The sequence below is a fragment of the Mya arenaria genome, chromosome 6, assembly GCF_026914265.1.
Source record: "Mya arenaria isolate MELC-2E11 chromosome 6, ASM2691426v1".
Taxonomy (NCBI): domain Eukaryota; kingdom Metazoa; phylum Mollusca; class Bivalvia; order Myida; family Myidae; genus Mya; species Mya arenaria.
In genome coordinates this window covers 28,612,544-28,756,722 of record NC_069127.1, presented here as the reverse complement: position 1 = coordinate 28,756,722, position 144,179 = coordinate 28,612,544, and the positions used below count along the sequence as shown (strand labels likewise).

The 144,179-nt window shown below is 35.3% G+C and overlaps 6 protein-coding genes and 2 long non-coding RNA genes across 26 annotated transcripts in view; 6 read left to right on the top strand and 2 right to left on the bottom strand.

Moving 5' to 3' along the window:
- LOC128238488 (uncharacterized) overlaps positions 1 to 11,513 on the top strand; it is a 15,419-nt gene extending 3,906 nt beyond the window's left edge. The window contains exons 3-8 of one of the 2 annotated variants that reach the window (XM_052954452.1): positions 75 to 208; positions 1,990 to 2,247; positions 2,486 to 2,661; positions 5,036 to 5,204; positions 5,689 to 7,320; positions 7,630 to 11,513. In XM_052954452.1, coding sequence (XP_052810412.1) covers positions 100 to 208; positions 1,990 to 2,247; positions 2,486 to 2,661; positions 5,036 to 5,204; positions 5,689 to 7,320; positions 7,630 to 9,926 — 4,641 coding nt within the window. In that variant the 5' untranslated portion in view covers positions 75 to 99 and the 3' untranslated portion in view covers positions 9,927 to 11,513. Of the gene's footprint in view, positions 1 to 74; positions 209 to 1,989; positions 2,248 to 2,485; positions 2,662 to 5,035; positions 5,205 to 5,688 lie in introns of both variants that reach the window. The other variant, XM_052954451.1, reaches the window with a different exon arrangement.
- A 1,007-nt stretch (positions 11,514 to 12,520) lies between these two features.
- Positions 12,521 to 14,909, top strand: LOC128236457 (uncharacterized). Its single transcript, XR_008261363.1, has 2 exons — positions 12,521 to 13,261; positions 14,348 to 14,909. It is a non-coding gene; the product is annotated as an uncharacterized LOC128236457 (long non-coding RNA).
- A 4,445-nt stretch (positions 14,910 to 19,354) lies between these two features.
- LOC128238949 (uncharacterized) lies at positions 19,355 to 23,534 on the top strand. 3 transcript variants are annotated; one of them, XR_008261800.1, is made up of 3 exons: positions 19,355 to 19,549; positions 20,115 to 20,258; positions 23,357 to 23,534. XR_008261800.1 is itself a non-coding variant. In XM_052955292.1 (2 exons), the coding sequence occupies exons 1-2, from the start codon at positions 21,816 to 21,818 to the stop codon at positions 23,429 to 23,431; spliced, it is 750 nt and encodes a 249-aa protein (XP_052811252.1). In that variant the 5' UTR covers positions 21,789 to 21,815; the 3' UTR covers positions 23,432 to 23,534. The 3 variants fall into 3 exon arrangements, 1 of the variants encoding a protein (XP_052811252.1); XR_008261799.1 differs by having other exon boundaries at positions 20,115 to 20,263; XM_052955292.1 differs by lacking the exons at positions 19,355 to 19,549; positions 20,115 to 20,258 and adding an exon at positions 21,789 to 22,490.
- Positions 23,535 to 40,518: 16,984 nt separating this feature from the next.
- LOC128237221 (uncharacterized) lies at positions 40,519 to 41,230 on the top strand. Its single transcript, XR_008261531.1, has 3 exons — positions 40,519 to 40,612; positions 40,865 to 40,982; positions 41,176 to 41,230. It is a non-coding gene; the product is annotated as an uncharacterized LOC128237221 (long non-coding RNA).
- A 10,192-nt stretch (positions 41,231 to 51,422) lies between these two features.
- Positions 51,423 to 76,754, bottom strand: LOC128236480 (uncharacterized). Its single transcript, XM_052951355.1, has 7 exons — positions 76,689 to 76,754; positions 66,124 to 66,197; positions 62,591 to 62,724; positions 58,866 to 59,123; positions 58,447 to 58,622; positions 56,872 to 57,040; positions 51,423 to 56,420 (listed from the first exon to the last, which is right to left on the bottom strand). Exons 3-7 carry the CDS (start codon positions 62,697 to 62,699, stop codon positions 52,162 to 52,164), a joined length of 4,971 nt encoding a protein of 1,656 aa, XP_052807315.1. The 5' UTR covers positions 62,700 to 62,724; positions 66,124 to 66,197; positions 76,689 to 76,754; the 3' UTR covers positions 51,423 to 52,161.
- Positions 76,755 to 77,481: 727 nt separating this feature from the next.
- Positions 77,482 to 78,441, bottom strand: LOC128237678 (uncharacterized). The gene is made up of 2 exons (XM_052953263.1): positions 78,096 to 78,441; positions 77,482 to 77,864 (listed from the first exon to the last, which is right to left on the bottom strand). The coding sequence occupies exons 1-2, from the start codon at positions 78,439 to 78,441 to the stop codon at positions 77,482 to 77,484; spliced, it is 729 nt and encodes a 242-aa protein (XP_052809223.1).
- Positions 78,442 to 82,845: 4,404 nt separating this feature from the next.
- On the top strand, positions 82,846 to 89,673 carry LOC128238957 (nucleoporin Nup37-like). The gene is made up of 7 exons (XM_052955309.1): positions 82,846 to 83,009; positions 83,329 to 83,453; positions 85,613 to 85,685; positions 86,077 to 86,262; positions 86,958 to 87,142; positions 87,731 to 87,866; positions 89,508 to 89,673. Exons 1-7 carry the CDS (start codon positions 82,863 to 82,865, stop codon positions 89,622 to 89,624), a joined length of 969 nt encoding a protein of 322 aa, XP_052811269.1. The 5' UTR covers positions 82,846 to 82,862; the 3' UTR covers positions 89,625 to 89,673.
- A 4,693-nt stretch (positions 89,674 to 94,366) lies between these two features.
- Positions 94,367 to 142,618, top strand: LOC128238745 (uncharacterized). Of its 16 annotated transcripts, none has more exons than XM_052954963.1 (20): positions 94,367 to 94,475; positions 99,969 to 100,324; positions 109,859 to 109,959; positions 111,190 to 111,240; positions 114,154 to 114,288; positions 115,493 to 115,633; positions 116,404 to 116,499; positions 117,083 to 117,144; positions 118,733 to 118,867; positions 121,867 to 122,124; positions 126,566 to 126,610; positions 128,108 to 128,225; positions 130,596 to 130,766; positions 132,637 to 132,706; positions 134,359 to 134,444; positions 135,567 to 135,642; positions 136,008 to 136,096; positions 136,580 to 136,649; positions 137,178 to 137,318; positions 139,959 to 142,618. In XM_052954963.1, the coding sequence occupies exons 1-20, from the start codon at positions 94,460 to 94,462 to the stop codon at positions 140,052 to 140,054; spliced, it is 2,313 nt and encodes a 770-aa protein (XP_052810923.1). In that variant the 5' UTR covers positions 94,367 to 94,459; the 3' UTR covers positions 140,055 to 142,618. The 16 variants fall into 16 exon arrangements, with proteins under 16 accessions (XP_052810923.1, XP_052810924.1, XP_052810922.1 ...); XM_052954964.1 differs by lacking the exon at positions 94,367 to 94,475 and adding an exon at positions 138,167 to 138,241 and having other exon boundaries at positions 99,461 to 100,324; XM_052954962.1 differs by lacking the exon at positions 94,367 to 94,475 and having other exon boundaries at positions 99,464 to 100,324.
- The last annotated feature ends 1,561 nt before the right edge of the window (positions 142,619 to 144,179 follow it).

The following is a 144,179-nucleotide window of genomic DNA, read 5'->3' as shown; positions in this document are numbered from 1 at the left end:
ATTGTTCAACAGCAAATGCCGTCCAAATGAGTCACCCTTTAATCATACAATATTCTTTCTCTATTACAAAATAGTTTGTAAGGAATCCAGACGAAAAAAATGGGTGACATGCACAAGCACATATTTGAACTGAAGAAACACTGGGAGGAAAACAAAGAGTTGGAAGCTGTTATAGTTGATATGTCCAACGATGGGGCTCCTAATCAAGGTATGGCTCTTTTGAAGGAAATTGTGTTTTTATTGAGCATGTTTATATATCGTATATAAAGTATAACTTTATATTATGACAAGATGCTTGGAAAACATTGTTATGTAATCTTATCGTATCCAAATATATTTAAGTATTTTGTCAAATTATAAAGATATACTTGCCATTTCACGTTAACTCCCCTACCCTAAAAACATATATTTGTCCCATTTTGTTTAAAAATTCCGCTTGTGAAAAAAATGGATAAAAATTGGACAACACTAACGAAATATAGGGCATTTCTTTTGAGCTATTATTGCTGTTAATTGAGGTCAGTTATATGATTGTAACTTTGTATTGTTATATAACACAAATCTGTACAATTATAATCTATAATCTCTGGAATAAGGCCGCTATTAAAACATAGTACGTTTTTGGCGTTTCACGACCCGCGGTCAGGAGATGATATGTATATTTTTTTCATGTTTTTATTACGGTAAATGAACTTCATAAAACATGAAATACAAACTACCTACCCATCCACACTAACAAAAGTTGGTAGGGTAAATGCCAAACTATTAAGAACCGTCTAAATACTTCTTGTTTTTAATAAAAACAAGAGCAGTCACAGACTGCCATATCCCCGGCCGAATTAAAAATATTATCAACTGCGCGTTACAACAAAGGATAACAATAAAAAAATAACAAAGGGCAATAACTCAAATACTGAAGCCAGATTTTGGTTCATTTTCTTTGTACTGCATTTCTCCTTTATGTGACATATCTGTATATGAAGTTTGAATTAACAATCTCAAAGATTTTTGCAAGTTATGCTCTGGAAAAACAAAGTGAAATAACTGCACCCAGAGTTATGGTTTCTGTGCACTGCACTTGTGATCAATCTGTATATGAAGTTTGAAGTCAATACAGCAAAGACTTCAAGTTACACTAGAACAAAAAAGAGTATTAAAATTAACAAAGGGCAATAACTAAAAGATATTGCACCAAGAGTTAAGGTTCCCGAGCATTGCAATTCTCCTCAATTCCTTAAAGACGTTTGAAGTTATACTCCGGACAATATTGCCCGGATGCACACAATTGCGCGCGCGCGCGCACACACACACACACACTCACGCAGGCACGCACGCTAGCACGCACGCGGGCGCGCTCACGAACGCACGCACGCACGCACACACACACACAAACACACACACATGCCTCCCATTTCTATATTCCCTTCGCCTTTCGGCGGGGGATAAAAAAGGGCCCACTCTCCACTAATTTACCTATAAACAGAGACACAAAACAGATACGGTATTAGCAAGTCCGACATGTCAACAGATATGATGACGGTTGACTTTGAACTGATATATTTGTATCGCACATAGTGTTTACTTTAATGATCAAACTTGGAAGACGATTAACGCTAAAGTAGTTTGATACCAAAATCGTTCAAGTGATCTGTGTTCTGTGCCCTGACCACCGCGGCCAAGTTACATGTATCTCTCAACGGTTCGTACATATCTAAGATTCACGTACAGGGTCGATGTTTTTTTTTTAAAGACAACAACACACACACATATATATATATATGAAAGTGTGATGTTAAATACCCATAAACTACTTGATCTTCTAGTCTTTCGCTGACCGTTCCAAGGTGGAAGACACACTTTTTATTATATATGTATAAACGCGCAGATTAAGCTATTATTTCCTTTGAAAGCAATTTCAATATACCATGTAATAAATCGTTAATTATTAATTATGTTTCAAATCAAGGACAATTTTTATTGCTATTGTAGTGACCAAACCTGACATTGAAGAGGACCAAAGAAGATGGCTGATCATTAGTTTATGTCTACATAACGTGGTTTCACCAGCTCTTAGGACGTACGTTAGGCCGATTGTCGAAGCAGAGTACAAAACCTTTAAGAAGTCACACAAAATTGATGCCCAACAGTTTCCAAATTATCTGAAGAAATATCCACCTACAAAGAAGGATATGAACTTTGAAAGCATAAACAACAACAAACATGTACTGAAAGTCAATAGAAAACCAGGTAAAGAACCGCAATAGCTGCGTTCCTAAATGGCGTTTGAAATAAACCCGCGATTTTTCTGAACACCAAATGCATTCTGATTTATGACATAGCATGTTATTGAATGATTTATTTCCCTCAACAGCGTCTTAAATTTATCGTGAAACTTACTTCCCAGTAGTCTTACAAAGCCGTACATGTACAAATTATAATGTATAAACAACTAATGCTTACATGGTTCCTGTCACAATCTTTGCAGATTTGGCGAACTTTGATTTCCGGATAAAGGATGCTGTAGACTTTTCAAAGCTGTTCATGCAAACTCACATGGCCCATTATACAGGATTTGATGATACGTGTGACCAAAGTGCCCTTCTTGGAATAATTGCAAATATGGACTCATTTCCACAGCTTTTAAAAGCAGCAGCTGATAAAGTAAGGTATTTCTGGGACCATTTCAGTGTTATTGTCAAAGGACTGAATACTACTTCAAACGTAAACATCCAAATATATTTATTTGAACATTGAGTTGATGATCTACTTTTCAGCTTCGATATTAAACCTGTTATTTTAAGATAATACGCTACATTGGATTCATAAGATGTAATTCAACATGTTATGACTGCTTTATCATTAAATAAACACCTTTTTGATAAATGTTGGGAAAGTGTCATGTTACGTACCCATAAACTACTTGAAATTTAATCTTCAAGTATTCCGCTGACCTTTTCAAGGCGGTAGACTCAATATTTATTAGACGCGGCCTGGATGCTGCGTCTATAGGGATACATGTTTGCAACTGTCAATTGGGAAGTGTATACGGATAAATTTTAGTTATGAAAAAAGAAGAAGATTAGTTAATGATATCAACTCTTATTCAACTTTACTTTAAAATTGTCGTCAATAACCGTTTTGATGCGTGTAAAACTTCCAAAACATCATATAAAACGAATAAGCCTAATGTTTAAAACAGGAAATTAAAACAAGTTATTCTCTGTTTTTTGTATTGACTGGTCGCCGGTCATACGAGTTCGTTATTTGAGAAATTTACTTTCTGTGAAAGCGATTTATATACACGCTGTGGTAGTAAATAAGCATTTGAGAATTTACGGGCATATTGTGAATAATAGTTTAAATTATGCATTTGATAACAAATACAAGTGCCTTAACACGACATTAATTGACTATTTTAAATTTAAGTGATATAAAATGGAAGTACAAAGCTTAATTCACACGATTTTACTAACAAATATATGTCGCAATAACGAAATTTACACAATTTAAATTTAACTGATATAAAATGAAAGTTCAAAGCGTAATTCACACGATTTAAAACAAACATTAATGAATAAAAGTAGGCCGAAATGATATCTCAGCCGAATCGACCCGACACCAATATCTTTTTTCGGTGATAATGCAAGGTACCAGTCTAAATTACGGTTAGAATGTCATTCATAAATGTATAATACTTTTCATTCATAGAAAGTTGGCTGTAGTAACAAATAGCACGTGGGTGTCAAGTCATTGAGTACATACAAAAACACGAGTTAGCTCAAGATATACACGACTAGATAAATACTACTCCATCTAACTTCAGTTAAACAAACACTCGGACTTTAGTGAATTACTTGTTTAAACTTTTGTTCTATCAAATTGTTAATGACGATATGTTTTATATAAGCATTCTACCTGAAATTGCAAAAAAATCACTATTACTAACTAACAATGATTTATCTTTATGTTCACATTTTATTTTTATGTTTCTCGCTAAATTTTACCTGTTTGCCCGTAAACTGTTTGTATGCTATAGGCATTATTGCCTAAATGCATTAAAGGCTGTTGTTGTTGTTGTAAAAAATATACGGATGCTGAAGACGACCGAGTAACTACGATCTAGAAAGTTGATTAAACCGTCATAGTTCGGCTATGTCCGTGTTTATTCGGATTGTCACATGACTTTAATGAGCCAATTTGGTATCGATATTTTTCACGTATTATATTCAATAAAACCCATTCAGCCGCGTCTTTGATGCCTAGCATCAACATTAGTCTTGTTGTCATAGTAATACATACGTTGCAGTCTTTGTAGTCTATATTGCCACGTTGTGAATTTCTTCTTAAGTGTCAATTAGGCCTTAAACATTGTGTCTCTAATCAGGGTGATCGTTTATGCTTTTCTCACAGTAGTTTTCAATATATTGTTTAAAGACGCGCATATCAAGGCTTTACTAAAACATTGGAGACGACCAACGTCACATTACAATAAACACAGACTATATAAACATTAAAATAAGGGTTCACTAAATGTTGGGTTTCCACCATTCGGAACTCCTCGGCCATTTTCAAGCGAAAACAATCTCGAATGTATATGGACGGTTTACAACGTCAGAATTCTAAACACTTTAACTACGCTGCAAGTAGATGGCGCAGTAATTTCAGTTAAGCATTTAAACTAAATGACTTTACTCTTGGGAATCATAATTATTTATGCAATTGTACACTTCAATTTAGACTTAGTAATATTCAATACTCGTTAAAACACTTCAATTAATTAATACTATTATTAAAATTTTACGAACTACTTATTCTATTGTACCGGCATACATCCGAGGTTGTTTTCGATGGAAAATGGCCGAGGAGTTCCGAATGGTTTGCCACATTAGCTAAAACGGTCAGTAAAGACTCCTCCACTTTAATTTACTTACTGTCATTGATGTTATGCGAACTTTTAAATATACTGAAAATTTAGACTTCTTATGAGATCAAAAAATTCACTGAATATTCATTATAATGCTTTACAATTTTGCAGCTAAGAACCGAGGTACGAAACCCATGGGCTCACGTAAATTTCACAGACTGGGACACAGTCAAGTACCAGACTTGCTTTCAGCTAATGACTCAAGTTATCAAGAACATGACAATGCCCCGTCCCCAAGAAGTAGCTATTCTTGATCAGCTTACTGACTGGAAATCAAACGGTATGTTGGAAAATAATCAATTAATATCATAAGTAACCATCCAAGCATCTGGGGCTGTTTTCATTATGCATCTTAGTGAGAAAATTCAACCAAATGAAATAATCCAAAAAATTAGAAATATTTATTTGAGTCCATTTTACTTTTCATAAGTTAATTGAAATAATAGTAAGATATATATTTTCATTTGCTTATTTTCAATTTTTGGTTGTAAAAAGATCGTTAATTTCTTTGAATTTAACTCAGAACAGTTTACTTTAGTTTCTTCACGAATACGGCACCTGATTTTAAAGTCAGCAGTGTTTTACATGATTCTAAAGGACTGGCTTAAGGATTAAATGCAATGTTTTGTTCCTGGTTAACGATGACAAATACATTTACTTGTCAAATACATTAAAAGGTTTGAAACAGTGGTCAATGTGTTTAAACAAAAAATAACGTTCATTGACAGCTCTTGTTTTCTTTATTTGTCTTTTGTATGTAACAGGCATGCAGTTCTTAAATGGAACCACTATTGGGCTAGAATTGCTTGGAAGTTTAATCACGAAAACTAAGGCTTTGGCAACATATATCAAGGGAATAGAAAGGATCAGTGATGAAAATTTTGAGACCTGCAGAAATGCTGTAGCCAACATTTCGCTTTCGTTGGATTTATCAGTGCAAGGATTGAAACAGAAAGATGCTGAACTGGAATCTAGAGCAGACACACAAGATGCCATACTCAAACAAATAACGAAAGATATCGGTGATGTTAAATCGACAGTAGTGCAGACCGATGACACCATTAACCAGCTACGACAACAGGTTGATGCAGCTAGAAAAGGTACAGAAGATACGAGAGAACTTGTTCGGAACACCAAATCTGATATTCTCCAAAAAGTAGAAGGACTAGCAAAAGACTTAGAAGATACAAACAAAGATATGAACATATTAAAACGTAATATGTCTCATGAAAAACCTAAAAATGTTCCATTTTTCTATCCTCCGAATAGATTACAAAATTTCATAGGAAGAGATTTTGAGTTAAGGGAATTGGAAACGAAATTTGCTTCAAATAAAGAGAAGGTCTATACGCAGGTTATTTGTGGCCTGGGTGGAATTGGAAAAACTTCTATTGGCTCTGAATATGCTTGGAGGAGTGCAGACTTCTACGAAGGGGGGATTTTCTGGCTCTATGCAGATAATAATGAATCCATCGCGAATTCCCTACAAAAACTGGCTATTGATATAGGGACAACGGGACAAAACTCACAAGAAACGCTACACAAAACAACTAGATGGTTATCAATGCTACAACAGAAGTGGCTTCTTGTTATCGATAACGTCGATGCTGATGAAATATCTGGGATTACACGTGAACTACTTTTAGGGTCTTGGAAGCGGGATTCTAATGGGCATTTGCTTATTACTACCAGGCGTAAACCATCCGAGGCTGAGGGGCATTTTCAAATTCCTACAGATTGCTGTCTCACATTAGAAGTATTCACATATCAGGAGAGCATCAACTTTCTGCAGGGTCGCACAGGCCTTGATGTCAAAAATGAATTGGCGTACGTTGAAAACATAAATGAAGAACTTGGTAGTCTTCCACTAGCATTGGAACAAGCGGCAGCGCATATAAAGAGTTTGAAAGAATTTGGATGCTCCTTCAAAGAGTATCTGGAGAAATTCAAAAAGCAAAGGCTGAAGTTTCTTAAAGTCAGTCAAAGAAGCAAAGCCCGTCTCGCTGTTCAAACAACTTGGGAATTGAACTTTGAATATGTCAAACAGCATTCTGATGAAATGGGCGTAGGCAATGCAGCTGTGGCACTAATGTTTATTTCAGCGTTTTTGTTTGGAGATGATATTCCGCAAGCCTTGATGAATGTTGGCTCACCAGAAAATATTACGGATGAAAATGTTTGTGACATATTGAATGATGATATTGGTCCCAAACAAATAATGGAAATTCTTACAAGGTTCTCATTGTTTCAAAAACGATACCATGATAGCGTTTCCGTCCACCGACTTGTTCAAGAGATTGTTAGAGAAAAGGTGGTGGATAAGAAGACTGAAAAAAATATCCTACGGAATGCAGCCAGAATGATTCACTATGCACTGTGCCACTGCAAATCTCCAGGTGATGTTTTAAAATCAGATAGCGTTGAAAGGGGTACCCTTGGGATGTGGAACAGATTAGCTTTACATGCAAATGTACTTAAAGCGTATATTCTTAACTTCTCCAAATTGAATGCTGATGAGATGGATGTTTGTTTCAATTTAGAAACTGCATATTTGCTGCAAACGAGCGCTGTTTACCACAGCATTTTTCAAAGACAAGATGAAGCACTTGCTGCACAGGATCAGATGCTGAGTATTCTAACTACTATTGAAGTCCCAGACAAAGTTTGTAGGGAATTGACTTTGATAAAGATTCCTATTCTTTCAGATCAGAAACTTCTCATAGAAAACGCAACGTCAGCTGTTATCACAAACGATGGACAGCCGGAGAAAGAAATAAGGTCGTTGATTGATGTTGACTCGGAGAGTCTTCGTATCAAAGGAAATGAAGAGTTCAAGGAAGAACGTTATCAGAATGCCATTCAGTACTACACTGAGATAGTGAGAAGCACCAGTAAAACACAATTAGATGCAAGAGTCCTGTCAAACAGAAGTTTGGCATACTTACGTATTATGGATTTTCAAAATGCATTGAAAGATGCAGATGACTCTATTCAAATCGATCCTTCAAATTGGAAAGCTCATTGTTGGAAGGCTTATTCTATAGCCAATTTGATACGACTCGGACGGCTTGAGCGCAACTGGGAGTCTGTTGGGCTCGCCGCTGCATCTGTCGCGGGCTATTATAACAAGGAGTGTTTGATGGAATTCAAGATGAAAACTGAGTACCCATTTGTGAGAAACAAAATTATTACAAACAATTATGAACTTAACAACGAAGTATCTCCCTTGATGAATATGTCCTACACAAACCTTCTACTAAAGAAAGGTGTGTTTACCTTAAGTGGACTGAAAGGGCTCACAAAAAGTCTTCAGATAATAGGAATTGAAGATTCTGTGGAAATAGATGCAAAGGTCGTGCCACTAGTATTGTCAGTAGTTTCGTATCATAAAGTACCAAGCAGTGTGACTGTTTACTTTGAAAATGTAACATTTGTTGAAAACTCTGGGCAAGTTATCGTAGGTAAAAATGTTGTCGCAACATTTTTACGCTGCACGTTTAGAAATGGACAGAAAGCATGCAAAACATTTCCAAAATGTGACGGAAAATTCGGTTGTAGAAATGAGCGAAAGGAAAAATGTGCAAAACATTTTGAAATTCAAAAGAAAGAACCATTTGCTAGTGGAGTTCCTGGCATTCCGGGTGTTGCTGCTCAAGACGGTGGAAAAGTATATCTAAAGAACTGTAAATTAATTCGATGCGGTGGTGGTGGTGCTTTGAGTGATGGAACAGGCTCGTTAATGAACATTCAGAATTGTCAGATTTTTAAAATGCACAATATGGGAGTTGAATCTAGAAATGGAGGCATGGCGGAAGTGATCGGGTGTGAAATTCGGAATAACCAGTTTCATGGTATTTCCATAGGGGACGTAGGAAGGGGTTTCGTTTCTGGAAATACGATCAGCGACAATGGGGAAGAGGGAATCTGGGCTGGTGGAATTCTAGTTTGTAGTCGTGACACGGAAACAGAAGCTGCATTAACCGAACCTTCAGGTGGTTCAATATGTACAATTACTGAAAATATCATTTGTAATAATGGCAAGTCAGGAATTTCATTTGATGGAGGTAATTATACCGTGAAGGGGAACAGAATATTTGACAATTGGTTGTGGGGAATAATGGCCAAATCCAGATCAAGCGTCAATATTGAAAATAACGACATTTTCAAGAACAAATGTGGTGGAATAAGAATAGGGATAAACTATTCAGCAGTTGTATTCGTTGACGGCAATACAATTAGAGAGCATAGTGGCCCTGGTCTCTTCTCTATTAATGCACATGAACAATATACACAGCCATGTGAACAGGATGTGATAAAACGCGTCGATAAACTCAGTGGGATGATAGAAGACGAAGTAGAAATGTACTCAGTTCCGCTTCTGATGACAACCAGAAACTTATTACGGGACAATGACCTAGGCACCCAGCATCCACAGCAAATATTTGAAGTTGTCCAAACATGTTGTCAATGTGGAAAACTTTCAGACAGTCTAAAGAAATGCGGAAAATGCAAAAAGGCTGCGTACTGTAGTAAAGAGTGCCAAACCGAACACTGGAGGAAACACAAGCACATGTGTGAAATACTCTTACGAGAGTACAACATTGATATTCAGATGAAAAACTCTATAGATACACAATCTCTTGGGTGGGCGATGAAGACAAAACAACAAATGATACTTTTCCGTTTCCAATCTCATTTACCAGGTATTGGTGAAGGAAAGCCACCGGACAGAAATTCATCTGAGAGATTTATTGTTAAAATACAGTCCGGAAAGGAATACAATCACTACGACCCAAATACGGAAATGTTGCTTTATGATCAGAGTTTGACAGTGGACATTATGTTAAGGAAACCAAAGCTCTATCATTTGGTTCAAGAATGTGGTATTTTGGCTGCAACAAAATGTACGGCAAAGAAAATATTTTGCTGGGCTTCTTTCAAAAACAAAGGCACGATTCTTAGTATTCATACTGCTAATTTACCAAAGTTTCAGACATGGTAAACATCCGCAGGTATTCGTTGCCTTACCTTCATAATAACTGATTACATACACACATATAATTGTTGCAAATATTACCTCTGTCTGGAAGCCAGCAACGTTTGTTTAAAGATATGTTTACTCATAATACGACATCATAGAGTTACATATGTAAATATTTCCTTATTCTTGTTCGGAATAATGGTGACACGAAGATGTGTTATATTCAAAAATATTAAATAGGCATTTATGTATAAAAATGTATTAACATGCATATTTCGCTCGAGAAAAATCATAGTCACAGTCATGTTCGTTGGGCCACTGCATAAAAATGAATTCCATTTTCTTTTTAAAACAATAATCGGAATATAAATATCTGGATGATCAGTATTGAGCATTCGATGTGATAAAGACCATCTTAAGCAAAAGGATTTTGTTATTATGATTAGTTCAATTGAAATTGAAGCAATTATCCAAACTCGTCGCATCATGAGCGAGAACCATTTACTTGTACGTTTTAAAATGTTCGAATAATAAAATGCTTTTTGTTTTTTTTTGATCAAGTTGGAAAAGCAATTTAAAAGATTATCCAATCATATTTGTCAATTTTAAAAATCACATCTATTTGGTTTTCTTATGTATTAAGACAGCAAAATTGTCGCACAACGTTTCATTTTAATACAAAATTTGTACGCTTTTTTCAAATACTGATCTTAGCATAATTGTTCAGTTAGTGTATCAAATACATGTCTAAGTTTGTTTTTGGTTTATTTTTGAATAATTTGATACGTATGTATGTAAATGTATAAATATGTATTTTATTATATGCTTTCCGGTGGTTTAAAGAGATTTATTAGTGAAATAAAATTGATATTTCACTGTTTGAAACAGTTAAAATATAATTTGATATTTTTCACTTTTTAAAATAATAGCCCGGTCTTATTTCCGATTTAAACGTCGGCGTGCACATGGCTAATGCACACTTCCAATGAGGTCATTTTCGAAATGATGTGACGTTCGCTTACAACATAGCGCGCTTTTCTTAATAACTAGAATAAACAGTCTTGTTAACCTTTTTATGCATAAAATAAAAATGCTCACTTAAGCATAAATTTGCAAAATATATTTCACCTCGTCAACTCACAAAGTAAATATTTCACTCTTGGCTATGTCACAAGTAAAATATAGGTTTTGTTGCTCACTTGGTAAAATATATAACTATCTTACACTGAAAAAAGCACACTGATGAACAATGCTAATTTGCTACAAGTGTTATGATAAAACAAATGCTGTATTAAAGATTATTGAAGACGCCTTTATAATGACTTGCAAAGACATGGGCGCTTACATAATGACACCTAACACTTTGTATAGCTTGGACTAATTTTAAGTTCTAAAGACCGTACGAACTGGAATGTCGGTAGAATTGTAATCTTACACCAATGAAGTTACAGTTCGAACTGTTTATAGCTCATATAAATGTTATAGACCATAACGTTGAATTAATATAAATGTAATGTAAGCGTATACTTTATTGATGATGCATGACTCATAGTCAATATATTGTATGATTGATTAATGTATGTGTGTTTTAATAAATGATACAATATATGATTAGTTTTGTTTCGCTGGCCCGTGCACAGTAAGTTCTCATGACCCTAGTCTACCATTCGTGGGACACTAATTTCATGGCTTTCGTTGCAAATATAGAATATTTATTTCACGCGTTTCGTTAGTTTGGCGTGAAATATTTGTCTTGGCGAAATGATAGTATTTTAATACAGTAGTGGCCAGTCTTGCACGAGGATTTCGTGCTATATTGGTATATTAGCGTGTAGAGTCATTTTACCAGGCGACTTCACTCAGTTCACTTCGTAACCTAAATTTCTAGTTTTGAAGGTCGTGCAGCCATGGAAGAAAATAACATTTTATCTAATTTAGAAAACATTATTACAAATAAATTGGATGCTTTTGAAAAGCGTATTTCGGACAGGCAACACGTTTCTCAAGCTCAGCTTTCTTCGATACAAGAGAATCTCGCCCAGCACGAGTCTTTTTATTTCCGGCGGAAGGGAAATGCAACAGCATAAGGTCAACGCGAAAGTTCTTGGCAAATTGAAAGAAGCTGAGGGCTATCTCCAGGACTCCTTGAGTAACCAGTCTGCGGAACCCGTGACCGAGGCGCACAGGAAAAAATCAGAGGGTATGGATATTTTATCTCCTAGACAAAAATGATTAAGCTTGCGGATTCCTCTGATAGTGGATGGAAAGTTGTCCAAGAGTATGATGCTCACCCTCTTGCAGAAGACTCGGATGACGAGAAGAAAATCTACAGGGCCCAGATGAAAGCGGACCGGAAGTGGCGTCAAGAGCGGCAGTCAAGTGGTCGGCATTTCGCGCCGTATCACGGAGTTCCTTCATCGGACAACGTCGACGTGATGAGCCGGACAACTTCTACGATACCTGTGGTCGGTGGCGGTAGTATGCAGACGAGGCGTCCGGGCCTCTGCTTCCGGTGCGGGCGTTCGGGACATAGGCGGGCGGAATGTAAGATTGTGTTGCCTGACGTGGGTGCACCATTACAAAAAGAAAATAAGATAAGTAGATCTTTGCTGATTTCTGTTATATTAAATTTCAGAGAGAAGTAAATTCAGTTGATTCACCGGTTGGTAGGTAAAATATTTGCTATGCACATTGGAAGGAAGCGATAGATTTCTAAATCTGTCTTTTTAAATAATAACAAATCAGCATTAGACAATGCATCGTTCGTGACCAGTGAAATCGAAACACTATTGAAAAAAGGTTGTTTATTTGAGGTAAGCGAATTTCCTTTTGTGATAAATCCGTTGACAGTTGCATTTGGCAAGAAAGGTAACCCACGGTTAGTGCTAGATTGTCGCCATATAAACCCAGAGCTTTTCAAGAATAATGTTGTTTTGAAGATCAGTCAGTTGCTAAAGGAATGTTCTTTAAGGGAGATTACTTGTTTGCATTTGATATTCGCAGTGCTTTTCACCATATCATGATTTTTCATGAACATAGAACTATTCTAGGATTCTGTTGCAACGGAAAATACTACGTCTATAACGTGCTTGCTTACGGGATATCAACTGCAGGATTCATATTTACTAAAGTACTGAGAGTTCTGATAACAAAATGGAGAAGTTAAGGCCATAAAATTGTTTTATTTCTTGATGACGATCTAGGTGGTGCAACAACTTACGAGGATTGAGTTTCTGCATCAAACTTCTTTCATAGAGATCTAGGAAGTTTTGGCTTTTTGATTGCGGAGGACAAATGTTATTGGGAGCCGTTTCAGTCTATTACGTGGCTTGGTTACGTTTGGAACACGTTAGAAGGTACGTTTGTTGTAAGCATTGAGCGTGTTGAGAGCATGCTGGATCTTTTGAGTGATTTGATTGGAAAAATCGCAAGTGGCAAGACAACTTTTCCAGTACGATTAATCGCACGTCTTATTGGTCAGTTGATATCAATGCAAAGTGCTGTTGGGCCTCTTGTGCGTCTAAGGTCAAGGTCACTGTATCAATGTGTGCTAAGTCGTGCTAGTTGGAACGCTCCTGTCATGGTGAGTAGTGTGGCTTTTGACGAAATGTTGTTTTGGCAGTCAAATATAAAGAGATTAAATTGTGGCAAGTAAGAGCCCGATAACACGATCGAGGTGCCTGTTGTAAGCGATCAAGCAGTCGTCTTTTGTGACGCCAGTGGAGCTGGGTTTGGTGGTTATATTGAAGGCATTGACGACAGCGTCGTGGTAGGTTGTTGGTCTGAAACTGAGAGTGGTTTAAGCTCGACTTGGAGAGAGCTTGAGGCTGTATATAGAGTTTTACATAGCTCAGTTGGCTGCCTGGAAGGGCATGAGATCATTGTTAATTCAGACAATAAAAATGTGCCTAGCATTTTGAAGGTTGGCAGTAAAAAGCCTTATTTGCATGATATTGCCTTGAATATTGACAATGCATGTAACACGCACAAAATTACTCGTCCCAAAGTGGGTACCTCGGGAAAACAATACTGAAGCTGATTTTCTGAGTACGTGTACGGATAGTGATGACTGGTCTATTACGCAATTTGTTTTTAATGACTTAGAACGTGTATGGGGACCGCATACATGTGATCGTTTTGCATGCAGCTACAATGCTAAATGTGCCAATTTTAATTCAAAGTACTGGTGTCCGGGTACTACGTCTGTTGACACTTTCAGTGTACAATGGTCGGGAGAGAAACACAGGCTAGTTCCTCCACCGAGATTGATCAATAATGGATTAGGCGAAAAGGCCGTTTTTGTACATAATTGTTATGATTTTCAGCATGGTCGTCTCACAAAGCGGGGACGCGGAAGGAATGGGATTTTTGACGGCAGGCCGCTTAAATGTTGATTTGTAGCTTTGAGATTGATGTAGCTCATGTATGTTTATGTTTTGCAGGACTAAACCAGAGAGAGGGTATCCAGAATGAGTTAAGCACCAGTGGATTGGATGGTGACGTATTCGGTGATCTGTCGGACAAGTTGGCGAACTTTTTGGCGGGTTCAAAGAGTGACAATACGAACATCAAGTATATGAGTTATTTTGATAAGTGGAAGCATTTCATTACATCAAATGGAGATAACGCAATTCCAGCTTCACCAATTTACATTGCCTTATATTTGACTGAATTAATCGACAAACGCATTTCTAGTTCTGTGATAAGTGCAACTGTGTACAGCATTAAATGGGCACATTCACTCAGGATTTAACCGGATCCTATTGCTAATTAATTTGTGACAAACCTGCTCGATACTGCAAAAAGAACTCTTTAAAAACCGACACAACGCAAGGATCCCATTTTAACTGACACGTTAATAAGTTTGTGTAACAATTATTCTAGCACTATAGATGTTTACATTCTACGTGATTTATGTATGATTATTGTAGCGTTTAATGGATTTTTGCGTTTTGATGAATTGATTCATTTGCATTGTTACGATATAAAGTTTTACGATGATTATTTCACGATAGCTATCAGGGGAAGCAAGACTGACCAGTATCGCAGGGGTGATAAAGTAGATATTGCTATGGGTTCTACAGCGGCTTGCCCATACACTTTGTTACAAAGGTATTTTAGCGCAGCAAATTTGTCTAGTCTGGAAAATAGTTTTCTTTTTCGGCCCTTCAATAGATCGAAAGATAAATGCAAACTTATTTCAAAGAGTAAGCCACTAAGTTACACGAGAACTCGGGAGTGTCTTTTGGCTCGATTGAGAGAAGTGGTTGGGGATTCGAACATAGGTTTGCACTTTTTGCGTGCAGATGGCGTCACGTGCGCGGCGAATGCCGGTGTTTATGATCGTTGTTGGAAACGTCTTGGTCGCTGGATGAGCGAAAATAGTAAGGACAGATATGTATGTGACTCCGTGGAGAGGAGGTAGCATGTGTCTAAAGCTTTGTAGTTTTTTAAAGGTTACTTTAAGAGTAATGATTCGAAATTCGTCATTTGTTTTTGCAAAACATATCTTTTTGATAAGCTATTCTTTTCATCTCATTTTTTCAAGCCCGCTCTTTTTGTATTCTTAACAACTCGTCTGGTATTGCATATTTGTGTTGTTGTTTTTATGGTAAAAACGAAGTATAGCAAAGACTATTCATTTCACGCGTTTCGTTAGTATAGCGTGAACTATTTGTCTTGGCGAAATGATAGTATTTTAATACAGTAGTGGCCAGTCTTGCACGAGGATTTCGTGCTATATTGGTATATTAGCGTGTAGAGTTATTTTACCAGTCGACTTTACTCAGTTCACTTCGTAACCTAAATTTTCACTTCAATATTTTTAGTGATTTTGTTTCACTGTTTTATATCCATATTTGAAACCAGACAAATGAATGAGGTTCGACATTCATACGTTGTGGATCGGCACTTGGCAAACGAACACAGGTTTCCAGAGTTAACCGTCTCTGGTTTTGCCTGGCCGGTCGGTTGCACTGCATCGGACTTTATTAGCCAGTGAATTTCATTCTGTTGTGCTCTACAAAAATACATGTACTCGTTTTTTACTAACTTAACCTGGCTGCACTTCATCATCTAAAAAACAACTCGTCTGGTATTGCACATTTGTGCTGTTGTTTTTATGGTAAAACGAAGTATAGCAAAGACTCTATCTAGAGTGTTTACCAAGGTTTCCAAACATTTGACTTTGAGTAATAGATTTTGACCGTACATGACCTATAATCTAATAGAACCTAGATTGTGTACAGAAGGACTTTGTAACGGTGTGTCATTAACATTGTAAAACCTAGCATCTAGGGTGTTTACGAGGTTATTTTTTATAAGAGCTTATGGCCAAAGTTATCACTGAACGTCACCTATAATTAAAGCAGACCTAAATTGAATACAACTTAAAAAACCTAACACTTTGCCAACCAATTTAACGCCCTTCTTTCTAGGGTGTCCTGTGTATGCTCTAAAAATCAGCTTCAGGCATATTTTATACAATAGCAAACACACATTTTTTTTTATGAAGGCCCAGACGATAATGGCGTAGAGCTTCGATGGTACATTGTATATAATTATCTTTATACTCCGCAAAATGGTCATACGACATCGCGTTTAAATATCAATAATACAAAACAAACATTTTTAATCACAAGTGTTATACATAAAATAAAGTAATAAAACACGCTCAAAATGCACCAATTCGGACCAATACTTGATAACATTTTCGTGGCGAGTACCCCAGTACCTCCATGCCAACACTTTAAACCAATAAAATACGGTTCTGAGGTAATGGCGCAAGTCAAAATGTTACGCCCCTAAGTTACGCTCCTCTACCGTCAGATCCTGGAATCGCACCAGTATACCACTCAATCAATGGTACATTATAGCGAAGGACACACTAACTGGCAGATGTAAATAGAAAATTGAAATAGAAAACAACAAATCGTTGTTTTTTATTCTGCTACGCGTCGATATTGTTGTATGTTATTATTAACAATATTTATTTAAATATATCGACACTGCCTTGTAAATAGACTATTAAACCAATTTTAGATCAAAGAACGAGTTCAGATATGTTTGCAACATAGTGTTTAATGTATGAAAACAACCTGAATATGGCGGCACCAACGTGTGTATCTTGTGTTGTTTTTTAAATAGACGCACACCTAGCGGTTCTAGTTTTGAACTGTGCATACAGCATGTGTTAATATAATTATATGATATATGTTCGGATAAATTGACAAACACTTGCTTTGTTAACAACATATGCAACTTATTGCACCTCAAACATGAAAACCAGTCGTGCATGAATATTAAGTATAACAGGTATGAATTAATATGATTCAATAGAAATGATCACAAAATATGATAATAGCAAATGCAACGAAAAATATCGCGCTTTACACATGAAAACCAGTCAAGCGTGAATAGTTAGTTGAATAGGTATGGTTAGAAATTATTCAATAGAAATGATAACTGGAGAGCTGAGGTGGAGCTAGACATTGGTCAGTAAAACGATACTATAGTAGAAGAGTAATTCAAAATCTGGTGTTTTTATAAATGTAAAAAATGAAGTAGATTAAATAAAACAAGCACAGTAAAAAAAACAAATAGTTGATTCAAAATATACGTGTACATTTCATGTGACATACGGTTTGTCGCTAAAACGCGTTGCAATCAAAACATTATACAGGACACATATACGCCTTTAATCCACCGATTAATGCATAAGTCAGACTTGCCAATTTGGACAAGCTTTATTAGTCAGTAAAAAACCTTAATAGTTAAACTCATTTTAAACCAGTGGGATGGTAGTATTTGTTTTATAATAGTCCTCTTTTAAATTCCGTCTTTGACCGACGTCACAAATACGCACCGTACTTCTTGGTTGAATTGCTTTTATATAGACCGTTCACATTGAATTTTAAACTTATATGGCAGTGTTGTAAGCAGTACGCAAGTTATTCGTCAGAGCACGGTTCTGCTTACCTTAATTCACAATATCATAAAATTACAAAATGGAAATAACTTCCTTTGTAAAGAGCGACCGACATGCAATCTCCTGTCTAAAACGATTTGTAAGCCAATCAAGCGGCTGGATTTCACCTTTTTAATTATTCATGAGTACGAGATGTTTACAGCTGATTTATCAAGGGTATCATATAATATAAATGGTATTGTGTTTGGAATACAGATATTTACACTTTATGTTAAATGTGTGTGACCTGCCCCCCCCCCCCAAAAAAAAAATAAAATAAAAATAAATAAATAATAATAAATAAAATAATAATAATATTAATGAATAAATAAAAAAAAATCGTCCTTGTTTACTTTTTATGTCTGCATCGGACACCTTTTCGGACAAGAAATTGTTGAAATCTTCCAGTCATCCGTGCTAACATGTTGCAATTCTATGCAAATCAAGCATCAATTATAACATAGTATAAATGGTATTGTGTTTGGAATACAAATATTTACACTAGAAATTTAATGGGTGAAGCGCATGTCGGTGGTGAGAGAGGGACGCACGTCAAAAGGCTGCGCACAAAAATTACGCCAACTCTAACGTAAAATTAGTGGTCCAACACGGATATATAATTTAACTCCGCCCCGCAATGATAGCACAAACTCTTAATCCAACTTTCATAACAAGACTAACACGTATAAAGATTCTTTTGAATTTGCACAAAGCTTTCTAGCCCGTGGACATGTTGACATAAGTTTGAGTGAACATGGTCATTTTTGGTCCACCCTGCCAACACATTGATTAATTTGTATTGAGTCGGCCACCGAGCAACATATCCAGGTTGCAGGTATGTTATTTATTTATGCCAAACTGTTTCTATTAATTTTGTATTTTTTTCTAGCGATTGCTGTTGTTGAACATATCGTTCAGATCCTGGGATCAAACTCAAATGCACTGCTAAACAGTTAAATATCAGAGGACATAAGTATATTCGTGCAAGCTATATAAGGAAATCTCTTGGCGGTTCAATATATTTTTGTAAAACATAGTTCTCTTATGGAAAAGGTGGTAAGAATAATCATATTATGTGGATTTGTTGGCAAACCAATATGGACCGTCCGAAATCTTCACCCTGGGACACATACGTTAAACAGGATACTTTAACCAGGATAGTCAACGCATCATTCAGATTTAGATTAATCCGTTGATAACGTGCAATGGGGCACCATTCATCACCGGGTACTACTCGTATCGAAACAGCGTAACACCTATGGTCAAGGACTTGTTATGGCAAAAAAATAATAACAAAAAAGCAACATTTAGAAACAACCCCATTTTAATAAAAAAGTAAACACCCGTTCTTCAGTAGAAATACCGGACTATGTCACTCCAGCGGAATGCCATGTTATAATAAAACATTAAGCCTATATTGAACGCCGAACCAATAACGGAAAAACAAAAAAAAATATTACAAAAAACAGCTGCCTGTGTTGTGATCTGGGAACCAGTCATATTATTCATTTATGATAACCAGTCTAATAGAAGCTGATGTAGGGAACCAGCTAGCAGGAAACAGATAGACTTTGACTGACCACGACTGAGACCTGACGGACTTATTACTTCTTGACGATCATCTTATATCCATCATCATCCGATACATAGATTCGACGCTAGTGCTCATCTTTATCAGGTATGTTCGTATGGATATTAGTTATTATGTCGGGATCACAATAATGGCGCTGCGACTTAAACTGGTACATTTTACCTGCGTTTAAATTGTTGCCAAAAAGTCTCAATTTTGTGGTTGGCAGCCATCTTGAAAAATTGTGTTTCAAGATTTTCAAATCATTATATTGTAATTATTTCTCAATGACATGTTGAGAATACATTGGATGTATGTTATATTTATGAATTGCAATTGATTTGGACCAACTTTTGATATTTTGGTCCGTTATTTCAGGATTTAATATTCTGAATCTGATACTTTCACTTTCACTTTGAAATTTATCGGAACAGGCTTCCGTTTTATTTTCAATTGTAATATTGCAATAACTGTTCAGTGTAATGCTGAGATTACATTGAATCATTGAATTGTGTATAACATGCAATTGAAATAGACCAATTATTGGCCTTTTTGTATCATAATTTGAAATTTTGAAATTAGCCGGGAGATTTTCCGTTGAATATTTCTATTTCATCTATTTTGTTTGCACTAAAAATTGTTTACTGACATATTTTTTATGCATGTCTTGTAGAATTAGTGCGTATTTCATGCATATTACATTCCGACGTTAACCGGAAGTGACGTTTCATTGACCGGAAGTGGCGTGTTCATCGCCATAAGTTGGGGAATATTCAGCTCTCCTATACCTGAGGGCACCAGTTGCTGACTTTTGAAGGTGAAGTAAGTTAAAGTTAAACTAAACATCACATCCAAATTGTTGGATATTGGATGTCTGACAAATTAGAAATAATTGTCGGTGAATACTACTATGTTAAAGAATCCAACTATTGGATATAATAATTTTCACTAAATACTACTGTGTCAAAACAACGACAACAAGTGTCTGATATAGTAATTGTCACCTATTAACTAGGGTGTACTACTCTGTGTCAAAGAATCCAACTATTGGATATATAACAATTGTCACTTAATTCTAATGTGTAAAAACAACAACAACAAGTGTCGGATATAATAATTGTCTATCTATAAGTTTCCAAAGTGTTTGGAAGAGCTATTCTAAATTATTGATAATTTTGTGATATAAATATAGATTAAAGATTGAATTACCAAAAACTTGGTATATGTATTCTGTAGACAAATATTGCAAGCTGGGGAGAAAGAGTTTTACAGAGTGCTAGTTATTTATACCAATTATTTGGTAATAGTCATAATGGATGAATATACTAAATTGACAGTTTAACCATAAAAGAAAAATTTTCAAGAAGAAGTGGATTGTTCCTAATTTCTTAGGAAACACATAGGTATTTTGAAATTGTGATTTTATAACAATGATAAATATAAGTAGTCAAACTGAATTAGGTTGTATTCTTTGAGAAAATAAAATCATAAAAAGGGTGTTAACTTGTGCAATCATTAATTATTTCCAATATTTTGGAAAATATTAATAAAAACTAATAAAGGTACTATATCTGCTTCTGGGAATAAGAATTTATTCCAAGAAATTGGATTTTCACCTTAAAAACAGCATTTGATTTAAGTTTGCTATCCGTTACAAGCATATCTATAATAAAGTTTCCAAGTAATTTGGAAAGTAATGAGATGAAATGAAAATAGCCAAAGGTTTAAATACAACTAAGAGTTTTAGGATAAGGTTTAAATTGGTGAAAAGGGGGAGATGTTTAGGGTTGTATTAAATTAGAGAACTATGAATGAAACAATTGAAAAAGTAAGGGAGGCAGAAAAGTTCAAAGCCACAAAGTTCTAATAATTAAACTATAGGAAACGCATAAAGGGACTCATGGCATATTCAGTTCCTCTTGTTGGTACATTACCACTAGTGTATCCACCAATGCAACCAACATGTGCGTACCAATTCCATCTACCATTTCAACCACCCAATCCATATCCAATGGGTTCATTTCCGACTATGATGCCGCCTTGGATGTATCCATATCCCATGAATTCATACATGATGCACCCACAAATACAACAAGGTCTGGGAATAAATGGCATGTGCCCAGGTTACATGGGTTATCAGCCAGGGTACCAATGTGTACCAAATGCTGGTTTCATGAATGGGGTTAGGAATAATGAACCTAATAATTTGAGCAGTGTACATGAGCAAATACCTCAAAGTAAAATTCAGAACCCGATTTCGGGTACGTTAAGGGATAGTGGAGAAAGTATTGGGGTAATGAATTATGAACCTAATAACTTGAGCAGTGTTCATGGGGAAATACTTCAGAGTAAAATTCAGAACCCGATTTCGGGTATGTTAAGGGGTAGTGGAGAAAGTACTTGTATAAGTGATGCTCAGGGTAGATTGGACGATTTAGATAGAGGGCCCCACTTTGACAATTTAGGTAGTTCTGGAGATAGAGAAAGTAACTCCCGACCAACAAATGGCAATGTCCGGGAAAGAAGGTCCCAATTTAATGATTTGGGTAGTTCTGGGGCTGTAGAGAGTGACTCTCGACCCACATATGGTAATGTTCGGGGAAGAAGGTCCCAGATTGATGATTTGGTTAGTTCTGGGGCTAGAGGAAGTGACTCCCAAATAACAAAAGGTAATATCTGGGAAAGAGGGTCCCAATGTGATGAATTGGGTAGATTAGGAGCTGGTGAAAGTAAATTCCGACTTTCGGAGAGAAATGGTCTGGACACAAAGTCCACGGGAGACAAACTATCACATCAGTTTAGGTACAAGGAAATAACCCAAGACCAAACATGTGATGAACGTGCCATAAGAGAGAGGCCAGCTACTGTGGCACAAGTAATGGACAAATTGACTTGCTTGTGCCGAGGGTCTAAACCCATAAAGAAGGTGTCAGCAGAGAAAAGCGTAGCTGCGGTCGCTCAAATGTCCCAAAGTAAGATGCTTGAACTCTCAAACATATCCAGACATATTGGACTAGATTATTGGAACTGGGAGAGAGTAAAATCAAAGGTACTGATGTTACACTCAATTCCAGCAAGTAAGCGATGTTTTCAATATGCACGAATGGGGCATTTCCAATCAGATTGTCCTGAACATCATCAGGTTAGGGTTAAAATAAAGTTGCAAGGAAAGCTTATGGCGTGAAAGCTAGAAAGAGTAGTTGGTAGTAGTTTTTATCTCAAGTGCAATATCGATATTTCATGAATACAACACAACAGTTCAGTTCAATGTTTTATCAACAGTATATGTTTTAATAACAATGTCCAACAAATAAACACATACAGTATACCAATTCAAGAGAAACACTATCAACAGTACATGTTTTCTCAACACTAAATGTCCAACAAATAAAAGCAGATACACCACTTCTAGAGCAACACCTTATTCAAAACATTCACCCATAATAAATGTCTAAATTAATAAAAAGGGGGAGAACTGTAAAGAATAACATTAAACAAATCAAAGCACTGAAAGCACTTATAATAAGTTCAAGATTACCAAGCATGATATAAAGAATCATGATAAATTATTATACAGAAAGTTTATTATAAATGAACTTATATAACTAGAATTTATATTGCTGCAGACGCTATTGATAACGCTATATGATTAAAAGCGAAGTGTATTGAGTTGCAATTAGGTGTTCAGAATTATTTAAAATAAAAACCTGAAGACGTTATAATTGTTATATGACTTCATCACAAACAGAGATTAAATGTAGGATACACTGTGATAAATGTAAGGATATGTTTTTATGAGCGCTGTGTGAATGATAGAGGAGAGGAGTGGGTGACTTTGAGTATGTATGATTGTACGGCTTGCGAGAAGGAGAATAAGGGCATCTCAGGATAATGGAATTTGATTTAACTTTACAGGATGACAGATTCCGAGTCTTTGGAAGGGAGCCCAAAAAGGTCATGGAAAGAAACAGAACGGATAATTCCAATTAATCCCGATGATATTGTACGGGAAATGGAAACCTTATGTTCTCGCAAAGTACAGATGCCATCTGCCAAATTATTGATCTTTCAATTAGGTTTGGTCAAGGACCAAGAAAAGATTCAATAGGATTGTTACAGAACAATGTCAGATTGCACAGAGTCGTAGAAATTTTAAGTTCATCCGTGAGGCCAAACGCTATGCAGATAATATTCTAACGACCGAATGTTTAAAATCATTGGAATCAATTTGGGGAAAGAGTAACCAACCTATTAAAAAGGGAAACTCCTGTTTATCAACAGACACGGGTAATGACGTTTTTTCTAGTAGGGATATTCGCTTTTTGGGAAATACTGTTAAAAGTGAACCGGTGGACTCTTTCAGTGTTCACTCTATTGTTACCCCAGATGAAGTTATCCCAAATCTGTTGGGTGATGAAGATGATATGGCAAATGACTCACTATTGAATTTAGAACCCAAAGACTTGGGTGGAACTCATACAACTGAATCAATTTCAAATGACTCACTTTTGGATTTAGAACCCAAAGACCTGGGTGGAATGCATACAACTGAATCAAGTTTAGATTTGGAACCCAATCTGTTGGGCGGTGACGAAAGAGTGGAAACTGAAATTAATACATCTGTTCCCATTTTGGATCTGGAACCCCAATTTTTGGGTGAAGAGGAGATGGTGGAAACTGAAATTAAAGACTCTATTGACATCTCGTCTAGTCAAATTAATGAGACAATACTACCTGTGAAATTAGAATCCAATATATTGGATGAAGCTATGGAGGTTGACATGAATAACAATATAAACTCAAACTCAAATGTAATAGTAATCTCAGATGATGAAACCAGTCAAGATCCACAACTTCTAAGAGATAGGACATTAAGACAGAGAGGACCCAATACTTCAGTTCCAAACAAAGGGTCAAAGGTGCGTATCAATGACCAATCGTGTCCACTGTCTTGTGGGGCTTTCAGAAATCTTCGTCAACACGTTGAGTATCATCATCTTCCAAAACAATTTCATCAAAAGAACATGAACAATTCCCAAATGCATAATTTTAGGCTTGAAAGTTTGTTTTGGCTCGCGGAGAAAATTGTTAGCAAACGTAGTATTGTCAAACTCTATCATTATTGTCAAAAAACAATTTGGATTTCCAGGAATGTTCCTATTACAGATGAAGTGAAGGAGTGGTTGGAATTATGGAAAGAACTTGAAAATTGGGATTGTCCCAAACATTTCCAGTTTAACCCAATTAATTCTTGGGCACTGGTTGGACATTGGAGGATCCTTTTAGAACTTATCCAAACTCTGTCAGTTGAAGATAGGCATCAATTTCGTAGAAACATGCCAGACACTCTGGAAGTTACTCTAACTGAAGGAAAAAGAACAGTGCATTCTACAAACACAGACGACGCTGCAGTCCAACTTTCTACTCGTTCGTCTACAGTACAACCAATTTCTATAAACACTTCAATGGCACCGGTTCAACAAGTCAGTTCAGTGCCAACAAATTCTGAAGCCATGGACAACAATTTTTCTGTTCAACAAGAGATTCCAGTGCCAACCAAACCTAAAGCCATGGATAGTCATTTCCATTTAGACCGCTCACTGTTCAAACTAAATTTAAACAAGTTCAGCTCTACCCAAGATTTGATAAATGTGTCTGTGGGTTCAATTCCAAGAAATGAAGTGGAAGTAGTAGGTGGAATAGCCAATTTTTGCGATCCCAAACACTTTTTGGGAGATTATACACATCTTGGGCATGGTTTTTCAGCCTCGGTAGGAATACATCCACGGAACGTTTCATCCATTGACAGTTTACCGTCAATTCTTTGTAAGTTAGATCAACAATTAAAACTTGCCAATGTTGTGGCTTTGGGTGAAGTAGGATTGGATCATACGGAACCAGAGGAGAAGTGGGAGAACCAAGAGAAGGTGTTGGTAGAAGTTTTAAGTTTGGTCTCAATCCGGACTCCCGTGATTCTACATATAAGAGATCAAAGGGACAAAGAACCTGGAGAATTATACCGAAGATGTTTAAATCTCATCAAAACTAGTGGGAACACTGCCAGAAATCAACCTTTTCATTTACATTGCTTTACTGGTACAACTGAGACCATGAGAAGTTGGCTGTCTGAATTTCCCAATACTTATTTTGGGTTTACTGGAATGGTCTGGTTCTTTGACAATTATCAGCAAGCAGCACTGCAGAAAGTACCACAGAATCGGTTATTAATTGAAACGGATTCTCCATATCTGAAAATGTCAAAAGCTGCAAGTATGAACAATCCCAAATTCATTGGGGATGTAGCTGCTGAAATAGCCAAATGTCGGAACTCGACCGTAAAAGACATATGTAGCATGACTATGGAAAATACCAGACGTTTATACAAATTATAAACGACAAGGAGATTGGAAGACAAATAAGCCATAACTCAGATTCGTTAAATAACATTCAATTTCTTTGTACTATAACCCAATGGTTGGGTCAAACTTTTATATTTTATTTGCATATAGCTCAATATGTGTATGGGCAGTTATGCATGGTAATTAGTAATCAATATTATGTGATAACCCAATGGCTGGGTAATTTTCAAGTGAGTAATACTCAGTTGACATTCATTTATTTATATATATATGTAGATATTTGTAAATATCAAACATTTTAGTTAATGGGGTATCATCCAATGGTTGGGTGTTTTTAAGTGATCTTTTTAATGAGAATTTGGGAAGTTTTCACAAATAATAATTTCCCAATTGGTTGGGTATATTTTAGCTTTGTCAAATTGACATAAGGCTTATTTACTATTTTCATATATCTAGATAGATAATGAAACATCTTAAAAAATAGAAGGGGGAGGTGTGTTGTGATCTGGGAACCAGTCATATTATTCATTTATGATAACCAGTCTAATAGAAGCTGATGTAGGGAACCAGCTAGCAGGAAACAGATAGACTTTGACTGACCACGACTGAGACCTGACGGACTTATTACTTCTTGACGATCATCTTATATCCATCATCATCCGATACATAGATTCGACGCTAGTGCTCATCTTTATCAGGTATGTTCGTATGGATATTAGTTATTATGTCGGGATCACAATACCTGCGTCGAGCCATACTTGACAGAAACATATTCACTACCTCGGACTTTACAAGACGGAAATAGCTTCCTGCCTCGGACCAAACAAGACGGAAACAGCTTCCTGTCTCGGACCATACAAGACGGAAACAGCTTCCTGTCTCGGATTATACAAGATGGAAAAAGCTTCCTGTCTCGGACCATACAAGACGGAAACAGCTTCCTGTTTCGGACCATACAAGACGGAAACAGCTTCCTGTCTCGGACCATACAAGACGGAAACAGTTTCCTGCCTCGGACCATTCAAGACGGTAACAACCTCATGCCTCGGACCATACAAGACTTGAACTCCTTTCCTACAGACCTGGTAAAGATAGCCATTGTAGGCGGATCCAGCTAAGCAAACAAAGCCTAAGCAGCACAGATGTGTGTGTGTGTGTGTGTGCGTGCGTGTGCGTGTGTGTGCGCGTGCGCGTGCGTGTGCGTGTGTGTTTATTCTAACTGCAAATATGCCACTTATTAAGGCTTTTGATTTTAACCGATTTAATGACGTCACTTGCCTGTAATCTTATGGCCTAGGCAGTAACGATATAAAGTAAAGGTTTTCAGAATCTGATTTTTTCAGACGCTTAGGTCAGTTGGGGTTTAATAGATTTTGTCTTCAGTTTATGAATTGTTATAATGTTAAACTGATAAATTTTAATTGCCTCGCTGTAGTAAGTAATTACCCCCGACCGCTTGTCGGGACGTAATTTTAATTTTACGTAGCTTCTCTCTCTCTTTCTCTCTCTCTCTCTCTCTCTCTCTCTCTCTCTCTCTCTGCTATATGATATATGATATAATCTGTTTTTGGAAAAATAGTTAATTAAACGATTCGATGTTTCAGTATGAACTCTACCGGAAGTGTCCCTCATGCAACCAGAAGTGATGCCCTTGCCATCTGAAGTGATGTTCCATCAACAATTCCTCCTCCCGTTCCAGTGAAGTACTCCTTTACCCTCTCCCTTCGCGCCATGTGACTTGGGTAACAAAAGCAGTAAAAGATGAGTTCTTTTACCCAACTTCTATGTAATTGAAATTGTTTGAAACCTACCAAACTATTTCACGTTTTCAGTTAAAGATGCAGTATCTTCGTGTTAACCTATGGTTGGGCCCATGGCGTATTGACCATATTGCTATATAGATGCAACTCACGAGGTATCTATGTGTTTATTTCACGGGCCAGAGTCTGATATCAAATACAAAACATTTATTGTGAGGACCCCAAAACTTAGGGATGGACCCAGCGAGTGTTTTCAATATCAATTTATGGACCCACTCATGGTTACTCTTATCTGTATTTCAGGGGCCACCCTCATGTGTTAAATACGTATTTATTCGTAAGACCAGTCCCGAAATGACGTGCTATTTAGTTGGATTCTTTCTATCAGATATTATCAACTTTAGAGTGAAATAGAATAACATGATTTGGTTTCATGTTTTAGTTCCCTCATGCAACTGGAAGTGATTGTCCCTTTCCACCTGAAGTGATGTTCCACCGACAGACCTCCTCTCGAACAGTCTTCGCGCCAGCTGACGTTGATAGCGACATAAGCAAAAGATAAGTTTTATTGTGCTCACTGATGTTTTAAGAAATCGTTTGAAACCAAAGTGTTTTTACAACTTTTAAGAAATGCTAAAATTTAAACAGTTAACGGTTAAAAAAACATTCGGTCTGTTTTGCATTTAAAGATTTGGCAAAAGTTAAACAAACTATTAGAAGTTAAGCAACTATATAAGGATTATAGGTTCTGTTCATTATGTTTCAATTCTCTTGGGAAGGGGGGGGGGGGTACATAAAAAAGTAACACAATAAATATTTTTTTCGATATACACGAAAACCGAAAAAAGCATTTCTGTTGGTTTTCGAAATCTTACAGTGAAAATGCTAAAAGGTGCCAGCATCTTTCCCAAGGTTTCTTTAACCAAACATGGGTAGCAGAAATATATTTTTTCGTTTTCGTGTATGTTAATATTTATATAAATTACATATATCGATAGGAGGTTTCGTTTCTGTGGGATTTTCATCTATAAGGGATTGATTTCATTCTAAACAGTCCGACGATTTATCTAATTTTAAGTGAAAATCCATTAAGAAATTATTTCAAGAACTTGACATTAATTGTTCAATTAAATACTTTTAATATCTCTTGGGATCCACTCACAACTGGTTACTATAATCCTTTTAAGGGCCATTTTCATGAATTCCCGAAATGACTTGCTATTAAGAATGCTTCATTATTATATATTATCAACTTCATATTGAAATATAATTACATTAATAAGTTCACCTGAAGTGATGTTCCATCGACAGGACCTCTTCTCGGACAGTCTTCGCGCCAGCTGACGTTGGTAACAACATGATCAAATATTAGTTGCATTGTGCTCACTTATGTGGTAAAGATGTTGTTTGAAGACCTCCAGTCTGTTTCGCATTTTAAGATATGGCAAAAGTTAAACAATTAACGGTAAAGCAAATACAAGAATCATTTAAAGAATAAAAAAGTAATAACAAACAGTCCAGCTCCAAACGATTGTTTTCATTTTATAAGTAATTCTATATAGAATTTTCTGAACATGCATCTCTGTTTATAAGTTCAAACATCAAGAAAACCACACACACTTCAATTTGTTTAAGGTAGAAGTACTTAATTAAAAGAACAATGTTTTAATTCTCTCGGGGTTTTCATCAAAAAGTATAACTCAATTAATCTTTTTCGAAATACACGAAAATCAAAAGAGCATTTCTGTTGGTTTTAGAAATCTTACAGTGAAAATGCTAAAAGGTGCCAGCATCTTTCCCAAGATTTCTTTAACCAAACATGGGTAGCAGAAACACTTTTTCATTTTCGTGTATATTAATATTTATATAAATTGCACATAACAGTAGGAGGTTCCCTTTGTGTTATTTAATATCATTATCTAAAATGGGGTTAATTTAAACTAACAGTAGGACATTGTATCACATTTGAGTGAAAAGCCGTATAAGAAAATGTTTCAAGAATTTTCAAGTGATTGTTCAATTAAGATATTTTTATAATGTTTGAATGATCTTTTTTTCTTCGACCAACTTACCGTCCGTTATTCTTATCTTTGAAAGGGCCAACCTTATATGTCCGGAATAACTTGGTATTAAATTTACTTCATAATTGTATATTATCAGCTTTATATTGAAACAGAATTATATGAATTAGTTCGATGTTTTAGCGTCTACTGTACTAGAAGAAACTCCTCATGCAGTCAGCCGGAAGTGATGTCCTTGCCACCTGAAGTGATGTTCCATCAACGAGTCCCCCTCCCGTTCCATTGATGCACTCCTTTACCCTCTCCCTGCGCGCCAGGTGACTTGGGTAACAAAAGCAGTAAAAGATGAGTTTCTTTTTACCCCACTTCTATGTAATTGAAATTGTTTGAAACCTACCAAACTATTTCACGTTTTCAGTTAAAGATGCAGTATCTTCGTGTTTACCTATGGTTGGGCCTATGGCGTATTGACCATATTGCTATATAGATGCAACTCACGAGGTATCTATGTGTTTATTTCACGGGCCAGAGTCTGATATCAAATACAAAATATTTATTGTGAGGACCCCAAAACTTAGGGATGGACCCAGCGAGTGTTTTCAATATTAATGTATGGACCCACTCATGGTTACTCTTATCTGTATTTCAGGGGCCACCCTCATGTGTTAAATACGTATTTATTCGTAAGACCAGTCCCCAAATGACGTGTTATTTAGTTGGATTCTTTCTATCATATATTATCAACTTTAGAGTGAAATAGAATAACATGATTTGGTTTCATGTTTTAGTTCCCTCATGCAACTGGAAGTGATTGTCCCTTTCCACCTGAAGTGATGTTCCACCGACAGACCTCCTCTCGAACAGTCTTCACGCCAGCTGACGTTGATAGCGACATAAGCAAGAGATAAGTTTTATTGTGCTCACTGATGTTTTAAGAAATCGTTTGAAACCAAAGTGTTTTTACAACTTTTAAGAAATGCTAAAATTTAAACAGTTAACGGTTAAAAAACATTCGGTCTGTTTTGCATTTAAAGATTTGGCAAAAGTTAAACAAACTATTAGAAGTTAAGCAACTATATAAGGATTATAGGTTCTGTTCATTATGTTTCAATTCTCTTGGGAAGGGGGGGGGGGGTACATAAAAAAGTAACACAATAAATATTTTTTTCGAAATACACGAAAACCGAAAAAAGCATTTCTGTTGGTTTTAGAAATCTTACAGTGAAAATGCTAAAAGGTGCCAGCATCTTTCCCAAGGTTTCTTTAACCAAACATGGGTAGCAGAAATATATTTTTTCGTTTTCGTGTATGTTAATATTTATATAAATTGCATATATCAATAGGAGGTTTCGTTTCTGTGGGATTTTCATCTAAAAGGGATTGATTTCATTCTAAACAGTCCGACGATTTATCTAATTTTAAGTGAAAATCCATTAAGAAATTATTTCAAGAACTTGATATTAATTGTTCAATTAAATACTTTTAATAATGTTCGAAAAATATAATTCTCTTGGGGTCCACTCACAACTGGTTACTATAATCCTTTTAAGGGCCATTTTCATGAATTCCCGAAATGACTTGCTATTAAGAATGCTTCATTATTATATATTATCAGCTTCATATTGAAATAGAATTACATTAATAAGTTCACCTGAAGTGATGTTCCATCGACAGGACCTCTTCTCGGACAGTCTTCGCGCCAGCTGACGTTGGTAACAACATGATCAAATATTAGTTGCATTGTGCTCACTTATGTGGTAAAGATGTTGTTTGAAGGCCTCAAGTCTGATTCGCATTTTAAGATATGACAAAAGTTAAACAATTAACGGTAAAGCAAATACAAGAATCATTTAAAGAATAAAAAGTAATAACAAACAGTCCAGCTCCAAACGATTGTTTTCATTTTATAAGTAAGTTTGTATATAATTTTCTTAACATGCATCTCTGTTTATAAGTTCAAACATCAAAAAACCACACACACTTCAATTTGTTTAAGGCAGAAGTACTTAATTAAAAGAACAATGTTTTAATTCTCTCGGGGTTCTCATCAAAAAGTATAACTCAATTAATCTTTTTCGAAATACACGAAAATCAAAAGAGCATTTCTGTTGGTTTTAGAAATCTTACAGTGAAAATGCTAAAAGGTGCCAGCATCTTTCCCAAGATTTCTTTAACCATACATGGGTAGCAGAAACACTTTTTTCATTTTCGTGTATATTAATATTTATATAAATTGCACATAACAGTAGGAGGTTTCCTTTGTGTTATTTAATATCATTATCTTAAATGGGGTTAATTTAAGCTAACAGTAGGACATTGTATCAATTTTGAGTGAAAAGACATTTAAGAAAATGTTTCAAGTAATTGTTAAATTAAGATAGTTTTATAATGTTTGAATGATATTTTTTTCTTCGGACCAACTTACCGTTCGTTATTCTTATCTTTTAAAGGGCCATGTCCGGAATAACTTGGTATTAAGTTTACTTCATAATTGTATATTATCAGCTTTATATTGAAACAGAATTATATGAAATAGTTCGATGTTTTAGCGTTTACTGTACTAGAAGAGACTCCTCATACAGCCACCCGGAAGTGATGCCCTTGCCACCTGAAGTGATGTTCCATCAACGATTCCTCCTCCCGTTCCAGTGACGGACTCCTACACCCTCTCCCTTCGCGCCAGGTGACTTGGGTCACAAAAGCAGTAAAAGATGAGTTACTTTTACCCCACTTCTGTGTAATTGAAATTGTTTGAAACCTACCAAACTATTTCACGTTTTCAGTTATAGATGCAGTATCTTCGTGTTTACCTATGGTTGGGCCTATGGCGTATTGACCATATTGCTATATAGATGCAACTCACGAGGTATCTTTGTATTTATTTCACGGGCCAGAGTCTGATATCAAATACAAATATTTATTGTGAGGACCCCAAAACTTAGGGATGGACCCAGCGAGTGTTTTCAATATTAATTTATGGACCCACTCATGGTTACTCTTATCTGTATTTCAGGGGCCACCCTCATGTGTTAAATACGTATTTGTTCGTAAGACCAGACCCGAATCGACGTGTTATTTAGTTGGTTTCTTTCTATTATATATTATCATTTTTATATTGAAAAAGAATTACATGAGTTTCTTGAATGTTTCAGCTTTCATTGCACCGGAAGTGACCCATCATGCAACCGGAAGTGATGTCCTTGCCACCTGAAGTGATGTTCTATCAACGATTTCCCCTCCCGTTCCAGTGATGGACTCCTTTACCCTCTCCCTTCGCGCCAGGTGACTTGGGTAACAAAAGCAGTAAAAGATGAGTTTCTTTTTACCCCACTTCTATGTAATTGAAATTGTTTGAAACCTACCAATTTTTTTCACGTTTTTAGTTATAGATGCAGTATCTTCGTGTTTACCTATGGTTGGGCCTATGGCGTATATACCATATTGCTATATAGATGCAACTCACGAGGTATATTTGTATTTATTTCACGGGCCAGAGCCTGATATCAAATACAAAATATTTATTGTGAGGACCCCAAAACTTAGGGATGGACCCAGCGAGTGTTTTCAATATTAATTTATTGACCCACTCATGGTTACTCTTATCTGTATTTCAGGGGCCACCCTCATGTGTTAAATACGTATTTATTCGTAAGAACAGTCCCAAATTGACGTGTTAATTAGTTGGTTTCTTTCTATTATATATTATCAGCTTTATATTGAAATAGAATTACATGAAATTCTTGAATGTTTCAGCTTTAACTGCACCGGAAGTGACCCATCATGCAACCGGAAGTGATGCCCTTGCCACCTGAAGTGATGTTCCATCAACGAGTCCTCCTCCCGTTCCATTGACGCACTCCTTTACCCTCTCCCTTCGCGCCAGGTGACTTGGGTAACAAAAGCAGTAAAAGATGAGTTTCTTTTTACCCCACTTCTATGTAATTGAAATTGTTTGAAACCTACCAAACTATTTCACGTTTTCAGTTATAGATGCAGTATCTTCGTGTTTACCTATGGTTGGACCTACGGCGTATTGACCATATTACTATATAGATGCAAATCACGAGGTATCTATATGTATTGATTTCACGGGCCAGAGTCTGATATCAAATACAAAATATTTATTGTGAGGACCCCAAAACTTAGGGATGGACCCAGCGAGTGTTTTCAATATTAATTTATGGACCCACTCATGGTTACTTTTATCTGTATTTCAGGGGCCACCCTCATGTGTTAAATTCGTATTTATTTGTAAGACCAGTCCCGAAATAACGTGCTATTTAGTTGGTTTTTCTCTATCATATATTATCAGCTTTAGAGTGAAATAGAATAACATGATTTGGTTTCATGTTTTAGTTCCCTCATGCAACCGGAAGTGATTGCCCCTTTCCACCTGAAGTGACGTTACACCGACAGGACCTCCTCTTGAACAGTCTTCGCGCCAGCTGACGTTGATAGCGAATTAGCAAAAGATAAGTTTTATTGTGCTCACTTATGTTTTAAGAAATCTTTTGAAACCAAAATGTTTTTACAACTTGTAAGAAATGCTGAAATTTAAACAGTTAACGGTTAAAAAAACATTCGGTCTGTTTTGCATTGAAAGATTTGGCAAAAGTTAAATAAACAATTAGAAGTTAAGCAACTATATAAGGATCATAAGTTTTGTTTATTATGTTTCAACTCTCTGGGGAAGGGGGGGGGGGGAGTGGGGTACATAAAAAATTAACACAATTAATATTTTTTTCGAAATACACGAAAACCGAAAAAAGCATTTCTATTGGTTTTAGAAATCTTACAGTGAAAATGCTAAAAGGTGCCAGCATCTTTCCCAAGGTTTCTTTAACCAAACATGGGTAGCAGAAATACTTTTTTTCGTTTTCGTGTATGTTAATATTTATATAAATTGCATATATCAATAGGAGGTTTCGTATCTGTGGGATTTTGATCTAAAAGGGATTGATTTCATTCTAAACAGTCCGACGATTTATCTAATTTTAAGTGAAAATCCATTAAGAAATTATTTCAAGAACTTGATATTAATTATTCAATTAAATAATTTTAATAATGTTCGAAAAATATAATTCTCTTGGGATCCACTCACAACTGGTTACTCTAATCCTTTTAAGGGCCATCCTCATGAATTCCCGAAATAACCTGGTATTAAGAATGCTTCATTATTATATATTATCAGCTTCATATTGAAATAGAATTACATTAATAAGTTCACCTGAAGTGATGTTCCATCGACAGGACCTCTTCTAGGACAGTCTTCGCGCCAGCTGACGTTGATAACAACATGATCAAATATTAGTTGCATTGTGCTCACTTATGTGGTAAAGATATGGTTTGAAGGCCTCCAGTCTGTTTCGCATTTTAAGATATGGCAAAGGTTAAACAATTAACGGTAAAGCAAATACAAGAATCATTTAAAGAATAAAAAGTAATAACAAACAGTCCAGCTCCAAACGATTGTTTTCATTTTATAAGTAAGTCTGTACATAATTTTCTTAACATGCATCTCTGTTTATAAGGTCAAACATCAAGAAAACCACACACACTTCAATTTGTTTAAGGTAGAAGTACTTAATTAAAAGAACAATGTTTTAATTATCTCGGGGTTCTCATCAAAAAGTATAATTCAATTAATCTTTTTCGAAATACACGAAAATCAAAAGAGCATTTCTGTTGGTTTTAGAAATCTTACAGTGAAAATGCTAAAAGGTGCCAGCATCTTTCCCAAGATTTCTTTAACCAAACATGGGTAGCAGAAACACTTTTTCATTTTCGTGTATATTAACATTTATATAAATTGCACATAACAGTAGGAGGTTCCCTTTGTGTTATATAATATCATTATCTAAAATGGGGTTAATTTAAACTAACAGTAGGACATTGTATCAATTTGAGTGAAAAGCCGTATCAGAAAATGTTTCAAGAATTTTCAAGTAATTGTTAAATTAAGATAGTTTTATAATGTTTGAATGATATTTTTTTCTTCGGACCAACTTACCGTTCGTTATTCTTATCTTTTAAAGGGCCAACCTTATATGTCCGGAATAACTTGGTATTAAGTTTATTTCATAATTGTATATTATCAGCTTTATATTGAAACAGATTCATATGAAATAGTTCGCTGTTTTAGCGTCTACTGTACTAGAAGAGACTCCTCATGCAGCCAGCCGGAAGTGACGCCCTTGCCACCTGAAGTGATGTTCCATCAACGATTTCTCCTCCCGTTCCAGTGACGGACTCCTACACCCTCTCCCTTCGCGCCAAGTGACTTGGGTCACAAAAGCAGTAAAAGATGAGTTTCTTTTTACCCCACTTCTATGTAATTGAAATTGTTTGAAACCTACCAAACTATTTCATGTTTTCAGTTATAGATGCAGTATCTTCTTGTTTACCTATGGTTGGGCCTATGGCGTATATACCATAGTGCTATATAGATGCAACTCACGAGGTATCTATATGTATTTATTTCACGGGCCCGAGTCTGATATCAAATACAAAATATTTGTTGTGAGGACTCCAAAACTTAGGGATGGACCCAGCGAGTGTTTTCAATATTGATTTATGGACCCACTCATGGTAACTCTTATCTGTATTTCAGGGGCCACCCTCATGTGTTAAATACGTATTTATTCGTAAGACCAGACCCGAATTGACGTGTTATTTAGTTGGTTTTGTTCTATTAAATATTATCAGCTTTATATTGAAATAGAATTACATGAATTTCATGAATGTTTCAGCTTCTATTGTACCGAAAGTGACCCATCATGCAACCGGAAGTGATGTCCTTGCCACCTGAAGTGATGTTCCATCAACGAGTCCTCCTCCCGTTCCATTGACGCACTCTTTTACCCTCTCCCTTCGCGCCAGGTGACTTGGGTAACAAAAGCAGTAAAAGATGAGTTACTTTTTACCCCACTTCTGTGTAATTAAAATTGTTTGAAACCTATCAAACTATTTCACGTTTTCAGTTATAGATGCAGTATCTTCGTGTTTACCTATGGTTGGGCCTATGGTGTAGTGACCATATTGCTATATAGATGCAACTCACGAGGTATCTATGTATTTATTTCACGGGCCAGAGTCTGATATCATTTGCAAAATATTTATTGTGAGGACCCCAAAACTTAGGGATGGACCCAGCGAGTGTTTTCAATATTAATTTATGGACCCACTCATGGTTACTCTTATCTGTATTTCAGGGGCCACCCTCATGTGTTAAATACGTATTTGTTCGTAAGACCAGTCCCGAGTTGACGTGTTATTTAGTTGGTTTCTTTCTATCATATATTATCAGCTTTATATTGAAAGAGAATTACATGATTTTCCTGAATGTTCTAGCTTCTATTGTACCGGAAGTGACCCATCATGCAAACGGAAGTGATGCCCTTGCCACCTGAATGATGTTCCATCAACGAGTCCTCTTCCCGTTCCATTGACGGACTCCTACACCCTCTCCCTTCGCACCAGGTGACTTGGGTAACAAAAGCAGTAAAAGATGAGTTTCTTTTTACCCCACTTCTATGTAATTGAAATTGTTTGAAACCTACCAAACTATTTCATGTTTTCAGTTATAGATGCAGTATCTTCGTGTTTACCTATGGTTGGGCCTATGGCATATTGATCATATTGCTATATAGATGCAACTCACGAGGTATCTATGTATTTATTTCCCGGGCCAGAGTCTGATATCAAATACAAAATATTTATTGTGAGGACCCCAAAACTTAGGGATGGACCCAGCGAGTGTTTTCAATATTAATTTATGGACCCACTCATGGTAACTCTTATCTGTATTTCAGGGGCCACCCTCATGTGTTAAATACGTATTTATTCGTAAAACCAGTCCCGAATTGACGTGTTATTTAGTTGGTTTCTTTCTATTATATGTCATCAGCTTTATATTGAAATAGAGATACATGATTTGGTGTCATGTTTTAGTTCCCTCATTCGTCCGGAAGTGATGTCCCTTGCCATCTAAAGTGATGTTCCATCGACAGGACCTCTCCTCGGAAAGTCTTCGTGCCAGCTTACGTTGATAGCGACATTAGCAAAAGATAAGTTTTATTGTGCTCACTTATGTTTTAAGAAATCGTTTGAAACAAATGTTTTTACAACTTTTAAGAAATGCTGAAATTTAAAGATTTTGCAAAAGTTAAACGATAAGAAGCTCAGCTATTCTAAAAGAATCATTTAGAGAAAAAAGTAAGAACGAACAGAAGGCTCAAACGATTGTTTCCATTTTATAAGAAATTCGGTATATTATATTTTTAACATTAATTACTGTTTATACGTTCAAATATCAAGGAAAACACACACTCTAAATAAAATAACGGTAGAATTTCCTAATTAAAAACATTAGTATCACCAGTCTCCTAAATTAAAGTGTAACTGTTGTTGTGTTTTTTTTCAATTCTGTTGTGTGTGTTTTCATCAAAACGTTAGTCTGTAAATAATTTTCTGAATATCCGTCTGTTAATAAGTTCAAATATCAAGGAAATCAAGCACACTTAAATAAGCTGACGGTAGTAGTATATTTTTAGTAAAGACTATCATCATCAGTCTCATAAAATTGAAGTGTAGTTGTTTATTTGTTTCTATTTGAACTCCCGGGGGGGGGGGGGGCGTAAATATATAACACAATTATCCTTTTTCGAAATTCACGAAAATCGAAATATGCATTTCTGTTGGTTTTCGAAATCTTACAGTGAAAATGCTAAAAGGTGCCAGCATCTTTCCTAAGATTTCTTTAACCAAACATGGGTAGCAGAAACGCTTTATTTCGTTTTCGTGTATGTCCATATTTATCGAAATTGCACATAGCAGTAGGAGGTTTCATTTCTGTGACATTTTGATCTAAAAGGGATTAATTTCATACTAAACAGTAGGACGATTTATCTTATATTAAGGGACCATTCATGAATTCCCGAAATAGCTTGGCTCTTAGTGTGCTTTATTATAATATTATAATTATATAATCGGCTTTATATTGAAATAGAATTACATTAATAAGTTCAGCTGGAGTGAACTTCCATCGACATCACCGCTTCTCGGACAGTCCACGCGCAAGCTGGCGTTGGTAACAACATTAGTAACATATTAGTTTTATTGTGCTCACTTGTGTGTTAAACAAATTGTTTGAATGTGTTAAAGAAATTGTTTGAAGGCATTAAGTATGTTTCTCATTTTGAGATATGGCAAAAGTTAAACAATTAACGGTAAAGCAAATACATGGACCATTTAAAGAAAAACAGTAATAACAAACAGTCGATCCCCAAACGATTGTTTTCATTTTATAAGTCAGTCTGTTTATAATCTCTTAACATTCATCTCTGTTTATAAGTTTAAATATCAAGGAAAACATCCCCCTCACACACACTTAAATTAACTTAGGGTAGAAGTACTTATTTAATAAAATCAACAATATCAATCTCATAAAATTGAAGTTTAGGTGTTGATGTTCTCATCAATTGGGTTTTTTAACATCATACAGTATAACCTCCATTTTTTCCAAATACACGAAAATCGAAAAAAGAATTTCTGTTGGTTTTAGAAATCTTACAGTGAAAATGCTAAAAGGTGCCAGCATCTTTCCCAAGATTTCTTTTACCGAACATGGGTAGCAGAAACGCTTTATTTCGTTTTCGTGTATGTCCATATTTATTGCATATACGGTACGGAACTTTGTTTGTCTGAGATTATGTTTTACCTAAATTGGGGTCAATTATCCTTAACATTAGGATGTTTTATCTATTATGAGGTGAAAATCCATATTTTTTTTTAAGAATTCGCAAATTATTGTTTTATGAACATTTTTTTTTAATTATGTTTGAATTGGTCTCCTTCTCTTCCTATATTTATGTCTGCATTTTAACAGTTATTTTCCATGGTATATGATATGGGCTCTTTTTTAAAATAAATGTTCATGAACTGTTAGATGTTTCAGTATCCACTGCATCAAATGTGTCCATCTCTCCCACCGGAAGTGATGACCCTTTCGACCGGAAGTGATGTTCCATCAACAAGACCTCCCGAACCATTGACGCATCTCCTACACCACACTTTTCTTCGAGCAAGCTCAAGTAAATTATTTTCACTTTTCAAAAGATTTCTTTTAACCGAACTCGGATGGCAAAACATTTATTTTAATGTTTGTGTATATATTGTAAGGCTTCGTTTGTATGATATTGATGGGGTTTTATCAGAAGCCGTGTTTGTGATATACTTCACAATAGGAAAGGCTAGCGAAAAGCCATATAAACAGTTATCTAAGGAATTTCAAAATTTATTTTATTTTCTATATTGTTTACAATGAATTAAGTTAATAAATTTTGATAGATATTCATTTATAACCGGTTTGTCGTATGTTGAACAATTTTGTGTTTTCCTTTGATGTTAACATTAACTGTATTTCGAATTTAATGTACATTAAACGGTTCTTTCTTGCAGATACCACGCTACCAGGAGTGTCCGTTCGCGCAACCGGAAGTGATTCCCCTGGCCACAATAAGAAACCCATTTTCCCTTTCGCGCCACCTGACGTCGGTTAAAATAGAAGAAAAGTTCATTTTTGTTACTTCTATGCATTTTAATATTTGAAACCAAACAATTTGGGTATTTTCACATTCAGTTATGGGTACAGTATCTCCCTGTTAACCTATGTATGAACCAAAGGGGGATTCAGCTCATATTAAAAATTTGTATTGTGCAACTCAAGTGGTATCAACGTGTTTGTTTCACAGGCCAGCGTCTAATATTAAGTACAAACTATTTATTATTAGGTTCTCAAGACTTTTGGAAGGATCAAACGGGCAATAATGATTTCAATATATGGGACCATTAACGTTTAATACCATATTTATGAAAATTGTTTACCTTTGTTTAACTATGATATTTACATAAGTGTTGTAGTGAGTAAATGTACATATATGGGCTCTATAGTTTCAGTGTTAACGCTACCGGAAGTGAAGCTCCACCAAACCGGAAGAAATGCCCCCTGCCACATGAAGTGATACCCAATCAGTGAGCGGCCATGGTTTGAATTTTACCCCTTATTTAGAATTGATTAGAATTTACACAACAAGAAATGTAATTGAATTACATTTTTAGATAATGATTAAAAATTTTATGATGATGTAAGCCAGTGGGATTGGTTATGATTATGTTTTTGTTATAATGAAGGATACTAGCTGGTTGTTGTATTTTCAGTTTCACTTATATAATAAATATGATAATAAACATGAGTGATGGACGTTTTTTTATATTTTTTTGCAGAAAGTGCCCGACAGCCGCGTCTCCGACCCCCACCCCCTCCCTGCTCCCGAGCATTTCTGGATGTTTCTATCTCATTGATGTCCCAATGGTTTTATGGCAGGACTGCAGGATTAGAAAGGTGAGCGTTGTGTATAGAACTCTGATAATGACAATGTACCAGAAATAAAGATATGAAGTGATTTTGACGACGATGACAATGATGTTGGTGTTGTTGTTGGTGGTGTTGATTTTGATATGTTGTACTTAAAGTTTTAAAAATGTAAGCAGGACTTATATATTTAACATGAGTGAAAGTCATATGTTTTTTGCAGAAAGTGCCTGACAGCCGCTTTTCCGACCCCACCCCCTCCCGGCTCCCGAGCGTTTCTGGATGTTTCCATCTCATTGATGTCCCAATGGCTATATGGCAGGACTGGATCAGTAAGGCGAGCGTTGTATACAGAACTCTGATAATGAGAATGTACCAGAAGTATAGATATAAGGTGATTTTGACGACGATGACAATGATGATGGTGTTGGTGGTGATGATGATGATGGTGATGATGAATATGTCGTACTTTCAGTTTTAAAAATGTCAGCAGGAATTATATTTTTAACATGAGTGATAATCATATTATATTTTTTGGCAGAAAATGCCCGACAGTTACTTCTCCGACACCCACCCCCTCCCGGCCTCGAGCTTTTCTGGAGGTCTCATTGATGTCTCAAAAGCGTTATGGCAGGACTGGATCAGTTAGGTGAGCGTTGAGTATAAAACGTTGATAATGAAAATGTACCAAAAAATAAAGATTCTGTAATGTTGACGATAACGACGATGAAGGTGTTGTTTTTAGTGGTGGTTGTGTTGTTGCTCTGTTTGTTGTTGTTGTAGCTGGTGCTGCTAATGCTATTGCTTGTAGTGGGGGTGATCGTTATCATGAGTATGATGATGATAATTAATGTATTTATTTATTTTTTTCAGGAAAGAAAAGAAGTATGCCATCAAACGTTTCTACCTGCCCACAAAGAACAACGATGGAATACGCACATGGGACAAACCTTTCTCGCGTATACATGAATCATGTACATTGAACTGTATTCTATACATCGTTGTTAGGGAGCTTACGGGTGATGAGGCCCGACATCTAGTGGTACGAGACAAAATCCTGTAATTCTGGATGACAAACGGGCAGAGGTTTCTGAGTTTTCCCCATAAAAGAGGGTTTTATCTCAGTTTTTCCTCGGCGAGTCGACCACGTCTGTAAGCTCATGTTGCAAATTCATACTGTTTATGCTTATTGATTTCTCCAAGTTCTTCTTTATGAAATATCAAAGTTATAAATTTGTAATGGTACAGAAGAGAAATGTTTTTCAATTGAAGAAATTCTCTGTGTTTTACGCACATGTCTTTTAACTAGATGAATATGCTTTTGTGTCAAAGTGTTGTAGACGATTTGTTATGTAATTCGTTTAACAATATAAAATTACATTTGTGTAAAAATATTCTAGACTATGTATTCTTATAACTATATTATGTATTTGTATAATATGAATATATAGTTGTGTAAAAATGTTTAAGACATTAAATTATTGTAACTATATTAGGTCTTTTAACATATGACCATGCATTTGTGTCTAAATGTTTAAGTCAATTTAGTATTATAATAATGTCTTTTGTCTTTTAGCAATGAGTAAATTTGTGCAAAATGTTTTTGACGATTTATTATGATAGCAATATTATGTTTTTAAAATTAGGAATATATATAAGCGTACAATTGTTCTAGTAAAATTATTATGATAACTACGTATATTTGTCTTTTAACAAAATGAATATGCATTTGTGTCAAAATGTTATGGACGATTAAAAATTATAATTGTATGGTTTTAACAGTATGAATATGCATTTGTGTCAAAATGTTATGGAGGATTTAACATTATTATTATATTATGTTTTTTTAGCAGTATGTATATGAATTTCTGTTAAAATGTTTTAGAAAACTTTTTATTTAAACTATATTTTTGAAATGTTATTTGCATTTAACTTGTTTATGAAATGATCAATTATGAAAAATAAAAGGATAAGACAGAACGTGTCTTAATGATTCTATAATGGTTATTATTGCTGGATCAGGCAAATTTAAGTGTAAAAATTTACAATACAGATGCATACGTCATCAAAACTATAAAGGGCGTACACAAAAAAAAACCCTATTACCTTGACTACTACGCGGTACTCAATTTTGTGACGTAATGTAGACTTGTGTACCACGTGATCTTCACAGTGATAGCGAATCAACCAATACCTTTCTATCGTATACGTCACACAGAGACTTAGGCAAGTGCATCAAATGCAATCAATGAAAATATTACATTTGTATTTGTATATCAGTTTACTACAATATTTTCACATAATCACATTTTAAATGGACGTTAATACGTAGAACACTTAGTTGACTGTGGAAGTTTCATTCATCGTAACGTGGATAAGCAGTGTCTATGACCTAAAGTTAAATTAGTTTTGCTTGTAAAACAATTCCAAAAAAAGATATCAAAAGCAAAACAAAAACACGATTTCAGCAATAAGTCGAAATTATTTCCGTTAGTGTTTTGTTGGTCACATGTGATAATGTCAATCACTTCCTGAATTTAACTTCTAATTCACCATTCGCGCTTAAGGCCACACCAGCTTAATATTTTGGACATTTAAGTGAGCGAAAACAACAACAATTCTGTCTGTTTTCATAAAACCTGAAGCAAACGAAGAGCGAAATTTTTGTTTTCTAATAATCAAAAGAAAGTTTGTTTGATATAATTGATCTTTAACCCAATGGAATTCAATCTTGAACTGAATCGCTATTGATAAATATTCATATACATACTATTTTATCATCAGTATTAAGTAAGCCCAATACATGAATAAAAAAAAAATGCTAAAATAATTATAACATATTTTAAGTATGATGATCATTCATACTTAAAATAATGCTTTTCTGAAAAGGTTAAACAACTTCTCTACCTGATTAACTTTAACATTATTTGCATTTGGAATTAGACATTTAGTAAGATTGATTTTGGATATTTAAAAAAATACACAAATTTACACCGCAGGATCAACCGATTCAGAAGCCTAAATACATTCTAATTTCATGACTTATAGGGGCTGTACTCCGTATGATGAAATAGCGAAAAAGAAAGAAAAATTGTTGAAAACTGACATCAACTTGGTATCGATGTGTACAATGCATTGAAACTTACTAACTGAAGTACCACATAGTTAACAAATAATTTATCTTTCGAATTTTTTCCTTTTTTTTCCATTAAAAAAGATTACTAGGTATGTCTTTGTGATATTACCAAGTTTGGTGTATAGCTGAAATATTCCAACTATTATGGGTAAGCCTTCGTAGCACAGTGGATACAACGCTGGACTGCAATTTTTGCAACACCGGTTCGAACCCCGTCTCCGACACATTTCTTTTTACATTTTTTTTACAATTATGAGTATAAAATGTTATTAAATAATTGTCCTGAGATTCGTTACAGAATAAAACTCTTTTGGTGCCACTCTGGTGTATAGTCCCTTTAACTACATTTTGAATATCACAGTAAATGCAGTGGCATGTGCTAACCGAAATGAAAAGTATAAGGATATGTTTATAATACTCTGTAGTTCAGTGAGTTGTTTTATTCATCCCAGATTATACTGTAAAAGAAAACATAGATTAAGGTAATTAACTTAGGTTAGTCTTATCTATTTTTGGGTTTATGGGAACCTGCAGTGTTTCCATTCTGTACTGATCGCTTTTTGTGACCAGATTTTTTTCGCGATTGTTGCTGCTATCAGTATTTGATCGAAAATAACTTTGAAACATCATTTTGGACCAAACAATGAAACATATTCCTGTTGATTAAGCTTTTTTTCTACAGTATCGACGTCATAAGGTCATATTCTTTTCACGGATATCATGACATAAATCGTAATAAAAGAGTCATTTTTCAGCATAGGGTATATATGTACAAGTTAGAGTATTTTTTATTATTTTAGTTATTTTAAATCTGAAACGTGCATTTAATAGAATATATAATGTTTGTCGATAGAACTTTTTTTCAGAATTGAAATCGGATAAAAAATAAAAAAAGTTATTAATTATTAAAGTTTGTTTTCTTATCTTCTGTATAGCCATAGTTGAAACACGTACTCGTACTTCCATGCTCCGCGTCAGGTCGATGCTTTTTGTTTACTTTTATTTAAATTCAAATGACCTATTATATTACAGGCATACAAAACAAAAACGCAATAATAAAATGGAATGACGAACAATGGATACACATAACATACACAGAATGACATGGAAATTACTCTCTACAACACTACAACAAGACATATGTACAATGAACAATGACAAAATAGTTTGCATGAGAAGAAAAAAAGAAAAGAAAAAAAGAACGTGGAATTAGAACAATAAAATTTATTTTTTAAATTTGAACAAAATATTTTTAATAAATTCAGTTAATCTAATTATAATAGAGATGTCAGTGCGACACGTTAATTTCTGGAACTTAAGTGTATTTGGATACTGACAGTAATATTTATCAGTAAACTTTTTCCTATCAGCATAAAAAAGAACACCTCAAAAGATAATGAAACTCATCACCAAGGCAGGGGCGTCGCTAGCCCTAAACACTTGTAGGCCCGATGATTCAAGGTGAGTTTGGGGACTTTTATATGTGCATTACACACACTTAATTATACTTGCAATGATAACAATTAATACACCATGCACGTGGTTAAAATAAACACCAAATTTTGGTTAATTAAAAAAAACGTTGAGTTGTTCAAAGTGTCTGAGAAGCTATTAGTTTTTCTTGCATTTTGGGTTAATTAAATTTTGTCATTTTTCGAAAGAATACAATATAAGGATACAAATGGACGTCATCTAAATTCCAGTAAAATGAACCATATTAGATGACGAGAAAAAAGCCTTTGAAATGCTGAAGCAAGTATTTAAGGCTATTTAATTTTAAACAGGTCGACCTTTGGTTACAATATCTGACATAATTTCAAAGACATTTAAAAGTTCCTTGACTATGTAAAAACGTTTCTTTATCATAAGTGAATTTTAAAAAGACGTAAAACGATTGCTTTAAAATTTCAAAAATTGATATGTCTTAAAGTAGTCCGATCAGATATGATATCTCGGTTAAAACTACATAACCCGTATATAACACTTTTTTGACATTTCGAAGAAATGCTCTGTTTTCATTCAGTCTACGTGTTTGTTTTTACCTTCATCCATACTAGTTCGCCATGAACTGATTTCATACTAAGCACAATAATTAGAATAATTTAATTGTTGTTTTATTTGTAGTGAGTTTCAGTAGAGAATTGTATTTTAAAATGAGCATATTTACGGAAGATATGAACTTTTTTCTTTGTCATAAAATTGTTCGCTTGCGTCGAATTCTGGTATTTCAATGTCAATGCTCACAAAATGCTAATATAACTGCTTCTATTAACATCTGTTCCCCTGTGTAAGTTTATATTTATTCAACAACGAAAAACTATAAAATATATCGTTTCAACTCCATGCTGTATATTTGCTACATATCTATTAGACTAATATCTATACAAGAAGACAATTGTTCGCTCAAAATACAACAGAAAAGGAAGTATAAAACTACTTAAAAAAGAACACACGAGCTCGTATATAATCATTTGACCAAATATCTCAGTAAACGAAGTCATACAACTATTCTGTAAATGGTCAAGTAAGCCATTTTTAATATAAGTTCGGTTTTCCAAACGATAATTTAACACGAGTCTATGACTGTTTTTTTTTTTTTTCATTTTACTCAGTTTTATCTCTAGTAAATACAGTATATATATATACAACTAGAACTCCGCGAGTCGGATGTGTCGCCTGACGAATTATTTACTGTCGACATTATAGCTGTTAGATTGGCATTTTATTCATTTATAGACAATGATGTTGCCATTTAACTTTAAGTGGCATTTGAACTGAAGGTAACAACGTTAAGCCAGGCGCAAGCAATTGGTTATATAAGCAAAAATGAGCACAATATATACTGAAGTCAATGACATTGAAAAATAATTTGAAGATAATGGATTAATTCGTTTTCAGGTGTGAAATGAGCATCTCTGTCTTGCTTCTGTCTAAACTGCTATCCAGACCGGTTTATGATGGCTGAAGTAAGACTCCAATTCACCAACAGATTTGTAACTGTCAAAGTTCACAAATATCAAATCAATGGTGTTATTGTTCGTAGTAACACCTTTTACGATTTGTGTGAACTGATATTTCATTGAATTTGGCCAGGTAGTTTCAGAGGAGATGTTCTTTAAGCAATTGTTGACGGACGGACGACGGACAAAGACCGATCACAATAGCTCACTCTGAGCACTTGGTGCTCTGGTGAGCTAAAAAAGTGTGCAAGGTAAAGTTAAACATGATAATTAACAAAGGGCAATAACTCTAATATGGAAGCAAGAGATACAGTTTTTATGTGCACTGCGATCCCCTTCAATAAGATCTATCTATCTATAAAAAATTTAAGTTGATAACTCTTATACTTTTCGAGAAACGCCCCGGACAAAATTTCAGCTTGAAAATTAACAAAGGGCAATAACTCTAAACATATAGATGCAAGATTTACGGTTTTTGTGCACTGCACTTTCCCTCAATCAGATATACCTACGGAATAAGTTTCAGGTTGATACCTCCTATAGTTTACGAGATATGCCACGGACAAAACCTAAGCATGAAAATTAGCAAAGGGCAATAACTCTAAAAATATGGCAGCAAGAGTAACGGTTCTTGTGCACTGCACTTGCCCTCAATGAAATCTATCTAGCTATGAAGTTTCAAGTTGATACCTCTTATATTTTTCAAGATATGCCCCAGACAAAACTTTAAGCATGAAAATTAACAAAAGGCAATAACTCTAAACATATAGATGCAAGAGTTACGGTTTTTGTGCACTGCACTTGCACTCCATGAGTTCTATCTACATATGAAATTTCAAGTTGATAACTCTTATATTCTACAAGATATGCCCCGGACAGAACTTTAAGCTTGAAAAATAACAAAGGGCAATAACTCTAAAAATATGGAAGCAAGAGTAACAGTTTTTGTGCACTGCACTTGCCCTCAATTAGATCTATCTACATATGAAATTTCAAGTTGATACCACTAATAGTTTAGGAGATATACCCCGGACAAGCGAAAATGGGACGCGGACGCCGCCGACACCGCCACCGAGGCCGCCCCTATATGTCGTCTTTTCAGGCGACACAAAAAGGAGTTGCATTTGTTGCAAGTATGCTCATGTTTCAATAGTCTTAAACTTTATAATATTTCTTGCGACTTTAAATAAAGTTCATATTTTTCATTAATATTGATGTGCGGACCTAAAAAATGATTATATTTAATTTCCGTTGGCATCATGAACGCTTTTTGGTCTTTTGATGTTATGTCATTGAACTCATATTTTTTCCAAAAACAAAACCATACGATTAATCTCAACCAAATGAGTATACACTTTCCTGGATCTTGAAAGTATCTTACGGAAAACTTTGGGATAACTACTACAACGCCGTTTGGATCAAGGGAGTTGGGAGAAGATTGCCAGGTTTTATGTGAGATGCCGGCCGAGAGTGTTAAAGAGCCGCTTGTTCGAATAAAGATTCATCAAAGGGGTTTATCGCTAAGGTGAGACAGAGATGCTTGCTAACGCTATTGTCAAGCGATACGTGTTATGACAGACTGTGGATGCAAACAAACAATGTTCTTGAAATTAAAGATAAATCAAAGGAATAAAACGATTTATTTATCATTCCGACATTACTTAGCAGCAACTCTATGGCGACAAATGTAGCATATGCACAGACAAGAATGCTCGATAAGTAAATTTAAAACCATCTGGTCAACTTGCGTTCCCCACATCAAAAACCCGAAGCCAAGAGTTAACGTGTGAGCAAGGTACGATACGATAAGACAGCAGATCGGAAGCATCGTCATTGAGGAGAAGGTGGAGACCACGGGAGCCATACGCGCCTACATCATTAATGCTCAGCAGGTACAGACTTAAATTTGTACAATGAATGTTGGACAAAAATTAAGCATTTTATATGAGATAATTAAATGCCATTTACAGAATATTATTTTTTACACGTTATCGTTGGTATGTTAAAAGATGGTATATTTATCCACGTGAAATGTTTTAAAGACAAAGTAAGCATATTGAATAATAAGGCTTTATTCCATACAAGACGGCTTACGGTATATAAAATAACAAGATAGCGTAACTTATCATTTACATGTGCAGTGCAAACATTGACCTGGCATACATGGCTTTACATTACATTACACTTTTCACCATTACGCGTTTGCCTTTTGTCTCTACTACAAATCAGCGCGGGAAAACAGCTCAATTTCTTAATTGATGAAGATGAAGCCTTGGTAAAAGATGAAAGGTAAGCACATCGTCTCAACGCCGAGCTGTGAATAATCAACTTTGCGCTCGAGTCCTACTGTGTCCCGGACGTAAAGCTTACACTATTCATGCAGACACTTTTCCGTGTATTACTTTACTGTGCAAACTTAGAATTAATTCTGTTATGAACAAAAATAGAATCATAATTACTTTAAAAAGAATATAAATCGTATCGTCTTCGTGATCTAGGAATACATTAGTTTTTTTATGAAAATCATGCCATTTTTTTTTTATTTCAGAGCAATTTTTTTTTATATGGGCGTGTTATGACCGGGCAAGAGACAGCCTGTCATAGGGATTGAATACATGATGCAAGTACAAGGTACTTTATTTTATTTCATGTCTCATTAAGCAATTCGGGCGGTAAATATTTCTTTTGCGGGCCATGAAAGGTGCCATGTGGTCAGCGGCTTCGCAACCCTGAGAAGGCGTTCAGATGTCACGACATAGGGACGCCTGACAAGCTGGCGGGAGTCGTTGACGTGTAACGTCGAGAGCTCGTTTTAATTTATATTAATTTGCTTATCAAGATTCAATCATTATTCTGCGTATATTAATAAATAAAATTGCTGTTTCTATGGAGACCCGTTTAACATTAAAAAAATTCAGAAAGTAACATCACTTCAGGTGCATGGCAAGTCTGTCTGGCATGAAATATTTTTCAGCGGCCGGGCTTAGCTTGAACATGAAGGAATGTCTCCGTCGGCGCTATACGTGTCAGAAGGGAAATGCGATCAGTTTTGAGCGGAGCTGCATGTTAAAGACCTTTCACGTTATATGTAGTGGTCGGATTTAAGTGCTTTAAAATATTTAATTAACAATTACATTAGTTTAACATAAACATGTTAAATTTAATTGATCCATAGCCTTAAAACTTAACTGAAGACAAATAAAAAACGAAAACCATTGATAGAAAATTAATATAAAAAGGATCGTAATTATATCCGATACCCCAAAAACACATAACATTAGTATAACGCATGTGTTGAATCATCACTATGGCTCCATCTTTCGATAAACACATATCGTTGTGGCAATGTTGTAACAACGTTACCGCTTACCTTGTATAAACGATATGCCATATGTTATTGCAACGATATGAATGTGGAGGTTTTCTTAACGTTGTGACAACGTTACTTTGGCAACCAATACACAACATTCATACCAAACGCTCTTACATGAAAGGCCTCCTTAAACTCTACCTATGTTCTACGTTTGGTCACAATATATCATCACAAATATTCAGTTTCATACCAGAACCTAGATATTGACCCAAGCGGTCCAAAATGCAATTTAATGAACTATTTCTATATACCAAGTTTAGTCACAATATGTTATCTCAAACAAAAGGTATTCAGTTTAAAAGTTTTACCTTAACCCAATGATTCCCAAATGCAATCCTATGAAAGGTGTACATGAACACATCATATGTACCACGTTTGGTCCAAATATGTCAACCTTAACTAAAGATGTTCAGTTTTAACCTGTTTTTCTTTTCAGTAAAAATGACATTGACCCTAGGAGCCCAAACCGCAATTGCATCAAAGGTCTCAATACACCTTTCCTACATACCAAGTTTGGTCACAATTTGTCAACTTTAATTGAAGTTATTTAGTTTCCACCTTTTTTTATTTTCAGTAACAGTGACCTTGACCCAAGGGGCCCCAATCGCAATCACATGAAAGATCTACATAAACCCTTCATACACCAAGTTTGGTCAATATATGTCGACCCTAACTAAAGTTTTTTTTAGATATTTTGAACAGTAAACTATGTTGTTTTTTGTAAAAGAACCATATAAAACGAGAACATTGTGGTCCCTGTCGTGCAACTATATAGCGCGTTTGAACATATTTGATATACTTGAGAACTGTTTCAAACGATGTTCATGACACAAACTCGAAACGACTCATATTATGGCTATCATTAAGGCAACAAACAAAATGTTGACGTCGCACAACTGGTGATAACCGTTTTAAGTTCTGAAACATTTGGGTAGAGATTATAAGAATAAAAATGATAATATACAGTTGTATCATTTATTAAGACAAAACATACAGCCATCAATCAGCGTAGGCATTGACTGTGAGTTTTTCATAATCAACAATGTATACATGGTGGATATAATTATGTACGTGTATATCATAACGCATTAATAATATGTAACATCAGTTACAGTGTTTACCACTTGTCAATAACTCTGGTCTTTGGTACTTAGCACTATTCCACAGTATGCACTATGTTTAATTTTGCTTTTCAAGCATCCATGGCTTGCAAGTCATATTACGTGCGTCTAGCGAGCGACATAAAATATCTGACAGCATTCGATCAAATATAAATTATGAAAATCTTGTTGAGGAAAACAGTACAAATATAACATTACATTTACATACAGGGATTCAAAACTACTATAATATTTCAAAATATGAAACAAAGTCATACAAGTAATTGATAATAATGCTCACACATAATATACTACGAGATTTGATGATGAACTTCATTTTCATAGACATATCAAAATGAAACTATTCTTTGTCTTAAAATACAGAATGCAAAAGAAGTTAAGTTAATTCAGCAGTTCCTTAGTGACGCTCTTACCAAACAAAACTTTGACGCCTAAATTAGATTTCAGTGAAACACGATTCCGGCCAAGAATAAGCAGCTATTCACATTTGTGACACGTACTTGTTAGCAATCGTTTCAGTATCCAGACATAGTTAGTATTTCCAACCCTTGTGTATTCGGTATTCTTATAAGAAATATTCAATTATCAATGTCAAAAAATAACGAAAAGCTCCGAATGCTTACCAGGTCTGAAACTTCGGTAAATTAGCAGTATAAATACTGAGAATCGTGCCTTTGTTTTTGAAAGAAGCCCAGCAAAATATTTTCTTTGTTGTAAATTTTGATGTAGACAAAAGTCCACAATCTTGCACCAAATGATAAAGCTTTGGATTCTTTAACAGTATGTCCACTGTCAAACTCTGATCATACAGTAGCATTTCTGTTTCCGGGTCGTAAAGATTGTATTCTTTTCCGGACTGTATTTGTACAATAAACCTCTCCGATGATTTTCTCTCCGGTGGCTTTCCTTTGCCAATGCCTGGTAAAGGAGACTCGAAACGCAAAATCATCATTTCTTTCTTTGGCATCCTTGTCCATCCAAAAGTTTGTTTTGTATCTTTGGTGTCCAACATCTGAATATCAATGTTGTACTCAAGTAAAAGTATTTCACACATGTGCTTGTGTTTTCTCCAGTGTTCCCTTTGGCACTTTTTACTACAGTATGCAGCCTTTTTGCATCTTCCGCATGTCTTTAGATTGTCTGAAGGTTTTGCACATTGGCAACATGTTTGCACAACTTGTAACATTTGCTGTGGGTGTTGGATGCCTAGATCGTTGTCTCGTAACAAATTTCTAGTTGTCATGAGAAGAGGAACTGAGTACATTTCTACTTCGTCTTCTATCACCCCAGGAAGTTTGAATTTTTTGTTCATTTCTCGATATTCATCTAGAAATGCATCATTTTCATGCGCATTAAGGGAGAATATACCTGGGCCAGTATGGTCTCTTATTGTATTGCCATCAACGAATACAACCGCTGAATAATTAACGCCGATTCGTATTCCTCCGCATTTGTTCTTAAAAATATCGTTATTTTCAATATTGACGCTTGATCGGGATTTTGCCATTAATCCCCACAACCAATTATCAAATATTCTGTTGCCTCTGACGGTATAAATACCTCCATCAAACGAAATTCCTGACTTGCCATTATTACAAATGATGTTTTCTGTAATTGTACATATCGAACCACCGGAAGGATCGGTTGATGCTGCTGTTGGTTTCCCATCATAGTTCAAAAGTAAAACTCCACCAGCCCATATTCCTTCTTGCCCATTGTCGCTGATCGTATTCCCAGAAATGTAACCCCTTCCCTCTGGACCAATTGCAATACCATGCGATTGGTTATGTCGAATTTCGCACTCGATCACTTCAGCCAGGCCTCCATTTCTAGCTTCCACTCCCATATTGTGCATTTTCATAATCAGACAATTCTGAACATTCATCAACGACCCTTTTCCAATACTCAAAGCACCACCACCACCGCATCGGATTAACTTACATTTCTTCAGATAAACCTGTCCACCATTTCGAGCAACAACACCAGGATAACCAACAGCTCCACTAGAAAAATTTTCTCCTTCTTCGAGTTTGAAATGTTTTGCGCAGTCTCCTTTTCGCTCGTTTCTACAACCTTCGTTTCCGTCACATTTTGGATAGTTTTCGCAGGCTTTCTGTCCATTACTAAACGTACAGCGTAGAAATGTTGCAACAACGTTTTTATCTACAAAGACCTGACCAGAGTTTTCAACAAATGTAACATTTTCGATGTGGACAGACACACAGCATGGTATTCTATAGTCAACGGTAAACATACCAAACCGTGGAAATACCAATGGAACGAGGCCTTCATTAATTTCCACAGAATCTTCAATTCCTATTATCTGAACACTTTTTGTTATCCCCGTTTCAAGTAGACCAGTCAAGTTGTAGACACCTTTCTTGAGTAGAAGAGTTGTGAAGGACATGTTCATCAAAGAAGATACTTGCTTGTTAAGCTCGTTTTTGTTTGCAATCACTTTATAACTCACAACTGGGTACTCAATTCTCATTTTGAATTCCATTAAGCAATCCTTGTTATAATATCTCGCGACAGATGCAGCGGCTAGCCCAACCGACTCCCAGTTGTGCTCAAGCTGTCCAAGTCTTATCAAATTGGCTATTGAATAAGCCTTCCAACAATAAGCTTTCCAATTTGTAGGATCGATTTGAATACATTCATCTGCATCTCTTAATGCATTTTGAAAATCCTTGTTTCGTAAGTATGCCAAACTCCTTTCCGAATATACCTTTGCATCTAATTGTGTGTTACTGGTGCTTTTCACTATTTCTGTGTAGTACTGAATTGCATTCTGATAACGTTTTTCCCTGAACGCTGCATTTCCTTTCATACGAAGACCCTCCACATCAACATCAATCATTGATTCATGTCCTTGCTCCGGCTGCCTTTCGTCTGTGATAACAGCTGACGTTGCATTTTCGATGAGAAGTTTCTGATCTGAAAGAAGAGGTATTTTCACCAACGTCAATTCCCTACAATCTTTGTCTGTAACTTCAATAGTAGTTAGAATTGTCAGCATCTGATCCTGTGCAGCAAGTGCTTCATCCTGTCTTTGAAGCAAGCTGTGGTAAATAGCGCTTGTTTGCATCAAATATGCGGTTTCCAAATTGAAACAAACATCCATCTCATCAGCATTCGATTTTGAGAAGTTTATAATGTATGTTTTTAGTACATTTGCATGTATAGCTAATCTGTTCCACATTCGGAGTGATCCCCTTTCAATGCTATCTGATTTCAATACATCCCCTGGTGATTTGCAATGGGAAAGTGCAAAATGAATCATTCTGGCTGCATTACGTAGGATATCTTTTTGATTCATCGTATCTGTCACCTTTTCTCTAACAATCTCTTGAACCAGTCGATGGACGGAAACACTATCAGAGTTCTTTTGTTGAAACAAAGAAAACCTTGTAAGAATTTCCATTATTTGCTTAGGACCAATATCATCACTCAATATGTCACACAAATTTTCATCCGTAATATTTGCTGGTGAGCCAACATTTATCAAGGCTTGTGGAATATCATCTGCAAACCAAAACGCTGAAATGTACATTAGAGCCACTGCTGCATTTCCAACGCCCATTTCATCAGAATGTTGTTTGACATATTCAAAGTTCAGTTCCCAAGTTGTTTGAACAGCAAGCCGAGCTTTGCTTCTTTGACTCACTTTAAGAAACTTCAGCCTTTGCTTTTTGAACTTCTCCAGATACTGCTTGAAGGTGCCCCCAAACCTTTTCAAACTCTTTATATGCGCTGCCGCTTGTTCCAATGCTAGTGGAAGACCACCAAGTTCTTCAATTATACTTTCAACGTACGCGCATTCATTTTTGACATCGAGGCCTGTGCGAATCTGCATGAAGTTGATGCTCTCCTGGCATGTGAATACTTCTAACGTGAGACAGCAATCTGTAGAAACTTGAAAATCTTCTTCAGCCTCGGCAGATTCACGTCTGGTCGTAATAAGCAAATGTCCTTTAGACTCCCGCTTCCAAGACCCCAAAAGAAGTTCACTTATCATGCCAGATATATCATCAGCATCGACGTTATCGATAACAAGAAGCCACTTCTGTTGTACCATTGATAGCCATCTAGTTGTTTTGTGTAGCGTTTCTTGTGCGTTTTGTCCAGTTGTTCCTGTATCAATAGCGAGTCTATGCACAGAATCTGAAATCGACTCAGTATTCTCTCCATCAAGCCAGAATATTCCCCCTACGTAGAAATCTGCACTCCGCCAAGCATATTCAGAGGCAATAGTTGTTTTTCCAATTCCACCCAGCCCGCAAATGGCCTGCGTATAGACCTTTTCTTTGTTAGAAATAAAATTTGTATCCAGGTCTTTCAACTCAAAGACTCTTCCAATAAAGTTTTGTAATCTATTAGGAGGATAGAAAAATGGCATATTTGGAGGTCTGTCATGTGACATATTACGTTTAATTGTGTCAATATCTTTGTGTGTGTTTTCTATGTCTTTTGCCATTCCTTCTACTTTTTGGAGAAAATCAGATTTTGTGTTGTGAACCAGTTCCCTTGTTTCGTCTGATTCCTTTGTAACTAAATCAAACTGTTGTCGCAGTTGGCAAATGTTGTCATCGGAGTGCGCGACTGTAGATTTAACATCATCGACATTTTTCGATACTTGTTTCAGTATGGTAGCTTGTGTGTCTGCTCTATATTCCAGTTCAGCATCTTTCTGTTTCAGTCCTTGCACTGATGAATCCAACGAAAGTGAAATGTTGGCTACAGCATTTCTGCAGGTCTCAAAATTTTCATAATTTATCCTTTCTATTCCCTTAATATATGCTGCCAAAGCCTTAGTTTTCGTGATTAAACGTTCAAGCAATTCTAGCCCAATCGTGGTTCCATTGAGGAACTGCATACCTAAAATAGAATATACCTAAATAGAAACATCGAATTTCAAAAATAAAACGATGGAATATTTTACAAAAAGAAACAGCTGTCAAATGAACTTGACAGATTTTTCTTTATTTATTGCAAAAACTGTACATATATTAAGTATTTTCTCCAATTAAAATTTGAAGTGTATCAAAAAAGTATTTTTTAAGAGCACAACGTTTTGTATTTTTTAAAATCAGACGCTTTGGCGGCAACTAAGGCTCAGTAGATTATTTAAAGAACAGAACAGAACAGAATTTATTCAATTTAAACCATTACGGTTTCTCATCATAAAGATACACAAAATAGATAAATACAAATATAAAAAATAAGCAATACAAGAGTATAAGCTGCTATTATAATATATAAACAAAGTGATACTTGAAAATTAAGCAGTGCATGAGCTGATAAAGATGAAAACAAATCTAAAATATACCGTTCGATTTCCACTCGTTAAGCTGATCAAGCATAGCTATTTCTTGAGCACGAGGCAAGGCCATGTTCTTGATAACTTGAGTCATCAGCTGAAAGCAAGTCTGGTACTTTACTGTGTCCCATTCAGTGAAATTCACGTGAGCCCATGGGTTCCGTACCTCTGTTCTCAGCTGCAAAATTTGTAAGTTATTGTTACGATTATTCGCGATAGAAGCATATTTTTAAATCTAATGAGAAGGTTTAAGATCCAGTATATGTTAGATTCAGCATTATAACAATGGCAGGAAGTGCATCACGGGTATGAATTTACTGATCATTTCAGTAAATTAGGCATTCTATATAAAAAAGGATAATGCTATGTTCATGGTATCTTTGTATTCTGTGTCATGTGTGTGTCTGTTTAGCATTGATCCGCGGTCAATGTAAATCTTTAGGATGCTAAGCATGTTGTTTCCAGTGTTCAACGGGGATCGTATTAACTACATGATATTGATCCTATACAGGTTATGATCTTATTATTTATTTATTAGTAGTATAATTAGTAAGATTATTTAAATGTCAGTAACTAAACAAGTACTGTTACAGGAACATGACAAATGCCCCCGAAAGGCCTCGTTTGCGATGACGAAATTCCCTACCTAACGATGAATATTGAAAAAAATGATCGCTTTACAATTTTTAGAACGGAGATGAAAAGTCAGTGCACGGTTGATTGGATGTCAAACCGTTTCTGCTTTACTTTTAAATTGTATTGTTATGTATTATTTAAATACAATGCATGGAATAATTTTCATAATGTTAGAGGTATTTTTGCAAACATTGTAAGACAAAATTACGATTATTCACCATATAATTATATCTTTAGATTTAGATTAAGGTTAAATATTCAGAGATTTCTATATTTAGTATTATAACAATGGCAGTAAGTGAATAATCAGGAGACGACTTGAATGTCTGTTTTTAAAGTTGGTAACCCCAACAATAACGGTAATTTAATCTTAATGTAATTGTAATCTATGCTTGTATATTTGGGACGTGTGTAAATCATGTGTCTGTTAATTATACATTCAAAACCACAGGGACAAGCCCAGTAGACAAAATTCAAAAATTGGATAAAACAACTATTCACAACTACTTTACAAAATGGAATAAACACTTAAACGCAGAATTGTAAACGACGGCCAACCAAGTTTTCGCCATTAAATAACCCGTATTTTTTCATCACTATTCATTAATGCGAACTGAAATTATTCAGAGGAAACCATTTTTAAATAAAGTTACAATGAACTTGACCTCACATTCAACAAAAGTAATCTCAAGTTTGGGGCTTTATGGAAGCGACCTACACACCAAATGTCATAGAATCTAAGAATGCTAACTAGAATTATTGAGCTGGATTTATTTTCTATTTTTAATAACACTGACCTTGACCCACAAAACCCAAAAGCAATTCCAAGCTACAACTTCATAAAAGTTACTAGCACATCAAGTTGCATCCCTTTCTATAAATTTATACTAACTAAGTAAGTAAGTGATGTCCTGCTTTTAATAGTATAACGAAAAGCGAGTTACTTACTTTGTCTGCAGCTACTTTTAGAAGCTGTGGAAATGAGTCCATATTTGCAATTATTCCAAGAAGGGCACTTTGGTCACACGTATCATCAAATCCTGTATAATGGACCATATGTGTTTGCAAGAACAGCTTTGTAAAGTCTACAGCATCCTTCACCCGGAAATCAAAGTTTGTGAAATCTGCAAAGATTGTGGCAGAAACCTGTATGCATTACTACAATCAAAGCGTACCTATTGAATATTTGAACATATAAAGCTGGAACTAAGTTAAAATTCCAAGTATTTTTTATGATCTTTGAAATTAAACAAAAAATATTTGTATAATAGATACGAATATAACTATGATTAAAGAGAATGCTAAGATGCTTTTTTTCAAAAATCATAATGCCATTTCGGAATATATTCAACTCTGCAGTTGTTTACCTGATTTTCTATTGACTTTCGGTATCTGTTTGTTATTGTTAATGCTTTCATAGTTCATATCTTTCTTCGTAGGAGGATATTTCTTCAGGTAATTTGGAAACTGTTGGGCATCAATTTTGTGTGACTTCTTAAAGTTTTTGTACTCTGCTTCGACAATCGGCCTAACGTACGTACGCAGAGCTGGTGAAACCACGTTATGTAGACATAAACTAATGATCAGCCATCTTCTTTGGTCCTCTTCAATGTCAGGTTTGGTTACTGCAAGACAAATACAATTTGTCGATCAATGAATCATTGAGGTTTAAATATCAATTCAGATCTATAGTCAGTGTGTGTGTATACCACGTGATAAATGACGTCATATATCGTCTTTATAACCAATATTTAATATCTTAGCATAACCATTATGAGACTGCCGCAGCGATCAAGGTACAGTTTTCATACCGAATCACTTTGTTTGCCTTCCCGATTTGATAATTTAAACAAATCATTTGTGTGCTTTTAAGTTAAAGCTGGTAATGTGTCAGATTCGAAAGATTAGTCTATTGACTGCATAACGAATTGACACCCTTTACATTTTACATTTACAAAGCCACTTGATATCCATTCATTGGCACCGGACCCAGTGACAGTATTAGTAATGCTGACTGTGTGCCAAAGCGCAGGATGGTGCTCTGCTAAGAGCAACTCTGGTTATTTAACTTGCATCAGTTTATAACACTGTCATGCGGGATCCCCGTTAATCGTTCCTACCGTAAATCTAAGATTTTTTTAAGTAATGAGGCGAACCAGGGCCGCTGGATTTACAGGCAAGGGTCTAACCACTAGTACATGGACCACTAGATAATGTGACTGCGTATTTAAAGCTGCACTCTCACAGATTGACCATTTTAACAACTTTTTTATTTTTGTCTTGGAAAGTGCAAATTTTTGCGTAAATATTACCAATGATATAAGATTGCTGGCAAAAAATCAGATCGTATATTTTCGTTCGAAAATTAATGTTTTATGTTACTAACGGTTTAAAAAAAGCATAAAATGTCAATTTTTGAACTTAAATATAAAAGTCTGCGATCTGATTTTTTGTCAGCGGTCTTATATAACTGGTTTCTATGAATTTTCGTATAAATTGGCTCGTTCCAAGACAAAAAATAACAAGAGGGCCATGACCTAAATCGCTCACCTGAGTAAAAGAGTTTAACCTTTGTTATCAATATAGCTTGTTTCTCAAAGAATATTGAAAAAGAGCTGTCACAGTATGTGACGAATTCCCCCAAATGTGACATTGACCTATGAACAAGTACATAAAAAGTTGATCTTGCCTTTATGTGTCAATTACATATGGCATATTATTTTAAATTGAGCATAGAAAGATACCAACTATTTTTTACACCCAATTCTCTTATGTCCTCATATTCAGCATTCCATTGTGAATAAACACATAGTGTATATTTCACCTTAGAGGTTGGGACATGGGTCTTGCACACGACACGTCGTCTTGGTATGTCGAAAACATGTGGCAAGTAATCTTAAAATCTGTCCATACAAGAGAAAGTTACAGCTCGAACACGACAGCCTATACTCTATGTACTTATATGCAGCATTCCATTGTAAATAAATTACTTTTTAGGACTTTAAAATTGACTGCACACTGACAGCACTTGGTACAGATACCTGCACACTCACAGTACTTTTTTTCAGTTGCCTGCACACTGACAGGACTTTGTTCAATTGCCTGCACACTGTCAAAACTATGTTAAGTTGCTTGCACACTGAAATAACTTTTAGTATAGAAACACAAATAACAAACAGTGCACAACCCAATAAAATCAATAAACTGCCTAAGCCCTAAAAATCAAATATCAGATCACATTCAACACCTTCAACTAATAATATCACCTTTACCCATCTAGGCCAACATCACATTCCTTCTAGTGTTAATAATCATTATTTTCTTTATATAAGTTATAAGTGAATAACACTAACCACACAGAAGATAAGATTATAGCATCTGCATGAACAATAATCTACATGACGTTCAATGGAAAAGTCTGATTATTAAATATATTATTAAGTAAAAATGAAATTTCTTCTAAAAAATAAAGTGTATAATAATTATTTGAATCTATGAACCTAAAAAAACAAACAATAATTACTTCAGAAGTGACTATGTTGAAGACTTAATAAAATTCAAAATATATTCGCTTGTTACTAAAAATAGAAAGTAGTGGAATCTCCAACAAAAAGGGAGACCATATAGCAAGACTTGCTGCCCTTGCTTCACTAGGCTTCATAGTATTTGCCAAAAAAGTTTTGTAATTTTTCCTTCAGGTTGCCATGGCAACCAGAGTTCTGCATGGAATTAATTTCTTTAAACAATTTAGAAAAAAGTACCAACCAAGGATCATTCCTATGAAGTTTCATCAAAATTGTCCATGCGGTTTAGGAGAAGAAGATGATTATAACCAATGGTTGACATTTTCATTCAGGTTGCCATGGCAACCAGAGTTCTGCATGAAATTAATTTCTTTGAACAATTAGGAGAAGAAGATGATTAAAACCAATTGTTGGCGACGGATGACGGACGACGGATGACAGACGCCGGACATAGACCGATCACAAAAGCTCACCTTGAGCACTTTGTGCTCAGGTGAGCTAAAATGTTGTCAAAACGTTCAATCTGTTAGAGTGCAGCTTTAAATGTCAAAAGGGACATTGGTTAGAAGTGACTCTTATTCCTGCACCCATCTGGATTATCCGAAGATAAACTTTCAAATCAGGTCTGATTCAAAAACAATTTGTATATATGCTTATTCTCAAATTAAATGTACTATTGCCACTTTAGCTAGGCCTAAAAAGTGGGGTGGGGCACCCTGCTGAACCTTTCCTGCACTCTGCTACCCTTCCAGTACACCCCCTGTGCCCTTTTGTTTGAAATTCAATTTTCAGAAATGAGTAGAAAATTATAAATACACATAAGTATTGTGATGTTATGAATTACACTTCTCGGCCATATGCATTTTATTTGATGAACATTTCAAATTTGAGGACGTAATAATTGTAATTGCAAGCATTCAATATCTAATTCTAAGTACTCTTGGTTACAAACGTTAACCACAAGAGCCCGGCTCGACATTAACCACTGCCCGATTGCCCGGGGCAAGTAATTTTGGCAGGCGGGCAGTAGTTTTAATAAACTACCTGCCCAAGCGAGCAGTAACGAAAAAAATCGTCAATACAAAGCGAGTTTTCTGGTAAAAAAGTATATTGCATCATTTACTTAGCATCCCCTTTCTGGACAGTTTTAATGAAACCGAAACCAATGCTCTCATTGGTTGTTTTCTCGTAAATAGGGTCATACGGAGCACCTCCCCATTTGTTTTTCAAATAATGCATGACGGAGATTGCCGAATATTTTCTGATAGAGCTCGAATAATTCTGTCCAGAACCGTTGGCCAATCGCGTGAAGTGTACCAAATCAAAATATGGCTCTCGCGAGGGGGCGAAGTGATCGCCTAAAAATCCCAGACTTCGTCTATTTGTAACACCAAAGCGATATTGACTCCGCCGAAAATTTTAAGCATATTGTAAATCTGTCAATCTGCGAGTATTTGGCCAATTCGCAATTAGCTAATTATTATCGGTAATCTCTTAATCCGATAATTAGGTCATGTATTATCCAATTATCGAAACATCGCCAGTAGGCAAGTCAAGCACTCCTGTACCTTGATTAGGAGCTCCATCGTTGGACATATCAACTATAACAGCCTCCAACTCTTTGTTTTCTTCCCAGTGTTTCTTCAGTTCAAATAGGTGTTTATGAACATCAGCCATTTTTCTTGGTTTGTTTTCTTACGGACTGTAATAAAGATGGTGATTATATGCATGTAATTTAAAAGGAATGCACTTTCCGTTGATGTGACATGTGTAGCTGCGATCCCGATTTCACAAATTGTATATGTAACGGTACATGTATAATAATTTTAAAGGGATTCGGTCAAGACAAAACATCATGATCGAGATTTCAGTCACAGATTTTAATCAATAATTATTTAACTTATTTGCAACAAGAGGTTACTATTATTATATAACTAGAGATTGCTTTTTTGAAAAAGCGCTTGTCTCCCCAGTTGTGTGGTTGTAGGTGAAAAATAATCAATAATGGACACGAAATTGTCTTTTTGGACTGGGGACGAACAAACATAGGAGTCTTCTACTGGTCATGACCAACCTGCATACAAAGTATGAAGTTCCTGGGTCCAAGCTTTTATTAGTTATTGAGCCGAAAAAAGTGTGACGTACGGACTGGTGACCAACAAATTGTTTTTAACCTGAAGGTCACTTTGACCTTGACCTACTGACCTCAAAATCAATAGGGGTCATCTAATAATCAAGACCAACTAACAAACCAAGTATGAAGTTCCTGGGCCAAAGTTGTGTTTAGTATATCAGCGGAAACTGTTATTTTACCTCAAGGTCACCTTGACCTTTGACTATGACCTGAAAATCAATAGGGGTCATCTACTAGTCATGATCAACTGGCATACCAGGTATGAAATTCCTGAGTGCAATAAGTCTTTAGTTATTGAGCGGAAACTGTTTTTGACCTCGCAGTATTGCGACCTTGTTCTTTGACCTTCTGATCCCAAAATCAATAGGGGCCATTAACTACCAAGTATGAAGTTCCTGGGTGTAAGCGTACTTTAGTTATTGAGCGGAAACCGTTCCTTCACCTTAAGGTCATGGTGACCTTGACCTTTGACCTACTGACCTCAAAATCAGTAGGAGTCAACTACTAGTCATGACCTAGCATACCAAGTACGAAGTTCCTGGACCACAAGGATCTTTAGTTATTGAGCGGAAACAGTTTTTTCACCTCAAGGTCACGGTGATCTTGACCTTTGACCTAGTGACCCCAAAATCAAGAGGGGTCATCTTATAGTCATGACCAACTACATGTAGCATACCAAGTATGAAGTGCCTGAGTGCAAGCCTTCTTTAGTTACTGAGCGGAAACCGTTTCTTTACCTGAAGGTCACGGTGACCTTGACCTTTGACCTAATGATCTCAAAATCAATAGGAATCATCTACTAGTCATGACCAACTAGAAACCATGTATGAAGTTCCTTGGTACAAGCATTCTTTAGTTTTTGAGCCGAAACCATTTTTAAGCTAAAGGTCACTGCCAACATATCGTTTTTTACCTGAAGGTAACATTGGCCTTTGACCTTTTGATCTCAAAATCAATATGATTCATTTACTAGTCATGAACAACTAGCATATCAAGTATGAAGTTTCTGGACCCAAAGGATCTTTAGTTATTGAGTGGAAACCATTTCTTCACCTCAAGGTCACAGCGACCGTGACCTTTGACCTAGTGACTCCAAAATCAATAGGGATCATTTTCTAGTCATGACCAACTAGCATACCAAGTATGAAGTACCTTGGTCTAAGCATTCTATAGTTATTAAGCGGAAAGGAAGTGTGACGTAGTGATGGACTGACTGACTGACTGACAGAAAGTGCAAAAACAATAATGGGGGAGACATAATTAATGTAAGCAACAATTCAATTGTTGCTCTCACCTATTGAAGAGCGCCATCTATCGCAAATTATGCCTTCCTTTTTAACGAAACCAAGTTTGGTGATAAATGTAAGTTTAGAAACGTAAGCCAAATTTAGAAACGGGCCACTGTTAATACAAGTATTTTTTTCCAAGTTAAGCGTCATAAATGATAAGATCTGGAGTGACACATGGCAGTTATCAAACCTAAACAAGATAGTTTGCCAATACACATTCTGACCAAATTAAGTGATGATTGAACAAAGGCTTCATAATTTATTGACAGGACAAATTTAAGGTTATTTCTATAATTAAAGGGTAGTAACTCTCGAATGACTATAGCGATATGGCTGTTATCACAACTTCCAAGAACTTTCTGACAAGACCCGTTTGAGGTCATTTTTATAATTAAAAGGTGATAACTTTTGAGTGACTTGAGCGATATGGCTGGATATATCATACTTTTGGGCTGTTTCAAAAACATGGCACCAGAGGCTGAAAAAATCCTTTGTTTTAAGGTGTTAACATCACTTGATTTAACATATTCAAATGATGTACAGTTATCAAAGTTTACAAAAAACACAAATGGTCCAGTGAAAACAACCAATATAATTTTTGGCGGCACTTTTAATGAACTTGATCAAGAAAAAACATATGAATTTCTTGATCAGCTAACATATCAACAATTTTGAAAACTTTACTTTAACAGTAAATAAAGATGGTTTTGAGTTTCAGTGGCAGAGAAGTTTTACAAAATTTAACTCTTCCATTAACATTTGTATGTCCAATTATGCCAAACTCTGGTTGTCATCATACAGTGTCAGATATCGGAGGGTTAGAAGTTCACAATGTACATTTTATGGCCGGAATTCAAAGATTACATGTATGCTTCACATATTTCACATTTAAAATCTCAAGGAAAATACTTGCACTAGAAGTTTTATCCTTTCTTTTGAAAAGTTTCCGTAATTGTGCGAATTTTTTCAAAGTATATTTGTTCATTGCCATGGTTTTACAAGATAACTACAAATACTAGCATTCTTAGGAAAATCAGCTTAAGATAAGATATTGAGCTATTATGGACAAAGTCGGATTTAAACTTATACATGAAATATTTTCTTTATAAGAGTCATTCAAATTCTCCATTTTATTGTAGATGTCCCAAATATCTGTTGCAGTCCTGAGTTTGCTTAGTTTTTTTCAAATTACTTTTTTTTGGTCTGACATATTCTAATCAAACTTTGCAAAATGGTGCAAAAATTTGGTACATACATGAAAAACAGTGAATTGTGCATATTGCTTATCAAGAAATAATTATACAATAGAGAAACTTAATGGTGCCATTTTTTAAACAGCCCTTTTCCAAGATGTTCTGGACATGCACATTATGACCAATTTGAAGATGATTGGACAAAGGGTTCTAATGAAATTAATCCGACAAGACTGATTTTAGGTATTTTTTTATAACTAAAGGCCATAACGCTCCAGTGGCTTAAGAGATATGGCTGGTTATCAAGCTTGTATAAGATAATATGCCTGTACACATTCTGATGATTCTGATGTAACTAATCGGATAATATACTGTGCGCCGCCAAATTCCAACACCCGCCCACTCAACTGCCCACCTATAGGCCGCAGGTGAAACTTTAATAGGCCCCGTACTATAAACGAGCGTATAAAAATAAAATAACTTACGCTTTGAAAACTAATGCCAGTATGTATTGCACCTCTTGCTTGTGCCACATTCACATCTTTGTTATCAGCTCTACCTGTAATTGAGTGCATTCCACATTGACTGGTGACGTCAAAACACCTGATAGTGATACATTGATTAAGGTGGAGAATCCAGCTGTAGTATTCACAAATATAATGGAGCATGTGCACACAATTTCTAGTAAGAATAAGTACAGTTTAAAAAATATCATTGTAAATACCACAAAAAGCACGAAATGTGCGTTCATTAAATCTTTTAATAATTTAATCGACAGTCAAGAAACTTTTCAGACCGTATGACAAAATTCACCGCAACACAATAGTGGTTTATGCAAACACTTTTAGTTTTAGCCCATTTGACTTAAATGATCAAAACAAATACAAATCTATTTTTTTATATAAGCTTATATGTTTTTATCTGTACACAAATCATGTTTTTTTTATTATTATCGTAAAAGTCAAAAATGTTTAACATAATAATGCATTTTAAAACAAGAGACGTTTGTCAAACATTATGCCCACAGGGCGCCATGTTGTCAAGAATACTTGACTTGGGTGCAAGCATTGTCAAGTCATCATACAGACAAGCTTTTTGCATTCAAGGTCACTGTGACCTTGACTTTTGACCTGATGGCCCCTTAAATGAATAGGGGTCATCTTCTGGTCAGGCCCAGCATCCATGTAATGTTAGATGACCCTAGGTCCAGGCATTGTTGAGCTACCGCTCAGAGAAGCTTTGTCAACCTTTGCAAATGAAAGGTCACTTTGACCTTGACCCTTGACCTGATCAACCCTAAAATCATTGGGGTAATCTTCTGGTCAGGCCCAAACTTCATGACAAGTTTAATTACAATAGGTGCAGGAACCGCCGATGTTGCATTAATGGTCAATGTGACCTTGACCTTTGACCCAATTACCCCTAAAATCAATAAGGGTCACCTACTTACCAATTCAAGTTTGAAGGACATGGGTGCAGGCATTGTGGAGTCATCACTCGGACAAACTTTTAGTATTCAAGGTCACTGTGACCTTGACCCGATGACCCCTTAAGTCAATAGGGATCTTCTACTCACGCCAATTCTCAATGTCAAGTTTGATGACCGTAGGTCCAGGCGTTGTTAAGTTATCACTTGGACAAGCTTTGACAACCCTTCCCGTTTATGGTCACTGTGACCTTGACCTTTGACCTAATGACCCCTAAAGTCAATAGTGGGCATCTATTGGTCAGACCCCACCTTCATGTCAAGTTTGATAATAAAAGGTCCAGGAATTGTTGAGTTATCACTCGGACATACTTTGGTCTACGGACGGACCGACCGACCGACCTATGGACTGGCATGTGCATAACAATATACCCCCTCTTCTTATAAGGGGGGCATAAAAATATGAATGTTTAAACCTTTTTATGGTTTTATTTATCTAAGTATCAACACAGTACCTAATAAATGAAAATCAACACCTTCCTCTGTTTATCTTTAATCTGATCTAAACCAAAGGATGAAATCCTTTTCCATCACGACATAAACATGTATACTACGTTCAACAGCACATTAATGAATACAAAACTGAACTAATTTTCCCCTCCCCCTTGTTGAAAAGTCCTATACATGTAGCATAATAGTGGAGTGTGGAAAAGGATGACTGCTACCTGTAATTAATAGACAAGTAAGAGTTATTAGTTATCTCCTCCCCCAGGGACAAGTTTTTAAGGGTACGCCGAAAACTTAAAAGTAAACAAAAAACATCCAACACAAATGAATCATCAATACAAGAAACTAATTAGTCCTAAAGCGCAGTGGTCAAATTAAAAAGCCTCTAGGAGAAAGTCTTTGCCTTTGACATTGTCAACACTAAGCAGTCTTTGTAACACTAAATTAATGTCATATACAGCACAACTCATGTGGATATCATTCATTATTGTCACGGCGGCAAGGTCTCCGGGATGTCAGCAGCTCCTTAGTCCCTGCTTTATTGTAAGGTTGAAGACGGGCAAGGGCACGTGGTACACTGGTCATAGGCCTATCTGGACTAGAGTTTCGGTGGTCCGACTGGTCAAAGCTCAGACGCTTTGGCTCTAAAGTTGATTGGGTAGTCTGCCTTGGAGTAGAAGCCCTGGTTGGCCTTCCTGGTATGCTTTCCGAAGGAGACGCCTTGGTAGGTGTTTCGCTTGAGCTAAGCGGGATTTGAGAACCTCCTGGTGGTAGTGATGGAGTCAGAGGCATGGAAACCTGTGGTGTTACCCTGGATGGAGGAGGGCAATTGGAAACTTCTTGTTGTGGTCGTTCCACAGCGGGTGTCACCGACAAACCTGGCAAGGGAGTGCCGTGGAAAGGGGTGAACTTTCGAAGGTGTTGTCGGTTCCGGATAGTTACTCGGCCTGTACCATCCACACGGATAACATACTGGTGGTACTGCCTTACCTCTACAACAGTCCCAGTGCGCTCCCACCTCCTTGGATGGTTGCCGACCAAGTTTTGCAGATAAACATGATCTCCCACCTGCAATGGAGGCAATCTGTGCGTGTGTTCACTCCAACGCTCATGATCCCTTGAATGTCTTCGGGCAAGGGCCATCTCTCGATGCGACATCAACTCAGTCCAAGTCTCATGAGGAGAGTATCGACCCATTAGGATTGGGATAGCATCACGGATGGGTCGTCCAAACAGTATTAATGCTGGGGACGATTTTGTCTCGGGGTCAACAGAATTTCTGTACATCAGTAAGGCTCTCTGGAACTTATCTACATCAAGGGATCCTGTTGCAGTAACATTGTCCATGAGCATGCGTTTAACTGTTTTAACAGCTAACTCCGCCCTGCAATTAGCATGTGGGTTTGCAACGGACGTAATCCTGTGTCGAACTCCCCAGGCCTTTAAGAACTCCTGTGTCTTTCCAGCTGTGAACTGTGGTCCCCCATCAGAAGTTAACTCTTCAGGTATCCCAAATGTCACAAATGTCTCCCGCAGTCGCTTGATAAGGCCCTCCGCACCTGATTCTGACCTGTGTACCGTAGGCCAGTTTGAGTATCTATCGACTATCACCACATAATCCTTGCTGTTATAAGTGAAATAGTCACTGCAGATCATCTGAAATGGGTAGTCTGGAGGTGTTATGTCTGAAGGAGGCTGCATCGGGTTGGACTTGGCCATCTTATGGCAGTGTACGCACTGTTCCCTCACCCTGGCAATATCAATTGAAATGTCTGGCCAATACACAGAGTCCATGGCCCTTGCACGCATTGCGCTGACTCCTTGGTGGGCTGCATGGAGTGCATTAAGTACCGGCTTGCGGAGTGCAGGGGGAATAACTATTCTTTGGCCCATGAGAACCACACCGTCTACAACACATAGGCCTGCAGCAAAGCGATGAAAAGGGCGCAAGGGCACTGGTAGCTCCCTGCAGTCCTCTGGAAACCCAGCCTCCAGGATGTTGACAAGGTCAACAAACGTCGGGTCTGATGCTGTGGCCTCTCGTACCATGTCCCAAGTAACAACAGTGATGATCGCATTAAGTGCACTGCTTGCAGCGGCAACTGTATCACTGTCATTCGCCATATCATTATCCTCGGCATGCTGGTATAAGCGTGTCAAGGTGTCACGGTAGAACTCTGTTGTATTCCTGAGAGTATCAGTTTCCGGTGCTTCGCCTGGTAACAGAAGACGATCTGGCTGACCAGCAGGGTGTCTTGAAGCTGCATCTGGACCTAGGTTCCTTTTGCCAGGTACATGAACGATTGAGAATCTATATCCTAGGGTCTTCTCTTTGAGGTTTAGAAGTCTCCTGTTGTCAATGTCGGTGAGCGACCTGTCATTCAGGATCTGGAGAAGGGGTTTGTGATCCGTGGCTACGATGAGGTCTTTGCATCCAAGAACATAATACCGTGTTTGGTGGAGTGCATACACTACAGCCAAGGCCTCACCTTCAATGGGAGCATACCTGCTTTCAGCAGGATGTGTGAACCTACTGCCAACTAGACACAGTTTCCAGCCATCCGGACAGCAGGCAGGAGTCTTGCTTTCACAGTGGCAGTACTTCTGCATCAAGAAGAATCCAATTCCATCTACAGACCAGTCTGTGGCCAGGCATGTCAGGCGAGTGGGATCAAATAGGCGCACACCTTCTTTCATCTCCTGGATGATGACCTCTTTGGAATGGTGAAACAGTTCATCTAGTTCATCCGTCCATTGAAATATTGCAGATGGCTTCAAAAGAGCACGGAATGGCTTCATTTGTCTTGTCATGGCAAAAGCATATGCCCCCTGATTGATTAGTCCAAACCAAGCTCTCGCACCAGTAATGTCAGATGGTGTAGGAAAGTGTCTTATTGCATCCAGAAACTTTGTACTTGGTCGTATGTTCGTTGGTGTGATGGTAAGACCTGCGAAATCAACAGTGTCCTGGGCAAATTGGAACTTCTTCGGATTCAGGGTGATACCATTTCGAGCACACAGGTCAAACCATTCACAAGCCTGGAAGAAAGCTGCTTCAATGGAATTTTCCCACATACATGTATCATCTACACATTTGACCTTGTTTTGGAAGTCTGCAATAATGGCGTCAAAGCGTTGATTATAAGCATCTCCACTGGCCATGAATCCCTGTGGAGCCACCTTGTACCTGTAGCGCCCCCATGGTGTAATGAACGTCGTGAAATGTCGGTCCTCTTCACGGATTGGCACAGAGTGGTACCCATTCCAAGCATCTGTCACTGTTTTTTTCATGCCCTGTGGAACTCGATCGGCCAGATGGAAGGGGCTTGGTACATGATGGGTTTGGCGGACAGAATGGCGGTTTTGAGGTTGCAAGTCAACTGTACGTCTGGGGGTACCATCAGCCTTACCCGTTACCACCATCCTGGAACACCATGTTGTGGGGGTATTCGAATCGACCCTCTCAAGCACACCGATGCGAACATCCCTCTCTAGATCAGCATAGACTTTATCCTGCCAGTGGATTGGGACAAGTGCTGGTTTGTGGACTGCCACTGGTGGGGCACTTGGGTCAACATGCAGTTGGAGGGGCTCACACTTCATTAGTGGCAGTGGTTGATGTTCGCACACATTAAAAGTCGTAGCACTGTAGTAGTCGAGAAGCCACTCTTTCAGGGCTTCCACATTGTCCTCTGTTGCATTCAAACCATTGGGTTAAGTCGTGGGCATAGGTGGCGGTTCCTGTCGACGTCTTGGGCAGGAGCAGGTAATATTCTCACAACTATCCATGGAGGCATTGATGTCAGGGGATGTTTCTGCCGTTGCTTGTGGGAAGTCAGTGTGAATTATCCCCAGAGAGACGAGTGCTTCCCTGCAGAGGAAAGCTTTTTCCATGGCATCTGAGACATAACAGAGCAAACGTGTTGACCTTGCAGACCCATCAACCGTACAAGTGGCAATGTTAACAACAATGGCTCCCATAACTCCAAGATCCTCTCTAATAGCCCCACGCATCACAAGTTTGACAGGAAGGAGGTCGTGTTCCTTTATTCCTAGATTTTTAGCGGACTGTAAGGGTATAATTGTACTTTGACAACCTGTGTCGGCCACCATGGACATTGTGATTGATTTGAGTTCTGAGGCATCTCGCATAGGGTGTCCAAACAATGCATGTTCTTCTGGCAGTGGTGTCATATTCACTAATATCATAGGGTGGGGTTTGGAAGGTCTAGCCACCCACTGACCATCGTATATATAATGTTCGAGAGGTGTTCCACCCTCTTGACATCTGGATCCTATAGCCTGGCTAGTCCTAATAGCTGATCTGCCCTGCTCCGATGTAGCACACAACTGGTCGAAGACTTAACTAGCTTTATCATAGTCAGAATCCTTTGTTGAACCTCTAGTGACATGTGAATTGGGAGGGTTCCTAAGACTCGTACCCTGGCGACAGGCTCTTGATGAAGAGTCACGGTGACCCCACAAACCGCAAGTAGTGCACTTACTACAACATTTGGTATAGTGTCCTTTTGTTGCACATTTACCACAGGTGAATGTCCAGGCCTCACAGTTTCTAGACCTCGTATTTCGGTCATTCCTCTGACCATGAGCAGGGCCTCCACATGCCCAGCATTTTGCTCCAGGAACTGGGGCAGGTTTTTGGCTTGAACGAGCAGCATACATGGCACCAGCTGAGTCGCCCACTGCACTTTTCGTCACTTTGCCCTGTTCTTTCTGGGCAATAAAAGACACAGTTTCCTCCAGTGTTCTGTCTGTCTTAGGATCACCAAGCAAATCAGACATAATCTCTGGGTCAGCAATGCCCCTAACCAGGTTGTCCTTGATGATCTCATCACTAAAATCAAAAACATGTGCACAGCCCGGTTCCTTGGAGGTGGCCTTATACTGGCAGAGTGAAGCTTGGCCTCGGAGACTGGCCAAAAATGTCCGAATACCTGTCCCAGGAGATTGGGTCATCCTGTTAAGTTTAATGCGGTGGACCAGGGTGCTCTCGTCTTTGACAGCTAGTCTCTTGATTGCACCCAGAAGATCTGCTTCTGCCATGTTCGCAACGTCCCCCTGAATATCACGCATAATGTCTGTGCGTAGATCTGAATTGCAACAGTAGAACAGGGCAGTGGCCAGGACGTTGTCAGCGATAGACATTCCCACCTTGTACATGTCCCACTGTCTGGTGAATGCTGACCATTGGTCTGGATCACATCCGGCAGTAATGGACGGTGGGTCCAACTTCAGCTTTTGTGGTGCTGGGCGGGCCAGTGCCGTGTGGACAGTTCTGTCGTGAATCTGGAGCGCGGCAGTTAGAGCAGCCGCAAATTCCGCACCCAGGTCCTGTGACTTCCATTCGCATCCATCTATCGGGCACCCAATACCGGAAGTTCTGGATACAAGAGGTTTTTTCTCAACATAACCAGAGAACCCTGCTTCTGCTGCTTGTGTTGCTACTCATGGCGTGATGTCTTGGCAGTGAGGTATGGGGTACGAAGTGAACCGGTTTGAGGGGGATGTGGATGAGGAGCTGATTTGTCCAATTTGTAGCGGCGTACTTGAGGAACCCTTGCAGGTAGCAGTCATAAATGAAAATCAACACCTTCCTCTGTTTATCTTTAATCTGATCTAAACCAAAGGATGACTGCTACCTGTAATTAATAGACAAGTAAGAGTTATTAGTTACTTAATGATTACATAATTTTAATATTAAAGTTAAAGGCACTGCTGTTAATCAACCACCATATTTCTTGCCAATCACTGATAAAGCTATGATCGGTCATCCCTTATCAGCCATTTGTACTATTTATAGACTCTCAAAACAATTACATGGCATGTGCTTATAATGCTTAGTTCACACAATATTCTTTAACACATATTATGCTATTTGACTTTCCTTGTCCCGTTCACCCTATTTGATAAAGCAGACATGGTTATTCTCAATTCACTATGAGTCTTTTCCTCCAACCTGCGTCCATCATGTTTCCAAAACTAAACACACTTGGCTAAGAAAATAAGAAATAATTTTACTGCATGATGTGCTCTTTATTAATGTTAATATTGAAATTGTACATTCCACAAGTTATCCAATCAGTTCTAACTGATAACATAAACATCAGACAATCAGAGTTTTTATCATAAATATAGGTCTTTAACTGTACCAATTGAATTATTTAATTCATTTTGATTTTACCTCTTAATTTATCCTTTCCCGAGACACACTGTTTTAAAATATTTTTTTACTATTTTAGAAATATGAGTAACAGTGCTTTTATAGATCATGTGTAATTAAATATTTTTGCGTTTTCAGCTATTAAAAACATGGTTACAATCTTGATAATTCAGTTATTAATAATTCCATAAATGCATTATTTATTAAGTACAATGTAGTTTAAGGTGTAATAATACTTAAAATTTATGTCTGTCAGACATGTGTATGTATTGATTTTGAACAAGTGTGTCACTATAAATGGTATTCCAAAACAATGCTGAACTTCTGATGCATGGACTGGAATAGCTCAAACCTTCAGAGGCATGGAGAAAATTCGAAGAACACTGAGAACTAATTTTCAAGGATCTACCAAAAGTCAAGGATGAGGATATACACCTCACATATATATATTCATGGATAGTGAGAAGGGTCGAGTCCTGACCTGTCAGCGTCCAACTAAGGACATTTATCAGAAATCTATGAGGTTATAAAAACACCTCTAAGCAATGAGTAACCATGTGCTCGCATGGAACTGTTTTAACATTATGGCAGAGACAAGTCGTTGTGTATTTTTTCAAGGGGCTAGACATCAGATGGTTCCAAACAGCAAATACAGTATTTCTTCAAAACAGGACTAGAATTTTCCATACGAAATAGAATGAGGCCGATAAAACATTATTCTATATGATTTAAATATTTACACCTCAATTTCCACTCCTTAAATGAACTGCCTTTGGGCAATTGCATTTATCAATCGATGAACTTTTTATTGTTTGTATTTTGTCAGCAGGTCCCGTAAATATAAATCAACATTTTAAAAAGTGTTAATTGGTTATATTTTAAAGATAGTGTTGCCAAAAAGTTTCAATTTTACGTTTAAAGGTGATTTCAAGTGGTTGATCTTTTCCCGCGTTATTGTGACGTCATTTGAAAAAGAAATGTTTCCGGTTACAGTCGGGTCATTCGATTTACAGAATGGGTAAGAAAGGATTACTGTAAGGTTTTCTTTACTGAAATGAATCATTTTTTTTTAACATTTTTTAAATTAAATAATGAACTATTTGTGTAAATATAAGTAATAAATTGCGGGGTTGTTGTCATTATCGGGGATATGAACTCAATTGGGCTGGTCAAAGTATGCGTGGAGTCCTTCGGACTCCACACACTTAGATCAGCCCAATTGCGTTCATACCCCGATTATGACATCAATCCCGCAATTCATTCCTTAAATAATATTTTGTCGCTGTCTCAGCTGAGTTTCCCTTGGCTTATACAAAAAGCAATTAGCGCATAACGGTTTTCCTGTTTATAGTGTGTATATTTAGCACGTGAAAGTCACGTGATTAGTACAGATACGTATACCGTCACTTTTTAGCTCACCAGAGCACAAAGTGCTCAAGGTGAGCTATTGTGTTTGGTCTTTGTCCGGCGTCTGTCCGTCAGTCCGTCCGTCAACAATTGCTTAAAAAACTTCTCCTCTGGAACTGCTGGGCCAAATTCAATGAAATGTTACAGGAAGATTCATTGGGTGACCATCTACTAAAATACAACAAGGGGTCACGATTGATCAACAACAACTAAATGGCCGACTTCCAGTTTTGCTTTAAAAAACTTCTCTGAAACTACCAGTCCAAATTCAATGAAACTTTACAGGAGGTTTTCTTGGTTGATCATCTATAAAAATACAACAAGGAGTCTCGATTGATCAACAACAACTAAAACAGCAACAAATTGCTTTAAAAAAACATCTCCTCGAAACTACCGCTCCAAATTCAATGAACCTTTACAGGAAGCTTCTTTGGATGACCCTCTACAAAAATACAACAAGGGGTCACGATTGATCGACAACAACAACACCAGCAATAACAACAAAATTGCCAACTTCCTATTTTCAAAAGTATTTTGCTTTAAAAACCCATCTCCTCTAAAACTACCAGTCCAAATTCAATTAAACTTTACAGAAAGCTTACTTGGATGACCCTCTACACAATTACACCAAAGGTCATGACTGATCAACTACAACAACAATAACAAAATGGCCAAAATGTTAAAATCTGATAGTTATGTAAAGTTTACTCTTAAAGCAAGGGCAGCAAGGTTTGCTATATGGTCTCCTTTTTTATTGGAGATTGCACTACTTTCTATTTTAGTAACAAGGGAAGAGATTTTAAATTTTATCATTTTTCAACATAGTCACTTCTGAGGTAATTATTGTTCTTTTTTAGGTTCATAGATTCAAATAATTATTATACACTTTATTCTTTAGAAGAAATTTCTTTTTTACTTAATAATAAAATTTTATAATCAGACATTTCCATTGAACTTCATGTAGATTTTTGTTCATGCATATATACTACTATAAGTATCTTCCATGGCCGAGAGTGTAAGATAGGTTCTTTTCGACCTGAGCGTAGGGTCGGGATGAACATATCTTACACGATCGGCTATGGTAGATGCTTTTTCTCCCACCTCATTTAAACAAAATTAAGTAAAAATGTATTAGTATGTAAATGGTCTGATCGGTCTTTAAATAGTTCTAAGATGAGTGAAGCATTATTTCTTGAAAGGTGCGTGAAAACTGTTTTTGTACTGTGGCACGAGAAACAACTAGAGTGCGGCAGCTATCTTTTATTCTACTCATTCGTTCGATCGTGAATAACTGAAAATAGAACCAAACCAATGTTCAAGATTCAGTTAACACAACATTTCACATAAGCAATTTCCTAAACAAATAACAAACAATAATCAAAATATGAGACAAGAGTGAGTAACAGAGCTTACTTAAGCTATACATCAAGAAGGTACGTGCCATACTAGCTTAAACAGCAATATGTCTCCATGCTAAGCTGAAAAACTACAAAAGTAGCTTGCAAACAGGTTTCACGAAAACTACTTACAAAGTGGTTCGACTCGCAAAATACAAAGAAATGCATGGTATTATCGCAAAACCGTCGTTTTCTTCACGTGGTAAATATGGACGACAAATTTACCTCCTCAAGAAAGAGCTCCCAAATACAGAACAAGCAGAGTAAATCATGGCACGAACGAAGCGACAGTCAATACAGAGTTGTTCCCCTTATTAAACTGCAGCACAAACTTGGAACTGTAACTATCTGTTACAGAACACTCCCCGTCTGGTTTTAATTAAACCAAATAAATGAATATTTCAATGCGAACAACAAAAATGATTACAAGCGAAATAAAACTGATTACGAATTACTCAGCTCTTACTCAACAATAAATTTCTTAATTAAGTCGGTCACGACTGCTATCAAAGATAAACAATTTACTAATCTTAATTGTTTAACCCAAAATTTAAGTATTCCAAAAACAATTCACAAATGTTATTACACAAATTAACCATCAAGTTCAACAACCTTGCTTGATTGTAACAATACATACTTCAGTATGCAAAATGTATGTATCTAAAACGAATGCAACAATACAAATAATGTAATCAACACATTACTTAGTTCCACACAATCTTTGTTAAAAAGGCTTAACCATGTTCCTTTATGTAATATTAAAGGTAATATGACACCATATGCTGCATAATGCATGTAAATGATCAAATAGACTAGTAAATGATAATATCATGATGGTAACGTTTGTCATTTCTAAATGAACACAACACAACACTATACAAGTATTTGTTGTAGGTGTAGCCATGGATCACCAGTCTCTTAGTCTCTAAGATGGAACAAGCAGCACCATCTCATTAACTGGGCGTACATATGTAGTCGGTTTCCCATTTTTGCCAACAGTCCGCACTTCCGCAGTCCTGACAAGTCCATCGTTACTGGGTTCTGCCCGCACCACTAGACCCATAGGCCAATAATTTCTGTGTTCTTGCTTGTCTCTCAACAACACTACATCACCACACTGAAGATCTCTCTGCTCTGCTGTCCATTTTCTGCGCACTTGCAATGTTTGAAGGAACTCAGACCTCCACCGCTTCCAGAACTGTTCTGCCAGGATTTGAACCCGCTTCCACTGTGCCCGATACATGTCTTTAATATCAGTTGTTATAACTACGTCCACAATACACTCACTTTTTTGTGTAAGGATCAGTGCTGGATTTAATGGAGTAGGGCAACAAGAATCTGCACACACTGGCACTAATGGTCTTGAATTAATAATGGCACTCACTTCCGCCAAGAACGTAGTTTAAACCTCATGTGTAAGGCTGTTTCCAGGTAGATCCAACAACATCGAATCAAGAATTCTTCGCGTGACGCCGATTATTCGTTCCCATACGCCTCCACGGTGTGATGAATGAGGAGGATTCAAAATCCACACTGCACCTTCCTGGTCCATATATCTTCTAACACTGTCATTGACGTTGACGCCTAAAACGTCTAACGCTCCCATGAAGTTGGTCCCGTTGTCTGAACGATATACCTTGACCTTGCCACGGATACTGGTGAATCTACGTAAAGCATTGATGAAAGAAGAACTGCTCAATTCCTCAATTACCTCGATATGGACTGCTCTTGATGTAAGGCAGGTAAACAGAACAGCCCAACGTTTGTTTGCAGCTTGACCGCCCCTCGTACGTCTGCTCACGACTTGCCATGGACCGAAACAGTCAAGCCCAACTGACGTGAAAGGAGGACCTGGCCTCAAACGATCTGTTGGCAGATCAGCCATCTTCTGACATCCCAATCCTCCACGAAGTCGTTGGCATTTCACACAATGATGGATGACAGACATAACAAGCCGCTTGGCTCCTGTTATCCAGAACCCTGCTTCTCTAATGGTCGACCTTGAAGAAAGACGCCTGATACGGCTCACGGAGAAAGCATTAGATAATTTCACAGAGAAAGTGGAACAATACAAAAGCCAGCTGTCAGCAGAACAGCATACAGTTGACAATATCATTGCAAAGGTAGATACAAATTGTGAAAATAGAGACCTATTGAAGGACATACATTCCACATTATGTTTGAGCTACGCTCAGTACAAACTGATGGTTAGAGACTATGTGACATTTCTGGAACAATCACGTTCGTACGAAGGTCAGAGACTTATTAGTGAATATAACGAGATAGACAGTCAGTATAATAGACATGTCGAGAAAGTGCTAAAGGACATTGAACATGCAAAGACAATGTTAGAAGCCGAGGTCAAGTCCGTGAGATCAAATAGATCAAATACCTCAAACGCATCAAAGGCAATGATAAAGGCAGAAGGAGCGAAGAGACGTGTTGCTTATGCAGAGAAAGAGTTACTGTTAAGAAAGAAGGAAGCAGCACTTAGAGAGCAGGAGGCCATGGCCGCAGCTAAGATAGAGAGGGAGATGTCGGAGATTCAGGCAGAATTGAATACATTGAAGGAACAAAGGGCCTGTGAAGAAGAAGAGACTGAAACAAATCTGGGGTCTATAAGTGTCCATGAAATCGCTGAGGTTCGACCCGAGGAAAGAACGAGAATCTATGTCGAAAGTGTTGCTGGGTCAGTGTCTCACCGTGAGTCCGATGAACAAATCCCGTCGCTTGCAACCGAACTGTCAAAATTTCTGATAAAGAAAGACCTACTGTTTAATAGACTGTATACCTTTAATGATGCTGCAGACAAATACTTGATGTGGAAAGAGGGCTTCAGCAATGTAGTGAGTGAGTTGAATGTCACATGTGTAGAGGAACTAGATTTATTAGTGAAGTGGCTTGGCCCTCAATCAAAGAAACATGCTATCAGCATCAAAACGACCTATATAAGCGACCCTCAGCAAGCCCTTGTTAAGGTCTGGAAGAGACTTGACGAGCGATATGGTGCTCCGGAAGTTATTGAAATGACCCTTAAACGTAAACTGTCAGAGTTCCCGAGAATCACAACTAAAGATCAGCACAAATTATATGATCTCAGTGACCTTTTGGTGGAGATACAGGCTACCAAGCAGAGTCCCACGTATAGTTCTGTGTTGGCGTACTTCGACTCATCTACAGGCGTTAACCCCATTGTCCAGAAGCTGCCATACCACATTCAGTCAAAATGGACACATAGAGCAATCAAGTACATGAAGAGAAATGACGTTGTGTATCCACCATTCTCAGAGTTTGCAATGTTTGTTTGTGACATGAGTTCAATGTTGAACAATCCAAGCTTTGTTTACGAGCAAAACACACAAAAAGACAGTATTGGGAAAAAGGTCAAGAACTCTAGAGATAGTGTCAACGAAGGACAAAGAATCCGAAGTTATAAAACAGAAGTGGCAGTGGCACCTATTGACATGAATACTTGCAGTTACCACAATGTGGTTGGCCACAACCTAAATGGATGTAGGTCTTTCATTAACAAGCCCTTTGGAGTCAGAAAAAAGTACTTTAGAGACAATAAATTATGTTTCAAATGTGGGTTGTCAACCAATCACAGGGCAAATTCATGCCATGAACGAGTGATATGCACTGTGTGTAACTTAAACAGCCATCCAACAGCCCTACATGCGCATGGCGGGGAGGCTCGTTCAGCCGACAGTGGGAGTGGCGACATACGCTCTGCATGCACAAAGATCTGTGGTCGCAACATCTCCATGGGAAAATCATGTGCTAAGGTAGTTCTAGTGACAGTACATAGCATAAACAATCCAGTCAAAAAGAAAAAGATGTATGCCCTCATAGACGACCAAAGCAATAGGTCGCTAGCTCGGCCCGAGTTCTTCAACTTATTTGAAGAAGGATACACTGAAGTGCCATACAGGTTGTCATCGTGTGCTGGCGTCACAAACACGACAGGTCGTAGGGCTGACTCTGATATGTTTGTCATCAGTAGTTTTGATGGTTCATCCTCAATGAATCTGCCATCCCTGACTGAATGCAATCAGATCCCAGATATGAGAGATGAGATCCCAACGCCAGACAGCGCACTTTACCATTCACATCTAGAAGACATTTCGGCTCATATACCCGAAGTCGATCCATCAGCAGAGATTTTGCTTCTATTGGGGAGGGACTTGCCAGAGGCCCACCACGTACTTGAACAGAGGACTGGTCCGAGAGGTTCACCGTATGCACAGAAGTTAAGTCTAGGCTGGGTTGTGATTGGCGAGACATGTCTAGGCAAGGTTCACCAGCCGACCATCACTGTGAAGAAGACATTCGTACACGTAGACGGGAGAAGTTCTGTGTTTCCAGAGTGCCAAAATAAGCTGATAGTCAAAGACGGTGCGAATCATTAAAACATCTTGAGGACTTGAAAGTCCAACGAACTTACCTTGAAGGGTCACTTAGTGCTACAGTTGACCAACAGATTCACATATTTTCGGATGCATCCGAGAAAGCAATAGCTGCTGTCGCCTACCTTAAGACTTGGGATGTCTTAGCAAACATATTATGTATGATTTTTATACATTTCCCGTTAATGTTATGTGCAATAAGTTTTTGCCAAAAATGCATGCGATTATCAGAATCGAAAGCACTTTATGATCAATTATTTGACAGAAATATAGTACTAGTATGTCCATTTATACGTTAAAACACAGATACTATTTTCAATCGAAAGGGTTACAAATTACTCTTCAACAATCGCCTTCCACATTGACTCTCGGTGGTAATTCGTCATACTGTATAATGATTATATATTTTTAGACTACATGCTTTTCAATGTAATATTTCTATTTTTAAATCTACAACATTCTTAATTCATTCATGTACAATACATATTAGTAATCGATGTGGATCATTAAGTGCAATCTTTCAGTGATTGAAAACATATCTTTACAGTTTATATAATTGAATTTAAATAATTGTTTTCAATCCAGTCGTTTCTATCTACATACATGTATCCCTGTATAAAATCTGCCAACTCCTTTTCCGAGTGTCAGATACTGACATGAACGGTGCGCGTCGGCTTATCAGTGAAAAGTAAAAAAAAAAAACACTGATGAAGCGAATCAACATCAGAAAAGTGAGAATTGGTGTATAAAAAGAAAACTCAACTTAAAAAGTAACATGATAAAAAGTGATTCAGCCGGTGCACTGATAAACAGATATTTACATAACATTGAATGCGTCAGGGGTGGGGATATAGTGACAATATGATTTGGCAAACTGTTCCAAAGAACAACCGAGTGATGATAGAATGAAAATTTGTGATAGTCAGTATTTACTTGAATTTGTCTTAAACATAATCATACCGGGTGCATTAGTCTGGTTAATTGGTGTTTGAATATAGGATGGCAGAGCAATGCAACATGAACGTTGTTCAATTGAGCGCCAACCAAGACTCTCATGCATGTTGGTTACACTGGAGAGAGGAGAGAAGTCATGTTTAACCCAACGAATAGCCCGACGTTGAACCATTTCAAGTTTATTGGTGTTTGATTTTGTGTGTGTGGGTGCTAAATTGTGGTTCTATTCTAACTGTGAACGGACAAGGGTTTTGGAAGCTAAAGTTCTGACACTTTCTGTTTTTGTTTTTATATTTCTTTTAATGAAGTTGAGAGTATTATTTCCATAGGTGGTAATTCTTTAAATGTGAGTGTTCCAGCTGAGATTCGCTAATATATAAAAAGCGATATATTTAGTACTTGAAATCTGGCAGTGGAGTAGTTACGGATTTCTGAATGTCTGATGATATGTTTATTCCCAATCGTAACAACTCGGCCATCTCCGGCAAGCTTCGAGATAATTCCTGTTGGATACTGGCCGAGGTGTTCGTGTTCCGATTGGTTTATTCCTTGTTATGTGCAGAACTTGACACTTGGAGGGATTCCCATTACTAATAAATGCCAAGTTCAAGTTTCAAGTTTTATTTTCATCAATGATCATGGCATATAATATGCATGTGATATCACACAACAATATGAAACACATATAAATTAACATCAAATAAAACAGTTAACAAACATATAAAACACACAAAAATAGAAAAGAAAAATAGGTTTACTAAACAACATCAGTGAAAATATGAAGTAACACTAATAAGACGCAATGAAATGGTTTTGTAATTATGAACACTGGATCTTGTACCAGCCAAAACATACCAGCTAAGGGAGATCACTGCGTTGGGTCACTGATCGCTGAGTAATCTGCCGTAATCTGCAGGCCCTCTTCAAATAGAAGATACGCGGCAAAATGAATGAAGTACAGAAATATTTAGAATATACGATTCCACGGGAAGACAGTGTTTATTGTGTGGAATTTTGTTCATCAGAAAATTGTTCACAGCTTCTAGGTGTTGGAACTGAAGCTAAAGTTTCTATTTATCAACTAAAATTTAAGGTAAATATCGTTTGTCATATAATTTCGCGAATCTTTTATCGAACCAATTTTGGTCACATATCTGGGATTACACACTGGGCACAGAGTGCCACATAGTACCACACAACGCTGTGTGATAGCGCCTCTTTCCCAAGCAACGACTTATACAAATTTGATCAACAGACACAGGTAGCTAAGTTACCGTTGCACAGGAGTTGGTTTTGTACACAGGGACAGGATGCATTTTATGCCACACCCACATGGCCACGCCTCCCCTCTTCATCAATTACAAACAAGGCAAAAATATCTTACGTGATTTCTACAACTTATAAATTTACAGGACGATGATGATGATGTGGATGACTTTGAATTTGAGCAACTATATGACTTCCAGAATGGTTGCCGAGTAACTGCCATTGCATGGAGTCCAGAGTCTTCACTTGTCAGCCTCCCTAAACTGTTAAGGTAAACATATCATGTTGAAATTTATTGTGTGAAAAAGAAGTTTATTAATGAATTGTCACAATTTCTATAATTTACATATGACTCTAATAGTGTTCAGAGAAATAAAATTGCAACAATTATATATATATATAGGGTTATACTTATAGTGATGAAACGATTATCGAGTACAATCGATAAATCGTCGCTGACAATGCTTTGTCGGCGACATTCGATAGTGGGTGTCCAAAATCAATGTAGCTAATGGTATATACTTCTGGTAACTATGTATTTTTTTATGTTTTGTGGTAAAAGCCGAGCAAATGTCATTTTTTTCTTTCCGTTCTTGTTGAGTTCAATTTAACAAGGAAGGTCACTCTCTTACACAAATGCGGTGAATGTAAACACTTTTGCTTAAAAACCTACAAACTCTCCCAAAATTACAAATTGTTTTTAATTGTTTATAATGATTTCATAAAACCTTCTTCAATAACCTGTCTCTATGGTGTAGTGGGTCCGGTCTTACCTGAAAATACCAGGGAACCCGGATCGGTGCATTCTGTTTTTGAAACCTTTTTTGGTATCGTTTGTAATTAACTAACTGACTTTTTTTTGTGAAAGTTTTATGAAATAAAGTATTTCTAATGAAATGTTCAATATAACAGGTTATTGAATGTTAAGCTGGTTCACAAATATTTAATATGCTTTTACATAGATGAAATGCTATGATAACTTACATGATGCGGTGTGCATCATTTTGCAATTGATGTGCAATTATTAAGTATGTGTTGTGTTCTTATGTGTTTTCGTTAAGTTATTAATGGCAGAAAAAAAGTTATGGAAATTTACTTTCTATTGCAAAATGCATGACCATAGCATGTACACATACTGATTCCAGGTTTAACCATTTAAATGATCATAATGATCATGATGATACTATGTATAAAGGATGTATTCCTTACTGATATTATGAATTTGATTATTGTACGATAGTAAATCTAAATGCTTGGTCCGATCGATTAGATTATCGATAGCAAATGGAGTCCGATTTTCAAACACTATGGGGTTATATCAAAATTTAGTTTAAATATGGAAATGGTGCTGCAATATTAGAATTTGTAAATTTATGCTTTGAATTTGAAAAGAAAGTGGTAAGCTATACTCTTTTTGTATTAATGTTCTTCTTTGAATGGAAGGATACACACAATGTTCAAAATTGATGATAAAATTTGTGACTTTTGATTTTATTTTATTTTTTAATTGACTTATCACTATCACTTCTTGAAAAGAAAATCCTTTAAGGTTGCCTTTCGACAGTTTTGATACCGTTTCAGCTCAATTTTGTTTTATTTTCTAATTGTTCTATTAAAAATGCATAAAATTACTTACAAAATGCAATTGAAGAAGTTTTAGTTATCAAATAATTATTGATAAAAGCTTATCAGACATATCAGTTGCAGATATCGGAATAGTTTTCATGCTTTTTAGAAATGATCGGTAGTTATCATGTTGGACAACACTAATTCTGTCAAATGCATACCAGCCATATCCCCCGGCGGTGGGAAAAATCCCCCGGAATTTCGACCCATTCCCTGGTCCCCCGCCGGGGGATCCATATCCCCTGGAATTAAAAAAAAAAAAAAAAAAACTTTTTTTTTTTTTTTTCAAAATTTGCTTAAGGTTGACAGTTGAAAGCATCAATAATATTATGAGTGTGAAATTCCATGAAGGACCATGATGACTAAGTCCAAAAATTATTGTAATTTGAGTGTATTTCTGGATTTATTCTTATATTATAAATGCAGATATTGCGCAAATTTTCGTCGCGTAAAATCCCCTGGTGTAATATCAAAATCCCCTGGAATTCAGACCAAAATCCCCTAGGAAGCCTCTCAGAAATATGGTATGTATGCAAATGCAAAATGGGAAGATTGAGACATGTGAAAGGAAATCAATGGTTTATTTTTATATTTTTTCAACAACAAAACATCATTATTTGAATACCGATTTTGACATTTGAATACCAAACGTTTGATCGAATATTTGAATATTCAAATATTGGTTTGCATGCCTAGTTTTAAGTAGCCTTTTATAAATAGCAACTTTTGTCCAATTTAAAACACTATCTTATATCTGCATGTAAATTACATCTTCTTTCATTATTATACTGCTTTTCAACACAGATTGGCAGTCGCTGGCAGTGACAGAAGAATAAGGGTGTTTTCAACAGATCTGAAGGGAGATGATTCGGTACAGGTAAGTTATTAACTATATATGTGTCATTTATGCGGTCTTAAAGTTGACCATATGAAATCTATTTATAAGCTTAGAATATCTTCTATTTTGTTATTAAATCAATGAATATAAGGTGTGTTCAGTTCAACAATGCAGCAAATGTGTGCCATAAAACAGACATACATGTAGATTTGTTAAACTGTAGTAGTATGTTCACTATGGGGTACTGAGGGTTACTGTTTTACACAGACTGTTAATTCTCTGACCTTTGACCTTGAGTCACTGAGGCGTGTCTAAGGACAAGGATGAGAATGATATTGAATACAGATTATAGTAACTAGTAGGCATAAACAAAGCACATGCAGGTTTGTTCCACTTAAGTTATTTTTTCGCTCGGTTATTATTGTTAAAGGTGCTGGAGGGTCACACAGACTTCGTGAATTCACTGACCTTTGACCCAGATTCCGGTACCCAGCTTGCGAGTGTCGGGGATGACCAGTGGTGCCGGATCTGGGATCGTGATGGAAACCAACAGCTCGCCTTTCCTCTCGGCGCACCTGGCATGTCCGTCTGCTGGCATCGGGAGGAACCCATGAAGGTAGACTGGTTGAGATTTTACGTATTATAGTCTTTGTGCAATGCATTAGCCCGAATGCCGAAGGCTGTTTAAAACTACTCCAGGCTAATAGCCCAATATGCATGAACCTTTATTGGCATTGAAGGGTTAAAAACTGTATAAGCCTCAGAATTTCTGTTGGGCCTATGAATTTGATTATTCCACTGTGACAAGCCCAAACGGCTGGTGCTTCTGGCAGACTGAATATAATCGGGTGTGTTAGAAAATTTATGTAAAGGAGTATGGTGGATAAAGCTTAGATAAACAGTTAGCATTTTGCTGCTTGATAGCTTTTCAAAGCTTTTCCAAGCTTATATGTAACTGTTGAAAATGCCACTCACAATAAATAAAATTTGAAGTTGAACTGGAGTACATGTATCTGTACTCGTGTAAAATGACCTCATGTTGTGGATAAAATTTATTGAAATGCTTGATTAGAGCAGTAATTAATTCCTTTCTGACACTGATTTTTTCTATTTGTTTCTGAAATAAGATGTAACTTCCATATCAGGTTTTTAGCCAGATTTATGCTCCTTTTAAAAATTATATAAAAAAGTTTTTTTCCAGGATATGGGAAAAATATTTACTTTTTCCGGAGGGGAATGGGCCAAAAAGGTGAAAAAACACACTAAGTCAGATTTTTTTTGTCAGATTGGTTTGCAGTCTTTTTATCCCAGGTTATGGTTGCCCTGAAGACAGGAGTAATCAAGATCTTCAGCTTGACCCAAGAGGAACAACTCATGTCCTTTGAGGCTGGGCCTGGGCCCCTCATGGAGGCAGACTGGAGTGCAGGGAACAAGGGGCTGCTGATAGGGGCGGCGTGTGGCCAGGAGTTTGTCATGTTTGACGTGTCCGTGTCAAGGTAAGGGGTAGCAGATGGCAGATGTGGTTGCATATAGCTACCAGCTTTTTTACCAACATGTCGTGGATTCAAGCACCATAATGGAGACTTTCTTATTGCCTCTCCATAGGAATGCTAGTACTGGTTTTTACCGTTCTTTTAGTTGTTAGTGGAGTTGAAACTAAATACTTAAGAATGTGGATCTGTAGTGGTATTATATATATTTGTATGCTTTCATTTTATATTCAAAGGTGCAATTACCTTTAATTAAATTTTGCACAGCTTTGATTTTGTAAATAGAAAAGTTCATGGTATACCAAGTTTATTCATAGCATTTTTAGATGTTTGTTAGAATCGATCTACAGTAAGCAATGAAAAATTATACCGAAACCTTTTTATCAAACTATGTAAAATTGGTATTTTGCAGCCCTTCTGAAATAAGGTGAGACGAGTTAGAAAATTATTCAGGCAATTTGTGTCAAAATTTAGAATGATTAATTGCATAATTGAATAAATAATCATTTAAAGTTGATTTCAACAGCTGAGCAGCGAGTTGATTCCAAACAGCCAAATAGGAATCCTTGATTTAACTGTATATTTTTATCATAGTCGCCCTGTTGAGAGGAGGCAGATCCACGTGGAGGGAACGCGACATTTCCGATGGGCAAAGTGCAGCGATTCCCTCGTTGCTACGGTAGGACGGCCGGGTAGACAGATCAAAGTTTTCAACTCAAAACATCAACAAGTAAGATTGCTATTGATAGATTTTAACATTAAGATATTTAAAGCTAAATTTGAAATTGTGTATAACTACTCATACAAAAAATTAAAAACATATTCATAGATGAGGTGTACAAGAATATGTAAATCACTTTACAGCTACCTTCATTATTTATCATACTATTACTTGTAACTTATATGGGATTTATAGTTGATATTCATATATATTGATTAAAACATGTTGCCTTTTTATATAGATGCTCATTAATGAATAATATGTATGTTAATAAAAGTAGGGAAGCTTCACTAAGGCCTAAAAAAAAATATGTCTGTTTCGTGTAACCCGACCCTACCTATAAAAATGCGCCGACCCTAACTATTTTTTTCCGTTTCTGAGCAAAAAAATATTCGTTAGCGAATAGAGAGTTACGAAGGGCGGATAAATGCAGATTTTAATCAGAATTATTGTTTATATGATAAAACAATGACAGTAATGTAGGAAAGTCTGCCATGTGCAAAAAAACACTCTGAACTTACGACAGATTTTGAAAAAAAAATTAAAATCCCTACCTACCCTACCTACTAATTTTGGGAAGGTTACCCTTAACAAACAATTTTTTTTTTTTTTGGCCTAAAGAAAAAAGATGATAAGATGGAAAAACTCATCTTGTAGTTTTGCCTATTTTAGACTGTTCAGATGCCCATAACCGATAAAGTCATTATTTGCTCTTGAAAACTATATCCCCACCTCAAAGGAGGACCAAAAAGTTTTAATGCTTCTTTCACCTATTGGTTACAGTGGTACATGTGTTTAATTATGCCCCCACAAAGTGGCGGCATATAGGGTTGCCCTTGTTAAGAATTGAATTGCTGGGTTGATGTCATTTGGGGTATGAACGCAATAGGGCTGCTCAAAGTGTGTGGACTCCACGCATACTTTGACCAGCCCAATTGCGTTCATATCCCCAATAATGACATCAACTCGCACTTCATTACTTATATATACACCAAGAGTTCATTATTACATTCAATGATTGTTAAATATACTTCATTTCATTTAAGAAAACATTTCAGTTATCCTTTCATACCCATTCTGTAAATAGAATGACCCGACTGTTACCAAAAACATTTTATCAAATGACGTCACAATAACACGGGAAAAGTTCAACCACTTAAAAATCACTTTACACAATGTAAACAATAACAAGATCAACAATGTTCATGTATATTGTTATGTGATGAATTGCGATCCGAACATATCCATAGATGTTGCATTCTTCTGATAATAATCGCAATTGCCAAAAGGCAGTTCATTTAAGGAATGGAAGTTCAGGTGTAAATAAATGTCCCATGAGTCATAATAGTGTCTTAACCAATCACCTACCAGTCATCGAAAATAAGATCTTTGATGAACAAGCCCGAATTCTTACCCAAGTGCCCTGAAATCAACAAACCATGCCATAGAAAATTCAGATTTTGAGCAAGCCTGGGAAGCATTTTATGAGCTCAGAGCTTGCGGGCTTGTGCTGGCTTGTGTTAATTTTGACCACTGACTTGCATCGTCAGTATACAACAAGAATGTCAAAGAATAAGTAACCAATGTTACGTATTGGGTATGTGCATATCACATAGCTCCGCCCTGACTTATTGTTTGTTTTTATTTCAGACTCCCATAACAATATCTCAGCCAATCACCTACACCGTCAGCTGGCATCAGAGACTGCCGGTACTGGCTGCAGGTGGCGACCAAAAAGTTCATGTTTATTGTTTTGATGCATTGTAATTTATAAAACTGTTTGTATGTGATTTGTAGAAATAAATGTATGTGATCAAAAGAAGCTTATTAAGTTGTTGATGTTTTAAAATGTAAGTAGATTTTTAGCTCGACTTTTCGAAGATTAAGGAGAGCTATTCTACTCACCCAAGCGTCGGTGTCGGCTTCACCCCTTGGTTAAGGTTTTGCGTGCAAGCACACACAGGTTAATATCTCAGCAACTACTTGAGGTATTGCATTGAGACTTTATACAATGGTACTCAACCATCCAACCTACTTAATTAACCAAGTTTGATAACTCTAGTTTGCATTTAATGCCAATAATAGGCCTTTATTATTTGACTTAGAAATTCTGGTTAAGGTTTTGCGTGCAAGCACACATAGGTTAATATCTCAGCAACTACTTGAGGTATTGCATTGAGACTTGATACAATGGTACTTAACCATCCAACCTAATTAATTAACCAAGTTAGATAACTCTAGTTTGCATTTAATGCAAATAATAGGCCTTTATTATTTGACTTAGAAATTCTGGTTAAGGTTTTGCATGCAAGCACACATAGGTTAATATCTCAGCAACTGCTTGAGGTATTGCATTGAGACTTGATACAATGGTACTCAACCATCCAACCTACTTAATTTACCAAATTAGATAACTCTAGCAAACAATTGCCCTTTGAATCAGAAATTCTGGTTAAGGTTTTGCATGTTAGCACACATAGGATAATATCTCAGCAACTACTTGATGTATTGCATTGAGACTTTATACAATGGTATTCAACCACCCAACCTAACTGAATAACCAAGTTAGATAATTGTATTTTGCAAATAATGGCCCTTTATTATTACACTTAAAAATTCTGGTTAAAATTTTGCATGTAACCACATTTATGTTGATATCTCAGCACATCATGTATTGCATTGAAATCTAATCTAACAGTGATCCATGCATGTTTCGCCAAAACTTTTCAATCCTTACACTGAAAAGCGGCGGAATAGTTGAGCGCGCTGTCTCTGTGACAGCTCTTGTTGTATGCCTTTTTCATAAAATGGGAGATACCATATATGGATTCTCCGGCAGCAGGCGTCCATCTTTTAAACTTGTCTATGTTTCAACTCGAGTTGTCAAATCATCACTGAGCTTGGACAATATGTATCTTGGCCAAGTTTGATAACCAGCCATGTCGCCCAGTCACTGTTACAGTAACAGACCTTGACAATATGTTGATAACTAGCCATGTTGCTCAGTCACATTAGGGCTATGGCCCTTGAATTGCTTAAATTACACAAACATTTATGTTGTCAATGATGTAACTTGAAAAGCTTTTGACCAATCATCACTAATTTCTAGCAATTTGTGTATGGGCATAATTGATCTGGGCCAAGTTTGAAACCAGCCATTTTGCCACAGTCATTTTCGAGTTATTGACCTTAAATTGCCTTATATAAATCACCCAAATTAAAAAAAAAATCACAATTTTGATGGGTGTTGTGGCAATTTGCTACACTTCTTGTTAACCTGTTTTAAAAAGTTAAATTATTTATCTCCCCTCTTTATTAAACATCATATTGATATAAATGATTGTTAATTCATCATTCATCAGGGTCAAGATGAAGAAAGTGACATGAAGGTTATTTCGGGAAATGAGAAACTGGAGCATGGTCAAGTTACGTTGATAAAGCCAATACCCTTATTTTTTTATTTTTTGAAGGTGGTCAAGCAATGTTAAACACTGTCATCAGGATATAACCTGGGAAACAAGTTACGTCCCTTTGCAAGGAGCTGCATCTTTTAGTTTTGTGTAATTTTTGTCTTTGTGTTGAAGTTGTGCAACCTAAGATATTTTCATGAAACTTAGTTCACTTGTTACCAGTGGCAAAACTACTATGTGTAACAGTGCCGATAACTCTGATTTATTTATTATTGAGTCGTGCACCATTTTTATGCCCCCACAAAGTGGCGGCATATAGGGTTGCCCTTGTCCGTACGTACGTCTGTCTGTCTTTACGTACGTACGTACGTCCCGAAGATTGTTTCCGATCTAATTCTTGAAAACCGTTTGTCCAATCCTCACCAAACTTTAAACACATGTTTGTGACCATAATATCTTGATCAAGTTCGATAGTCATGGAAATCGCTTTAGTCATTTAGGAGTTACGGCCCTTTTTTGCCAAAAAGTCCCGAAGATTGTTTCCGATCTAATTCTTGAAAACCGTTTGTCCAATCCTCACCAAACTTTAAACACATGTTTGTGACCATAATATCTTGATCAAGTTCGATAGTCATGGAAATCGCTTTAGTCATTTAGGAGTTACGGCCCTTTTTTGCCAAAAATACTTCAAAAATATATGTTTCCAATCTAATTCTTGAAAACTGTTTGTCCAATCCTCACCAAACTTTAAACACATGTTTGTGACCATAATATCTTGATCAAGTTCGATAGTCATGGAAATCACTTTAGTCATTTAGGAGTTACGGCCCTTTTTTGCCAAAAATAGTTCAAAAATATATGTTTTCCAATCTAATTCTTGAAAAGTATGTGTCCAATGTGGATCCAACAAGTTTTTTCCTGCCTGAATGGCGCCATATAATCTATACAGTCTTGCGATGCCGTAAAACCCAACTCAACTCAACTTATCCTATATGTGCAGATTATCCTGAATAATCATTATGGCTTATTTTCTGTGACAAAAAATCGAAGTGGGGGCATCCGTGTCCTATGGACACATTTCTAGTTGGCTTTAAAAATGATATTGTCATTAAACACATTACTTCTATGTATAGCAGAACCCATTTTATTAATAATTATTATTGTTGTGTTATTCCCCTTTTCTACTTTGAAACAAGATTTTCATTAAACTTACCCGGTAGTCCACACAATACCAGTGGCAACACTCTTATGTGTAGTAGGGCTCATTACTCTGATTATGAGTTATGCCCCTTTTCTGACTTTGAAAAAAGATATTCTCACAACTTAGTCCACACATTAACAGTGGCAATACCCGCTTGTGGTGCAAGGCCCATAACACTTACTTTAGTCCTTGTCAAGTTATGCCCCTTTATTGACTAAGAAAAACATTGGTATCAGCCTGTGGTTCTCTTGTTTAGTCTGTTTGTAATCCCCAGACCAATTCTTATTGTTTTATTTGGAGAAAAAGTCAGTTTTGATACAATGAAATAATAGGTCCCAAAAACATTGTACGAGTTTGTTTCTTTTTTGTTTTTTTATACCAATGTAAGAAAATGAAGTAAAACATTATTCCATGTTGCTTTTCCAATTCGTGAAAAATAAAATAAAAAAAGTATGAAATATTATCATTTTTTGCTTTTCAATGGGAATAATAAGAAAAAAAGTTACATGTATATACACAAATCTTAATATAATGCGTCTGAATTGCCTTGTAGTGTGTTTTCATTTTTTAATGGAATGAAAAAGTTCACAAATATTCCAACAACTCAAAATTCTGATAAGCTGTGTTGTGGTTTAGCATCTCAGCAGTGCTGTTTATCTAATTATTTTCGTGGTGGAGCAAATTTGTTCTTGGTAAGTCATTTTGTTTGTTTTTAACTTAACGATAATGTTTTTCCTATAGATAAAGGCATAATGGTGCGATTAAGACTGAACTGTTCACGCTGAGTGTACTTATTAGCTTGTCTGTTTTTCGAAGAAAAAAAGTTCTGGTATTGTTGATATTGGCAGCGGTGATTTTGGCATGTAAAAACTTGAAACTTGGACATAACTCAATTAATGTTCAAGAAGTTCAAACGAAACTTGGTACACATATTACCAGTTACTATATTCATATGTATAGCAAGGACAATAACCCTTACTTACCATAATCAGTTGTCGAAATTTGTACTTTTTCGACCAAAAAAAAGACGATTATTTACATTTGCTCTGCCGCACTCTTGCTTTTTAATAACATTTTAAGTTTATTGAACTCATTTAATGTTTGTACATTTTCCAAATGCTGTTCATGCCCCATTTCTTTAAAAATGATCTGATAAAAGATTAAATAATTATTTCAAAAGGTACCAGGCCCCAGTATCATTAAAATACTTTAGTCAAATCTCAGTCTCAACTCATTTTGACACAAAGCATCAAAAGTTATTAAACAATCATATATTTTTTACACCTTTTTAAAGTGCATTCTATCATACAATATGTTGATTAAATCTTATCATCAAGATTAAATGGAAAAAAAATAATTCTTAGTCACTGCCAAAAATGTATTTGAGCACAATTCATTGTTTATCAACAATTACTTGAGTACATTTTTTGCCCTAACATAAGTTTTATTTAAAATATTGACAAAATCATTTTATCAACACATTCTAAGACTTTGTAAGAGAAAGTATGTTTTCAAAATGTATAAAAACATGCAAAGATTTTGAATCCTACTATGCTTTCATGTTGTAAAATGAGTTGTGATTGATAATCTGATTTGTGTGATTTTTGTGATATTTGGGCCTGGCCCCATTTTATTGCTCAAAACTTCTTAAATCCCTTGTAACGGGATAAAGCTAACTATTTTTGTTTTTCAATAAAATTGCTAAATATTTACTTATTTATGAGTTTTTATACTTCAGACAGGAAATATCTTTAAGACAATCACAATATACCATTTTTCATTTATCAAATTTCAATTTAAGAATTTGCTTAGGCTAATTGAAATAAGCTACTTAAGCCTCAGTTAGGATTAAAATGTTTTGAGAAATTGGGGCCAGGAATTCATTCCATATCAATCTTCTTCTCACCATATTTTTACATTTTAGAAAAAACTCTGCTGATGTTGATATCCAGCTCGAGTTACCCTTGCTTGATGGAATTTAGCATAAAGTCATGGTTACACAAAAAGGTAGGTTAAAAAAGTAAATTCAGGATGAAACTTGGTGTAATGAACACTTTTATTAAGCTATCAAGTGAAATTGATTAGGTGTCGCACCATTCGGAATAGAAAAGACAAATATAGCAATCAGCCTGTTTGTTTGTCTTCTCTTTCACGGCTTTTTCTGTCTATTTTGGGAAAAAGACCCCAGACATTTTGGGAAATTTGCGTCGCAAAAATGCAGAAATTGGGAAATTTTACAGTTAAAAGAACAAGTGTCTCGGCTTCTGTGAGTAAAGAAATTATCTAATATTAGTTTCTTTTCCCTTTTAAAGACCTCAAATATCTGAAATATCAATTCTTGGGGTGAAATATCTATTGCAATAAATCATGACAGATAATATTTCATACTGATCTCTGCATGTGATGAATATCAATGATTTCTGAATTCAATTTTCCAAAAAACTTTACATCACATGCTTTATTAGGATGTTGAAAATGAACCAGGACAGGTAAAAAGACTAACATGGGGGGCGGAATATACTTTGCTTTGGGAATTGGTCTGATAGTCGGACCCGTTGGTACTAAAGCCCAGTCTTTAGACATTTTTAATGTTTTTTTCTCAGTAACGTTTAATCCATTGAAGATATTGTCTTAGGCCATTGAAGATATTGTCTTGAAACTTCATAGATTAGCTCACAATTATCATACACTCTATTGACAAGTAATATAACTCCAATAAAATATTGTCCAATTTATGGCCCTTTCAATTTACTTTTTATAAAAGCTTGAAAAGCTCTGGAAAGATTCTGAAAGGAATTGAATGGAAGTTAAAGCATCATTATAATTATGGGAATGCAAAATTATGACTTGTGTAGCAAAACAACCATAACTCTGTGACACTCTTCATCAAATTGCCTCCCTTGATAAGAGTAAAGACTTAAGTACAATAAATTTAAAAGAAGATAGTTCTGAAATAAGTGGAATGAAACTTGAAGCATCAATATAATGATTGCAATGTAAAAGAATATAATGTATACATTCGCTTAGAGGCTTCATGGAATTTGCTCGTGTGCCTTACTGCGTTCATACAGCATAAACGCAAGAAAAAATACGATCAATTCTTATGTATTCACAGGGCATCATTTGAAGTTTCTTAAACTAATGTCATTCACAACATTGTTTATATATATATATATCAATGGCAAATGTTCAAGCTGATCTTTTTCTCCATCCTTCTATGCTTGGAAAATGAGCAGATTTGAGAAAGTTGTGAAGTACACACAACTGTTGATTTTTTTTCAAGAATTATATGAATGTCCCGCATAAAACCAGTCACTGCAGGGTGGATTCATAAAGTTGCATAGTGCTTGAACAAACATATCTAAGAGTCCTTGGGATGTGTCTGATCTGTACAGCCATTTTTGATAATGCTTCTGAAGACTACAATCCAATGTAGCTCTAGTGAGTGCATCATTGGTACTCAACCATCCAACCTACTTAATTAATCAAGTTAGATAAATCTAGTTTGCATTATATTAAAAAAATGGCCCCTTTTTTAGACATAGAAATTCTGGTAAAGGTTTTGCATGTTACCACTTTTAAGTCATTACCTCAGCGAATACATCATGTATTACATTGAAACTTTACACACATGCTCCCAACCATTTAACCTTCTTCTTTAATCAAGTACGATAACTCTATCTTTCATATTATATAATTTTTTGCCCCTTTATTATGAGACTAAATTCTGGTTAAGATCTTGCATGTTAGCACACATAGGATAATATCTCAGCAATTACTTGATATATTACATTGAGACTTTATACAATGGTATTCAACCACCCAACGTAATTGAATAACCAAGTTAGATAACTGTATTTTGCAAATAATGGCCCTTTATTATTAGACTAAAAATTCTGGTTAAAATGTTCCATGTAAATACATCTATGTTAATATCTCAGCACATCATGTATTGCATTGAAATCTTATCTAACAGTGATCCATGCATGTTTTGCCAAAACTTTTCAGTCCTTCCGCTGAAAAGCGGAGGAATAGTCGAGCGCGCTGTCTCTGTGACAGCTCTTGTTCTTAAACCGTTAGTAACGGTTGCATGTGTACCCTATAATAGTTCTGGCTGAGTTATGCCTCTTCGATTTGAAAAACACATACCAAAAAAAACAGACAAGCTTTGGCATTCTATCCTCAGCCTACTTCTCTCAACTTAATTTTAAACTTCAAGGCCTGCTGGGGCAGTATTCAGTATCATTCTTATCCTTAGATATGCCTCAGTGATTTCATTTAGTCTATTGGCTAGTTATTTTTACAGTCCAATTAAAACACTCATTATAAATATACTCTTAAACATAAGTTGGATCTAAGTTGGAATAATATTAAAAACACACCAAGATTAGTTAATCTTATTGTTACAAGGTAACAGGACATATATATATATATATATATATAATATATATATATATTTGTTATATTAATATTATGCTTTCTGGTGGTTTATTATAAGTTACGAGGTTAGTAGGTGACCCTATGGGATATGCAGGGCAAAGGAAATCATCGGGTGAGAAGGAAGCTCGAACCCAGATATAGTTTCCTGCGCCCTGTTTGGGCCACCTACTAACCCTGTTACGTATATATCATGTCAACAACCCGTTTACATGTTTAAATGTTTCATTTATTCATTGAAATATTTATTCATTTGAATTTGAATCGGAAAATAGACGCCATTTTGGTACAATATAAATTTGGTGACCCAATATGGAAAAATATGAGGTCACCGTGTGACCAGTCCTGGACCAATGGCGTTGCGTCATTTATGTTGGAGGCGTGATATAGAGGTTTATCAGGAAAATGAAAAAATATATTAAAAATATCCTGAGAGGCTGTATGGTTTAATACCAGTACATATTGGGCGATGTACGAGTTCAAGGTAAACTACATTGTGACAAAGGGCCATTAATAGATGAAATACATATCAAGGGAAATATTGAGAGGCTGTATGAGGTTTTAGTATTTGAAATACATGGTGATAAAGGAAATATTTAAAGTATGAATGAGCCTTAAATATGTGAAATATGTATCAAGGGAAATATTCTGAGGATGTAATAGCCTTAAATAGGTGTAATCCATATCAAAGGAAATATTCTGAGGATGTCAATTAGCCTTAAATAGGTGAAATATGTATCAAGGGAAATATTCTGAGGATGTAATAGCCTTAAATAGGTGTAATCCATATCAAGGGAAATATTCTGAGGATGTCAATTAGCCTTAAATAGGTGAAATATGTATCAAGGGAAATATTCTGAGTATGTAATAGCCTTAAATATGTGAAATATGTATCAAGGGAAATATTCTGAGGATGTCAATTAGCCTTAAATATGTGAAATATGTATCAAGGTAAAATATTCTGAGGCTGCATCAATTAGCCTTAAATATGTGAAATATGTATCAAGGGAAATATTCTGAGGATGTAATAGCCTTAAAAAGGTGTAATACATATTCTGAGGATGTATGAGCCTTAGATATGTGAAATACATATCAAGGGAAATATTCTGAGGATGTATGAGCCTTAAATAGGTGTAATACGTATCAAGAAAAATTCTGAGGATGTATGAGCTTTTAATAGGTGTAATACGTATCAAGGGAAATATTCTAAGGATGTAAGAGCCTTAAATAGGTGTGATACATGGTGATAAAGGCAATAATTATAGGATGTGTGACCCTTTAATATTTGAAATATATGATGATAAATAAAATAATTAGAGGATGTATGACCCTTTAATAGGTGATATACATGGTGATAAGTGAAATAATTAGAAGGTGTTTGACCCTTTTATAGGTGAAATGCATGGTGATAAATGAGATTATTAGAGGAAATATGAGCCATTAATAGGTGAAATGCATGGTGATAAATGAAATTATTAGAGGAAATATGAGCCATTAATAGGTGAAATGCATGGTGATAAATGGAATATTTAGAGGATGTATGAGCCATTAAGAGGTGGAATGCATTGTGATAAATGAAATAATTAGAGGATGTATGAGTCATTTATAGGTGAAATGCATGGTAATAAATGAAATAATTAGAGGATGTAGGAGTCATTTATAGGTGAAATGCATGGTGATAAATGAAATAATTTGAGGAAATATGAGCCATTAATAGGTGAAATGCATGGTGATAAATGAAATAATTTGAGGATGTATGAGTCATTTATAGGTGAAATGCATGGTGATAAATGAAATAATTAGTGGATGTATGAGTCATTTATAGGTGAAATGCATGGTGATGAATGGAATAATTAGAGGAAATATGAGCCATTAAGAGGTGAACTACATGGTGATAAATGAAATGATTAGGGGATGTATGAGCCATTAATAGGTGAACTACATGGTGATAAATGAAATGATTAGAGAATGTATGAGTCATTTATAGGTGAACTACATGGTGATAAATGAAATAATTAGAGGATGTATGAGTCATTTATAGGTGAACTACATGGTGATAAATGAAATGATTAGGGGATGTATGAGTCATTTATAGGTGAACTACATGGTGATAAATGAAATGATTAGGGGATGTATGAGCCTTTAATCGGTAAAATGCATGGTGATAAATGAAATAATTAGAGGATGTATGAGCCTTTCATTATTGAAATAAATATCAATATTGCGCTATCTAAATCAGAAGTGTGCGCTTAAGATGTAATTGAAAGTGATAGGCCTATTTGAAGCTTACACAGACCCCTTTAAGACTAAAAAATCCTGTTTTCGTGATAAGGGAAGTATTGAAAGGATGTACAAGCGTTAATAGGTGAAATACATATCAATATTGCTGCCTAAATTAGAAATGTTTGCTTAAGATGCAATTGAAAGTGATAGGCATAATTCAAGCTTACAGACCCTCTGATAAATGCATTTACATAGTTTGTTTAGGAATGTTTATAGAGGTCTTTAGATTAATTTGTGAATATTCTATCAATACCGTCAAGTTTCATGGAGATATTTTAATGTATTGATGAGAATTTGTTACTATTTGTGGATGAATTTCAATATTATTTAGTTTTATACTGGTTTTGAATATCATATCAATACTGTCATGTTTCATTGAGATGTATTTATGCCAATATATTAATATGTCGAGTAAAGTGGATTAAATGCATTATTATTTTTGCATGTTTAAAAAACATGAAAGTGTTGTTAATCTTTAGAAAGTTGAGTTACATGTAGGATTTACGCTGAGATTATAGAGATTAAGGATTAAATTATGAATGCTTGATATACATGTGATCTAAGGATTAGTAAAAATTAACAGTTGAAAAAGAAAACATTAATACACTTAACAGTTATTGCATTGGATGGATTTAAAACAAATGAGTGGTCTACTTTTTAATAAACTTTAAATGTTAAAAAAGTAGAGTATAAAAAGATGTAGTGTGCTGGATAAATAGGTTCAGTGGCAAATACAAATGGAAGTGATAAGAGCTAATAACATTATATTTAATAAATCAGGATCATCAAACGCGGGTACCCTCAAGGCCGAGAAGCATGCCTTGTACAAATTGTCCAAGACGCCTGTGGACCAGGGCGCACAGAAGGACATTCATATGCCCTATCCCGCCAAGACCCCTGGGGCTGGGAGTCCAAAACTCCAACCCCTCGATAATGCAGTAAGGGCTCATGTAGGGCCCATTTTAGGGGCTGGACAGAGTGACATGAATGATGGGGGAAAAATGCTGCAGATGAGGGATACTTTCGGAATGCCTGTATTGGAGACTCCGTTGTCATGGAAAAAGCGGGAAAGCCCAGCTGACAGCGGCATTGAGATGACACCTGTCAGCATGTCCCCACCTAAAGTCAACCCAAAGGTATGGTATAATTCAGACTTGAGATTAAAAACCTGTAAGATTCTAAACTGGTTAAACTTAGGCTTCACAACAATTTCTTAAAATAATTTTGCAATTGAGGGGATTATCCGTCAAAAACTCTATTATTTGTGATATTACAACATATGTTTTTGCGGTTAATGAAATTTTGTAGAGGATTTCAGAACATGACAGTTAATGAATAAAAAATGTCAAGTAATTGTCATAGCCTTCAGATGCCATGGTTGTCTGCCATGGCGTTGTGCGAATATTTTAACCTTTGACTATAACTAAAAAAATATTCAAATAAAATTAAGAACCGATTATTTACAATAGATAATATGCTAGGACAGTTAATACTTAGAAGTGCAATTGTGTAAAAAATTAGGTAAAATTTGATTTCATTTTTAAAACATTAATATTAATGACATTTGTAAGTCAGCTTGAAATGGACTTGGAAACAATTGTTAAAAACTTAAACACCTAGTCGATGATTTTAATGATATTCTGAGGAGAATAAACGCCTACTTTCTAATTTCTAATACTAATTTGGTACAAAATGTAAATAATGACTATACACAAACATATTGGATAAGGCCTATCACTTTGTCGGAAGTTTTTTTCGAGTTATGCCCCTTGACCAATTGTTAAAAATGGACATGTTTAAGCACCTGCTAGCATTCCAAATCTTTTATTATGGCGCTTATAACAAACATTTTGTTGAAAATCTTAACACAGAAAAAGGTAAAGTAGAAGTTGAGGGTCACTTCAATTTGTATTTAATAAGTTTTCCACCTCTCACCCAAGAGGTTGTGGGTTTGATCCTCACCAGTAGTATTTTCTCATGGTCTCTTAAAATGGACACAAGTACTGGTTTCTAACCAGCAAACAGACTTGAGAGTGATTCTATAAGCTATCAGCTTTCATCAGAATCGAGCTAAAAGAAATTAGTATTAATAAAACTAACACAGACAGACAGATAAATGAGTGCCGTTATGCTGCCAAGAAATGTTCATACTTTTAGCCTGAACAAATAAGTTGATACAGGATTAAGCACCTTTAACTCCGATTTCAGGATGTAGTAAGCCTTTCTTATTGATAAATACCATCACAAAATAAGAAGCAAAAGGTCACTAAATCAATAAGGCAGCACTCGGTATAAATCAGATCTTGTTAAGGTAGTTTATTTGAACGTGGGCCAGCGAGTACGGGTAGCAATCATCATTTAAATGCCGTATTTGGTAGAGAAAAGATATCTCTGCTATCATTATCAAAACGGGTGTATTGATTTCAATAATCTCACTTGAACTTTATCACCGCGGGAAAATCGAGTTATTCTTATAAATTGATTATCAATAGAGCATGGCTTATCATTACATTGAAAGGACATTAACTTAACTTGTCATTGGAAGCAATCAATACTGTTTTTAATGCAATAAGAAAACTATTAGAAAAAAATAAAGGAGAAATTTATTCATATTGAAAGATTTATTCATATGAGTAACAGTCAACTATACAGAAATTTTCACTTGATATAAATATATACTAATATTTATATAACACTAAAAATAGTTTTTATACTGATGTTTAGTGTTACATTTATTTTCTATATATTAATATTTATATTTCATTTATAAGCTGCCAACAGTTATACAGTTGGGAAATCATTAGCATAAAGTAATTTCATGTATTATGTGCGAGTTCAATTTTGGCGATCTATGGAAATAGAGTGGGCGAATCTTTGCCGAGCTTATTAATAGACCTCTCTCTAAATTATCAAAATTGGACTTTAGCTTCAATATTTGGTTTTTCTTTGGTGCAAACACCAAGTATATGCTTCCTTTCACTACTGACACTAGTTGAACAAGTAAACCTTGGTGGAAAAATTATACCAACTGAAATATACACTTTGAAACTATATTTTGGTTTATCCTTCAGAATATTAATGAACAGAAAATTTGAAAATTCATCGATTGTGACATAACAATTTGGCCCACATAAAAATACAACTCCAAGTATTATAAAATGCCATTTTATCAACAATAGATATTTTTTTCAAGTAAATTTGAAAATTCATTGATTGTCATTTGGCAACACGAAAAATGCTAACACCAAATATTATAAGATGCCATTTTCTCAATAATAGATATTTATTGGGTTAATTTTCTTTTTCAGCAATTACATAATGTTAGGTACCAAATCCTATCTTTTTATGCCGTGAGTAATAAATGATCTTCTTAACCAAAATTTCAGAAAGACTTAAATTATCAGATATCTGTTTTCCATTAATCCGACAACTTTTGCTGTATGGTAGAATACAATATATGCCATTATGAACTTACTGGTTAAGAAAAGACACAATATGATCTGTATTGTAACATGATATGGTTTCGTCAAAGTGCAGATTTTCAATTAAACAGTGATTGAAGTTTATGATTGAAGACAGTAAATTGAGAATACTTGTTTTCATTAATAATTTAGGAACATTTCAGAATTATTGAAAGCGTGGCATTGAAATTATGATTTATTTTGAAATGTTAAATTTCTTCAAGGTAGTGCTGTTAAGAAGAACATTTTGTTGATGTAAAAGTTTGGAGAAGAATTTAATTTGTGTTAATATTTTTACAAAATGGTTAACATTTATTAACAAGATTTTGTAATGATGTGGAAAAATGCCCGTTATTCCTATAACAGTGTTGGGTAGAAGTTGAAAAAAAAGTAATGATGAGAAATTTAAGCATATTTTCAAGATGATATAGTTTGTGAAAGGATATTTTAACATATATATCTGGATACTTAATAGTGCACTCATTGGACAGATTTGAAGTAGTAGTTTTGTGATGAAAAAACAAGTTGAGCCGACGTTAGGAATAGCGTTTGTGTTTTATACTGACCATAGTATTTTTTGGGGAAAACAGCGAAGTTTTCTAATTCTGACAACATCCCAATTGAAGACACTATCAACAAACAAACAATATGACTTAGTTGACATTCTAGTCCACTAAATAACTGAATAAGCACATTCTTGGTGAAAACACTGAGGAAAAGCATTTTTACAAACTTGGGATTATGTTGTTAGAACTTCCACCAAAGATGGCATTAGAGCGAGCAAAGACCGACATAGAGGATAAAGCTTACAAACATCTGTCCTTTATGAGGGTGAGTCATGGTGTATGATGGTGATTGCTGAGTGTTAGAGTTTTGGACTCTGGATCATTGGGTCCCAGGTTTGAAACCCACTTGGAGCTTCATCAATCAGTGGCGTAGCTACTTATAGACCTTGTAAGCCTGGGCCTACAACTTTTTTTGAAAAATGACCAATTTCAGATAACCAAAAAATGCAATAAAAGTTAATATCTGCTCAAACACTTTGAACAATTAAAAAATATTTCTTTTATTTTAACCAAAGTAAGTTCGGTGTTTATTTTATCTACTTGCAGGTTGTATGGCTTGATTATATTGTTATCATTGCAAATATAACTAAGTGTGAGTAATGTGCATAAAAAAGTCTGCAAACTCACATAGAATCATCGGGCCTACAAGTTTTTTAGGCCATAGCTACGCCCCTGTCGATGATAGAACTGTTAACACCCAGGACATCATTTCAGTAAATATTTTTAGTATTAATTTCAATAATATTAAATCTGAATAAACATTTTCAATGGCAACACATGGAGTGTTTTATTGCCACAGTCCTTTGTATTTATTTCTATTATACTGACAAAAGCTCCATTCATACAATTATGTAGCAAAATAAGATAATTTCAATTTACTACTAAAATCAGCTATGATCTTCTTTGTAACGGCCCTGGAGAATGTTTAACTGTTTAATGTATATAGCAGAATAAAAAAAAACAACTGTACATATACATTCCTAAAAAGCTCTAAAGAGCTGATGTTACATGTTCACCATTACAACTAAAATAAATCTTGACAGTACCTTTCAAAATGTTAACAACATACATGTGCTTTATTACCTCAATTGACTATTATTAAGGGACTATAAATTAATTGCTAGATTATCATCCCTGCCTGCTCCCTCTTTTTTCCACCGCCCCTCAAATTTTATTGACTCAAAAGTGTATGGGATCTGTATATGTGTAATTGGTCCAGTACCGTTTAATCCGGTGTCAATGTAAACATTCACATGGCAAAAAGGACAATTGTTAACATCATGTTCATGGTTTGTCTCGAGACACATGTATATGGTCCCTTATGCAATAAGAAAGAGCATGAACACATATTCAAGGGTGAAACGGTCATCTAAGAAAAGAAAAATAAAGAAAAAATTCTACCCCCTCTTCTTAAGGAGTTTATGCACTAGTCAATTGTAACCCCCCCCCCCCCCCCCCCAAGGTAAAATTCGGGGACAAACTGCTAGTAAAACCCCCACAAATGCTCATGCACCCCGGGGACATCCTAAGTAAGGTCCATTCCCTGTTCATTTTGGCGCAAAACCACTGAGGGGCCATCTGGAAGATAAAAACACGGCCCATTTCCTCCGCTTTCCCCGGTATATCCTGGGACCTGGGGGGCCATGGTGTTAATGGACTGGGGCATTATAATGAACTGCCTGCACCTATAAGGCTGCATTATGGCTTGCCCTTGCTACATCTCTAAGTGTACATTGTAAGGGGAAATTAACCCCTGACCCGTCGGTGCTTGGTAAATGCCAAAGAGGTAGTTTTGAAGCAAAATGTTGTAAGAACCGCGATTAAAAATGAAACCTGAATGATCGCAAAGCGCAAGCATTTAGTAAAGAAGAAAAGGCTGCCTTCGTTAAGAGCCAGGTCTTCCTTAAGGCTCCTTCAGCTGCAGACATGATTTGGTCTTTATCCCAGTGAGTCCAGCGAAATTTGAAAACCATCTAAGACATTCACATGAAATAGTGTTCATACTTAAAAATGCATAACTATGTTTCTAAGTCCAATAATTGCTCTTTGCATTATGTCCCTTGGTTCTAAGCTTAGAGATTGAGAAATAAAATGTACATTTAAAACTATGAATGTAAATATTTGTTTTCATTGCTGCATGACAAATGTAACGTTACTATTAGTTTACATTCTATGATATTTACAGTGGCTTATGAAGTATAATACTTTTTCTAGGCCAAATATCTCTCGTCATCCTCGCCTGTGCAGGTAGGGTCTTTAACTTGAGACCTTTATAAGCCACTTGTTAAATGGGAATATACGCTTGTTCATATTGTTAAGATAAGTATTGAAGATGTTATCTGTGACTCAAATTACACTGCCAGATTTTAGAAAAAAACTGATCAAATAAGAGAAGTTATAATAATTGGTTAAACACCGACATTGACATTTATTTGCCCCATTTTTGCAAGATATGAACTTGCTGGCAATTTTGTTATCATATAACAAGTAAAATGTAATATTTATCTTTCATCGCAATGATGAACATTAGTTAAATCATAAGTTGTGAAGTGCTCTTATAGCGACAAACATACTTATGCACAGTTTCTAATTCTCCTGTATGATTTAGAACCATTTACCATATATGGGAGCCATTTCAATGAAGGATTTTAGGCGTTAATCTTAAATCTGTACATATACATGCCATATCCCCCGGCGGGGGGAAATCCCCCGGAATTTCAATCCATCCCCCGGTCTCCCGGTGGGAGTAGAAATCCCCCAGAATTTTACACAGACTGTATAAACCTCACAAATGGCAAGACATTGATTTTCTTATGTTCGCAACTTTGTGTTCATTTTTTACACTGGCTAAAGTTCAGTTCACTCAATATGTACATGTAACAAAATAATGAAACTATGGCATTAAGATAATTTCAATTTACGACTTGAATCAACTAAGATCTCATAAGTGAAACAGTCCCCTTACATTTGTAGCCAGTGTAACTTATCAACGACCACGCTCTGAGCAGGATCAAACCTGGTACCTTCTGATACGGAGTCTGATACGGAGTCTGATACAGTCTTATCACTTGGCCATTGCTCATGACCATAGCCATGTTTGTTCAAATCTGGCATGTCTGGAAACACATTGTAAATCGGGCCATATACCGTAAAATTAATGGCACAACAAGGACACCTTGTACAATTTAAAAAATTTTTTATGTCTTTTGTCAGTGAATTCAAGAATTTAAACAGAATGATGAAAAATAAACATCTTTTTTTAACGTGATCAAAGTTTTCTATTTAATATGATAAAATATGTATTAAAATGTAATTCCACACATACCAAATCATGATATTGAAAGGTTTCTAATTAAATTTTAATTATGTAGCGCTACGTTTTCCGCTGCCAGTGTATTATTTATCGCAGAATCAATGAGGTTAACTTTTTGAAGGCGTCTTCAATGAAGATGTTTGATTTGCATGAAGTTATTATCTGTATACCCTCCTCCTCTATTGAAGAGCTGAACAACGAAGTGTCCTGATAATCGGAAACATGATCCATTGAGTTTTTGAAACAACTTATAAAGTTTATTGAATAACATTGTATAAGGTTTGGTTATGATAATGTATTAGTTGATATGGACGCATAGTTACAATTGGCCTTTTGTGTGGTGCTTTTTAAATGGCAGCTAATTTAAGTACTTTGGACAATTTTTTTAAATGTCCATTAAAATGTGCAATTGATATTTTTCTATTTCGAGGATTAATTTATGCCACTATCTGATTAATTTCACCAAAGATACCATCAAGATCATGAATATCGGCATAATGTGTTCCTTGTAATTACTTTATATGTTGGCAGCAAAGCCTTTGAAGTTGATCCATTTTGATTGATCATCTTTCTCTTATCAATATGACAGTGTTTTAATACTCCGGATTTTCAAAGGATATTAAGTTTATGTTTTAAAATCCACTTGACAGCAATTTGTCGGTTGAGGAATTAAGGCAAACCAACTCTGCGTTGTGCCATATCTTTGTTGCTGTCGTTTGTGTATGAAAAACAAAACTGGAGGCAATAAACAGTTACATTTATGAGCCTTTCAAAATCGTGATTTGGATTAAATTTAAATTTAGTTCAATAAAGGCATCTTATTAAATAATTTTTATAAGATTTTTTTTATGGAAAACAGTTTGGCGTTATTGAGCGTGTTTTATAAAGTGAATTAATAATTTTTTGCTATATCCGTGGATGTTCAAATTTGGTACCTTTTCCTAGTATTTGACTGTGTATTTAAGATGTACCAAATTTGTATGTGGTAAATTTTAAGTAATCTGGAAGGGCTTTTGGGAGTGTAAATCTGAACATAAAATGTCTTGGCATTGCAAAATCTGAGAATGTTAACTGAAATTATGTAATAGTGATAATTGAATAAGCCACGCTTGTGTTTGTGACACTTGCAAAAGTGAAATAAACGGACATAATTCATCGCCATGGCAACGATGGAAGAGAGTCAGTACCCCCAGGTGTTCTCCCCTCACACCAAGGGGCCAATAACTCAGTTTGTACTAGAGGGGAAGCAAGTTAAAACCCCTGAAGTTCCACATGATCATATGGATCCAGTAAGTAGTCGTTTCGATCATGCTGTGTATTTAAGATAAAAATTAACTTTGATAACATGTTAAATGGGATTTTTTTTTATTATCAGTATAAGGATTAATAATTTTTGAGTTGCTTGACAAGGCGACACATCAGTATTACTTTTGGAAACTGTTTTGGCCGCAACTGCATGAGATAAAACCTTGTGCAGACAATAACTTACATGATGAAACTTGGTCAAACTTGGTGACAGTTTTCATGGTCTCAGTCAAGTTTGATCTGGCCAAACACAAAGAATGTAGCATGCACATTAAAACAGGTCTGGTTAGGTAGGGATAACCTTTTAGTTTTGAAAAAAAAAATTGTGTACCAATATATCGCATGTTTATCATTTTATTTATAATTTAAATGAAATAAAACATGCACATTATGACATCAAATTGCTGCCAAGAAAATATCAACCAATATGAGTAAACTGTGTCACCTTGTATTAGCAATAATGCCACATGGTTTTATATATTTTCACCACTAATAAGTACTATTATATAAAAAAAGAGGGTCAGGATTCTCAAAAAATGTCATTCGTGTAAACAGAACCACAGCAATTTCTTCATGGCTTATTAGGATACCAAGTCCTGTCACTCAGGCTAAAGTATTTCTAGGGTTATGTCCCTTGATCAACTGAAAAAATCAGGAAGACATATTGGCATCTGTTGATTGGGTACTATTTATTTTACTTCACACTTCTAAACATTAAAAGGTTATGTGTGTGAAACACATTTGTAGTATAAAATCACCTCACTACTATGGTTATTAAAAGGTTGTAAGTATGAACTTACAAAGATGTATAGTATGATGTGTTGCATTACCATTCATTTTGTGTTAGTACATACTTAAACGATCTTTAACTTTTTTGGTCATCTACTTAATTTTGTGTAAACTACCACTTTCTGGGTCAGCCACTGTTAATATCTACTGCTTCACCTGATTAAAATCAATAATGGTAGACTACTGATTAACTGAAAAGTGCCTTCTCATTGGACAAAATATAATGTTGATCACTAACATGAGATGAGGAAACCATTTACCTTAACTCCAGGGTAATATTCATTGTCAATTGACATGACGTCAAGCCACCCTGATTTTCTTTACTGTTTAAGAGCAATCGAGAGATTAATACTACTGTAGTCGCATTATATCCCTGGACAAACAAATGCATTCAATATTATGGGATTCAATATATGGGATTCAAAAATATTTTGGGTTAAACAACGTGGGTAATTATCAAGAACAGCCTTAATCTAATTTGGTGCCATGCAAGTTAAGCTTTAACAAGTAGTCAATCCAAGAGCATTAGTTTTGGGTAAGAGTCGGAAACACCAACGTCTTATCTATCTTTGCTGATCTCATACTTACACTATAGCCTTATGTGGAAACCAGACCCCAATTTAAGTGAAACACGCTTTTGGATCTTATTACTTGATTTCACACAGTAAAGAATAGTTAATCATTATTATACTTTTAAAGAGTTTTGAGATTTCTTCAAAAACTCATTAAAATGGGAAAAATTACACAAATTATAACCAAAAAAATAGTGTGCTGAGATTGCTACTCTTATAAAGGACTAAAGATTTGAACAAGAAATCGGGGTCAGGAGCAGAATTCAATATCATTCTTATCCTTAGACATGCATCAGAAATTCCATTCAGTCTATTGGCCAGTTATTTTTACAGTCCAATCAAATTCTACCTTATACTTAAGTTAGATCTAAGTTGGTTTAATATTGAATACCTGTGACCCCAGGTTTCCATTATGACAAGCAAAAAGGGTGCCAGCACCCCCTATTGAGCATCAACCCCAGGACAAATAAGGAGAGGCTGAATATTTTGTAATTGACAGAGGCTCTAAAGCTCAAACAAACACTGTGCTATTTTTCGGGATTCTCAATTATCAGCTGTTGGAACCGCTGGTACTGATAGGTGATTATAGATGACATAGGCATACACCTCTGTTTAAAAAGCTATAATATTTGTATTCAAATTGTCCATTGCTATATATTTTTAGATCCGGACGATGTACAACCACAGTCGTCGGGAGGCGGAGGAAGGGACAGGCGACTTCTCCATCAACCCCGACCCAGTGCCCTACCAGCCATCAAACTTCATGTATGTCACATTCATATTTGGGTCGAGATTAAAAACCTTTGTGCTGCTTGTTTAGAACTTTGTTAAAGTTAACAACGTTGTTAACATGGCCTTTGTTAACTTTTAAATTGTAATCTGCCTTATTTGTTACAAGCTTTGGGACAGTGTTTACAGCTATACTTGTTTTATCTAAAAACATGAGCACATCACTAACTATTTTATGTTTAAAAGTTAACAATGATGTCTTTTATTACGTTGTTAACTTAAAACAAAGTTCTGAACAATCTGCCCAAATGGTTAAAAAATTTAATTTATATGCGATACATTGACACCCTGATCCCCAACCAGCCATCAAATTTCTAGTTTGTCAATTAATACTTATTTAGGAGCAAATGATTGCTTCTTTGTTTCTAAAAAGTCTTTTTCACTGTCACAAAATGTTTTAAATGTTCTCTATGGTTTGTATTTAAGTGAAAGCTGCTCAAATTTAAAAATATTTGTCATCATGTAGTTGTGGCTTAGATTGTAATTAAAATTTGACTGAATGTCTTGTGATGGAGGCTGTGTTACATATGGCTTACTTACTAAGGCCATCCTTAAAAAATGTTTTTGTTTGTGGTTTACTCAACCAACTCAGTCAAATACGCTTGACTCAAACAAAAATTGGCGGTCTGCAGTGTCACTTTTTTCCCCCATCTCTTTCCTAAAAGGGGCATTAGTAGCCAAAACGTGTATACTACAGGGAAACATTCCCTACCAACATTCCACTCACAAAATTGTTGGTAAGTTAACCACAAACAAACAATTTTTATATGCTGGCCTAATTGGTTCTGCTTAATCCTTGGAAATGTGGGCCTACATTCAACACTGATCTTATTCTCATCCTTAAACATGCCTCCATTTTTCAATTTAGCCTATTGGTCAGCTAAATATACAGGCCAATGAAAACACTTTGTTTCTAATCTTAAAGTTCAATCTAAGTTGCTTACTGAATCGGCCCCTGAGGTGGTATTCAATATGCAACTTTAGTTAATCTTAGTGTCATACATTATTGTCTTCAATCACTCCATTGGTCAGTTATTAATAACAAGTGATCCGATTAGCTACATCGTTCTAAGATCCAATTAAGACCGATATTGAATACCAGCCCTAAGTTTACATCTCTGAAAAACCATTCTTGTTTTCATCAAAGATGTTTTTCAAGCTTGAAAAAATGGTAAATGGTTTGAATCTTTTGTTTTTGTACAAAAGTCCTGAAAGGTTCAGCAAGTTAGAAGGTTCCCAAATAGGAACGCCTACGTTGTAAGTAAAATGTGCACGTAACGTAGTTTGGCAGCGTGTGTTGCTAGTTTGTTACCTTTGAACAATTTTCTGTGACTAGAAGTGAGCATTTGAATTTTGTTTTAGATGTTTGTACATATATTTATAGCTTGTTTATAGAAACTGGATTTGTTTGCGTGTTGTTTCAGATTTGATTTTAACAAATTAAAATGGACATGTATATGGATACTAAATGTTGATATAATATAAAATGAGTCTGGGGCCTGTATAATTCATTCAAGACTAGTTGGTTGTAATATTAGTAATATTAAATCTGTAAAATGGTCACAGATTTCTGAAGATTGTTTTCAACTGCAGTACTGACTTAATGGATTCACACTACGATGTTTAGGCATAATAGTATACGACCAGCTCTCCTAGTGAAATTAACTGTTTATAAGAGTTGATGTGCTGGCGAACGCTGACCTCAGCTTACCACTGCTGAGTATGCCTTTGTCTAAGTTAGACAAAGTCGGCAAAAGCTGCACATAAATTACATCTGCGTTGGCAAAAGACTGCCTACGCTAAAAGTAAATAAATGCAATGCTGCCAAATGCTGTTAAACGCTAGAAAACATACATAAAAGTTGATGAGTGCTGGATGTAAAACGTTCTTAGTGTGACTGTAAAAATATCTTCTCGCAAATGTAATTTTTCCAGCGTTTGGGCTTATTTCTTAGACTTTTCAAATGCTTGCCAACGCTGGTTCAAACATTCATAGTGTGAACCCACCTTTTAGGTTAATTAATATATAGCAAAATATGAGACTACTGTTAGATAATTTAGCAATACCACTAAAATCTTGAAACAGGTCCCAAAGTGTAAAGTAATATATGGTTAAGCGTTTGAAGATATATGTTTTTTTAATGTTAAAATAAAAAAATGCATTATGGGTGTAAAAATTTACACTATGATCTTTACTAATCTTTACATTGCCAGCCATTTGTAGCAGTTTTACAGGTTATTAATTGATTAAGACAGTTTTTGTTAATCTTAAATATTGAAAAGACGTCAGAAGTATTTGACTTCAATATTGATTTGGATTTTAATACCTAATGTATTAAACTTTAAACTTAATCATTGTGACCTAGTGATTGATATTTTTGACCTTTGGTGTCAGACTTTAAAATGTAACCATTTGTAATGAAATTATATACGATGGTTTAGTCTTAAAATGACACAGTTCTGTATTGAAAAACTTATCGTTTGAGTTTTCATGTTCCTTAAGTTTATATTCAAAATCTAAATCTATAATCAAATACAAATGTAAGCTCTGATCATGGAAAAATAAGTCTATCAAATTAAGGGTCAGTTGCAGATTAGGTTAATTGCCCTGACTTTTGAACAGAGAATGAATAAATACTGCTTATGAAATGACCTGCATTGATCTATTCATGTATAGTCAATTTTTCAAAGATGTATTTAGTAAACAAATTAGAAATTAGTTTAAAAACAAAAAGCTGAAAAAGCTTAGACAGAGTTTCTTCCAATCATTTTAGATAGAGATTTTGTATTCACTGAAAGCTTGTTACATTAAAAACTGTTTTCATGCAGAGCAACAGAAAGCTGCAAGGTCCTATCAACTCACATTACATCATCATCACAGCTGTTGCTTTGTCCATCATCTGCAACAATTAGCAAAGGCTGTCAAGCGGAGCCTACTTTCCCCTACTTTTTTTAGTTTTTGTTTGTTTCTATTTTCTTGGAAAGGTCCCATTTTCCCTACTCTTTTATGTCCCCAGACCCCCCTGGCTGGCCAGTTACTTATAGATTTGGGCCACTTCAACCAAAATCAATTCAGAACCATGCCCATCAATATTTGTGAAAATTTAGGTTTCATTGGTGTTTCCTGTTTGTGTGAGCCAATGACAATGGAGGATTTTTGTAAATGTTTTGCGTAGATCGATTCTGACAAATGCACAAAAAAAAATGGGATTCAGAGAGTATATTTCAGTCAGTCTGTTTTTCTATCAAGGAAACTGGTATCAGTAGTGAAAGGTAGCATATATACTTGGTGTTTGCATTTTTGTATGGGACAATGACAATCGAGGATTTTTCCAATTTTCTGTTCAATAATTTTACGCAGATTGATACTGACGAATGCACCAAAAAAACACCAATCATTTAGAGTTTCACCTGCTCTACTTTTTGTTGATCCCTAAAATTGAACTCTATCATAAACTTGCTTTATTTGCCTCTTAAAAGGATAGTAAGGAGCGCTACCATCCCTACTTTTGGCCCTTTAAATCCCTTCTTTCAATATCCCTACTTTTTCAAAAGAGTGCTCCAACTTTTATTTCTAACTTTTTGTTTTCTGGTAGCCAAAAAAGAGTGTAAAAATCTATGCAAACTACACCATCGTAGATAAAAGCAGACCTCCTTCGAAGTCAGACTATGTCGTATTAGAATCAAAGTATTTTGACATTCCTTTGCATGAAATTTGATGTCATTGTTGTGATTGTTATTTAATTTCTGATAAGATTATTTAACTCATTAATCGATCAATATCTATAAGGTTTAAGTTACATTTTAATGTTTAAATTGCTAACTTTATAGTTTTAAGGTTTATAACGATCTAAATAATCTGATGTTAGTGGTATTTCAGATCTGAGAGTTATTAAAGCTTTGTGTTTCATGCAAAGTATTCTAGATATTTGTTTCGAAGAAACTTAGAGACTCATTGTTTTTTTCCTGCTGGGTAGGTAGGATATTTTTAGTAAACTGAATCATTTTGTAATTGCTCTACAGCTGAATACAATATTCACATGTAGGCAATCTGTATTACTAAATAAAAAACATAATTCAGATGCCATTACAAATTCATACTGCCAGTATAAATGATACATTATTTGATTTTTGTAATTTCCCCTATCTATTATTATGCTTTATAATGCAGGTCATCGACCACAATGAAGAAGGTACCGGTATCACGGCGTCACTTTGATTCATTTGGTAGCTATGACATCATGGCAGGAATCCCCAAGCGCGGCGTCATGCTGCATACTGACAGATACCAGCTCGCCTTCGATGGGTAGGTTGTATAGGTCACTGTGTAGTTCCACATAGACTTTTTAGTCTTGGCCTGCAAATAAATTTCAAACAATGTGCATTTAGCTTGTCTGGTTTTCATTGTTATCAGCATGTAAAACCTTTAACCTTGGCAATAGTTCAAAAACCATAATTCAAAAACCATTCAAGATATTCGTTTTAAGCTTAGTATATGTGTTGTGATTTACAAAATGCACATATGTAGCAAGGGAAGTAACACTGGTAATACTTGTTGAGTTATGCCCCTTTCAGAAAAAGGAAACAACTAACCCAAAAGTGTGTTTTTATCATGATAATGCTTTCAGTGCTATTTTTACTCCATAGCTGAACAGGTGTTTGTTGAGTCAACTACTTTTACATACTGGCTCTCGTCTGAATCATGGTCCACATGGTTACTATAAAGTGTTTTAGTGCCTAGATAACATAATTCTTGATTGTTGTTATGCTTATAAATTATTTAAAATTTAATTGCATTTTTTTATCATAGCTGTGTTTCATATTTCGCCTGAGCCTATGGCTGCTTAAAATTGATTGGACAACGGAGCAGGCTATAATTTGAAAACAGGACTAGTTTTGCATTAAAAATATTTTTAGATTTATTGTATAATAAAATATGATTGTTTGTACATCTAAGGAGTCTACATGTCTTTTGATGACCTCTGTCTCACCCAATCAGATTTGCACAAGTCATGCCCGTCAGACACAATATTAGTTTAAACTGTATTGATTTTACAACTACCTTGAAGAAAGTAATATTCACTTATGGTAAGTCACTTTTGTTGGCACAATGTTGCCGGAGAGTGAGTTCTTGTGGGGTTTTTTCGGGAAAACTGGGTGCCCGGAAAAAACCCATTTGTCTGGCTTGGTGACCACCAACTTTAAGTATACGATATTAAATTTTATTATACCTCACTTCTATAGAACACGTAATAAAAACACACCAGGGCAATATTTTCGACAATCACCCCACACTATCACCCTCTGCTGCACTGTAACCTTCATGAAATTGTTTTTGTTCAGTATAATAAAAAAGGCTTTGGCTTTGCCTCGGTCAACAGTATTTACCTCAGGTTGACAATATCCACTGTCACCCTCAAGGCAGTCAATATTTATAAAATGTTTACCTGGTATTTCTCTATGAACCTCCAGAAAGCATATAATTAAATGTAGTCCTGTTTATGTGACAGGTTGAACCAACGCGAAAGACTACAGGCTGAGTTGGAGTATATGGAGCGGTTACGAGGGATCAAACGTCGACGTGAGGTTTTACCTCACCGCGCCCAGCTTGATCTCCTCATGGGAGGCAAGAAAATGGAATTTGCTGAAAGGTAAACAGTTGAACAAATATTTGCGATTATTTATGATGGGCATTATGAAATGGTTCATTTAATAGGAAAGCAATCTGCATATTTAGTCGATAATGCTAAAGTATCGTGCAATATAAAACTTGAACCTTTGGCGAATTATAAATTAAAACTCAATAAACGCTCAAGGTATCTTCATGAAACTTAATTGTTTTTGATAATAAAACGTAGTTCACATCTTTTCTTCTCAGTATTTTGGAACAATGACCAATACATGGTAAATTGGAAAATTTTCGCTCTTTTTTTTTTACAAAATTGTGATTGTTTTATAATTACTTATGTAAGTTGAATATAACTCTATTACTTATTTTAACTATTTATCTGTGGGCTTATATAATCTCAACAACTATAAACTACAGTTTTTCAAACAGAAATCCTTCAATGGAAAAAAAAAAAAAATGCGGATTTTTTTTTCAACCATTTGGGAAAAATACATACTTTTGGGGATTGGAAAATGATAACAGATTATCAGCAATAGAATTTGCCCTAAAATAATGTGCACAGTCATGTATTGTGGTGTCCATTTTACTCTACTTCAATTCATAAGTTTTATAAGTCCTGCCCCTTGACTTACATGGAAAAATGGATGAGCAATTTGTATGTGATGCGCTCCGCATAAAACAGAAAAAGTTATGCACCAATCGTCCATGCCTAATCTTCAAAATAATTTTACTGAAATTCCATAATACATGACATTCTACACTAAACATTATTATAATTTTTCTTGTCACCAGATTTGAGATTCAGCGCGAGATACAGAAGCTGAAATCACTCATCTTGCCACAACACGCCAAGGACCTGTTCCACGGTCGCGGCTTCATCTTGCCAGAGTAGGTGTTTGGTTTGTAATTAACCTTCAAAGAATTTAAGATTTAGAGTTAGTTGCAATGTTTGCGGTTTGATATTTCGAGAATATTTTGGGATTTAATGTCTGTTTGATATAAAAAGTTATGAATTTGAAATATGTGTATGGAATGGTCTCATCTGGTTTGGAAATTTAACAAGCAATGTGTGTGTCAAAATATTTAGAATACAAGTTACAACCTATATTTTAAGCCAATGAACTTGCAGATAGGCAATTATGTAGTACAAGACTTATCCATTAATAATTTCACCTTTTCGGTGGAGGCCCATCACTGCCACTCATTCGATACACACTCCTTGCATCATATTTTGCGTTATTAATGTATCAGCCAATGAGGTTGTATTCTTAGTCAGTTAGATGACCTGAAGTATTTTCTTAATGAAGAAGAAGGGCTCGTTCGCTATGCTCACTCTGCCCATTCTTATGCATTCTTATAAGAATTTACTTCATGTCATCTAACTATTACTTACTGTAACTTCTCTGCTTGCCAATAGTATACACAGATTAAGTGTTACTATATTAACATTGTCTATAACTTACTTTTTCAGAAACCACATGTCAAGAAAACCCCGAAGATTATTTGATATTAACTATGATTTAGAAGACGAATGTAAGTACCTAATAGAATCTACTTCCTGTCCTGAAGTAAGGAATACCGGTACATTTGTTGCAATTTTTCATCATTTGGTAAACAAATTACCAAGGAAATTTTAGAAAATGCATAATGCTTATAATGAGTTTGTTATATGTGTGGAAAAGGAACATAAAAATCAGTGTGTTTTTTTCTGAATATGGAGTCGAAATGTGACCCAATTCACAATCCCAAAAACTATTCTATTTTACAAAAGTTTGCCTGAAAAGTTACAATCCTTGGCAGAGTTTTGTGTCATTCTTTTTTTCTTAAAAACTAGTTCAGATTTGTTTTAATGTAATTTTTGGCTCTTATAATGCTTCAAACCCCAAAACTAAAAGGTTTACCAATTTTAAGGGCCATGGCCCCATTCACAAAAAGGTGAGCGAAAAAGCACTGCAAATAGTTTTTGGTGTTGATGTATATGTCTCGTTGTCTTGTATAAGTGTTCTTTTTTCCTAATTTCTATTTTCAAGTTATAATATGATGAGAAACTATGTAATGTAGATACTATGTTTTGCAAATGATCTTAGCATTTTAACTCTTTGATACATTGAATGAAAATGGCTTTAATTTAGCTTAAATTCGACAAGTGAATTTCAAATCAGGTGCAACATCTCTGTTAATCAAAAGATACTGACTGCAACATCAGAGATTTGGCATTGACATTGACATATCATCTTAAACTAATTAATAAAGAAGTGGGCTCATGTCCCTAAAGCATCCATACATTGTCCGGAGAGCTTGCATTGGTTTACCTTCAACTGACCAATTCAACCGTCAACCGTTATAAGATGTAAAAAAAAAAAAAAAAAAAATGTTTTTAACTGATTGATAAATATGCAATGCTTAGTTCATTTGCAAAGGGTAGAATATTAACATGCTATATATGTATGGTAGATGTAGAATGTATAATGTAACAATGTATCATAATTGGATTGCTAAGATGGCTTGTGCAAAATGTAAAAAAAAAAACGCTTTAGGAAAAACATAAAATTACTCCCCACTTTTCAGATGTTCATAATTATTAAATAAGAATTAACAATTCATTGCATTGAACAAGTAGATATAAAGATTGTTCAAACTATAATAGACAATTTAGGTATTAACATAACATACACAATTACCTATTCATTACTACAGCCAGTCTGATTATGAATTGCATGGTCATAGTTATTGGCTGAATCAAAGCTTTCTGTCAAGTATTTATCTATCAACATTACATTTTCAATCAGTTAAAATCTCCAATTAGCTGATCTTGTAAAAACAAACAATTGCATAGTTTGCTAGACAAAGCTATTTTCATTTTATTCCTCAGCTATTGAAATCTTAGTTAACGAAATTTTAGATGTTATTTATTGACAATTACGTTGGCTCAAAACCATAATATGTTTTACATTTTACAAACTAGAATAAGCTATTTAGCATAAATGTTTAGCACAAGTCAAATGTTTTGCTTGGTTTTGGACACAGGTTTACAGGGAAAAAACTACATTCTCCGAGCACTTGCATCTGTGTGTCAATGTATCGTTTCGTTTATGGTTTTTGTAACAGCTTCGTTTTACAGTGACGAGCCCATTCTCACCAGAAAGACATTCAATGAATCCAGAAACGGGCCGCATCCACACAAAACAAATGCGGCAGTATCCCTTAGACCAAGGAGCGTCTTTGCCAAAGATTAATAACCGGGGTTACTTGTTAGGTACTTATTTTTTGTATAATATTTACCCCAGAAACCCTCTACTTACCTATTAACTACTGTTCTAACCATCTAATCAGAGTGGATATGTATGGTGGTGATGTTAATGTTGCTCCAAATATGTTAATTGTGGGTTGATCGCAAGACAGACTTTACTTGTTTCTTTTTATTTATAGTTATTTGTGTCTTGCGCCTTCGAATTATTTCTCCAAGATTTCTATGAAAAAGAAAAAATACAGAATAAAAACATACAATGTATTTTAAAGTGAATTTTAAGTATTGAGAATTTTTTTAAACTATGATTTATATGTGTTTGATAGTTTAAATAAAATGTACGTGTTTGTAAATGTTTTCAACGAACAGAAAACAACAACAATTTTGTTAATATTTCAAAACCTTAAACATGAAACAATATAACTTTGTTTTGAGTGTGGTGCGCTTTTCTAAATGCATGAAAAATGGAATAATACATAGATACTGTGCTTATGAAGGGAGGTAATACACATACTGTATAATTCAGGGAGGTTATACACCAACTGAAAATCAAGGGAGGTTATACATGAAAATCAAGGGAAGTAATACATAGCGTTAAAATCAAGGGAGGTAATACAAATACTGTAAAAATTTGGGAGGTAATACACAGACTGAGAAAATCAAGGGAAGTAATTACACATTAAGTGAGGTTACTGCACTAAAAACTCGATTACCTATATTATTTCTATCAGAGTTACATTTTTTTAGTGTATGTTTTGATGCAATAAGAGAAGTTGCAAAACATATCTTGTATGGATATGACGTGTAGACTCCTTTTCTTGCTCTTCGTCACACAGGCATATGTACATTGTACACGTTCTTGTATGATAGCACAGGGAAAGTGTTATATGTGAGTCTACAAGAACAAGTTGAAATAGCAGTTTCACAAAACAAGTTTTAATACTCAACTGTAACTTTTACATATACTGGTATGTGCATCTACACGTTCAAGTTCACATACACGTCATGTTACGCAGCCTCTTTATAATGTGAATATTGTATTATTCCTTTTTAAAGCGTGCTTTATATACCTATACAGTGCTTGAATTAAGAAGGATGGAAAATCTGTTTGATATTTTTTATTTACATATTCAAAGTTTAGCGTTTGCAGAAATTAACAAAATCACATAATTAGAAATTCCCATTCCTTATCACATGCTCATAGACATTTGACATCGTTTACTGTATTCTCATTTTCATTTTAAAAGGCAAAATTTGCCCTACACATTTTGGATATTCATAAGTGTTTCTCTTGCGAAAATAAAACTTGAAATTGTGTATAACTAGGTTGCTAAGATTTGATTAAATTGTAAATCAAGGGACACTCTGTTATAGGTTGTTTTTCTACTTTTGAGTTTATTTACTAACAGAATGAATTTGTCCTTGAATTTTGATTGGTTTAATCTTTTGATGAATCTCGTTGATGATTAGAGTAGTAACAGGATGGTTTGATATTTAAGTTGTATTAAATGAACTCAAAAGTAGGAATACCACTGTTTTGATGGAAAAAAAAAAATGAAATCCCCAATAAGTGCCTTAATGTGTGATTTATCATTGCTGGCGATTTTATTTTTCGACAAAAAATTAATTCAAAATATGATTCATAAATAAGTTCATGAATTTACTTTTGTGTTCATACTATACATTTTCGTTGAAACATTTCATTGTTATAAATAGACACCATCTCATAAAAAATTCCGATATTCATTGGCAATTTTTTAAGTTTTAAAAATTTAAAAAAGCATTTTCTATAATTATTCATTTCTTTAAATATTATTTATAACGATTTTTTTAATAATCAGGAAAGATTAAAAGTTAAAAGTTATAAGAAATGAGTCTTCAAACTTAAAACTTCTGGTTATATGATATCCTAATATTTCCCATCAGACCTTTTTTTCAATACATAAGTTTTAACAGAAGGCAATTGAATATATGTATTTTAATCGTTAAATTGCATGATAAGCCCTCCCTGTATGATCATGGATGATATATTTAGGCATGTGTTCACGTATTTTGCATTATATTTTTCCCGCAGGTGCAAGTGCCCCGATCATCCTATCGAAGGAAAAACGCACTGTAGAGAGTATAAAAGCAAGGCTTAGAATACCAACCAGTATGATCATGGCTTAACATTAAGCCCTTTCTTGAATTATCGAACAATGCGTTTTTCACTTGAAAAACTATTTTTACGTAGAATTTGAAAATTGTTGCATTATTCACTTGAACAACTTTTTTACGTTAATTTAGTTGTATGTGTTTAAGAGTGACTCATGACGTATTCCTGATTTTTTTATTTTATCATTGGAGCAACTAGTTCCTTTGCAAAAAAACAATATGTGGTACCTGGACAGTAATTTTTATATATTTATATTTGTAACGTAGCAAAAATTATGTGCTAGTTATTTGATGAACAATCTTAGATTTTTAAATGCTAGTTGGTATTTCGCTCAATGTGTACGAAGGCTTGCATGATTGAAGAGTGGCTATAATGCTTCTGCGTATGTTGCTTGTATTAAACAGAAATTGACGGCGTGTGAGTTTCGCATGTACAATTGTAACAAATGTTTGTATGCTTTATCTAGGTAACGGAGAGTGACATTTTACCGTGTGATGTAACATTCTTTCTGTGATAAGGGAGTTAAATTCAAATTCATTTGGTAATGTTTCTTCAAGTTATACCTGTTTTTATATATTATCTTTACCTTGAAAATGAGTAAAGCTTTACATTACATTCTTCCAAACAATACTTGTCAATGGTTTTTAATTAGAATTTCTTTTTAAAAAAAATGTGAAATAAAATGACAAATGCTATTTTACCACCTTGATTCCAATGTGTCAATTTCTTTTATTAAAAATGATAACAGAATGAACATTTAAGATTTTAAACAATATCTAGCCATTGGTTTTTGAACAATAGACATTACTTCATTAAGTTTCAATGCACTGAGTCCCATCTTCACTCTTACTAGAAAACTTCCGGGCCCAAAAGGGGGAGCCCATTCAAATAAAAACTCCAAACCCATTTTCTTACGAAATGGAGGACACTTGGACACCCTATGTCACCCGCCAGTCAACGATGATGTCACCAGTCATGAGAATGGCCAGTAAATCACCCGCTGTTCCATTCTCACCTCGACGACAGCTTAAACCCAGTGAATCGCCCGATTTGACTTTATACCCCGTATCTCAGGGGCTGTTGATGTCTCCGTCTCCGCGATACGGAACAGGTCTTGGAGGGAATCGGGGCTTTCTTAACTACGTCTGATACACGCGAGGCATGCCCCTAGCTTGTTTTGAAAAAGCATGCTATGCATGAATGGTTATACTGGTGTCACTGTGTCTAAATGATAATTATAATATTGCATGGAGTTATTTTCCATTAATATATATAACAATTATATCAGGGATTGATGTGTGAAGTGTATATGATAATGTAACGATGTACAAAACAACTTATGTGTATATAATATATATGTATATAATGGTAAGTCTTATCTATTAGGAATGGCATCTTACTAGACATGTTCCATCCGTAGAACATTATTATTAACTGGTATTTTACATCCACACTTAACAAAACATATAACTTGACACTTACATATTTGATATTAAAAGTTTTAATATGTGAACAATCAAACATTGTATAGAGAACATTGATAAATCCAATATGGCAGGGTAAATTATCATAAATGATTCTAATATCAATCTGTTAAAATGAACTTTGCAAAACACTCTTACACACGGTGGTCATAAATTGGCTCAGGGAGGGCAACATTTGATAAGCATAAATTATAGAGAGCTGATTTTTCTACCTTCTGTACCCTGTGCGTAGGAGTGAAAATAACACAATTCCATAGAAAATTTGTCCATCCATAAACAGTTTGTTATTAGAGAGTACTTTGAAATCTCAATTTGAAGAAGGTCTATAGAGGAGTTATGTTAAGTTTTATCAGGCTAAGCTGATATTATAATAAATTGTATAAGAAATGTCACAACAACTGGGCTGAGAGATCATAACACCTACTTAAAGAGACAAACAATTTAAAAATGAATCAATCTCCAATCAAAACATTTCCTACCTGTATGTCTTTGCTGCAATATTTTTTTTTCAAAAGCGTGGCAGTTTACACTTCAGATTAAAAATGTTAACTGATACATAAAATGTTATCGTCAATATGTAGACGTACTCTGAAACATTCTGTGTGAAACAGGCGAAAGAAGGCTGCATGTTTAACTTGTCTGTTTTTCAAAGACTCTAGGTATTGTCATAGCCTTGGTGAGACAGTAGAGCATGCAAAATCATCAAACTTGACCTTAACTTAAAAAATATTCAAGTTATTGGCATGAAACTTTGTACAAATGTTAACATATATTTTACAATTTGCACAATGTGTAGTGAGGCCCATAACTCAGGATAAAATAATTGCCCAGTTGTGCCCCTTGGTAGCCTGACAGAACAGATGTCAGCCTTGGCATCAACTGAATTACGTTACTTTGGTTTAATCCTCCCCCCCCCTCCTCTTTTTGTAAGAAGATAGGAACACACATTGCATTCGGAGGTAACAAAAGTGCTAAGTCTTCAGGACTTCTTATGTCTACAAGTTAATGAAACTTTTCCATCAAGTAGTGTGTTTATCAAAAACACATAAATTGTAGGTTTACGCAATAGCGGCAAAGATTAATCCGAGTCGTGGATTAGGGATAATCCTTATCCCAATAAACAGATTCAAAATAAATTGGCAGATATCTAATTTAGGCTTAAGTAAAAGAATTAATATGTCAGTATAATTTATTGAATGACTAGTTTATCCAATCAAAACTTTGACATAATGCTGATTAATTCGATACATTGTTTGCAAATACTTCAAATGTAATGACGGACTCATTTTAGAAGATGTGGTATCTAAAAAGATAATCAATGATCTTATCATGGAGGTAACAGGATTTACCAAACAATGTTTTATTTTATGGTTGTAATAAAAATGTTGTGAAAGCGATTATAACATAATTTTTTCTTATATGGAGTTGGTACGACAGGTTTAGTTCATTTGTGCACAACTTTGCTTACGCCTTGTGAATTATTTAAAATACACTTGAAATCTTGCGATGAACATTTTCAAAACACAAGTCTTGGATTACTTTAAGGAAGAAAAATCAAAGAAGTTTTAAATTTGCATGAAGTGAATGAATAGATGGTGATAAGGAATAACTATAGATTAAGAAAGTGGAGTTTCAGTAAAAAATAAAGTGTTTCAAATCTTGTAAAGTTAAAATGTGCGAGACAGTGTCACATGGTAGAAAAAGAATGGCCGATGATGTTGACGCGGGAATAAGTCTGCAAAGAAGACATTCAGAATTATCAGGAATAATGTTGCAACGCTTGATTGGTGAGATTATTTCTTATATCAGTGTTTTATCTTTCAAACAGAATTTCACAGAATTATTTTTTTTCGCATGAAGTGTCATGTAAACAGATTTTTGTGTTTTACACAGAATTTTTTATCTTTGCATGAAGTGTCATATAAACTGGTTTTTGTTTTTCAATATCTTTATTAGCTTGTCTTGAGCTTTTCTTGTATGAAAAAAGTTATAATCATAGCCTGGTTGTCAAAGGTGTGCAAAATCTTGCCGGTCTTATTTTGAAAATTGGAGCGTTGACAATTACTCAATTGTTGTGCTCTTGTTTTGTAAAAATTAATGAAATATCGGAGAGGTTGTATTCTTTTAATGTATTAATATTTTGTCAGAATTTACACATTTTTTCAACATAAAAAAGGGAATTCTGAGCCTTGCAAAATGGTTTAACATAGTTTTCCACCCTTGTATCATAAAGGACCTAAAGAATTTTAAGCATTGTCTTATACGGTGTAATTAAGAATTATGCAATGAAAACACATGTGTAAACAAGGCTTAAATGAGTATGTGGTGTTTATATGTTTGTGTCTATTGTCGTTTTGGGCCGGTTGCCTTGTGCCTCTAAATAGGATTTATTTTTTAATTTTCAACTACTGGGGTTTTCCCTGTGGTTTTCCTTCTATCATAAGTAAATGTAATTTGTTTGAAACAAATATTCTCTGGGTCCTTAAATTTGATTATCAAAAACTTATGAAAAAATCCTATTGTCTTATAAAATGTCTTTTCCATATAAAATGCTACTAAAATTGTATATTTGTCTATACATGTGTTTTCTCATGCCACTTTTTGAACTCTAGGGTATTGAATTATTTTAATTTTAAAAGAATCGGCTATTTTTCATATTGTTTATTGTATATCTAGATCAATTCTTGCATCTCAATTACCCATAATGCTTACCTTCATCAGAATTTTGATAGATGTTTTGTGTGTTTATATATCATATACATATTTATTGGATATATGATACTTACTTAATTATTTAAATATGTAATCTTTTCATAAAGTAATAAATTATGGTAAATAATATTTCAAGTACTTTGTTTTTGTAAAGTTATGATTTTTTTTTCTTTTTAACAATATGGTTTTAATATATTAACAATGACAAATTCTAAATGGACCCAAATTCAGCCTGGGTATAACAAGCCTTAATGATGTTTTAAAACTGATATATTAATTCTGCACAAATGCTACTCAAAGGTCATTATTTAATTACTTAAATTCAGATTTGTAACAAAGGTGTTCAACATTGGAAGTGTTATTTTTGTATATACTTTTTTTAGTAACATCAGTTGGAACAAAAAAAAGTCTGTATCAGTTGAAACAATTTTTTATAAGTAATAAAAGTCCTTATCAGTTAAAACGCCTTTTCCCTATCATTATCACTTGAGAATTGTTAATTTAAACAGAACAAACCTTTCTTTTTTAGTTTTACAGGTAGTTTTGATGCGTTTATCTTATAGTGTATGTCCCCTTGTTTTCATATTCAAATCAAATGTATAACCAGAAAATATTGTAGCTAAATTAGAATATCTTTTTTCTATAAAAACTGAATTCGAGCAGCGAATTGTTAACATTGTTTACAGTGAACGTGTTACTTAGGTTATGTAAACAATAAACAAGATTTGTATTATAAATTAGGATTTAAAACATCTTAAAGATGCTCTAAGTACAAATATGGGAAATATTATACTTAAAAAATACAAAATCAAACTGCATGTAGTATAGTTTACAAAATAATAGTTCTCTGCCTGTGTTTTTTTCTGCAGTTATAGTGTGATTTTTCTGACTAACTTTTAACAATTGTAAAATAGTCTGTTTGATTCTGTATTCATCTATTTCAAAAATGCAAACTTTTCTTGTTGTATTTGAGTTATTTACACAAGTATTATCGCATGCCTTCGATACCCTAATCCTTAAAACTATATATTGAAGTTTATAAAAGATGATGTGCATGGAATACATTATCATATAAGTATCATATAACATGTATTATTTTTTTTGCCTCACTTAATTACAATTCAGGTCAATTATAATGTTCATAAGATAGAAATATACCAGTGGAATTCATTAAAAAAAATAATTAATATTTCGTTGGATATTTAAACTTTTCTTTCATTTTAAGAATTTAAAACTTCAAAATTTCTATAATCAAACAGTTAAATGAAAACAACGAAAAGTTTGCTAGATGACTTCTTGCAATTTGCACTCTATTTTCCGTGGCTTGTGCACCTGGCTGTTTTTCTTTTGTGACAGGGGAGATAACAATGTGGCGGTTTACGTTTGCGGCATACTTACCAGGTAGCAATCATGCAAGTGCTCCCATATCATGATTCATCATACCCTCTAGGTGTTAACGTCATCTGTGTTTTGAAAACAGGGCATCTGTTTTTCAAAGAAAAGGTCAAGTTGTTGTCATAGCCTTGAAGTCACTCAGGTATTGCTTTTGCACCGTTTTGTTGAAAAGATCAGCACACATTGAAATGAAACTAAGGGTGTGATGGTGGTCTAAGGGTTTAGGTGTCTGTCTCTCACTACAATGGTTGTGTGTTCAATCCCAACCAGGGGTACCTTCTCATGGCCTCTCCAATTGGACACCAGCACTGGTTTCTTCCCTGGTGAAACAGACTGGAATGTGATTCTATTAAAGCTCTCAGCTTTCGTCACAATTGAGCTAATAGAACTAAGAACAGCCTAATGGAACATGCCAATGGGTACTGGTACCTCCAGTGGCACTCTCATACATAATGATATTTATTAAAAAGTTATCATGACAGATAATGCAAGAAAATAAATAATTGTGGTATTGTCATAGCCAAACTTGCAATTTTCATGTCATATCCATACTGGTAAAGAAGCAGTTTCCGACAGTTTTTGTTGGATATAACTAAAATTCATCAACAGATTATTTAACATGAAACTTGGTACAAAGCTAGGTAAAAAATACATATCTTGAGTTATGCCCCTTGTTCATTTGTGAAAATCAGATGAGCATTCATATATCTTTTTGTGATGCTCTTGTTAAATGTAATATTCAATGCTCGAGATATTCAAGGCTCGAGAGACTTGTGAAAAATACTTCTGTATTATTATTATGGGTATTTCAAATAGAACTTCTGTATAATTGTTGCTTTACAATTTCAAAATTGCATAATTTTATTTGTGCCATTGGACATTTTAACTTTTATACATGTATTGCAATAAGATTATGTGCACTTTTTGGTATTACATGTACTTAAGATAGTGGTTTGAAAAGGGAATGAATTTGTTACTTGTTGTGGTAATTGGAACAAACCTTTTTATCTTTGATTTGAAAATTATTATAGATGAATAGTATAAATTATAATCATACATTTGCAAGGGGCTCCAATTAACAGCTGCTGTTTGCTAACTACATGTACATAATGCTGTAGATTGTTTTAATTTCAGGAGGGTTTAATTATCGCATTTTTTTTATCATCAATGAGGCTGCAAATTAAAAACACAAGAGGGTATTAAATTTGTCATTTGCTTTTCGATGAATAGATAATGGCATAAATTCTTTTTAAACCAGTCTGGCGAAAACAGAAATGTCTCGATAAAAGAACCTTTCGAAATTTTAGTAATCTTCAGTACTATGTTTGATTGAGGCCAATAATAGTGATTTGCCTGCTACTTAGCAATTGTTGCCTAACATTATTCTATTTTTAGCATCAAAGTTGCTCAGCAGTGAATGGTAAGAATTTTAACTTTATTTTTAAATAATTGCAGAAAATATACACTGGATGTTAATCAAGATGTGTTTTCTGATTTTCCTAGGTTCATCTCAGCCCGCACATATGACTCGGTCAAGAACCAACGTGACTTCTGGAAACACAAAAACGGCCGTTTTGGGACGAAGTGTTACTGCGGGACAAGTGAAAAAAGACATTGTCAGGTACGAAGGCATCAGGAGAATGAGGGCAATTTATCTCTATTTGTTTTATTCCCATTACATTATCATTTAAAGGGACTAGACACCAGATGATACCATTGCAAGAAAAAAAGAAAATAGTAAAACACTTATATAAATTGATATTGTTGCGTACAACGCACTGAATCTTACTTACTGACGTATCACATTGCTTGTGACACATTAATCTTTCAAAGTTTTTGTGTATTTTTCCACTGCTAAATTTACTGGGTCTGTCTACAATGTAAAATTTAATCCTAGTAAATTTAAAAATATTTTTTTGTTCTAATCACGTGACTAAATTCACATGCTAAATATACACACTATAAACTGGGCAACCATTGTGCGCTATTTTTAAACGGGTAAAGACAACGACAAAATACTATTTTAATCATGTAAAATGATTTTTTATTGTCACCATACTAACACATATTGACAATTCTGAGCTTGTTTTGAGGAAATATTGTATTTGCTGATTTTGACACCATCTGGGCCCCGTTTCATAAATGGTCGCATCGCAAATCCAGCAAAGTCGCAAGTCGCAAGAACTGCGACCGAGTTTGCGACACAGCGCAATTTGCGTTTCATTAATTGCGTCGCAAAATAGAGCTATCGGTGTCTAGAGTCCCTTTAAATAAGCTTTTTCAGATGCACATGGTTCTATTATTAGTTGATGTTTTAAAATTACAAAGACAAGTAATGATTTACTAAGCATGGACAAAGTTATGCTATTTGTTGTTTTTTATTCATTTCAAGTTTATTTAATCTTAATTGCATGTAAACTTCATTTAGAAGCTTCGCTTAATAATGTTATTAATGTTACACTATTTATTATTGTGCATCCAACACAGATTACCCCGAGTTGCTTGTGTCTATAAAGCTTATCAAAAGTGAGTGGTCATAGATAGATGCATGCTTTCTAAACCTTACTTATCGAACATTAGTTAATAGAATTTGACTCTGCAATTTTGTCATTCATTACATGAATACTCGAGCTGTCTTATAATGGGACATAAGTCAAATATTGTGTAAAATCTTAATGATCAAGGAGGGCAGAGTAAGCAATTTCATCAGTACTCAAAAGTTGCCTTAAAGCCCCCCCCCCCATTGATCTTAATCTTTATTGCCTTATGCTGTCTATCAGATCTCGGATCTGAGTATTCTGCTGTGCAGCTCAAGTTTTATTATAGATATAGTCAACCCTTTATGGTCCTGTGCCAGTAAACAAATACACTGGAAATTGGCCCCTTCTGTGACACCAGTGCATTTAACAGGGGATGCACAGCAGGGGATCATCATGCCAAACATTCCTTAAACTAGGCCTTTAAATTATAATGTGTTTTGTGCAGGCAGGGAAACAAATTATGAAGTATTAATGATTAAGTACTATTGGAGACCAATTAAGTTATTTTATTGTCTGGAAATGAAGGTTATAAATTAGTGGTTAGCCTGTGTAAATCACATTCTCCATCCTGCAGTGTCCTCTCATCTTTTGATTTGGAACTCAGCTTAAATCAATTTCTTTTTGAAATATTCTTTAAGCTATAAGATAGTATAAACCATATTCATTTAAATGGTGCTGGTTGGCTGTCAAATGAAATAAAATCCCTCCCCCCCTCATGGAAATTTCCATGGTCACAGGAGCTTTGTTGTTTGAGACTTTATAAAGGTCCACCCACACCTATTGGCTGCATTATGGCTCGATCTCAAAAAAAACCTGTATGGAAATTGCTCAAGTCACAAGAGAATGTTCATGTCAGGTATATAAATTGGCAAGTGAAAAAGTTTGTTCTGGGTACAGGCAAACTCAATGAATAACTTATAATTAGATGTGATATTTGATTTGATCTTTGAAATAAACAGTATATTACGTCTGTATGGTATGCCGATTATGGAAGGTAGATAAAATCAAATATACCCCCAGAAAACAAAGTTTGGTAAGGGGGGTTGTGGTTTACAGGCGTGAGGTTTTCAGTAGTTTTTTGTTTCTTTTTTCTTCCTGTATTTACTATTAAAGATCACAACAAAATTTGAAAATGATTATTAATACCATAAAGTTACAGGTCAAGTTTGACTTAATAGTAATAAGCTACCAATTTTTGACAAAGTTATAGTTCATGTGATTTTTTCCAAATGGAAATTAAGTTTACCATTCCTGTGTTCAGGCGGCATGTAGAGGTTTTCATCACTACGGTGACAGCTTTGGTTATAATTGAATCTATTGGTATTGCTGAGTCAAATTCTATTAATAGACAGAAACTCAGAAAACAGTTCCCATTAGCTATATTTAGCAAAATCCCAGCTGCTCTGTATTGTGCTTTGAACTGTAGAACTTTGTACCAAATGTACTTATAGACAGTCCCTAGAATCTCCAGCTGTAATGCCCCATAACTCTGTAACGAAACCCGAAATCAAGATTCCGGTGAGCGCCCGTGATCCAGAAGAGGGAGACTTGCAGCAAGTACCGGAGCCCACACCCGTGGTTCCAAAAACCACGCCCTCCCATACAACACTGACCGATAAGAAGTAAGGCTGTCTGGTGCTGGTTTCATGTGTTGATTGTGGTGTAGTGTCGTCATGGTGATGAGATGTTAAACACTTTTTCTTAATCATTTCATTTCTCAAGTGTCAAGTATGTTGTAAATAAATTTATTACGTGAAAGAAAAACAAAAATTATGTAATGTTTCCTTTGTAATTCTCATTTTCATACATACAGTAAAAAAATACATAAATATTTCATTTGTATCACTATTTACTTATCTAAGTACATCCATGGAGAAAAGGCATTTGAGATTAAAATGTTATTTGTTATCTGTTTAACATAATTATTGTTATCTCTTGTGATTTTATGATAGTGTTATAGAGGAAGAAATTGAGCTTGTTTTAGAGGATTGGTAAGAATATATGTTCATGTGGCTCCCTAAAATGTCACTTTACTAAGCGGCACATAGATCCTAGAATTTAGGGCTACACCCTTTTCAGTTTTTGGCTCGTCGTTGCGATATTGTGATAGTTTTGGTGTTTTCAACATTGGCATACTTTGGTCATAGCTAAAAATGTTAACGAAATTTGTATGAAACTTTGTAAACATGTTTCCAGACAAATACACGAAGTAAGCATGACCCATAACTCTGACATAAGTAATTGTTGAGTTATGCCCATTGTTTGTTTGAAAAAAACACAAACAGACACAATTGTTGGCAATTTCCCGAGGCATTCATGTTTAGCTTGTCTTTTTTTAGTCAAGGAATTGTGATACCTTTGGTGTCGTTGGTGTTAGCATACAAAATCAATATCCTTGGTTGTAGCTCAAAAACTGTTTAAGATGTTTGAATTATATATATATACAAATGTTACCAGAGACAATAATATGCACATGTGTAGCATTAGAACCATAACTCCAAGCTTTGATGATTGAGTATAATATATAATGCTCCCTTTTTGACTGCAAAGTGAAAACAGATGAACGTTGGCATTATCACTTGTGGTACTCTAGTGTTTTGGTGATGAAATGAATACAAGACTTTAGTGATGATGTTCAATCTCTAACATTATTTAATTAGATGACTGTGATCAGTTTAGTTTCAAGTTTCCAGTTCCTAAAAGTTGTAGACCTGACTTTTATGTATATAATTTTTCAAAGCTTAATTTGAAATCATTTTCCGTGATGAATTCAGGCTGTATTCTAATATTAAATGTCATGATTGTGATGGAATACCTGTGCAAAATTGCAGCCTTAAATTCTTTCCTTCATGTAAACTTTGGGGAGCATATGTGGTTCCAAACAATATCCTTTTTAATATTCGATATATTGCATGAAGGTTAAAAAATTATCATGATATGATACAGTCGAAACCAATTGACTTTTTATCCCAGGGACCGGTCAAAATACTTCAAGCCTTATTAATATCGAGCCAAGCAGGAATGCTGATATAGAGTAAAAATAGATCGGTCCTTTACATCATGCTCGAGCCAATGAGGAGATCGAGCCAAGCGATATCAAGCCAATGGGTTTCGACTTTACATATATGTACCAAACTCTTTACCCCACCCCTTGGTATTCCTTGCTAGTTGGAATAGATTGCTAGAATTTAATATTGATCGTTTTATGCTAGTTTTAAGATGTATAATATCCCAAACAAATAATATACCATGCATGTTAGTCATTCAGAATGCTTGTACATTTTAATAAAAGCTGTCATCCAAGTTACTGATTTTAGATGAAATAGTAGTATTTCACAATTTAACAAATATATCATTACTTAGTTAGGTTTTATCATAATCTGATAACATAAAAATAAAATTAGCATATCTCAACATGTTATTGTTTTAAACAGCATTATCATTTGTTTTTATTTATTCGTGTAACAATGTTTTTCCTTTTACTTTTTATAGGCCAGAGGTTGATGAACCAATCGAAGAGGATCAGTCATCTCCGACTGCAGCCACACCCAACCCCCTCAAGGTGAGTGTCCATTGGGGTCCATCGTCTTACACCCCCAGTGGTCCATTGTCTAAATCCCCCATGGTCCATCCTCTAATATCCCGTGGTCAATCCTCTAATACCCCCTGTGAACCATTGTCTGATAGCCCCTGTCGTCCATTGTCTGATACCCCAAGTGGTCCATCGTCTGATACCCCCAGTGGTCCATTGTCTGATACCTTCAGTGGCCCATCATCTGATAGCTTCAGTGGTCTAATGTCTGAAACTCTCAGTGGTCCATTGTCTGATACCTCCAGTGGTCCATTGTCTGATTCCCCCAGTGGTCAATTTTCTGATACCCCAGTGCTCCATGGTCTGATACCTTCAGTGGTCCATCGTCTGATACCTTCAGTGGTCCATCATCTGATAGCTTCAGTGGTCTTATATCTGAAACTCTCAGTTGTCCATTGTCTGATAGCTTCAGTGGTCCATCGTCTGATAGCTTCAGTGGTCCATCGTCTGATACCCCCAGTGGTCCATCATCTGATAGCTTCAGTGGTCCATCATCTGATAGCTTCAGTGGTCTAATGTCCTAAACTCTCAGTGGTCCATTGTCTGATACCCCCAGTGGTCCATCATCTGATACCTCCATTGGTCCAACGTCTGATACCTCCTGTGGACCATCATCTGATACCTTCAGTGGTCCATTGTCTGATACCTCCATTGGTCCAACATCTGATGCCGCCAGTGGTCCATCATCTGATATCCCAGTTGTCAATCCTTTGATATCCCCAGTGGTCCACCATCTGATACCCCATGTGGTTCATCCTCTGATACCCCTAGTGGTCCATCATCTGATATCCCACTGGTCCATCGCCTGATACCCAAGTGGTTCATCGCCTGATACCCCAGTGGTTCATTGTCTGATACCCCTAGTGGTCCATCATCTGATATCCCAGTGGTCTATCATCTGATACCCTCAATGGGTATTATCATCCGTTACCCACTGTGGTCAATTGTCTAATTCACCCATTGGTCCATCGCCTGTCACCCACAGTGGTCCATCGTCTGAGACCCACAGTGGTTCAATGTCTGATACCTCCAGTGGTCCATCATCTGATACCTCCAGTGGTCCATTGTCTGATAACCTCAGTGGTTCATCACTTGATACACTTATTACTCTTTTAAGCTCTGTGTTTCATTCTGGGACATTTGACATGTTTTGTGCAGATATAAATTGATGGGAAGATTTGGCCTTAGAAATTAAGATTAACTTTCAAGTCACTGAAGTCCATGATGGTCCAAACCACAAACTTTTGTCAAATCATTTACTGTTAAAAATCATTCAAAACACAAAATGATCCCATGGTACTTGTCATGTAAATGGCTTTTGTACTTTGGGTGCCGATGATGCCTGGGTCAGATCAATATGATGCAAGCAGATCTTTATAAACTTTAGAAAACAAGAAGACTTTGTAAGTGAGGTCCACATTAGAGTGAACACAGTAGGTGCTGCTTTATTTGTTTTTTTTAGAGTTTTGTGATCCCAGATGCCCTGGTGTGTGGGTGTTGATGGCATTATGCAATAACCTTTTACCTTGAATTAAAAAAATGCCATGAAACTTGGTGCACATGCTTACATTGACAATAGGCAAATGACTAACAAGTTCCATAATTATTTTCTTTTATTACAGGGAGTGGAATTACACAGAACCATGTCAGAAGATGAACAGAACAAGTTGAAGCAAACATTCAATAAACTGGATACAGATAAAGATGGGTAAACTAATTGTACTTATAAATATCGAAATTAAAGGGAAGTAACTTCTTTTTACAGTTTTGACACCATCCAGTTTCTAATTGCTCAGTACTACTGAATTAGTATGTGAATTCTCTATCCATTGTTCAGAGCTTTGTTCAAGTTATTATCATGATTAATGGCTTCTCAATGTTTACAGAAGTATTTCAGGATAAGCTCTTATATATAAATAAAAACAAGTACAGCTGAAATCCTGTCAGAAATACTGCAGATCATAAATATGTCTATGTTAAGCTTAATAGCAAGATTTGAAAGTTACAAACAATGACATTGCAAACATTTTTTACATATATAAAGTCCTAAACAATCAATCAAATGTTTTACTTGTAATTTTAGCAGGTATTTTCCCGCTGAAGAGCATTACACATCAAGTTGTGAAATGAAAGTAGCTTTAGATATAAATTTATGACTTTATAGGGATTCACAGATTTTATGTCGGCAATATATTTTGTTTTTAAACTTTGTTGAAAAACATATATACACTCATTTGAGAAGAATCGGGTAAATGAAAAACGATAAATTCAATTTTAGGCTTTACATAATGGACATATAATGGTTTATTACTTACACTTTTCTCCAAAATAGAGCATTAATTTTTTTGTCTCATCTGTAAATAATTATAACCCTAAAAAGCTCTACCATAATATGAACAATAGAAGATGTTACATCATGGAATAAGCATTTTTTGCTATATCTCACAGGATATTTAGTGTGTTTGATGTCTGCCCATATAAAACAAGAATAAATCCCTTTAAATCTACATTAATGAATTAATAAATCTAGAGTCATTACAAAAATAGTGTGAGGGAATTTCATTTTGTCATTATCTCTTATGGCGTTCAGAAGGTGCAAATATGTGACACTTGGGGGGCTGCTACTGAACCCCATAAATTAAAAAAAAAAAATATTTATAAAAGATATTTTTTATTTAATATCCTTTTTGGTGACTATTTCGAATAATTGTGACAGAAAATAGTTTATATGACTATTGTATCTTTAATTATATATTTGGCGCCAAAAGGGTGCCACTCAAGGGATTCATATACTTAAATAGCCTTATGATCTTGTACATTTATTTTGCAGGCACATCATGTACAGCCAATTACAGACACAGCTTCCAAAACAGTTCTCCCAAAATCAGGAAAAATTCATAAAACAGGTAATAGAAATTCCTCAAAGCACAATCTAATGAGTTTGTTGAGATGTTGTTTACTATAGCTTAATTGAAGGAGAATAATTCCAATCATGAGGGTTGCTGGTGACGTAACTGTTATGACAACGTTGACAGCACCAATCTGTTAGTTGGCATTATAATTTAAGTTTATTAAATGTTTGGGTTTCTTTACCAAGAAATCAACTTTTGAAAACCGTTAGAGTGGAAATTTCAAAGAAATCATTGGCTTGGTGTTTAATTTATAACTACGCGGTAGACATGCATTCTTTAAACTGTTATTCATTTGTCTCAACATTTTTGTCACTCAAAACCAATCTTTACTATACATAACATAAGGGTACTCATTTCAGGTATATGACATCACAAGTTCAAACACATTTTTTGGCGTTGATGAATTCATGACGATGTCATTCTTGACAGGTGTTGTCACCTCACTCAGGTATAAAGTCTTCTTAACTTTTTCAGCTTTTCTGTTTTTCAAAGATATTGTCATAGCCTTGGCAATGTTGTTGTTGTTATTGCCATTTATAAATAACTGTTCAAGTCATTCAAATCAAACTTGGTACATATATTGCCTAAGAAATTGCGGCATGGTTATCAAGGCCCATAACTTTGGATTTAATTACTGTAAAAAAACAAGTGCTGGAGTTTGCTCCACAGTACTCATGTTAGCTTTCAAAAGACTTGATCTTGTCTGTTTTCAAGTAAAAATTAGGTGAATATTATCATAATATACTAACTAACTGTTCAAGATGTTCAAATGAAACTTTGTACACTTATTGCCCAAGACGATATGCACATATATTCACTCCAAGGCACTCATGTTAGCTTTTAAAGGTCTTCATCTTGTCTGTTTTCAAGTATGTTTTTGTACAATATTTGTACAATTCCTTGTTCACACACTGTAGTTCCATATTTTCAGCGGTGAACCATTGGAGGCGTACAACAAAATCAACTTCCAGCGTCTACATGAGGTCATTCGACAGTATGTGGTAAGGCTGGCCTTGGTCTTTAAATAAAAGCTTGATATTAAAGGTAAAATGATGCAGACAAATTTAACATCACAGTGATTCATAGGTAGATCTAACATATGTTCTGAAATGTTTTGATAGTGACTATGTACATATATTATGTACAGTTCTGAAATGAGCTTTATTTATGTCATAAGATTAGCTGTCATTTACAATTCATAAGGGATAACCAGTACTATTCATTAACAAAAATACAAATGGGGATTCAGACTCACAGCATCGGTGTAGGTGGATACACGTTGCAGATCACGTGCCTCTGCACAAAACGGGTACGTCATGCAAATCAGTGAATCAGCCGGAATAAAAAATGTCATTGTTCCTGAACTTGTATGAACTCAGCAGCCTGATGTATGCTGGCAGTGCAAAAAAAAGATGTAAAGCAAGTGGTCTGTGGGTACTTTCATTGTAACTGGCGTAGGCAGCTGTAGCATGCAAGTTAAATTTACACGTTTCTTTCCTTCAATTATTCTGTCTGTTCCCTTGTTACAGGAGTTATTCCAGACGGTGGACCGGAGTCACCGCGGGAAGATCGGGCTCGCTTCCCTCCAAGAGATACTCAACACAGCCCTCGCCCGAGACTTCAAGGCCGAACCTCACAACTGGCACAAGTTTATTGACAATCTTCAACTGGTATGTTTGATAGGATAAACAACAGCAAAATTAACCTTGTTTTGGTTAAACAGCAATTTCATATTGCTATAAACAATAAAATATAAAAATATCATTTAATACACACAGGGGCACTATACTTTGATGGATTTAAAAAAAGCACCAAAAACTATTTGATTTCTGGTAATAAAATGCAAGATGTTGGAGTCTTTACAAGTGTTGTGTTTGTTTGAAATGTTGAAAAACTTGTCAAGATATTGTGTATGCATGTTCGCAACAATGAGAACATCTGCTGTAGAAATTGACGTCTTTTAAGCTATTGGTATATATTTGAATAATTAGTTACTTGAGATAAACCGGCTGCGAGTAGCATTCACTCGATTGCAAGATTTATAAAAATCTTACAATATAATATTTATTTTCTAATAAGAATGAAATAGAGGATAATTATTTGTTTCAGTGTAGTATGATTGCAATATATTTCATGGAGTCAGAGCATCAAAAGTTCCATTTGTGGATAAGCCACAATTTAAATTTTTACTTTTGTTGCTCGCAAGGTGAAATTTATTGCGATCTAAAGTAAACATTTTTTTTTATTATATGCTTAGAAATGACAGATAATTGTCCTTATTGGAAAAGCATGCCAAATTGTATCTTACAGTAACTTACGTTATTTATTTTATTTGATTTGCAATATAAAAGCGGGCCTTAATTTTAAATCTATATTTTCACCATTTAAATCAATGAAATTTAATTTTTATTTCGCTAGTAAATATTCATAAATCTACAGAAGCAAATTATTAAAATATAAATATATATCTTTCAAAATGACAAATTTCATTGTTTTTATTTTTTGCCTTGAATTATAGCCTGCAGATGAGTTGGAATATATTCCATATGTCGCTTTGATTCCATATTTCGAAACTTATCGAACCTGAGAAGTGGTATGTTGTAGAGCCAGTGTGTTGTTTTCACGGTCACTTCACCAATCGTTACACATTAATGATGGGAATTGATAATCATATTCATAATCATAAATGTTCAGTCACCAGAGCTTTGTTGCTTGTATTTAAAATGGGAATACATCTTGATCCAGGCATTTGGTCATTAGGAGATGGATAGAACTTGAGTCAATATTACCTGACTTTGCTCGATTAGGATTTACAACATTAAATGTTTTACTCTTCAACTGTGGTATTCAATGTGAATTTTGTCACCCTTAGTAGTTATTTTTACAGTGATAGTAATAACATCTTTATTGATAGATTTAACATGGTGCTTGATAAATATTACCGGATTTAGCATGTCTGTTTTTCGAAGAAGAAAATCACGTGCTACGATTTCAAACAAAATCTATAACCTTATTTATTACTCAAAACCCGTTCAAGATATTCAAGTTAAACATGGTACACATGCTGCCAGAGACAATACACACATGTGTAGAAAGGGGCACAACTATGTATTTAATAAATATTGGGTTTTGTCCCTTGTTTGACTGAACACAAAAAAAGAACATTTAAGCAATGCGGTTCAAACTTCAACACTGTTGTTTTCATTATGACGAGTTGAACAATTAGATGCACCAGAATAATGCGTTTTTTTTATACTCATGAACCTCACTATTAATGTTTGTTGTCCAACAGCACAAGATAAAAAAGAGTGGTCCATCTTTAAAAACCGTGTTTTTATTGTAGTATATGTTGTCTCGTGTTGTTTTCTGGTATTGTGTTTGGCAGGTTATAACGCACTTCATTGACTTCCCAACGGCTGTCAGCCTTTTATTCATTAGTCTGAGCACTAATAATAGAAGTATATACTACAGTCAAAACTTGCTATGTCGAAGTCGATGGGACCTCCGAATTTTTTTGGAGATAACAAAAATTCGATATATAAAACAAAACATGTCTAACTGAACCCAAAATATTTAAAAAAAGTTTGACATAACTGGAACATTGAGATCACAGAGTTTGACATAGCAAGTTTCGACTGTACTTATCATGATTTCAAAGATATAGATGTTTAAGGTGTTTAAGTTTGTTCTCTGCATGAGAAAATGCAAGGTAGAAATAAGGCTGCATTTAATAAAAAGTTTGGTTGGAGTTATACCCAAGCCACATTTCTAGGCCAGGGATGATTTTATTTTAAGATTCTGTAATGAAAAAAATAGAGGTGACCACCAGAGAACTTTTTGGTCGCGGGTATTTTTATAAGTTAAGGTCATAAAATGCCAATCAAATAATTTGTTTGTTGTGGCCTATAGTAAACATTTTATGTTTTATTGAAAGAGAAACAAACATGGTTATAAACTAGATTCCCAAGTTAACAGATTTTAACCCAGTGTTGTCTAATTTTAGGCAAATGTATAAACATGTAATAAAATTAAATTAAAAGGAAAGTAAATAGAAACAACCGCAGATACACAACTGTTATTAATGGGCATAAAAATGTTTTTTAAAGTATACTAGTACAATATTGTTATTTGGCTTCAAGGAAATTAAAAAAACAGCATTTCTTGTACCAAAATAATCATACTTTACTCAAACCACATTACTGAAAGTTAACAGTAAATGTTATGGTACTATTCTGTATTCCTCATTATAAACTTTGTAAGTTTGTTATGTAAAATACACATCTATTGTATTGTTAATCTAACTATTTCAGAACGAACCCGGGCTGTTGTCGAAGATAGAGTTTCTTGCCTACATTCCACTGTTTGAGACCATGTCTCGAAGAAAATCACCCACTAGCCGATCTTGAGGGACCCTTGACAATAATATCACGGTTTCCGATACGTGCATACCGTACCCACCCCATGGGTCTGCAGACCAAATATTGTTGTCCATTGATGTATCGATGATTCAATGTTCTTTCGGTGTTTTTTTATATGTTTGGTCTTGTCAGTTTATGTAATAAGTTACTCGTTTTTTTGTTTCTTGGGTTGACGTTATGTCTAACAATGTTTTGTTAAATGTGCTCACATTTGCCAAACTCATTTTAATGGTCACCAGTATACCTGTTGTTTTTTTACATAATTTGAGTAATTGACTGTAGAAGTCATTTAATCTGCATTTTGGTGTTTTCTCATCTATAAATATTTGCTTTTTGAAGTAAATGTAATTGTATGTACAGGAAAATTGATATATTGTTGAGAAATGTTCATTTAGACACACACAGGGCACATATAAAATTAAACCCCCTGCATCATGCTTATAATGAACATATTTTTTTTATAAAATTAGTTTGGTGTAACCGACAATAGTACTACATGTATGTGGTGGACAGTATAAAATATAAAAGTAAGTTAAGCGGAATTAATTTCTTGCATTTTTACAAGTTTTCAGTTACTTTAATCATTGTTCACATCCTAAACAAATACTGCCAGCTTGTGCATCATATTAAAGGACAAATTCAGAAATAGATGTAATGCCAAATGCATTGTTAGTAATAATGTTCAAATGTAAAATATGAACATTCTGCCATTTTAAGGAAAAGTCCAAAGTTGTCATTATTCGATTGCCATTTTGTATACCGTACTTGCTCACAGTTTTGAAGCATTCAGTTTTGGGTTGAATGAATGCATTAGATATTTGTTTATTTGTTTATTTGATTCAATTTTAAGGCTAACAGTTACAATTATGATGTGATAAAAGAATAGTTAGTGAAGTATTGTTTTTAATAATTACACTGTGAGTCTCCTTATATACTTCCTTCTTTGGAGTACTTTTGAATAAAAATAATGATTAGATTCGATTGGTCAAATGACATTTGATTGCGGTAAAATTAACGTGACAAAATAAGTGACTTCATTGACGCATTTGCTTTGCACACAGCTAGTTTTAAAATGATTTAATATCTGCTGAGCATTATTTTTAAGCGTTTAAGTTATAATAACCCATAAAAAAATTGTGGATATGGAGTGTAAATTATATAATCAACATATAATATTTTAGAATTGCAATTCAACTGTGTTTGAAGTACTTTGGTCAGAGTGCAGATAATCACCAACTGTGCACCAACAAATACATTTATACATAGGTTTACTGCAATACTAACACATTCAATCCTTAGAAACAAACATCAACACAAAGTCATATTGTGCATTCCATAACTTTAAATGAAGCACTGCCAAATCAATGGAAAAATATTATGAAGAAGCATATACGATTAACTCTAGACCACATTTCTTTTTTATATTTGCACATTAGGTATCATTGTTCATCCATAAATTTTTCGAATTCAAACAATTAAATATTAATTGGAAGTATTTCTGTGATTATATAGCTAGCTATTCTAATTCTTTCTCTTCAATAATACCATAATTGTGTGTTCAGATATTTTTGTCTCCTAACAAAAATGCCTCCTTTTTATTCTACCTTTATTTCTGTACATCTGCTTCATAAAGTTCATAATTAATAATCTGTAATGGCCATGAACATATATTATATTCCAATCTTTGCGCGTTGTATGATATAGAAGCCTGTCCATTATTGATAGTATGAAAGTAAAGTAATCTTAAAGCTGCACTCTCACGGATTGAACGTTTTGACAACTTTTTTATTTTTTGTCATGGAACGAGACCATTTTTGCGAAAATCCATGGAAACGAGTTATATAAGACTACTGAAAAAAATTAGATCGCTGATCTTTATATTTTTGTTCAAAAGTTCATGTTTTATGCATTTTTCTTAAACCGTTAGTAACGGTTGGAGCCATAAAACATTAATTTTCGAACGGAAATATGCAAATCTGTGCTCTGATCGTTTGTCAGCAATCTTTTATCATTGGTTTGCAGATACTTATGCAAAAAATTGCTCTTTCCAAGACAAAAAATAAAAAAAGTTGTAAAAACAGTAAATCAGAAGTCAGAAAAGAAGTGTTGTAGTTGTGTAGTTGTGGCTGGGTATGAGGGGATGAAAATCTAGCAATTAATTTATAGTTGCTTAATTGATATCAAGAAAGATTTTTAGACTTGTGTTTTATTCGTTTGTTACTATCCCTGTGACTTGTAAACTATTCCAGATATAATGCGAAGCTTGGTACATATGTTGACCTAAAAACATGCATGTGTGTGACTAGAGTTCTTGATGAGTTATGCCCCCTCCCCTTTGTAAACTGTCAAAAGCGGACCAGCCTACTGACATCCTACCCTGGTGTGGTTGTTTGAGTAATCGCTTTAAAAAAATTGAATACATAAATGTATAAGTTTGTTGGTACAATGTCTCTTTTCGAAGTGCTAGTGTTCTGTATGTAATTGTTTAACTTCTATGAAGCATTTAATGTTTTGTTTTAACTTATTTGTTTATTATCAGTATTAATAAAATACACAAGTTTATTTCCATGAAATTGTTTCTTATCTTCACTATACAACAGATGTGCCTACAGATACAGGGGTGGTGGCGTGTAAATTGATTTATACTCAGGCAAGGCCCATTTGGTGACTGCTCGGATAAGATTGTTAGTGATATTTGGTTTTTGTAATATCGGGCACAGACAGGTTAAAGCTACCCTGGTTCTTTAATGTGAACCAGTGTATAGCACTGAAACATCCCGATTAAAAGTTCCTCCCGGAAGACGGTAAGTACCTTTTTTGGTGGTGCAGCAAGGAACTGAACCTGCGACCCCTGTATGAAAAGTCAAGTGTGTTACCACTAGACAACTGATCCGCCACAGAATTATGATACAGGGGTCGTATTTGAATATATTTCATACCCTGATCCTTTAACATGCCTCAGTAATTTCATTCAGTTCATTGGTCAATTGATAATTTATCTTATATTATCAGCCTTATACTAGCTCATATTGACATTTCTAGGCTTCTAATGTGGAATTAATGTGCTTGCCGATTTTGGGACCATCTGGTGTCTAGCCCCTATAATGGCTGATGACTCCTTTATAATATTATTGAAGTAATTTAGACAAAAAGTTGCGAAAGTACCAAAGTTTGAATAATGAAACAGTTACACAAATATTATGACTGTAGTAAGACTATTATAACAAGAGATGTTTGTCAAACATTATGCCCCCCCTGAGCGCCATGTTGTCAGGATTATATGGACAATTGAATGAAATATGCATGGACCAAAATGACAGCTGATTTGTTGCTGTTTTAAGATTATGACCATTAAAGTGTGAGGATAGTGTGTTATGACCGTCATGACCTTTGACTCTATGAACTCAAAATCCAGAGTCATCAGCTGGTCACCAGAAACCTAAATGTCAAGTTTGAGGGCCATGGGTGCAGGCATTGTCAAGTTATCACAAGACAAGTTTTTTTCGTTCATGGTCACTGTGACCTTGACCTTTGACCCGATGACCCCTTAAATCGTAAGGGGTCATCTACAAGTCAGATGCAACTCCAAGTCAAGTTTGAAGGCCATGGGTTCAGGCATTGTTGAGTTATCACTCAGACAACCTTTTACCATTCAAGATCACTGTGACCTTGACCTTTGGCTCTATGAATCCTAAAATCAATAAGGGTGATCTACTGGTCAGGCTTAACATCCATGTCAAGTTTAATGATCATAGGTTCAGGCATTGTTGAGATATCAGTGGGGGAAGATTTGTTAACTTTTTTGTGTTAAAGGTTAATGTGACCTTGACCTTTGGCCCAATGACCCCTAAAATTAATAGGGACAATCTCCTGGCTAGGCTCAACCTCCATATCAAGTTTGAGGGCCATGGGTGCAGCCATTGTCAAGTTATCACTCGGATAACCTTTTACCATTCCAGGTCACTGTGACCTTGACCTTTGGCCCAATGACCCCTTAAATCAATAGGGACCATCTTCTGGCCAGGCCCAACCTCCAAGTCAAGTTTGAGGGCCATGGGTGCAGGCATTGTCAACTTATCACTCGGACAACCTTTTATCATTCCAGGTCACTGT

What these genes read in the sequence shown, in the direction of transcription:
- LOC128237678 (XM_052953263.1), bottom strand. Translation starts at nt 78,441, where the DNA reads ATGGCTGATCTGCCAACAGATCGTTTGAGGCCAGGTCCTCCTTTCACG. An exon ending in AAGATATATGGACCAGGAAG is followed by an intron (nt 77,865 to 78,095) that starts GTGCAGTGTGGA and finishes CATTAAATCCAG; the next exon opens with CACTGATCCTTACACAAAAA.
- LOC128236480 (XM_052951355.1), bottom strand. Translation starts at nt 62,699, where the DNA reads ATGGCTGATGTTCATAAACACCTATTTGAACTGAAGAAACACTGGGAA. An exon ending in CGATGGAGCTCCTAATCAAG is followed by an intron (nt 59,124 to 62,590) that starts GTACAGGAGTGC and finishes TTTGTCTTGCAG; the next exon opens with TAACCAAACCTGACATTGAA. An exon ending in GAAAGTCAATAGAAAATCAG is followed by an intron (nt 58,623 to 58,865) that starts GTAAACAACTGC and finishes CAATCTTTGCAG; the next exon opens with ATTTCACAAACTTTGATTTC.
- LOC128238957 (XM_052955309.1), top strand. Translation starts at nt 82,863, where the DNA reads ATGAATGAAGTACAGAAATATTTAGAATATACGATTCCACGGGAAGAC. An exon ending in AGGGAGATGATTCGGTACAG is followed by an intron (nt 85,686 to 86,076) that starts GTAAGTTATTAA and finishes TTATTGTTAAAG; the next exon opens with GTGCTGGAGGGTCACACAGA. An exon ending in ATCGGGAGGAACCCATGAAG is followed by an intron (nt 86,263 to 86,957) that starts GTAGACTGGTTG and finishes TTTTTATCCCAG; the next exon opens with GTTATGGTTGCCCTGAAGAC.
- LOC128238949 (XM_052955292.1), top strand. Translation starts at nt 21,816, where the DNA reads ATGTTAAGGGGTAGTGGAGAAAGTACTTGTATAAGTGATGCTCAGGGT. An exon ending in GGGAGAGAGTAAAATCAAAG is followed by an intron (nt 22,491 to 23,356) that starts GTACTGATGTTA and finishes TTAACTTTACAG; the next exon opens with GATGACAGATTCCGAGTCTT.
- LOC128238745 (XM_052954962.1), top strand. Translation starts at nt 99,926, where the DNA reads ATGGAAGTGATAAGAGCTAATAACATTATATTTAATAAATCAGGATCA. An exon ending in GTGAAAAAAGACATTGTCAG is followed by an intron (nt 128,226 to 130,595) that starts GTACGAAGGCAT and finishes ATGTACTTATAG; the next exon opens with ACAGTCCCTAGAATCTCCAG. An exon ending in CTGGATACAGATAAAGATGG is followed by an intron (nt 134,445 to 135,566) that starts GTAAACTAATTG and finishes TTTATTTTGCAG; the next exon opens with GCACATCATGTACAGCCAAT.